Raw genomic sequence first — 132,177 nt, 5'->3', positions numbered from 1 at the left:
TTTGAATTGAATAAAGTTTGATTACTTAGAAAAGAAAAGTAGGAGGTGAACAAACAGTAATGAAGATACATGAATAATAATTCGACGAATTAGGAAGCTCACCTTTAACTTACAGTTTTTCAAATTGCCTTCGCAAAAGCTGAAGTGGAAACCCTTGTTTTCACCTGTGGAAAAAATATCAGTGACGTTTGAGGGGAGATTAGGATAAATTGGTTGACTAAAAGCTGAGGGCATTAAATTCGAGTCGTCTTAGCTGAATATTTTTAAAACTAATTAACGTCAGCGCTCGTTCACCTGAGTATAATAATAATAAATATTATTATTATTATTATTATTATTATTATTATTATTATTATTATTATTATTATTATTATGGTGGTGGTTTATTTACAGCATTTCCAAACAAAATAGCTCTACATCTGCTGATAAAATATATTATAGTATATCTAACTGATTTTTGGAAAACCAATCTAACGAAATTTGCAGTCATTTATCGACATTTGACTGAAGAGGCGTCAAAAGGCAGGTTTCTTAAGCCCGAGAACGGCTCCAAAACCACAGTAACGAAGGAAAAGGAAAGGAGAAAAAGAAAGAGCGACGGAGGAGATCAGGAAAGGAGGAGAAGAAAAAAAAGCAATGCTTGCACTCTTAGTTTTTATAATGAGCTACTGGATATAGTTTTTGGCCGAAAAAAACTGTTGGACGGAAAAAAGGTCCATTTGACGATAACGTTTTCAAAAATTCGGCTAAATATATACAGCTTAAAACATTATGTTATTACATCAGGAGCAAAAAATGTTCGTGGTAAAATGCAAAGGGTATTACTAACTAACTAGTTAACTAACAATCTAACTGTGGCTAAAATTGTATTTGAACTAGTATTACATTAATACTTTTTTAACATTTTTATTTCGCTCTTTAAAAATATTGAAGGTCTGTTTGGTATATAGGGAGTAATTGATCACCAAAATGAAAATGTGACTATCCCTCATATCATTTCAATTAAACCTTCTAAGACAATCGAATGTCCATAGTGAGACCGGAAAAAATTAAATGTTTCGTGCAAACTGTTAGTCAGCGGTGAACAATTTCACTCGGTTAAAGGAGCTGAAATTTCCATGAAAATATGACTGAAGGGGGCCTTAAGTCGCGGCTTAGCTCGGACAATCGTTGTATTTTAACATTTTCCATTGCAAGTATTTTTAGGTGAGTAAATATTATACTGAGGAGGAGAGAAACATCGCTCTCCAACCCGTCCACCATATCCGACGCCGCCTCTCTACAAAATTTATTCAAACCATTTGAGGATCTCTTTAAGATTGTTGTTTTAAAAAGTAGCTCTGCAAATGCGTTCTATGAAACTCTATAAAATTTGTATCTGTTTGGTCATCCTTGGGCTTCTTCAGCCGATGCGAATTTATTAACACGGTAGTACTTTTTCGATAATCCTTGATGCTATTAAATATACAGAAAACTCAACATTTTTTCCGATGTACATCTTTCCGTTACTGATTTTAAAGCCCAAAATTTATTATAAGTAGTCCATTTTTGTGAATGATGACCAAATATGGGAAGACAAGTAAAAAGTGAAAAGCCATTCCTAACTTCAATCAGAGAAGTTAATAGACTGAAAACTTCGAAAAACTGAGATGAATGATACATTCATCCATGAATTTTTAACTTTTTTCGAGCTATAGAAATCTCTAGATAATATGTGCTTCTTCGAACAGCTATTTCACAGAAACCAGTCGTTGGGTGCCCCGGGCTGTCACATGAAAAGACTGAAGGTCCACTAGATGTGCTAAATATAGGACGTTGGTTAAACATTCGATTCTTAAGGATTAGTATAATAAACATTGCAGGTAAAACCTAGACAAGAGCAGCAATTGTTACCCCGTAGACTCACTTTTTAATGAGGCGATGCATAAGGGCTCGTATAGGGACGAATTGTTGCATGCATCTGATCGAATGAAATTACTACAATGTTTGTAAGAGAGGTCAGAGGAAACCAGACGAAGAGAAAGCCAGTTGTTAATGTCAGTTCCAGGGTAAAGTGCGGAAATTTCACAATGTTGCATAAGTATGGTATACGTAGAAGAGTGAGAAAATCCTCCGACAAACATATCAACTATGGTCAGCTTTATGACTAGGTACAATTTGGCACGAGTGGGAAGACTGCGTTTTTTTAATAAAAAGAACGATTGATAGGTAAGGTTCACTGTTACTTATAGCAACAGAGATGGTAAGGACTACAGCGAACCAGGTGATGCACTGGGATGATATCATGGCTTGCTATTTTTTTCGCTTCACATTTTTAATTCCCTGTTTCTCTCTGTTGCTTGTCTATACCTTTTAGAAGAACTTGAAAAAAAAATTTCAGTTAAGAACGTGGACAAAGAAGGTTGATGTTAGTTCCGCAAAGATCGCTAATAGAGATACATAAGGACGCTGATCGACAGTATCAGTTGCTGGGACAAACGGTTTAATTAGTTTTTATTCTGCATGCGTCTCTGCTGAAACAAAGGAAGTTAAATGGTGTTTTCCTGTTTTGTAAGCTATGAAGGTTATCATAAAAAGGGAACAGCTTGCTCTTGATGGTCAAGGAACTTTTAGAACTACTGCTAAGAAAATATCATAGTTTTCTGCGTTAATGCAAACTAGTCACCCGGTTAACGGAACTAAAATTTCTCATATGAAAATATGAAAAGGACGTAAGTCGCTTTCAGCTCGGCTTATCCCTGTATTTAAACATTACAAGCTTTTATGTGTGGGTATATATCATTGAACACAACGCCGCGGCTTTCTCCAAAATTCTATTATAATCATTTTAGGATATCAATTTTTAGATTGTTTTTCAGTAAAGATTTGCAAATGCTTTCTAAGAAGAACTGTAAAACTTTTAACTGTTTTGTAATTCTAGATCTCCTTTAGTCTATGCGAATTTAAAACCTCGTTCTTATTACTCTTCCAAAAATCTTTGATGCTATTTCATCTTTTACTGAAAACTCAACATTTTGCGATACCTCTTTCCGTTACTGTTTCCGAAGAAAAAAATTTTAGTAGTCCATTTTTACAAATGATGATCAAACCTGGGAAGTCACGGAAAGGTGAAAAACCGACTTCAGAAAAACGTAGAAAAATTAATGGACTAAAAGTGTCGAAAATTGAGATGAATCGAACATTTTTCATCGAGGAATTTTTTTCTCGAGCTTTAGAAATTTCCAGACAATTATACTGTGCTTCTTCGAATTATCGTTTTTTTACACAAAACATTCAACCGTTGGGTGTCCCTGTACCACATCACGGAAAAGGTCAAAAGGTCCTATGAATGTCCTAAACAGTGGTTAAGTCGTCGGGACAAGGTTTAAAAATATTCGGTTCTTAAATATTGGCGCAACTCTATCATACCGTAATTAAAACCTTTTTGTCAAGTTGCATTTTGTTTTCTTCTTGTGTGCAACTAACCTTTCACAAAATGCAGTTTGCTGGATGTGACAAAGGAAAAAAAGACGTTGCGAAATATCAGTTAGGCTTGTAAACTGCCGTAGTAACATCCAACGCAGACGCCTCAAAGAATAATCTTCCGAATTCCGGCTCGATAATACGTACGGTCTTAAAATTTTCTGCACACCAGTTTTGGGAAGTATTGTACTAAAAATAAAATACTTTTAAAATATTTGCTTTTGCTTGTTATTTTTTCCGCATAATATATAGCACGTTCCAAAACAAAACGCGATATAAATTCTACAACGATAAAAACTCGCAAATAATTCAATATTTTACCAAATATTCAGGGGCACCCAACGACCGTTTTCTGAGAAATGATCTGAAATGGCTCGTTATGCATCCTGGAAAATTTGAGCTGAATGAGGCAAATTTTTTCATACTTAAAAGTGTTTTCGAAAAGATTGTCCTTAACTTGCGCTCTCCTGTATTGAACACGATGAGATTATTAGATATAGGGCAAAAAAACTTTGCTTTTACCATACTTCAAACAGGCTGGCAAATAATGATTTGTTTAAGATAAGTATATCTATCGCTCTATAACTGGAACGGTTTAACAATAAATTTATGCTCACTGACTGCATGATGCCGCAGTAAAAACCTTTTTAATGTGTTTCATTTTGTTCCAGCCTGTTCACAGACCCTCTATTTTCTCTTCAAAGTCCATCGAGCGCGCGTGATAAAAAACAAAAACCGCGGGGGATTTGATGACCGCCAGTGGAAAGGGTTACGGGTGGAGAAGGGAAAATTCTTTATATATCTTTCTCGCGCTCCGCGCTCGTTCTCGCTCGCCGATGTTCTCGAAAGGAACGAAAAGAAAAAGAAAACAACGTCTGTGTACAGGCTAGTTTTAATTTGTTAAGCCGTTTCGTTTTGTTTATAAATAAATCAATAAATAACTAACCTTTCGCAAAATGCTATGCTGGATGTCCCCACTGATCAAGCAAAAACGTATATCTATAGTTTTTGTTTGAAAAATATCAGTTCGGCTTGTAAAAGACGCCTGCGTTGGAGGTAACTCCAGAGAAAAATAATCTTCCCTTGATTTATACGGTCTTATAAATTATCTGCACATCTGTTTTGGTAAACAATATTACACTATTAAACTTCAGTTTACCATGAATAATTGTCTTGCCCATCATTTTTTACCCCTAATTATATCTATCCCCACTAAATAACTAAAAATTTGCTGCTGAATGAGGCTTTTTTGTTAACTTGGACATCCTTCTTTAATCAGCCCACAACCAATCGACCCTACTTGATGGACACACACAACGATTTTTTCGCCTCCGTGCATCATTCAAGGTATCCCCACAGTTTCAAATTATAACTTATTTCATGTCAATAGTTCCTGAATTTTTCCTGAATTTCTTTGATAAAAGTTTGCCGAGGAAAACAGAACTGCAAGATAGTACAAAGAAAGAACACCATTTACTACAAATCCTTTGGCCTGCGTAGGGACTGGCGGCGAGTGAATGCGTTCCTCTCGATCGCCAGGGCACCGCTATTATTTGCGCGCCAAAATGTATTTCTTTTAGTTTTTTGATTAAACTATTTGCATGAATCCCATGGGAATAATTAGACCTTTCCTGTTTTGTGCTCTTATTTAAAGGATGTCTCATAAGCAGCTACGGTTAGGTTTTATCTCTTGTGTGCAACTAACCTTTCACAAAATGCAGTTTGCTGGATGTCTCAGATGACAAAGAGGAAAAAAAGACTTTGCGAAATATCAGTTAGGCTTGTGAACTGAGGCGTCTGCGTTGGATGTTACTCCGGCAAAGAATAATCTTCCGAATTCCGGCTCGATAAATACGGTCTTTAAAATATCTGCACACCAGTTTTGGGAAGTATTGCTTTAAAGATAAAACACTTTTAAAATATTCGCTTTTGCTTGTTATTTTTTCCGCCAAGAAAGGATAAAGGGGACAGAGACGGTATCCCCCATACACACCCTATTCCATAGGTAATTCGTCTCGAGTTATTTTTAAGACCACAGATCCCGAGGTGGATTAGACAACAGCCAATCACATAGCGCGAATGTGTTCAGCGTGGATGACCTGCGCTCAGAGCCACGCGTCCTTCAAGAATTGACGCTGAAAAAAATTGCGAAAGACGCGGACAGTGATATTGCTATTCGTTTTGTCGACGAAAACGACTAAAGAGAGATTTCTGCTAAAGCTGTGTCAGCGAAACGGAAATTAAAAAAGAATCGCCCTTCCTCTTTTGTATAGAGCTAACAGTACAGCAGGGAAATCCTTAACACACTGAATATTCTCTCAGGACATTTATAATGTACAGTTTGAAGAGAGCAATTTCTGGTTTGATAATTTATTCTTTTATTAGTCTTTTATTATTCAAACAAAAACAACACTTGGCGTCCTACTTGCCTTATTGTATAAACGACCGGAACTTTCCAGACAATAATGTGCCTCTTCGAATAGCTTTTTTACAGAAAACACTCAACCGTTGGGTGTCCCTAGCTACCACATCACGGAAAAGGTTCAAATGTCCTATGAATGTCCTACATTAAGTAGGACAAGGTTTAAAAATATTCGGTTCTTAAATAAATGCGCAACTCTATGATACCGTAATTAAAACCTTTTTGTCAAGTTGCATTTTGTTTTCTTCTTGTGTGTAACTAACCTTTCACAAAATGCTGTTTGCTGGAGGTCTCAAATGACAAAGCGGAAAACAAGAGTTTGCGAAATATCAGTTAGGCTTGTAAAAGGCGTCTGCGTTGAATGTTACTCCGGCGAAGAACAATCTTCCGAATTCCGGCTTGATAAATACGGTCTTAAATTATCTGCACACCTGTTTTGGGAAATATTACACATAAGATAAAATATTGAAATAATTGCCTTTTCTTGTTATTTTTTCCGCTTAATATTTCTACCCCTATTTAAAATTTAATGTTGCTGAATTAAACTTTTTGTTAAATTGAACTTCCTCTTTCAATCAGCCCACATTAAATGGATCCTACTTGATCGGCACTCACTTGATTATATCGCCGCGCGGTCTGTCATTCGAGCACGAATGGAACACGAGCTGTTTCTTTAAATTGTATTTTATTTACTTGTATCATGAATTAAAGTTCCATTAAATCGTTATTTGATGCGTAATTTTTTGATAAAAGTATGCCAAGTAAAACAGAAACGCAAGATAGTAACAGAGAGTACACCGGCCGTTTACTGCAGATCCTTCTGCCTGCGTAGGGACTGGTGCCGAAATTTGCAATAATGGTTGTTTACCGTTTACCAAAAGTTTTCGGAAAATCCGGTTGGAAAGTAAATGGAACATGACTTTTTTGGTTGTTCGAGCTTAAAATATCCGGGAGCAACGGAACATATGGTCTTAAATTATCTGCACACCTTTTTTGGGAAAAATAATCTGAAATAATTGCCTTTCCCAACATTTTTCAGGTTGATATATCTACACTTAATAGTTTAAAATTGTTGATGAGAGGTATAAAGCTTTTTGTTAACGCTGTGGCTATATGGCCGGTAACCGGTCAAGGTTTTCAGAAACACTAAATGACCGGCAGTCCTGTCTTTTCTGTAGATTTCACAAATCGAAAAATCCAGCTAACCTAAACTATCACATGTCGAGTAAGGAAAGTCAAGCGATTCTGCTTTCTCTTGCTAATGGAGTGCAGTTAGTCATCACTTACCTCTGTGTAGACAAGCTTAGCGAGTTGCAAATCTTTCTCGTTGGTGAACTTAGTTCGGCCATTACATTGATTTTGATGAGACGTGCGGGGAATTCACATTCAGCTGAAACTTCTAAAACTAATTCCGGTCATCGATGCGTGACTAGATAAGATTGTCCACTAAGAAATTGTTTTCAAGAGGAGACTCTATTCAATACACTTGCAATGTAAACATATGATTTATTTACTTACTCTTTTCTGAAACAATTTTCTAAACCATACATTTTTTCTAGTTATTAAACAAATAGCGAACTGCCGGTCTTATTGAGTGACCAATAACGGGCAATGTTGATTCAATGTTGATTCAAAGGCATAGGACCTCAGGTAGTTATAATATAAGCACTAGAATAAACGGAAGTCATGTTTTTAGTTCAAATATGTTTAAATCTACGCTAAAACAACATTTGTTTAAGTTAAAAGAATATAAGCAACTTTTCAGCCTTCCCCAAAATTCAAGATGGCGGCCAAAAGGAGATTATGAAGTGCAAATTTAAATTTCGATTTTCAAAGTGAAAGCTACCGTTTTATCCTTGCTATCATGCATTTTTGTAATGCTCAATAGTCAAAGATTAACATGTGACATGTTTCGGCTGTTCCCCTCGAGTGAGCCATAAACCCAAATTTTCGGCTCTCAGCTGATGGACTATTATAGATCTCAAGTTTAGCGTTTGGTTTACGCTGGGCTCAGAAAAGGAAACCATGTTTTGTGACACTTAGAACACTTTTGATGTCGACTCCTGGTCAACAAATGACCGGCAGTCCTATATTCTCAATAAATTTCAAAAATCGAAAAAATCCAGCTAATCCAAACTATCACATTGTGTCAACATCCTGGACCAGTCGATTGTGGGATTTCTATATCATGTTTTTGTTGGGCGCGGGCTTTTTGGTGTTCGTGACTATTTTCATGATTTTTTCGTTCTCCAGGTGGGAAATTTTTAACCGATTTTTCTCTCTTGATGCACGTCCAATTTATGATTAATTTGCAAAACCGGCTAGTATGATCAGGATCTCGACATATGATAGTTTGGTCTAGCTGGATTTTTTCGATTTGTGAAGTTTACTGAAAATATAGGACTACCGGTCATTTAGTGTTTGGCCTTGACCGGCAGTCGACCTGAAAAAAGTTCTAAGTGTCGCAAAACATGGTTTCCTTTTCTGAGCCCAGCGTAAACCAAACGCTACACCTGAGATCTATAAAGCATTTCAGGATCCCTTAATGACTATTCTTAATCGACATATGACAGTTTAGATTAGCTGGATTTTTTCGATTTGTCAAATTATGGGACTGTCGGTCATTTAGTGTTTTGAAAACCTCGACCAATTACTGGCCATATAGCCACAGCGTTTTGTTAATTTGAACTTCCAATCGTCTTTCAACCAGCCCACAACAGATGTACTGGCTCTATTTGATCGACACATAGTGTGATTATTCCCCTGCGGTCTATGATTCGAGCACTAATACAACACGAGCTGCATATTAAAATTGTATTTTATTTACTTGCATAATTAAAGTCCCGCTAAATCATCATTTGTCCTGGAATTGTTTGATATTAAAAAAACATGTCTGTATGTAAAACAGAACCGCAAGAATAAAGATAGTAAAACAAAGAACAATGTTTACCAGACACCATGCGAAATTCAGCAATGGAAGACTGATTTGTTGTTCTGAGTATATAGTTTCATGCAATTTGTAAATTTTATTTTTTTAAAAAAATATACAATACATCTGACTGAATTTATGAAAACATGGCTTCAGTGAGTGTCTACAGGTTGCTAAGTGTGTCATTGGTACCAAGACTTTGACGCTCCCCACCCAGGATAATACGTGACTGTCTGCGCCTCCCAGTGAGCTCTGCAATTATCATGATAATCACTCTCAGCAGAGGCCTGATTCAGCTGGCTAGGGCAAATTAACAACAAGGTTGCTGTCCCAGTCAAACCCTCCACTGAACACTGCTGCTTAATGAATGGGTTGTGTCAAAGCAGCCCCCTCCCTACCCCACTAGTCCCTGCATGGGCTATCCAGCTCTACCGACCAAAACGGCAAGCCCCCTACTTTTTTCGACAACGGACTGGCCTGGTGCCGGGCTGCGCCCGGCGCCAGGCGAAAACCTAGCGGCCACGTTTTAACGAAATCAGACAGATATATTCATTAGGGCATCTTAAATATTACTGAAAAAAATTACTTGCAAATGCCATCTAAACAACCAGCGAGAAAAACAATAAAGTAGGAACTGGAAAAAACGCATTGACCTCCCCTAGCTAAATGCATCAACAAACAGTTTACAATTTTAAACTTTGCTTTCAGAAATTCAGTTACCATGAATTACTGACTATTTTCAGGGGCACCCACCGGCAATTTTCGGGAAAATATCTGTTCGGAAGACGATTTGAGATCTAGAATTTTCGGAGCATTTGTTGTAAAATTTCTTGCTTGCCTGCTTCTCCTAGGATTTTCGAAGATCTACAAAATGGTATAATTACCCATTTTTAACGGATTTTGACCCTAAAAAAGGCCACCTAGAATTTTCGGGAGCCTCTTCCTTGCTGAAATTTTCGAGAAGGTAAGTTTTTATCCCTATAATTTTCGGATCACTAGACTTTCAGCTAGGAAATCCGAACAGATGAAAAGTTTTTAGGGGATAAAAATATGTCTATATCTACCGTTTGAATACTAAAATACGGACAACAATGCTATGTTAAGTGGTTTTGAACTATATCCTCGTTGGGTGCCCCCTTATTTTGTCTCTAGGCTTTGCTAGCTATTGTGTGGTTACTCTGTTGACCTATTGCCTGTTGGTGCAAACTGTTTGATGAGGGTTGCACTATTTTATTTTAAAGACAGTGTGTCTACCTGGCTGCAACGACATACACAAGCGAGTTCTTTTTTTTTAGTTTAATGTCTGGAGAGAGTGAGTTGAGAACATGAGAACTGGATCAGGTTTTCCTAGTTTAAGGATTCTTTAGGAGCAAGAAGGTCGTGAAGGTCAGTGGCCTTTTAAGTGAGATTTGAAATACCTTACATCCTTTCGACAGTTAATATTAATTTCTGCATTTTTTACGGTTGACGGTATTAAAAAAATGCCTTTTTTGACGCGGCTGAAGGTTAAATTTTACATCATTTGACGGCTGACGGTTAACCCTATCGAGACCCTCTACTATGCTTCTTTGAACAGATATTTTACAGGATTCCCCTACCAAATAAAAAGATCTCAAGGTCCTCTAATGTGCTGGAACTGTGGTCTAAGTAGGACTTAAGTCAAATACTGGTTCTTAAAGAAATGCTCACTTGTTAAAACCTTCTAGTTCCATTTTGTTTCTTTGCTTTTCTTCGTTTAAATAACTGGACACTAACCTTTCACAAAATGCTTTGCTGGATGTCTCCACTGATGAAGCGATGGAATAAATATATCTATCTTTGGAAAATCATCAGTTAGGCTCTTAAAAGGCGTCTGTGTTCTGTCGTGAATTGTAATATACCTGTCGTAACTTGTAATAACAATCGTCGTAAATTGTAATATCTGTCGTAAATGTAAAAACAGTTGTCGAGAATTGTAATGACAAAGCTATCGTAATTTGTAATAACACGTTGTCGTAATTTCTGACAAGCCTAGCTGTCGTTAATTGTAATGATTATAACACATTGTCGTATTTTGTAATAGTTCTTAATGTCAAGGGCTTATCTACGGAAATGTTCTTTTCAATCAAAAACATTTAAGCTATTGTTTAGCCAGCATTATGGCAACAAGTAAATCATCCCACCGACCACCTAATAAACGTATTGGAAACAGTCAACCAACCAATTTACTACGAGTAGTCTCCCATTTTTCGTCAGGGATAGTAGAGCGAGCGAAACGCGAGCGCGCGTGAAAATCACCCCACGCGAGTAAAGGCGTCTCTCCCCGCCGCGTGTCGCCTTTTCTTGCTTGCGGTGATTTTCACGAGCGCTCGCGTTTCGCTCGCTCTACTATCCCTGAGGAAAACTGGGAGACTACTCGTAGTCTAGCCTGTTACTTCCACCACGTATTGATCATAGGGGCCATTACAAAATATTGTTGGGGGGGGGGGGCGTTGAGGTTGGGGGCTAGAGACAGTTCGAACCGCATAAATAGTACATGCACAATTGACGTCAGCGAGACTAATTTGAAATGTTTGTCCGACTTTAATTATTTTTCTACGTTAATGACAAAAGTCGCGACAAACAAGTAATCAACTATGACCAAAGAGTATGCAATAAAGTATTTCTTCAACACATTTATTGTCACTGATGACGTCATTTTACAGAGAAACATGAATTATCAGTAATTCACGAAAAAGTCCCCATGCTCTGGTGTTCCGCAGTCCCCGCGGTAACTAAATTAAAACAAGACTAGAGAATATAGCCAAGAATAAGGCGCCACCGTGATATGTTGCTCAGGCTCACCAAATTCCTTGCGTAAAAATAAAGAAAAGAAACTTGAAAACGCGATGGATTACAGTGTAACCTTTTGTAACTTAAACTTTGCTTAGACTAGGGTTGGAATCAATTCTAAGGATTGAACTATTAGAGTCACTTTAGCCTCCAGGAATACCTTAAGACGTGTTAGAGTTTTTGTGTCAAATAAAGTGTCCGTTCGTCTTGTGTATCATTTGTGTATTTTGCGCGACTCAAAAATAGCTGTATCTGTAGTGAGTTTAATTCGGGTTGTTCGAGAAAGTAAACACAACGCTGATTTATTCATCGGGAAAAGAGACCAAAAGATACATCCAGTTAGTGAACTAGAATTTATTACTGAACTCTTACCTCAAAAAGTCAACAAAAAGAAGTAAACGGCTAGCATAGTGTTGAAATTTTACGGGAGAAAGAAACTCTTGCCACCATGTTACGGTTGATTTGCTAGGGCATTTCCGAGTTTCCCCAAGCCTCTGTTTCAAAGCAAGGCTAAGAGCAAAGCAAGTGATATGAAAATGCTTTTTTATTCTGATGAAGAAGAAACTCATTATCACAAAAAGGTTTTGCTCTTAACCTCGTTTTGAAAGTTACTGTTTTTGGAACTTGGAAGTGGCCTATTCAGGGGCACCCAACGAGGATATAGTTCAAAACCACTTAACATAGCATTGTTGTCCGTATTTTAGTATTCAAACGGTAGATATAGGCATATTTTTATCCCCTAAAAACTTTTCATCTGTTCGGATTTCCTAGCTGAAAGTCTAATGATCCGAAAATTATAGGGATAAAAACTTACCTTCTCGAAAATTTCAGCCAGGAAAAGGCTCCCGAAAATTCTAGGTGGCCTTTTTTAGGGTCAAAATCCTTTAAAAATGGGTAATTATACCATTCTGTAGATGTTCGAAAATCCTAGGAGAGGTAGGCAAGCAAGAAATTTTACAACAAATGCTCCGAAAATTCTAGATCTCAAATCGTCTTCCGAACAGATATTTTCCCGAAAATTGCCGTTGGGTGCCCCCGCCTATTGAGCAATGAGTGGCTCATGATGAGCTGCATTGTGTGGTTCCCGGTGTCATAACAGAACAATTCTGGTTTATATCTAAAGGAGTCACGCTTAGTGAGTTGTTGTTCATTTTCAAGACTCATTAAAAAACATGACAATGAATACAATTTACGACAGGTATTACAGTTCATGACATTATTACAATTCACGACAGAACAGTCCGCGTTGAATGTTATACTCCGGGAAAAAATACTCTTCTGGCTCGATAAATACGGTCTTAAATTATCTGTACATCCTTTTGGGAAATAATATTCTACTATTAATTTAAGCTTCAGTTTACCTTGAATAATTTCCTTGGCCATCATTTTTTACCCCCTAATATACATCTACCCCCACTAAATAAGTAAAAAGTTGCTGCTGAATTAGACTTTTTGTTAATTTGAACTTCCTTTTTCGATAAACCCAGAACAAATCAACCCTATTGGATCCACGCATACAATGATTATTTCGCCTCCGTGCATCATTCAAGCACAACAGGCAAACTAAGACACGAGCTGTTTCGTTACGTATCGATGCAGTTTCAGATTATTAGTATCATTAATTTCATCCCAACAGCTCCGTTAAAACATTTTTTTTCCTGAATTTGTTGGATAAAAGTATGCCAAGTAAAACAGAAATGCAAGATAGCAACTAGAGCGCGATATTGCACTGTGATCCTTTGGCCCGCGTAGGGACTGGCGGCGAGATAAGCAATGTGAATGCGTTCCTCCCTCGCTGGCGCCGCTATTATTTGTGCGCGAATTGAAAATGTATTCCTCTTAGTTTTTTTATTTCAATATTTTGCATGAATCCCATCGGGATAATTAGAACCTTCCTTTTTCTTTCAGCATGTCTCTAGTGCTCGGGTTGTAACATGGTTCCAGGTTTTAACAATTTGGCGTTAGATAACATCGAGTGAAGCCAGATTGGACACCTTGTGAATTTTACACAACGCATTATTTCCATAATGGAACGAGACTGGAATGGAGAATGAGGCTAGAATAGCTGAAAAAAAACCAAAACTACAGAGCGCCAGTTATGGAGAGAAAACAGTAGAGAGTTAAGCACTGATCTGCAGTGATTAGGGTTAAGCACTGAACTGAAAACGGTTAGCTTTCAAATATTATAATGGGGTACAGTACGGCGTATATAAGAACATGTATATTTTAAAAATTACTGGATTTGGCAGCTAGTCCTCGATGGTGTAGTGGATGTGGATGTAGGCTATAAAGCAAGTGACCCGGGTTCAAAGCATCACAGTGGAGTTTTTCTATCTCACTTTAATATTACACAGTAAAGTTGGACTTAAGTTGTTCTTCATGTAATTTTACTGAAAGAAACAATCTGACTTCAGCCGATGTTACCTGATGCTAACCTTTCATGATGCATGATAAACGCAATGAAGTATACAATACTTATTAGTCACCTTGACGTCTCCTGAATGCGTGCCATTTTATCTCAGGTAAATTAAGGCATGGGTCCCCAGTGATTCAGTCAGAAAGTGATGGGGGTGGTCTATCTCTGAACACTTAAGCAGTAAAAAGATGAGACTTTGCCAGATACATACATGTGTGGTTTCTGTCAGTAAGATGATTTTCAATTATGCAAATGTTGTCACGTGACTCTACACGGCTAGAAAACAATAAAAAGTTTTTAAAGAAAAAAGGCAACACTGTTTTGTTGTGAGTCATTAAACCGGACTGGTTTAGGACAATGTGTAATGCAAGCATCTACAAAACTGTGCTTAGCATTTTTTTAATTTTTTACTGTTTTAGAAATTGAACGGCTTTTTCAACTAGTCCCAGTCCCCCAAAGCAATTGTATACCATCTTAACGCCTTCGATTTTAAATATCTGAAAAAGGCCAAGCACAGAAGTGATATACTAAAAGGCCTTAACATTATGCAACCGGTAAAATAATTGAAGACACACGAAAAAGTGTTGCCGTTTCAAGAACAAGCTTTTTCAGCCGATGGAGGTTACGTGACCTAGTTTGCACAATTTTAAAGCACGAAATTGACACAAACTAAAAATGTGGGTAGCTGGCAAAGTTTTATGTCTCTTCATCTAAAGCTCTTAGATATAGACCACCCCCTCACTTTTGAAGAGAGCAAATTAAGGCAAATGGAGGCCCATGCCTTAATTTACCTGAGATAGCCAAATAAAATACCCTCGGTACCAGAGGTTTTTTTTCTCGCGGGTGGCGGGATCCTTCGGCCCGAGGCCGAAGGCACGAGTAGCGACAAAGATCCGGAATCCGTGCATGAAAAGTCTCTGGCACCCAGGGTAGGTTTTCACTGATTCTTTTGCCCCCCAAAAAACGTGAGATTCGAGTCTTAGGCAAGTAAAGTTTGTCAAGCGCTGGAGTCGCTAAGGGACTAGGTCGAGTAAACAAAAATTTCTGTTTTCTTCCGGAACATTTGGCAATCTTCTCATAAATGTATAGGAAATGATCTTTAATTGCGAAGCATTAAAGAAATTCTATAGAGGTGATTACCTCCAGTATTCCCATAACTTGCCTAATGCATTGTTTTGTGTTTTCTCCGTATTACTGGAAATAACATCCATCAAGAATTCTTACAGGAAGAAAGCAAAGATGACAACGGAGGTTTTTAACTAAATGGGAAATGTTAAGTGCAACGAGGTGGCAGGTGCAATGTATGCGTTTCCAAGGATAACACTTCCAAAGGAAGCTATCGAGGCAGCCAAGGTATCATGTCCTGTTTCCGGCCCTGATTTCTAGTGCTGCACTGCAGAATACTGTCAGTAATGGATATCCTAGGTGTACGGTAATGCGGATTCCGGAACCCGGGAATTTTTTTCTTGTAGACTGATCTGGAATCAGTTCTGGGGTTTGAAATTCGGAATTCAGACCCTGTTGTTCATAAGATGGATAGCTCTATCCACCGGATAAATCACTATCTAGTGGATAGGTATTAGCGAAACCAATTGCACTATCCACTGGATAGAGATTTATCCGGTGGATAGCGTTATCAAGCTTTTGAACAGCTGGGGCCTGCTCTATATAAGAAGCCCGGAATCTCTCTAACGATTGGAATCTGGAATCCATGTTTCACGGACAAGGAATACTGAATCCAGTACCTACCATCCGGGATCTACAGCATAAAATCCAGAATCCAAAACTTGCGATCCAGAAGCCAAGGTTCTCGTGGATGGACCTTATATTAGAAGAATGCCAACCCGTGTCTCGTCGTGTCAGTTTTCATAAAAGACGTTCTTCGGTTAGAAAAAGTGAAAAGGACGCTATAGGCTCCCATCTTATTCAGGCTGCTGATAATGTCCCGCGAAAATTAAAATTTCACTTTCTCAACTTCCCATATTGCATTGCTAAATTCCATACGTCGTATTGATCTAGTACCAGCTCCCAGTCAAGGCTTCATCGACGGATTCTTTGAAATACAGATATTTCCCTCACAAGGAAAGTATGTATGTGGTCTGTTTGGTGAGCGAAGTGAAAGGATTTTGGGTAGACAAAAGTAATGTGTAGATTTTTTTTAGTTTACTGAGTTGTTTGTTTTGTCATTGTTATTTAGGTCAAGGAAATGCCACCAGACGAGTTTTGGTAGGCGCTGGAGAAAACTGGAATTTACATGATTCCTGGTCACGTTTTTGATATGAAAGGCAGCGGTAACAACTTTTATTACAGGTAAGATTTGAATTAACAAGGGTCATCAACTTCAGGTCGGAATTTTGATGATTTTAAAAACCTCTCTGTGATATCATTTGCGCTCTCGTGTCACAAGGTTTTCACAGGCTTGTCGAATATATTTAGATTGATTAGATTGACTGCACCTTAAAATTTGAAAAGACCCCATTTTCCCCCCAACCCCGAAAAATCCTGCCTTTATACCACAGGCACACCAAATTAGGATGCGTTCTGACGAACGCAATAAGGGTATACACAGATCGGCCCATAGCCGGGGTGATGGGGGCTTAGTGGAGGGCCTGCAACTGGAATAAAGTTGGTGTTTACAAATAGAAGGGCTTACAACCGGGATTATACGGTATGGACCAGAACTTAAACTTACGTGGGAAATGGCGTCCTAAAAGCGACTTGTCTGTAAAAGCGACTTTCTATCAGCGTGTGAAAGTCTGATGAAATTGGACCAAGTTTTATCTCCACATTGTGGGTTAAAATAATCCAAAACGTTTTGATTTTTCAGACCCACTATCCGTACGAAGGAAAACTTAAAACGGTTTCATGTTTTAATCTTTCTTGGTAGGATCACTATTCTTCCTTCTGAAGAGACGTTCGCTCCGATGTTTGAGCGACTAAGAACCTTTCACCAAGAATTCATGGCGCAGTTTAAGAACACGAACTGACAAGATGGATTTACTGGATTTAGTTTCCAGTGATGACAATATTCAATCCAGACTATTTGATATGTCTCCATCCTCATTTATCTGGGGAAAGTTTTCTGATGTAAAATATATGTTTGAAGAAGCAAAACTCTAACTTGTTTACAAATTTCTATTTCTCGAGAAAGGCTAGATAGTTTTGATGACTCTTCATTCATCTATGATTTTCAAAGTTTTTCAATTGACTTCCCTTCCCAGATTTGGCTATATATTATCTCCCAAAAAAGACCCGGAAATGTTCAACAATAGTGGCAGAGAGTCTTGAATGTATCTGGCAAGCTGTACACAAATGTCCTTAACCACACAACGAGGAAAAACAGCATTCTTATAATCCTCTCCTAAAATTGGCGTGAAAAAAAAAAAAAGACACTTTTAACAATCTTCTGACTTTTCCCATCTTTAGGACACTGAAGTGTGCTTTTCCCATGCCATTTCAGCATTTTTCCCGCCAATTCCTTGTGATATTCTAGACACGATAAGAACGTAAAGAAATCCTGTTTATATAAATAGCAACTTTATTGAAGTCTCTTTAAAATGCTGATTTTACGAACAGCGGTCTTTTACAATCAAAACAAGTCGCATTATTAAAGTAGATATCGCGTTGTGAAATAACAAATTAAGAACTAAATAACTTCTCCGCTTAATGCACATAATGGATATATTTCATGTTTTGCGACCACAATCATAATAACTAACTCTAAACAAGGAAATGTAAAGGATATCTTTTCATATTTTTGGAAGCATACTAAACGTAACGAAAAGATAAACGAGACTACTAACCGGCTGTATATTTAGTTGTAGTATTTGACGCAATACTGTGGTTCAACTCATCAATGGTTTAGATTTTGCTTTCCTTTGTGTTGCGGTATGGTTATGTACGATTGAGAATCAGAGTTTAAAACAAAGGAAAAAGGCATTTGAACCAATGAGAAAAATTGCACCACAACATTTATTTACGGTCTTTTTATCGAACTTAAAAGGCCGCAGTAATAGTATATAATCAACTAGCGTTTTTTTTTTTATGAAGATGACGAAATCATTAGTTGGTTTCCAAAACAAAGTACATTAAAGCGCATGAAGAGGAATATCTGGGGCATTTTGTCTTCGTTGACGTTTAAATAACAGCAAGAGAGCTTTCCTAAACTCTGGCATTCTGATTGTGTAAACGATGGGATTAGCAAGGGAGTTCATCAAAGATAGAATGGATAAAGAAAGCTCCAAACGTACTAATTTCTCGGAAGAAAGGAATTCCATGGTACTAGTCAAAGATTGAAATAGAAGAAAAATATAAACCGCATATGGTAGCCACATCAGTAAGGATACGATAGTCATTATGAATAATGTTACGGTCAGTTTCCTTTGTCTGTTGGCTGCACCATGGTGCTGAGGATGCGGTCCACACAAAAATTTAACAGCAATGGAAGAGTAAGAAACACAGATAACTAAAAGACACAAACAACAGTATGATGACCATAAGTAACGACTATATTTTCTCAACCATTCCTTCCCATATCGCCGAACTATTGACTTGGCAGTTGATACCATTGCAGCTAAAACCCAGACACCAGCAATTGTAACCCCGTAGACCCACTTTTTGATGAGGTGATGCCTGAAGGGTCGAATTGTTGCATGCATCCGATCTATTGAAATGACTGCAATGTTTGTTAGAGAGGTCAGAGGAAACCAGGAGAAGAGAGAGATAATTATCACATTCAGTTCCCGACTTAAGTTCATTTTCACAATGTCGCATGACAAAAATGAGAGGAGTCGAAGTGGATGAAGGTGAGAAAATCCTCCGACAAACATATCAGCTATGGTCAGGCTTATAACTAGGTACATGGCACGAGTGCGAAGACTGCGGTTTTTTATAAAAAGAATGATTGATAGAAGGTTCACTGTTACTATAGCAACACACACGGTAAGGGTTACAGCAAACCAGGTGATGCACTCGGATGAAGATAATGGCATGACTTGTTTTCTTTTACTCCTTTTCGCTTCACCCTTTTACCCGTTCTCTTCTGTTGATCGTCTACCTTTAGAAAGAATTTGAATTGAATAAAGTTTGATTACTTAGAAAAGAAAAGTAGGAGGTGAACAAACAGTAATGAAGATACATGAATAATAATTCGACGAATTAGGAAGCTCACCTTTAACTTAAAGGTTTTCAAATTCCCTTCACAAAAGCTGAAGTGAAACCCCTTGTTTCTACCTGTGGAAAAAATATCAGTGACGTTTGAGGGGAGATTAGGATAAATTGGTTGACTAAAAGTTGAGGGCATTAAATTTCGTTTCAGCGCTGAATGTTTTTAAAACTAATTAACCTCTACTCAGCGCTCGTTCACCTGAGAATTATCATTATTATAATGGTGGTGGTTTATTTACAGCATTTCCAAAGAAAATGGCTCTACATCTGCTGATAAAATATATTATACTATATCTAAACGATTTTTGGAAAACCAACCTAACGAAATTTGCATTCATTTGACTGAAAAGGCGTCAAAAGGCAGGTTTCTTAAGCCCGAGAACGGCTCCAAAATCACATTAATGAAAAAGGAAAAGGAAAAAAGATAAAGAAAGAGCGAGGAGATCAGGAAAGGAGGAGAAGAAAAAAAGTAATGGTTGCAGTCTTAGGTTTTATAATGGGCTACTTTGGATATAGTTTTTGGCCGAAAAAAACTGTTGGACGGAAAAGGTTCATTTGACGATAACGTTTTCAAAAATCCGGCTAGATATATACAGCTAAACATAATGTTATTACATCAGGAGCAAAAAATGTTCGAGGTAAAATGCAAAGGGTACTACTAACTAACTAGTTAACTAACAATCTAACTGTGGCTAAAATTGTATTTGAATCTATTACATTAATACTTTTTTAACATTTTTATTTCGCTCTTTAAAAATATTGAAGGTCTGTTTGGTATATAGGGAGTAATTGATCACCAAAATGAAAATGTGACTATCATTTCAGTTAACCCTTCTAAGACAATCAAATGTCGATAGTGAGACCGGAAAAAAATAGATGTTTCATGCATACTCTTCGTGAATAATTTCACTCGGTTAAAGGGGCTGAAATTTCTCATGAAAATATGACTGAAGAGGGCCTTAAGTCGCGGCTTAGCTCGGACAATCCTTGTATTTTAACATTTTCCATTGCAAGTATTTTTAGGTGAGTAAATATTATAGGAGGGTCTGAATGGGGGGGTCCACTTGTCGGTTGTCGGTTAAAATTCAGTAATTTTGTCGGTAGACGGTTAAAATTTTCGATCTTTGTCGGTAGTCAGTTAAACTTTTCGATTTTCGTCGGTTGTCGGAAAATCTCAGTTAATAAGTAAAAACGCTTGTTAATTATTAATACTTTGATCCCTAAGGAAATAGTAAAACTTGTAACAATGTATCATTTGATTGCACCTAAACCGTTCATTAACTCTTGTTTGTTTATGCAACATGATGTTTGCCAAATGAATATAGTACTGATAAAATCACCAAAGCTTTTATTGTAAATGCGAACTTGGTTTCCCTGTCGACTACAGGGCACAGTAAAAAGTAATTAATCAATTAATGGACTCTAGCCTTTTGGATACTTAAATTATATTTAGTGAAAGACTGCAAGGGGTGACAGGCTGCACATCTATCCCTCTTATGTTCTGGCTCTAACAAGTATGTCCTTTGCCAAAAATGTTCCTTTCTCAAAGAAATAGCACTTTATGTGGTTCTTTTAAATTTTGGCAAGGTAGTGGTTGGTTTTGTATGAGATTCCACTTTTTCTTTAAAGCCTCTTTTATAATAGGCACTAAGGGTTGGTATTGTGCCACGGAAGGCAATATTTGTTTTTCTTCCTTGTTGTTTTGCTTCAGGAGAGCTGCCTTCCTTTCTGTGAGTTTTACTTCTAATTATAGCAATTTTGCTTTCAAAATTGTGTGTGGCTACCCTCTGTCCATCAAGCGCTTTTGAAATCTGAAATACTTCCTCAGAGGAGTTTGTTCGTAGGATTTTCAAGGCCTCTCGTTTGTCAAACAGGCGCTTTAACAACTGGTGGATGATAAGAGGTGAAAATGTATATACTGTAAGATTTCCGTTTGAAATGCGTCTTTACGTCAAGGATAGCTTTTTCTCATTTTTCGCTGAATGTTGTGCCTTGGTGTACACTCGTTTCTAAAAAGAATGTCTCATTTTCAGATATTTCGGCCGTGAATTTCATAGTAGGGTGATGTAAGTTTACTTGTTCCGCGAAGAAAGCTACGATGTCTGGTTTACTTATGTCCCATCGGGAAAAAATGTCATCTACGTAGCGTTTTCAAACAGTTGGTTTAAAGACGGTTTTGCTTAAACTTTGTGTTTCAATATATGCCATGAAAGAGTTGGAAAGGAAACTGCTGTCTTTCTGCTCATCGCGGTACCGTGGGTTTGTACGTAATGATAGTGCTTCCCATCAACGGGAAAAAATTTTCTTTGAGGATTAATCTAAGCATTTCTAGGGCCGAAACAATGAAACGTTCGGTTTTTTCGCCTTTGACTTTTCAATGAAATTTACAAAGTCGGTAAAGTCGGTCTTTAAGGTCTGACTTTGTGATTTTGATATTGGCTGTGGCAATGTACCTGTATTAACAAAAAAAAAAGGAAATTCTTTCCCTTAGGCCATCTGATGAGTCATAAATTTAAAGAGGTTGCTTCCTAACGGCTAGAAAACAAATGCAAAATGCTCTTTTTTCTGGAAACAAATATTGATAATATCAGCCCATGTCGGTAGTCGGTTAATATTTTTCCTGTCGGTAGTTGGTAATATTTTACTCATTTTGTCGGTAGTCAGTAATATTTTTTGCCCTTTGTCGCTAGTCGGTTAACCCCATTCACACCCTCTTATAGTGAGGAGGAGAGAAACATCGCTCTACAACCCGCCCACCATATCCGACGCCGGCTCTCTCCAAAATTTACTCAAAAAACCATTTAAGGATATCTTTAAGATTGCTGTTTTAAAAAGCAGCTCTACAAATGCGTTCTAGGAAACTCTATAAAATTTGTATCTGTTTGGTCATCCTTGGGTTTCTTCAGCCGATGCGAATTTATTAGCGCTTTACTTTTTCGAAAATCTTTGATGCCATTAAGTATACAGAAACTCAACGTTTTCCGATGTACATCTTTCCGTTACTGATTTTAAAGCCCAAAATTTATTATAAGTAGTCCATTTTTGCGAATGATGACCAAATATGGGAAGACAAGTGAAAAGTGAAAATCCCATTCCCAGCTTCAATCATAGAAGTTAATAGACTGAAAACTTCGAAAAACTGAGATGAATGATACATTCATCTATGAATTTTTAACTTTTTTCGAGCTATAGAAATCTCTAGATAATATGTGCTTCTTCGAAGAGCTATTTCACAGAAACCAGTCGTTGGGTGCCCCAAGCGACCACATGAAAAGACTAAAGGTCCACTAGATGTGCTAAATATAGGACTTTGGTTAAACATTCGATTCTTAAGGATTAGTATAATAAACATTGCAGGTAAAACCCAGACAAAAGCAGCAATTGTTACCCCGTAGACTCACTTTTTAATGAGGCGATGCATAAGGGCTGTATAGGGACGAATTGTTGCATACATCTGATCCAATGAAATTACTGCAATGTGTAAAAGAGGTCAGAGGAAACCAGACGAAGAGAAAGCCAGTTGTTAATATCAGTTCCAGGGTAAAGTGCGGAAATTATTTCACAATGTCGCATAGGTAGGGTATACGTAGAAGAGTGAGAAAATCCTCCGACAAACATATCAACTATGGTCGGCTTTATGACTAGGTACAATTTGGCTCGAGTGGGAAGACTGTGTTTTTTTAATAAAAAGAACGATTGATAGGTAAGGTTCACTGTTACTTATTGCAACAGACATGGTAAGGACTACAGCGAACCAGGTGATGCATCGGGAGGATATCATGGCTTGCTATTTGATTCGCTTCACACTTTTAATTCCCTGTTTCTCTCTGTTGCTGGTCTACCTTTCAGAGGAACTTGAGAAAAAAATTTCAGTTAAGAACGTGGACAAAGAAGGTTGATGTTAGTTCCGCAAAGATCACTAATAGAGATACATTAGGACGTTGATCGACAGTATCGGTTGTTGGGACAAACGGTTTTATTATTATTCTGCATGCGTCTCTGCTGAAACAAAGGAAGTTTAATGGTGTTTTCCTGTTTTGTAAGCTATGAAGGTTATCATAAAAAGGGAACAGCTTTCTCTTGATGGTCAACCAACTTTTAGAACTACTGCTAAGAAAATATCATAGTTTTCTGCGTTAATGCAAACTATACGATCAATTTTACTCGATTAACGGAACTAAAATTTCTCATGTGAAAATATGAAAAGGACGTAAGTCGCTTTCAGCTCGGCGTATCCCTGTATTTAAACATTTCAAGCTTTTATGTGTGGGCATATATCATTGAACACAACGCCGCGGTTTTCTCAAAAATTCTATTATAATCATTTTAGGATATCAGTTTTTAGATTGTTTTTCAGTAAAGATTTGCAAATGCTTTCTAAGAAGCACTATAAAATTTTGAACTGTTTTGTAATTCTAGATCTCCTTTAGTCTATGCGAATTTAATACCTTTTTCTTATTACTCTTCCAAAAATCTTTGATGCTATTTAATCTTTTACTGAAAACTCAACATTTTGCGATACCTCTTTCCGTTAGTATTACGAAGCCAAAAATTTTAGAAGTAAGTCCTTTTTTACGAATGATTATCAAACCTGGGAAGTCACGGAAAGGTGAAAAACCGACTTCAGAAAAACGTAGAAAAATTAATGGACTAAAAGTGTCGAAAATTGAGATAAATGGAACATTTTTCATCGAGGAATTTTTTTCTCGAGCTTTAGAAATTTTCAGACAATTATACTGTGCTTCTTCGAATTATCGCTTTTTTTAACACAAAACATTCAACCGTTGGGTGTCCCTATACCACATCACGGAAAAGGTCAAAAGGTCCTATGAATGTCCTAAACAGTGGTTAAGTAGGACAAGGTTTAAAAATATTCGGTTCTTAAATAAATGCGCAACTGTATCATACCGTAATTAAAACCTTTTTGTCAAGTTGCATTTTGTTTTCTTCTTGTGTGCAACTAACGTTTCACAAAATGCAGTTTGCTGGATTTGACAAAGCGGAAAAAAAAAGACTTTGCGAAATATCAGTTAGGCTTGTAAACTGCTGGAGTAACACCGAACGCAGACGCCTCAAAGAATAATCTTCCGAATTCAGGCTCGATAAATACGGTGTTAAAATTATCTGTACACCAGTTTTGGGAAGTATTGCACTAAAAATAAAATACTTTTAAAACATTTTCTTTTGCTTGTTATTTTTTCCGCATAATATATAACACGATCTTAAACAAAACGCCATGTAAATTCTACAACGATAAAAACTCGCAAATAATTAAATATTTTACCAAATATTATTCCCCCCCCCCCTGGAAAATTTGAGCTGAATGAGGCAAATTTTTTCATACTTAAAGGTGTTTTCGAAAAGATTGTCCTTAACTTGCGCTCTCCTGTATTGAACACGATGAGATTATTAGATATAGGGCAAAAAAACTTTGCTTTTACCATACTTCAAACAGGCTGACAAATAATGATTTGTTTAAGATAAGTATATCTATCGCTCTACAACTGGTATGTTTAACAATAAATTTATGCTCACTGACTGCATGATACCGCAGTAAAAACCTTTAATATGTTTCATTTTGTTCCAGCCTGTTCAGACCCTCTATTTTCTTTTCAAAGTCCATCCAGCGCGTGATAAAAAACAAAAACCGCGGGGGATTTGCTGACCGCCAGCAGAAGGGGTTAAGGGTGGGGAAGGAGAAAATTCTTTATTTTTCTTTCTCGCGCTCCGCGCTCGTTCTCGCTCGCCGATGTTCTCGAAAAGAACCAAAAGAAAAAGAAAACAACGTCTGTGTACAGGCTAGTTTTAATTTGTTCAGCCGTTTCGTTTTTTTTTTTAAATAAATAACTAACCTTTCGCAAAATGCTATGCTGGATGTCCCCACTGATCAAGCAAAAAAGTATATCTGTAGTTTTTGTTTGGAAAATATCAGTTCGGCTTGTAAAAGACGTCTGCGGTTCAGGTAACTCCAGCGAAAAATAATCTTCCCTTGATTTATACGGTCTTATAAATTATCTGCACATCTGTTTTGGGAAATAATATTTCACTATTAAACTTCACTTTACCATGAATAATTGTCTTGGCCATCATTTTTTACCCCTATTTATATCTATCCCCACTAAATAACTAAAAATTTGCAGCTGAATTAGGCTTTTTGTTAACTTGAACATCCTTTTTTAATCAGCCCACAACCAATCGACCCTATTTGATGGACACACACAACGATTATTTCGCCTCCGTGCATCATTCAAGGTATCCCCACAGTTTCAAATTATTACTTATTTCATGTCAATAGTTCCTGAATTTTTCCTGAATTTCTTTGATAAAAGTATGCCAAGGAAAACAGAACTGCAGGATAGTACAAAGAAAGAACACCATTTACTACAAATCCTTTGGCTTGCGTAGGGACTGGCGGCGAGTGAATGCGTTCCTCTCGATCGCCAGGGCACCGCTATTATTTGCGCGCCAAAATGTATTTCTTTTAGTTTTTTGATTACACTATTTGCATGAATCCCATCGGAATAATTAGACCTTTCCTGTTTTGTGCTCTTATTTTAAGGATGTCTCATAAGCAGCTACGGTTAGGTTTTATCTCTTGTGTGCAACTAACCTTTCACAAAATGTAGTTTGCTGGATGTCTCAGATGACAAAGCGGAAAAAAAGACTTTGCGAAACATCAGTTAGGCTTGTGAACTGAGGCGTCTGCGTTGGATGTTTTTCCGGCAAAGAATAATCTTCCGAATTCCGGTTCGATAAATACGGTCTTTAAAATATCTGCACGCCAGTTTTGGGAAGTATTGCTTTAAAGGTAAAACACTTTTAAAATATTCGCTTTTGCTTGTTATTTTTTCCGCCAAGAAAGGATAAAGGGGACAGAGACGGCATCCCCCATACACACCCTATTCCATAGGTAATTCGTCTCGAGTTATTTTTAAGACCACAGATCCCGAGGTGGATTAGACAACAGCCAATCACATAGCGCGAATGTGTTCCGCGTGGATGACCTACGCTTAGACCCACGCGTCCTTCAAGAATTAACGCTGAAAAAAATGGCGAAAGACGCGGAGAGTGATATTGCTATTCGTTTTGTCGACGAAAACGACTAAAGAGAGATTTCTGTTAAAGCTGTGTCAGCGAAACGGAAATTAAAAAAGAATCGCCCTTCTTCTTTTGTATAGAGCTAACAGTACAGCAGGGAAATCCTTAACACACTGAATATTCTCTCAGGATCATTTATAATGTACAGTTTGAAGAGAGCAATTTCTGGTTTGATAATTTATTCTTTTATTAGTCTTTTATTATTCAAACAAAAACAACACTTGGCGTCCTACTTGCTTTATTGTATAAACGACCGGTTTCAATAGACCGGTGAAAGTTCTCATTTTATTAAAGCACTGAGGCTACGACAACGTCGAGTTAAACTGATTTCACGGGTTGTCAGAGTCCAGCGATTCCCTTTTCCCAGGTGAGCGGCGACTCATTTCTCTTCAATATTCAGGAATGCTCTCGATCTCTTTACGCTTTCGTTGCCTTTCGCCCGACATGTTTTGCACGGCGTTTAGTCATGCGAAAACTCCACGAAACATCCACGCAGCGCGCGAGGTAACTTTATCCCGATTCTAAAAATAACTCGAGACGAATTACCTAGGGAATAGGGTGTGTATGGGGGATGCCTTCTCTGTCCCTTTTATCCTCTCTTGTTTCCGCATAATATATAACACGTTCTAAAACAAAACGCGATATAAATTCTACAACGATAAAAACTCGCAAATAGTTCAATATTTTACCAAATATTATCCCCCCCTGGAAAATTTGAACTGAATGAGGCAAATTTTTTCATACTTAAAGGTGTTTGTAAAGATTGTCCTTAACTTGTGCTGTCCTGTATTGAACACGATGAGATTATTAGATATAGGGCAAAAAAACTTTGCTTTTACCATACTTCAAACAGGCTGGCAAATAATGATTTGTTTAAGATAAGTATATCTATCGCTCTACAACTGGTATGTTTAACAATAAATTTATGCTCACTGACTGCATGATACCACAGTAAAAACCTTTAATATGTTTCGTTTTGTTCTAGCCTGTTCACAGACCCTCTATTTTCTCTTCAAAGTCCATCCAGCGCGTTTGATAAAAAACAAAAACCGCGGGGTATTTGCTGACCGCCAGCGGAAGGGGTTAGGGCTGGGAAAGGAGAAAATTCTTTAGTTTTCTTTCTTGCGCTCCGCCCTCGTTCTCGCTCGCCGATGTTCTCGAAAAGAACGAAAAGAAAAAGAAAACAACGTCTGTGTACAGGCTAGTTTTAATTTGTTCGGCCGTTTCGTTTTGTTTATAAATAAATAACTAACCTTTCGCAAAATGCTATGCTGGATGTCCCCACTGATCAAGCAAAAACGTATATCTATAGTTTTTGTTTGGAAAATATCAGTTCGGATTGTAAAAGACGTCTGCGTTGGAGGTAACCCCAGCGAAAAATAATCTTCCCTTGATTTATACGGTCGTATAAATTATCTGCACATCTGTTTTGGGAAATAATATTTCACTATTAAACTTCACTTTACCATGAATAATTGTCTTGGCCATCATTTTTTACCCCTATTATATCTATCTCTACTAAATAACTAAAAATTTGCTGCTGAATTATGCTTTTGTTAACTTGAACTTCCTTTTTTAATCAGCCCACAACCAATCGACCCTATTTGATGGACACACACAACGATTATTTCGCCTCCGTGCATCATTCAAGGTATCCCCACAGTTTCAAATTATAACTTATTTCATGTCAATAGTTCCTGAATTTTTCTTGAATTTCTTTGATAAAAGTATGCCAAGGAAAATAGAACTGCAGGATAGTACAAAGAAAGAACACCATTTACTACAAATCCTTTGGCCTGCGTAGGGACTGGCGGCGAGTGAATGCGTTCCTCTCGATCGCCAGGGCACCGCTATTATTTGCGCGCCAAAATGTATTTCTTTTAGTTTTTTGATTACACTATTTGCATGAATCCCATGGGAATAATTAGACCTTTCCTGTTTTGTGCTCTTATTTTAAGGATGTCTCATAAGCCGCTACGGTTAGGTTTTATCTCTTGTGTGCATCTAACCTTTCACAAAATGCAGTTTGCTGGATGTCTCAGATGACAAAGCGGAAAAAAAGGCTTTGCGAAATATCAGTTAGGCTTGTGAATTGAGGCGTCTGCGTTGGATGTTTTTCCGGCAAAGAATAATCTTCCGAATTCCGGCTCGATAAATACGGTCTTAAAATTATCTGCACACCAGTTTTGGGAAGTATTGCTTTTAAGATAAAATACTTTTAAAATATTTGCTTTTGCTTGTTATTTTTTCCGCCAAGAGAGGATAAAGGGGAGAGAGACGGCATCCCCCATACACACCCTATTTTCGCAAAATGCTATGCTGGATGTCCCCACTGATCAAGCAAAAACGTATATCTATATTTTTTGTTTGGAAAATATAAGTTCGGATTGTAAAAGACGTCTGCGTTGGAGGTAACTCCAGCGAAAAATCTTCCCTTGACTTATACGGTCTGATAAATTATCTGCACATCTGTTTTGGAAAATAATATTTCACTGTTAAACTTCAGTTTATTAAAACATGAATAATTGTCTTGGCCATCATTAAATAACTAAAAATTTGCTGCTAAATTAGGCTTTTTGTTAACTTGAACTTCCTTTTTTAATCAACCCACAACCAATCGACCCTATTTGATGGACACACACAACGATTATTTCGCCTCCGTGCATCATTCAAGGTATCCCCACAGTTTCAAATTATAACTTATTTCATGTCAATAGTTCCTGAATTTTTCCTGAATTTCTTTGATAAAAGTTTGCCAAGGAAAACAAAAGTGCAAGATAGCATAAAGAAAGAACACCATTTACTACAGTTCCTTTGGCCCGCGTAGGGATTAGCGGCGAGAGAATGCGTTCCTCTTGACAGGGCACCGCTATTATTTGCGCGCCAAAACGTATTTCTTTTAGTTTTTTTTATTACACTATTTGAATGAATCCTATCGGAATAATTAGACCTTTCCTGTTTTGTGCTCTTATTTTTAAGGATGTCTCATAAGTCGCTACGGTTATAACATGTTTCAGGTTTTATCTGAATTGTAACAATTTAAACCTTCTTCCTTCATATCTGTAAAGTAGTTATTTAGCTAGTGAAGCACGTTTGACCGCGTTAAATAAAAGTTATAGCATTGTATTGTATTGCATTGCGTTGCATTGCTTTGCTTTGCATTTCATTGAATTGTATTGTATTGTATTATCACCCAAACATTTTTGACATTGCCTCCAAAACAAAAAAATCCCGATTTATTCCCGAAATATTTGGCAATCTTCCTAAATGCATAGAAAATGATCTTCAAGTGCGACTCACTAGGAAATTATAAAAGGCCGGGAATCTCCATTCTTTTTATATCTATGCCTAATGTATTATTTTATTTTATTTTTTTTGGTTAACACGTTGTGAAGGAAGTAACACTCATCAAGGATTCTTACAAGAAGAAAGCAAAGATAATAACGGAAGTTCTTAACTCGGTGGAAAATGTTAAGTGTAACGTGGTGGCAGGTGCAATGTATGCGTTTCCAAGAATAACACTTCCAAAGCAAGCTATCCAGGCAGCCACGGTGTCAAGTTTTGTTTCCGGCCTTGATTTCTAGAACCGCACTGCAAAATAATATAATGGATATCTCTTTGGAAGTCGGCCATGTTATGCCAATCATCCTAAACAAGGTAATCCGTATTCCAGAATCCTGGGCTTTGGTTTCGGAATTCAGCTCTTCGGGAAGTCCGAAATCTTGCTAATGACTAGAATCCGGAATCCACGTTCCACTGACAAGGACCCGAATCCAGTGCAATCCAAAGTGTGCGTGCGTGTTGTTAGCGGATTAAAATTAAATAACAGAAAAATGTCCAGCGTTTTGTGAAGAAAAGCATTGAAACAGACATCTTGCCTGCCACCTTCCATTTTTATAATGTATCTTTGACCACAACACGCCACTAGCTAATTTAGTTGAGAATCTGTCTGTAGAGTAGTAGCTGGTTTGCAGGCTAGATCCCCAAGTCTAAGGAAAGACAAAATATAAATAAATGTCGATAGTAAATTCAACTTAATACCTTTGCACATTGGCGCAAATGAATGCACGTAGACATGAAATATGGCAGATTTGTCTTAGAAACATCATACTATTAAAATTATACAGTTGAAGTTGGCCTTAAGCCAACACCCTCTGGATTCAGAAGAAGTTGCCATGCATATAGTAACTGGAGCGCTAGCCTCCCACGCAGACGTTCTGAGGGGTTCTTCACGCGTTCCTGCCCCACTAACGTCTGCTGATTTGAGCGGGAAAAAACGTAGACCAATTACAGCAGACTTCAAGATCTGGGAAGTGCACTTTGGACCTTGAGAAATTTCGCGCTTGATTTAGCTCCAGAAAAGATCAGAAAGGTCTCATGAAAGGTGAAGACCTTACAGTTTTAGAACAAACCACTCATTTAACTCACAAGCGTTCGTACTAGAGGCTACCCTCACAATCTCATTGAAAAAAATTACCTCGGAGGTTAAATTTGCCGAACAGAAGTCGGCTTTACTACAAATCGATACAAAAACAATAAAGTGTGGAAAGAAATTCTGCCTTTTGTTCAGTTGCAAGGTAAACCCGCCACTGCATCACCCAAAGAACATCTTTATGAGCAAATGACATCTAATGCAGCCTTTACAGAGAGAAATATACACGAAGCCAACGCTTATCTCCTAGATTCTCATCCGGAGCAAAAATGTTTGGTCACGTATCACACTCTACCGAGCTTGTACGTATGTGTTTGGCTTGTCAATACTTTGGCTTCAACAGCGTCTGGGAGTATATATAGAGCTCGTAGGATTCAATGATCAACTCAGGTCTCGAGTTAAAACTTACCTGAGTGCAAGAAGTTGCCCTTCCACTATAGAACAGGTACGAATAATGTATGTCATGTAGTGAAATGGGACAGAGGTCCCTAATGAAAGGGCTGCCTCAAACCCTAGTCCAAAATTTCCAGTTTGAATACTTGGAAGGACCTTAGTTACCTTAGTACTTCGTTAGTACTTCTACGATGATTTATTAACATCTGCCATGTCCTAGACAAGCCTGGCTGCTTGTGTTTCTCTTTTCGTTATATTTGCTTTGTGTTGTTGTTTTTTCCTGTTGTTGTTTTGTTTTGTTCTATGGTGGTCAGGGTATTAGGCAGTTAAGCAAAAAATTGCGATAGTTCAGATGTAACTTCATCACACTTAGGCGTCTCTCACACTACGCGTAAAGAACGGCGGAATGGTGAAAGATGGCTTTGGTCTCCTTTCTTACTCCTCCCATAAAGCTTCGCGCTTCTCTTATTTCCAGTCTTTCGCCTTATGTCGCGCGAGTCTCGAAGCGCCTGCAGAGGAAGCTGTTAGTGCTTTATTGTAAGGTACCAAGAGACTATAAAGGGGACAGAGAGGGCATCCCCCATATACACCCTATTCCATAGGTAATTCGTCTCGAGTTATTTTTAACACCACAGATCTCAAGGGGGGATTAGACAACAGCCAGTCACATAGCGCGAATGTGTTCCGCGTGGATGACCCACGCTGAGAGCCACGCGTCCTTCACGAAATGACGCAGAACAAAATGGGGGAAGACGAGGAGAGCGATTTTGCTATTCCTTTTGTCGACGAAAACGACTAGAGCGAGATTTCTGCGAAAGCTGTGTCAGCGAAACCGAAATTAAAAAAGAATCGCCCTTCCTCTCTTGTATAGAGCTAACAGTAGAGCAGGGAAATCCTAACACACTGAATATTCTCTCAGGATCATTTATAATTTACAGTTTGAAGAGAGCAATTTCTGGTTTGATGTTTATTTTTTTCAGTCTTTATAGCGATTATCCTACCCACTTACTTTGTCAATTGTAGGCGAACCTTCCTAAAGCTGAATTTCAAGGGACCATATTCAAGCTCAGAAAGAGAAATAAAATTTCGTCGTTGCTTATTTACGTCCTCCATAAAACGCGAAATTAGGCATTTTCACGTCGTAGTCGTGCAAAAACGGGAAAGAAATGAACAAAAAAGTGTGTTGCACGTGCGAAGTTGTTGTTTTGCTAATTAAACCTATTGTTTTTTTGACGTTCTAGTTGTCGTCCGCGTCGTTGGATCTTAAACTCCCTAAATTGTACAAACCACCGGTTTCAATAGACCGGCGAAATTTCTCATTTTATTAAAGCACTGAGGTTACGACAACTTCGAGTTAAACTGATTTCACGGGTTGTCAAAGAGTCCAGCGATTCCTTTTTCCCAGGTGAGCGCCGACTCATTTCGCTTCAATATTCAGGGATGCTCTCGATCTAACGCTTTCATTGCCTCTCGCCCGACATGTTTTGCACGGCGTTTGGTCATGCGAAACCTCCACGAAACATCCACGCCTCGCGCGAGGTAACTTTATCCCGATTCTAAAAATAACTCGAGACGAATTACCTATGGAATAGGATGTATATGGGGGATGCCCTCTCTGTCCCCTTTATAGTCTCTTGAAGGTACTCAGTCTGTATTCATTACGCTTGGTTTCTAACCCAAGGTAGTCATGGGACTCACTTGCAATCCTCCCAAGCCTGGCGGTGAATCATTAAAGTTTTCAAAGGTAAGCTCCTTAACTGTAACTTAACCCAGAAAAAACTATGTGGTCAATAAATAATGGTAGCAGGACTGAGTGAAAAAAAAAAAGCAGTTTATGCACTAATCAAATTTGGGTAAAAATGTAATGGTTAATAATGGCAAGAACGAGTCTTTATTCACTATGGAACTTGAGAATTTAGTTGTGAATGACAAAATTAATCACAGCTTCATATCAAACAAAAATATCTCCCAAACATTATATCAAACTTAACAAACAAAAACAATAACTTTGAAAAGCAGTTCGGCAAACAAGTTATTATTAAATTATTATTTTATTTATTTTTTATTATTTTATTTATTTTATTTATATGCGAACCAAAATGTATTTCTTTTATTTCTTTTTTATTATTATTATTACATTATTTTACTTGAATCTCATGGAGATTATTAGACCCCCCCCCCCCCGTAAATGCATTACACTTGACGCCGACCAGTCTAGTCCAGGCAATTTTGTGTGGTTATATTATGGGCTCAAGCACCTTCATTAAAAGCGCTTGCATCGTTTTGCCAGCCTCTGTTAGCGGTGTATTATTCTTTTATTCAGCCTGTCTCTAGTGCTCAGGCTTTAACTCGTTCCAGGTTTTAACTAAAATGTAACAATTTCAACCGTAGTTTTTCGTGATACAGATAAAAGCAGTGAATAATACAATACTTAGTCAGCTGACGCCTCTAATGCCTGCCATGGGATAGCCGATTTAACAAATAAAGCTTGTTCCTCTTACCCTGGGTACCAGAGGTTTTTCTCGCGGGAGGCGGGATCCTTCGGCCCGTAGGCCGAAGCCACGAGTGGCGATTTTAGAAATGGTAAATGTGCAGCGTGCAGCCATGGAGTTATGGATGCACGCCGGGGGTTGTTAAGCACGAAAGAAGCGTAAGAGTCGCACGAGGCGATAGCCGAGTGCCACTCTAGCTGGGTGGGTAGAAAACGAAGACCTACGACCTAAGACCCAAAAACGAAGACCCCCCTCAAAATCACTTATAAATGTCTGGAAAGGGGTATATCGACCTTAGATGTGTAAGAAACAACAATATCTTCAATTATACAAAATTTCGACCAGGGTCTTCGTTTTCTACACAATACCCGGTGTGTAGGAAACGAAGACCCCCCTCAAAATCACTTGGAAACGGCTGGAAACTGCATTTAACGACTTCTAAACACTAAAGGAGTACAAGAAACAACACGGCTCCTGAAGATTTTCAGTTATACAAAATTTCGACCAGGGTCTTCGTTTTCTACACAATCCCCCCCCCCCCCCCCCCTCCGGCGTGTAGAAAACGAAGACCCCCCTCAAAATCACTTGGAAACGGCTGGAAACTGCTTTTAACGTCTTCTAGGCACTAAAGGAGCGTAAGAAACGACACGGCTCCTGAAGATTTCCAATTACATCATTGCATCATTAAGAGATTCCCCTATTTCAATTGGGATTATGTTGAAATTCCGTCCCATGTCGCTGATTCTTTGAAGTAGTCTGGAAGTCTTTTGAAGTAGTCAGGAAGTATCTCAGGAGCGAGTTTCAAGACGCTTTCGTACAATCAAACAGTCAGAACATTTTTTGTGAGTGGCCATAATGTAGCTCCTTTCCTGTTTGAAATTTTAACTTCCATAGGCAAATAAAAACGTTTCACGAGAAATTATATTTTCTTGTAGGTATGAAAAAATATATCCCTCCGATCTGGGCAGTGCCGTGAACGAAACTCTGGTTTCTCCGCGTTTCCAATGCGGCGTTTATTCGAGGGTGCCTTTTATTTCGAAATCGTTTTTTAAAAATCAATGACAACAGTTAGTGTAAATCGTTTGTAAATATTATGTAATTTAAAGGTTCACCAATGTCTCCCTCATTTTGCTGATATAGGATCGTAAATGTCTGGATGGTGTAAATTATCAAGTTGTACCGAGCTTTTTCTTATTAGCCTCATTCTTGTGAATAGGTGTGGCGTTTATTCGAGGGCGTCGTTTACTCGAATTAATACGGTATTTGTTTGTTTGTTTGTAACCAATTTTCGGAAATCAACCAAAATGGTCGTTTTACAGAGGTATAGTTAATGATTAATTTACAAAACCCAGTATTCCCGGATCTGAACAATTACTGTAATTATACGTGGTGAAATACCGAGCTATACGGCACTAGAAACTCAAGAAAAGGAAAACAAAACTGCTTAAAACTGCTATACGCATAGATTTTATCCTTGTTGGTCTATTTGGCTTTCTTCTTTATCATATGTTGACATTTCTTCGTTATATCGAGGTATATCTTACGATTAGGATTCTGGATTGTGTTAGTTGTATTTATAACGAGGATTTTTAAATGGAGATTGGTTAAATCGAGGTTCTGTTTCCTACATTTTACTGTAATTTTTGCCGGGCTGAAGAAAATCGTTCGTGATATAGAGGTTCGTTAAATCGAGGTTCCACTGTAGATAAATGAATGAGTCAGATGAGTGTTATAAACATTGTTTGTTCATGTTTTGTTAACGTTCTTGACGTTCTTGTTGTGGTTGCTTGAGGTTTCTATCGTCAGTAATAAAGACGTGACTGTGAGCAGAGACTTGAAGACTCGTATTTTTCAGATGAAAATGTTGACGTTTATAGAAACAAGATTGGAGATTAAACCCATGACAACATTAAGATATCCCGAGTCACGTGGTTATTTAATGTCAGAAGAAATCCGAAATCCATATCTTACAATGTATGTAATATTTTCAGGGGCACCCAACGTCAATCTTCGGAAAATATCTGTTCGGAAGACGATTTGAGATCTAGCATTTTCGAAACATTTGTTGTAAAATGTCTTGCTTGCCTGCCTCTCCTAGGATTTGGGGGGCCCTTTTTCAGGCTGAAATTTTCGAAAAGGTAAGTTTTGATCCCCATTATTTTCGGATCACTAGCCTTTCAGCTAGGAAATTCGAACAGATGAAAAATTTTTAGGGGATAAAAATATGCTTATATCTACCGTTTAAATACTAAAATACGTTTAACAATGCTATGTTCATTGCAAGCGGTTTTGAACTATATTCTCGTTGGGTGCCTCTGATATTTTCCTAATTAAATACATATTGACTTTTCTATGGAAAGTGTTTCTGTTTCATTTTAGTTTTACTTTGTAGAATTCATCATTATAATACTCCTTATACTCGCGGTACAGTCAATCCTCGTTAATACAGACACCATAGAAAGTGTCCGTAGTAAGCGGGTCCACTGAATAAGGAGAAGACGTAAGACCTTTCTTTTCCCTACGACAACGCTCCCTTGTGCTTGCACTCGTTGCAGTTTCTCACATCCTTCCTGTGTGATGTTTAGAGTAGAACTCAAGAGCTGTGAATAGTCTAGAATTTTATTGGGGAAGCGTTTCTCTTCTGCGCAGGGCTTTTCCGAAGGACACTGAAATAAGTGACTGGAACGGGGCATTTTCATGGCGATCACGGAAGACATGACTTCGAACACTTTACAGCAAAGGATGATTCCGCAGAAAACTCAGACGAAGACCCTGGTCAAAATTTTGTATAACTGAAAATCATCAGGAGCCGTGTCGTTTCTTATACTCCTTTAGTGTTTAGAAGTCGTTATCAGGAGTTTCCAGCCGTTTCCAAGTGATTTTGAGAGGAGTCTACGTTTTCTACACACCGGGGGGATTGTGTAGAAAACGAAGACCCTGGTCGAAATTTTGTATAACTGGAAATCGTCAGGAGCCGTGTTGTTTCTTATACTCCTTTAGTGTTTAGAAGTCGTTATCAGGAGTTTCCAGCCGTTTCCAAGTGATCTTGAGGGGGGTCTTCGTTTTCTACACACCGGGTATTGTGTAGAAAAAGAAGACCCTGGTCGAAATTTTGTATAACTGGAAATCGTCAGGAGCCGTTTTGTTTCTTATACTCCTTTAGTGTTTAGAAGTCGTTAACAGGAGTTTCCAGCCGTTTCCAAGTGATCTTGAGGGGGGTCTTCGTTTTCTACACACAGGGGGGATTGTGTAGAAAACGAAGACCCTGGTCGAAATTTTGTATAATTGAAGATATTGTTGTTTCTTACACATCTAAGGTCGAGATACCCGTTTCTAGATATTTATAAGTGATTTTGAGGGGGGTCTTCGTTTTTGGGTCTTAGGTCTTAGGTCTTCGTTTTCTACACACCCCACCCCTTCATTCAGCGATGAGGGAACCTTCTTTATCAGAGCGCGTGGGAAACCATGGAAACAGTTGATTGACCTCCACGAAACTCAGGTTTAAACAGAGAAAAAAAACCTTCAAAGGCGCGTGTTAGTGGTAACCGCTGTAAGTAAGTAGGAGCTTGACCATATAAGCACTTAAATGTCAAAAGTAGAATCTTTTTATTGCCTCTACCATTTTAATTTTTGCAAGCCAGATGCGTCTGTATTATTCTCTTCTGATGCATATATTCCAGTTCACGTAGATAGCGTTGCCATCTGTTGTTTTTCTTATTTTTTAAGAAGAGCCTCGGCTTCTGCCGATTTTAGGTCAAACATTTTCTTGGCATTCACCCACACGGGATAAGAATCAACCTGTGTAAAGCAAAGCAACAAAATCATTCCTAAGAACTAATACAAGATGACTGGCTCATATCACGGACTTTACAACTCTCCGACGCAATGATCCGCCTTAAACTAGGAGGTCGAAGAACTCATAGGCTTTAACTGGACCGCCAGAGGCCTTATACCTCTGTATATATTTCGGCTGTAATGCGCCCCTAGGAGAATGGCGGGGGAGTTTCATGACGGGGGGATAGCCTGTGTACAGACCCCTCTCCCCTTCCTGAGGGGAGGAGGGGTCTGTACACAGGCTAGTGGGTGGAGTGCTCTTCGGCGCGTGCTCCTCTTACGCGCGTAACTAGCGCCAAGGCCCCTTGGGCGGCTCCCGGGTCTAAAGACCTTTTCTTTTAGCCTGCATGACAGGCGCTTTATGAGCCAAGCGGGGCGAACGCGATATTTCGCGCGGCTCGTGTCGCGCTCCGCGCGAAATATCGCGTTCGCTCCGCTTGGCTCATTAAGCGCCTGTCATGCAGGTTATGTTCTTCTCACTGCTGTACTGCTGAAACAAAAAGCACTTCGGCACGCTTAGCTAAATCCCGCCCGCTACGCAGAGTGACCCCACACAATACACGTAGCCGAGAAGTTTCTCAGGCTCAGCGGTTTTAAAGGCTCTTTCAATGCCAGCGATAACCTTTCCGAGTTATGACACCCTGGTGTGGACTTATTCTTTGATTTCTATATCCTGCCCGCGCCGTAACTGCCGGCGTTCAGGTACATTTCAAGCAGACCAATTGATCAGTCACCTTTTACCTAAGTCCCTTGCAGCAATTTGAACGTCATCCAGCCTATAGGCTCATTCAAGAGAACAGAAAAGCCCTAAAACATAAAAGTTCTCTTAGCTTATTTGAATGTTTTACTTTCCACTCATCATCACAGCCCGGGAATAAGGAGAAAAACTACTTTTGGTGCATTTTTAAGATAGTCAAAGCACACCTCAGTTAATTTGAGCAAATATGGAGGGAAAATGATCAATGGCAACAACATCTAAGGGCTTTGATGACTTGCTAAAAATACAAAGCAAAACAACTTAATAATTAGTTTTTTGCGATTTTTTTTTCCAAGTTACCCGTTACGGTAGTTTTACCAATTCAAACCCTTAAAAATAGCAACAACTCTGGTAAACTAGTTTCAAAGGTCGTGATTAAATTACAACCCACTCGCCATAGAGTGCTCCAGTAGCCGAGTGATCTCAGAACGCGGAGGGTCGTGAGTTCGAATCTCATCGGTTAGTAGAGCTCGGCAATTTTTCTGAGCTTTCTGATGGTAGATTTATTTTTCTTCCACATCATCAAAGAAACTGTATCTTGGAATGACTTACTTTAGTTTCACTCTGCAAGTTGGCTCTTTGAAAGATGTGCAAGTGTCGTAAAATGGCAGAGGGTTGTTAGGACTGCTTGCATCCAACTGATGTCAATAACAATACTTAGAGACCTGTTAATAAAAATACATGGACCATGTTGATGATACTGCAAAGCAATAATGTTGCTCAGTTGTAACAGCTAAAACATCGGACAAAACCTTGTAACACACATTACAATAAGAGGAAAATACCTATTTTTTGCACTCGAACTGACAAAGTTGCTCACCATCGCCAATTAAAAGACCACTTTCCCCAACCTCGTTCGCAGGGCGCTTTTCCCTGGCTTTGGAGTCCCACCTCCAAAGTCAGGGAAAAGCGCCCTGGGGACGAGGTTGCATTTTCCCCTCCCTTCTTACAAGGTTGCTTATAGTAACACAGTTTTACAGGAAGTATTATATAACATCGATCCATCAAGGATTCTTATAGGAAGAAAGTAAAGATGACAACAGAGGTTCTTAACTCAATGGAAAATGTTAAGTGTAACGAGGTGGCAGGTGCAATGTATGCGTTTCCGAGGATAACACTTCCAAAGAAAGCTATCGAGGCAGCCAAGGTATCATGTCTTGTTTCCGGCCCTGATTTCTAGTTCCACACTGCAGAATACTGTCAGTAATGGATATCCTAGGTGTACGGTAATTCCAGAACCCGGGAATTTTTTTCTTGTAGACTGATCCGGAATCAGTTCAGGGGTTTGAAATTCGGAATTCAGACCCGGTTGTTCATAAGATGGATAGCTCTATCCACCGGATAAATACAGTGGATAGGTGTGTGCGAAACCAATTGCACTATCCACTGGATAGAGATTTATCCGGTGGATAGCGTTATCCACCTTTTGAACAGCTGCGGCCTGCTCTGCATATGAAGCCCGAAAGCTCGCTAACGATTGGAATCTGGAATCCAAGTTTCAAGGACAAGGAATACTGAATCCAGTACCCGCCATCCGGGATCCTCAGCATAAAATGCGGAATCCACAACGTTCGATCCAGAAGCTAAGATTCTCGTTGAAGCACCTTATATTAAAAGAATGCCAACCCGTTTCCTGCTGTGTCAGTTTTCATAAAAGGCGTTTTTCGGTTAGAAAAAGTGAAAAGGACGCTATATGCTCCCACCTTATTCAGGCTGCTGATAATGTCCTGCGAAAGTTAAAATTTCACTTTCTCAACTTTCCATATTTCATTGCTAAATTCCATATGTCGTATCGATCTAGAAACAGCTCCCAGTAAAGGCTTTATCGAGGGACTCTTTGAAATACAGATATTCCCCTCACAAGGAAAGTATGTATGTGGTCTGTTTGGTGAGCGAAGTGTCAGGATTTTGGGTGGACAAAAGTAACGTGTAGATATTTTTTGAGTTTACTGAGTTGTTTGTATTGTCATTGTTATTTAGGCCAAGGAAATGCCAGCAGACGAGTTTTACTGTTGGCAGGCGCTGGAGAAAACTGGAATTTACATGATTCCTGGTCACGTTTTTGCTATGAAAGGCAGCGGTAACAACTTTTACTACAGGTAAGATTTGAATTAACAAGGGCCATCAACTTCAGGTCGGAATTTTGACGATTTTAAAAACCTCTCTGTGATATCATTTGCGCCCTTGTGTCACAAGATTTTCACAGGCTTGTCTAATATATTTAGATCGATTAGATTGACTGCACCTTTAAATTTGAAAGGACCCCTCTTTTCACCCAGCCCCCCAAATTTCTGCCTTTGTACCACAGGAACACCAAATTAGGATGCGTTCTGACGAACGCAATAAGGGTATACACAGATCGGCCCATAGCCGGGGTGATGGGGGCTTAGTGGAGGGCCTGCAATTGGGATAAAGTTGGTGTTTACAAATATAAGGGCTTACAACCGGGATTATACGGTATGGACCAGAGCTTAAACTTACGTGGGAAAAGGCGTCCTAAAAGCGACTTGTCTGTAAAAGCGACGTTCTGTCAGCGTGTGAAAGCCTGATGAAATTGGACCAAGTTTTATCTCCAACGTTTTGATTTTTCAGACCCACTATCCATACGAAGGAAATAACTTAAAACGGTTTCATGTTTTAATCCTTCTTGGTAGGATCACTATTCTTCCTTCTGAAGAGACGTTCGCTCCAATGTTTGAGCGACTAAGAACCTTTCACCAAGAATTCATGGCGCAGTTTAAGGACACGAACTGACAAGATGGATTTACTGGATTTAGTTTCCAGTGATGACAATATTCAATCCAGACTATTTGGTATGTCTCCATCCTCATTTATCTGGGGAAAGTTTTCTGATGTAAAATATATGTTTGAAGAAGCAAAACCCTAACTTGTTTACAAATTTCTATTTCTCGAGAAAGGCTAAATAGTTTTGATGACTCTTCATTCATCTATGATTTTCAAAGTCTTTCAATTGACTTCCCTTCCCAGATTTGGCTATATATTATCTCCCAAAAAAGACCCGGAAATGTTCAACAATAGTAGCAGAAAGAGTCTTGAATGTATCTGGCAAGCTGTATACAAATGTTCTTAACCACACAACGAGGAAAAACAACATTCTTATAATCCTCTCCTAAAATTGGCGTTAAAAAAAGACACTTTTAACAATCTTCTGACTTTTCCCATCTTTAGGACACTGAAGTGTGCTTTTCCCATTTCAGCGTTTTTCCGGCCCATTCCTTGTGATATTCCAGACACAGATGAGAACGTAAAGAAATCCTGTTTGTATAAATAGCAACTTTATTGAAGTCTCTTTAGAATACTGATTTTACTAACAGCGGTATTTTACAATCAAAACAAGTCGCATTATTAAAATAGATATCGCGTTGTAAAATAACAAATTAAGAACTAAACAATTTCTGCGCTTAATGTACATAATGGATATATTTCATGTTTTGCGACCACAATCATAATGACTAACTCTAAACAAGGAAATGTAAAGGATATCTTTTCATATTTTTGGAAGCATACTAAACGTAACGAAAAGATAAACAAGACTACTAACCGGCTCTATATTTAGTTGTGGTATTTGACAAAATATTGTGGTTCAACTCATCAATGGTTTAGCTTTTGTTTTCCTTTGTGTTGCGGTATGGTTATGTGCGATTGAGAATCAGAGTTTAAAACAAAGGAAAAAAGCATTTGAACCAAGGAAAAAAATTGCACCACAACATTTATTTACAGCCTTTTTATCGAACTTTAAAAGCCGTGATAATAGTTTACAATCAGCTACGGTTTATTATTATTATTATTATTTTTTAATTATTTTTTTTTTTTATGAAGATAAAGAAATCATTAGTTGGCTTCCAATTGTTAAAACAAAGTCAAAGCGCATGAAGAGGAATATCTCGGGCATATTGTCTTCGTTGACGTTTAAATAACAGCAGGAGAGCTTTCCTAAACTCTGTAATTCTGATTGTGTAAACGATGGGATTAACAAGCGAGTTCATAAAATATAGAATGGTTAAAGACAACTGCAAACGTCCTAATTCCAGGGAAGCCGAAAGGAATTTCATTGAATAGAAAGAAAAACAAGAACCGCACGTGGTAGCCACATCAGTAAGGATACGATAGTCATTATGAATAATGTTGCGGTCAGTTTCCTTTGTCTGTTGGCTGCACCATGGCGCTGGGGATGCGCTCCACACAAAAATTTAACAACAATGGAAGAGTAAGAAACACAGATAACTAAAAGACACAAACAACAGTATGATTGCCACAAGAAAAAATGATACGACCATTCCTTCCCATATTGCTCAAGTATTATACTGGCAGTTGATACCATTGCAGATAAAACCCAGACACCAGCAATTGTTACCCCGTAGACCCACTTTTTGATGAGGCGATGCCTGAAGGGACGAATTGTTGCATGCATCCGATCTAATGAAATGACTGCAATGTTTGTTAGAGAGGTCAGAGGAAACCAGAGGAAGAGAAATTTAATTATCACTTTCAGTTCCTGGCTTAAGTTCATTTTCACGATGTCGCATGAGTATCGTGAGAGGAGTCGAAATGGATGAAAGTGAGAATACAAACATATCAGCTACGGTCAGGCTTATAGCTAGGTACATGGCACGAGTGCGAAGACTGCGGTTTTTTATAAAAAGAATGATTGATAGAAGGTTCACTGTTACTATAGCAACACACACGGTAAGGGTTACAGCAAACCAGGTGATGCACTCGGATGAAGATAATTGCATGACTTGTTTTCTTTTACTCCTTTTCGCTTCACACTTTTACCCGTTCTCTTCTGTTGTTCGTCTACCTTTAGAAAGAATTTGAATTGAATAAAGTTTGATTACTTAGAAAAGAAACGTAGGAGGTGCATGAACAAACAGTAATGAAGATACATGAATAATAATTCAACGAATTAGGAAGCTCACCTTTAACTTACAGTTTTTCAAATTGCCTTCGCAAAAGCTGAAGTGAAAACCCTTGTTTTCACCTGTGGAAAAATATCAGTGACGTTTGAGGGGAGATTAGGATAAATTGGTTGACTAAAAATTGAGGGCATTAAATTTCGTTTCAGCGCTGAATGTTTTTAAAACTTTTAACGTCTACTCAGCGCTCGTTCACCTGAGTATAAATAATAAAAATTATCATTATCATAATGGTGGCGGTTTATTTACAGCATTTCCAAAGAAAATGGCTCTACATCTGCTGATAAAATATATTATAGTATATCTAACCGATTTTTGGAAAACCAACCTAACTAAATTTGAAGTCATTTGACTGAAAAGGCGATGTTTGCACTTTTAGTTTTTATAATGAGCTACTTTGGATATAGCTTTTGGCGGAAAAAAACTGTTGGACGGAAAAGGTCGATTTGACGATAACGTTTTCAAAACTCCGGCTAGATATATACAGCTTAAAACATTATGTTATTAGATTAGGAGCAAAAAATGTTCGTGGTAAAATGCAAAGGGTACTACTAACTAACTAGTTAACTAACAATCTAACTGTGTCTAAAATTGTATTTGAATCTATTACATTAATACTTTTTTAACATTTTTATTTCGCTCTTTAAAAATATTGAAGGTCTGTTTGGTATATAGGGAGTAATTGATCACCAAAATGAAAATGTGACTATCATTTCAGTTAACCCTTCTAAGACAATCAAATGTCGATAGTGAGACCGGAAAAATATAGATGTTTCATGCATACTCTTCGTGAATAATTTCACTCGGTTAAAGGGGCTGAAATTTCTTATGAAAATATGACTGAAGAGGGCCTTAAGTCGCGGCTTAACTCGGACAATTCTTGTATTTTAACATTTTCCATTGCAAGTATTTTTAGGTGAGTATATATTATAGTGAGGAGGAGAGAAACATCGCTCTACAACCCGCCCACCATATCCGACGCCCGGCCCGCCTCTCTCCAAAATTTACTCAAAAAACCATTTAAGGATATCTTTAAGATTGTTGTTTTAAAAAGCAGCTCTGCAAATGCATTCTATGAAACTCTATAAAATTTGTATCTGTTTGGTCATCCTTGGGCTTCTTCAGCCGATGCGAATTTATTAGCGCTTTACTTTTTCGAAAATCTTTGATGCTATTAAATATACAGAAACTCAACGTTTTCTGATGTACATCTGTCTGTTACTGATTTTAAAGCCCAAAATTTATTATAAGTAGTCCATTTTTGCGAATGATAACCAAATATGGGAAGACAAGTGAAAAGTGAAAATCCCATTCCCAGCTTCAATCATAGAAGTTAATGGTCTGAAAACTTCAAAAAAATGAGATGAATGATACATTCATCTATTAAATTTTTAACTTCTTTCGAGCTGTAGAAATCTCTAGATAATATGTGCTTCTAATTCTTCGAACAGCTATTTCACAGAAACCAGTCGTTGGGTGCCCCAAGCTACCACATGAAGAGACTGAAGGTCCACTAGATGTGCTAAATATAGGACGTTGGTTAAACATTCGATTCTTATGGATTAGTATAATAAACATTGCGGGTAAAACCCAGACAAGAGCAGCAATTGTTACCCCGTAGACTCACTTTTTAATGAGCAGAGGCGATGCCTAAGAGCTGTATAGGGACGAATTGAAATTACTGCAATGTTTGTAAGAGAGGTCAGAGGAAACCAGACGAAGAAAAAACCGGTTGTTAATGTCATCAGTTCCACGGTTAAGTGCGGATATTGCACAATGTTGCTTAAGTAGAGTAAGGTTACAAATAGAGAAAAGTGAGAAAATCCTCCGACAAACATATCAACTATGGTCAGGTTTATAACTAGATACATGGCACGAGTGCGAAGACTGTGGTTTTTTATAAAAAGAATGATTGATAGAAGGTTCACTGTTACTATAGCAACAGACATGGTAAGGAATACAGCGAGCCAGGTGATGCACTAGGATGATATCATGGCTTGTAATTTTTTTTCGCTTCACACTTTTAATTCCCTTTTTCTCTCTGTTGCTTGTCTACCTTTCAGAAGAATTTGAAAAAAAAAATTTCAGTTGAGAACGAGGACAAAGAAGGTTGTTGTTAGTTTCGCAAAGATCACAAATGGAGATACATTAGGACGCTGATCGACAGTATCGGTTGTTGGGATAAACGGTTTAATTAGTTTTTATTCTGAATGCGTCTCTGCTGAAACAAAGGAAGTTTAATGGTGTTTTCCTGTTTTGTAAACTATGAAGGTTATCGTAAAAAGGGAACTCTTGATTTTTAACAGCGAATGGTCAAGGAACTTTTAGAACTACTGCTAAGAAAATATCATACCGTAGTTTACTAAGTTGATGCAATCTATACGATCAATTTCACTCAGTTAACGGAACTAAAATTTCTCATATGAAAATACATGTATGAAAACGACGTAAGTCGCTTTCAGCTCGCCACAGCTAATCCCTGTATCTTTTATGTGTCGCGGGCATATTATATCAGGAGTGAGGAGCGAGAGAAACATCTCGCTCCTTGAACACAACGCCGCGGTTTTCTCCAAAATTCTATTGTTTTTAAAGATTTGCAAATTCTTTCTAAGAAGCACTATAAAATTTTTAACTGGTTTGTAATTCTAGATCTCCTTTTGTCTATGCGAATTTAATACCTCCTTCTTTTTACTCTTCCAAAAATCTTTGATACTATTTAATCTTTTACTGAAAACTCAACATTTTGCGAAACCTCTTTCCGTTACTTTATCCGAAGCCAAACATTTTAGCAGTCCTTTTTTACGAATGGTTATCAAACCTGGGAAGTCACGGAAAGGTGAAAAACCAACTTCAGAAAATCGTAGAAAAATTAATGGACTAAAAGCGTTGAAAATTGAGACGAATCGAACATTTTTCATCTCGAGCTTTAGAAATTTCCAGACAATTACACTGTGCTTTTTCGAACTATAGCTTTTTTACACAAAACATTCAACCGTTGGGTGTCCCTATACCACATCACAGAAAAGGCCGAAAGGGCCTATGAATGTCCTAAACAGTGGTGAGTACGTAGGTTTAAAAATATTCGGTTCTTAAATAAATGCGCAACTCTATGATACCGTAATTAAAACCTTTTTGTCAACTTTCATTTTGTTTTCTTCTTTTGTGCAATTAACCTTTCACAAAATTCCGTTTGCTGGATGTCTCAACTGACAAAGCGGAAAAAAAGAGTTTGCGAAATATCAGTTAGGCTTTTGTAAACTGGGGCGTCTACGTTGGATGTTACCTCGGCAAAGAATAATCTTCCGAATTCCGGCTCGATAAATACGGTCTTAAAATTATATGCACACCAGTTTTGAGAAATATTGCACTAAAGATATTATGCTTTTAAAATAATTGCCTTTGCTTGCTATTTTTTCCGCATAATATATAACACGTTCTACAACAAAACGCGATATTCTAAAACGATAAAAACTCGCAAGTAATTGAATATTTTACCAAATATTATCCCCCCTGGAAAATTTGAGCTGAATGAGGCAAATTTTTTCATACTTAAAGGTGTTTTGGAAAAGATTGTCCTTAACTTGTACTCTCCTGTATTGAACACGATCATGAGATTATTAGATATAGGGCAAAAAAAACTTTGCTTTTACCATACTTCAAACAGGCTGGCAAATAATGATTTGTTTAAGATAAGTATATCTATCGCTCTATAACTGGAACGGTTTAACAATAAATTTATGCTCACTGACTGCATGGTACCGCAGTAAAAACCTTTAATATGTTTCATTTTGTTCCAGCCTGTTCACAGACCCTCTATTTTCTCTTCAAAGTCCATCCAGCAAACGTGATAAAAAACAAAAACCGCGGGGGATTTGCTTACCGCCAGCGGAAGGGGTTACGGGTGGAGAAGGGAAAATTCTTTATTTTTCTTTCTTGCGCTCCGCGCTCGTTCTCGCTCGCCGATGTTCTCGAAAAGAACGAAAATAAAAAGAAAACAACGTCTGTGTACAGGCTAGTTTTAATTTGTTCAGCCGTTTCGTTTTTTTTTTAAATAAATAACTAACCTTTCGCAATGCTGGATGTCCCCAGTGATCAAGTAAAAACGTATATCTATAGTTTTTGTTTGGAAAGTATCAGTTCCGATTGTAAAAGCCGTCCGCGTTGGAGGTAACTCCAGCGAAAAATAATCTTCCCTTGATTTATACAGTCTGATAAATTATCTGCACATCTGTTTTGGAAAATAATATTTCACTATTAAACCTCAGTTTATTAAAACATGAATAATTGTCTTGGCCATTATTTTTTACCCCTAATTATATCTATCCCCACTAAATAACTAAAAATTTGCTGCTGAATTAGGCTTTGTGTTAACTTGAACTTCCTTTTTTAATCAGCCGACAACCAATGCAATCGACCCTATTTGATGGACACACACAAAGATCATTTCGCCTCGCTCCGTGCATCATTCAAGGTATCCCCACAGTTTCAAATTATAGCTTATTTCATGTTCCTGAATTTTTCCTGAATTTCTTTGATAAAAGTATGCCAAGGAAAACAAAAGTGCAAGATAGTACAAAGAAAGAACACCATTTACTACAGATCCTTTGGCCCGCGTAGGGACTAGCGACGAGTGAATGCGTTCCTCTCGACAGGGCACCGCTATTCTTTGCGCGCCAAAACGTATTTCTTTTAGTTTTTTTGATTACACTATTTGAATGAATCCCATCGGAATAATTAGACCTTTCCTGTTTTGTGCTCTTATTTTTAAGGATGTCTCATAAGTCGCTACGGTTATAACATGTTTCATGTTTTATCTGAATTGTAACAATTTAAACCTTCTTCCTTCATACCTGTAAAGTAGCTATTTAGCTACTGAAACACGTTTGACCGCGTTAAATAAAAGTTATAGCATTGTATTGTATTGCATTTCATTGCTTTGCTTTGCATTTCATTGAATTGTATTCTATTGTATTGTCACCCAAACATTTGTGACATTGCCTCCAAAACAAAAAAATTCAGATTTATTCCCGAAATATTTGGCAATCTTCTTAAATGCATAGAAAATGATCTTCAAGTGCGACGCGGTAGGGGAATTATAAAAGGCCGGTAATCTCCAATCTTTTTATATCTATGCCTAGTGCATTATTTTATTTTATTTTATTTTATTTTTTGCTTAACTCGTTATGCAGGAAGTAAAACTCATCAAGGATTCTTACAAGAAGAAAGCAAAGATAATAACGGAGGTTCTTAACTCAATGGAAAATGTTAAGAGTAACGAGGTGGCAGGTGCAATGTATGCGTTTCCGAGGATAACACTTCCAAAGAAAGCTATCGAGGCAGCCAAGGTATCATGTCTTGTTTCCGGCCCTGATTTCTAGTGCCACACTGCAGAATACTGTCAGTAATGGATATCCTAGGTGTACGGTAATCCAGATTCCGGAACCCGGGAATTTTTTTCTTGTAGACTGATCCGGAATCAGTTCAGGGGTTTGAAATTCGGAATTCAGACCCGGTTGTTCATAAGATGGGCAGCGCTATCCACCGGATAAATTCACTATCCAGTGGATAGGTATGAGCGAAACCAATTGTACTATCCACTGGATAGAGATTTATCCGGTGGATAGCGTTATTCACCTTTTTAACAGCGGGGGCCTGCTCTATATATGAAGCCCGGAATCTCACTAACGATTGGAATCTGGAATCCATGTTTCACGGACAAGGAATACTGAATCCAGTACCTACCATCCGGGATCTACAGCATAAAATCCGGAATTCACAACGAGCGATCCAGAAGCCAAGATTATCGTTGATGCACCTTATATTAGAAGAATGCCAACCCGTGTCTCGTCGTGTCAGTTTTCATAAAAGGCGTTTTTCGGTTAGAAAAAGTGAAAAGGACGCTATAGACTCCCATCTTATTCAGGCTGCTGATAATGTCCCGCGAAAATTAAAATTTCACTTTCTCAACTTCCCATATTGCATTGCTAAATTCCATATGTCGTATTGATCTAGTACCAGCTCCCAGTCAAGGCTTCATCGACGGATTCTTTGAAATACAGATATTTCCCTCACAAGGAAAGTATGTACGTGGTCTGTTTGGTGAGCGAAGTGAAAGGATTTTGGGTAGACAAAAGTAATGTGTAGATTTTTTTGAGTTTACTGAGTTGTTTGTTTTGTCATTGTTATTTAGGCCAAGGAAATGCCACCAGACGAGTTTTGGCAGGCGCTGGAGAAAACTGGAATTTACATGATTCCTGGCCACGTTTTTGATATGAAAGGCAGCGGTAACAACTTTTATTACAGGTAAGATTTGAATTAACAAGGGTCATCAACTTCAGGTCGGAATTTTGATGATTTTAAAAACCTCTCTGTCATATCATTTGCGCCCTTGTGTCACAAGGTTTTCACAGGCTTGTCGAATATATTTAGATTGATTAGATTGACTGCACCTTAAAATTTGAAAAGACCCCATTTTCCCCCCAACCCCGAAAAATTCTGCCTTTATACCACAGGCACACCAAATTAGGATGCGTTCTGACGAACGCAATAAGGGTATACACAGATCGGCCCATAGCCGGGGTAATGGGGGCTTAGTGGAGGGCCTGCAACTGGAATAAAGTTGGTGTTTACAAATAGAAGGGCTTACAACCGGGATTATACGGTATGGACCAGAACTTAAACTTACGTGGGAAATGGCGTCCTAAAAGCGACTTGTCTGTAAAAGCGACTTTCTATCAGCGTGTGAAAGTCTGATGAAATTGGACCAAGTTTTATCTCCACATTGAGGGTTAAAATAATCCAAAACGTTTTGATTTTTCAGACCCACTATCCGTACGAAGGAAAACTTAAAACGGTTTCATGTTTTAATCTTTCTTGGTAGGATCACTATTCTTCCTTCTGAAGAGACGTTCGCTCCAATGTTTGAGCGACTAAGAACCTTTCACCAAGAATTCATGGCGCAGTTTATAAGGACACGAACTGACAAGATGGATTTACTGGATTTAGTTTCCAGTGATGACAATATTCAATCCAACTATTTGGTATGTCTCCATCCTCATTTATCTGGGGAAAGTCTTCTGATGTAAAATATATGTTTGAAGAAGCAAAACTCTAACTTGTTTACAAATTTCTATTTCTCCAGAAAGGCTAAATAGTTTTGATGACTCTTCATTCATCTATGATTTTCAAAGTTTTTCAATTGACTTCCCTTCCCAGATTTGGCTATATATTATCTCCCAAAAAAGACCCGGAAATGTTCAACAATAGTGGCAGAAAGAGTCTTGAATGTATCTGGCAAGCTGTATACAAATGTCCTTAACCACACAACGAGGAAAAACAACATTCTCATAATCCTCTCCTAAAATTGGCGTAGAAAAAAAAGACTTTTTTAACAAACTTCTGACTTTTCCCATCTTTAGGACACTGAAGTGTGCTTTTTCCATTTCAGCATTTTTCCGGCCCATTCCTTGTGATATTCCAGACACAGATAAGAACGTAAAGAAATCCTGTTTATATAAATAGCAACTTTATTGAAGTCCCTTTAAAATACTGATTTTACTAACAGCGGTATTTTACAATCAAAACAAGTCGCATTATTAAAGTAGATATCTCGTTGTAAAATAACAAATTAAGAACTAAACAATTTCTGCGCTTAATGTACATAATGGATATATTTTATGTTTTGCGACCACAATCATAATGACTAACTCTAAACAAGGAAATGTAAAGGATATCTTTTCATATTTTTGGAAGCATACTAAACGTAACGAAAAGATAAACAAGACTACTAATCGGCTCTATATTTAGTTGTGGTATTTGACAAAATACTGTGGTTCAACTCATCAATGGTTTAGATTTTGTTTTCCTTTGTGTTGCGGTATGGTTATGTACGATTGAGAATCAGAGTTTAAAACAAAGGAAAAAAGCATTTGAACCAAGGAAAAAATTGCACCACAACATTTATTTACAGCCTTTTTATCGAACTTTAAAGGCCGCAACAATAGTATACAATCAACTAGTGTTTTTTTTTTATTTGAAGATGACGAAATCATTAGTTGATTTTCAAAACAAAGTACATTAAAGCGCATGAAGAGGAATATCTCGGGCATTTTGTCTTCGTTGACGTTTAAATAACAGCAGGAGAGCTTTCCTAAACTCTGGCATTCTGATTGTGTAAACGATGGGATTAACAAGCGAGTTCATCAAAAATAGAATAGTTGAAGAAAAGTCCAAACGTACTAATTTCTCGGAAGAAACGAATTCCATGGTACTAGTCAAAGATTGAAATACAAGAAAAATATAAACCGCATGTGGTAGACACATCAGTAAGGATACGATAGTCATTATGAATAATGTTACGGTCAGTTTCCTTTGTCTGTTGGCTGCACCATGGTGCTGAAGATGCGCTCCACACAAAAATTTCACAGCAATGGAAGAGTAAGAAACACAGATAACAAATAGACACAAACAACAGTATGATGACCATAAGTTTAAAAGATACGACCATTTCTTCTCATATTGCCGAAGTTTGAATTTGGTAGTTGATGCCATTGCAGCTAAAACCCAGACACCAGCAATTGTTACCCCGTAGACCCACTTTTTGATGAGGCGATGCCTGAAGGGACGAATTGTTGCATGCATTCGATCTATTGAAATGACTGCAATGTTTGTTAAAGAGATCAGAGGAAACGAGGAGGAGAGAAAGATAATTATCACTTTCAGTTCCGGGCTTAACTTCATTTTCACCATGTCGCATAACAAAAGTGAGAGGAGTCGAAATGGATGAAGGTGAGAAAATCCTCCGACAAACATATCAGCTATGGTCAGGCTTATAACTAGGTACATGGCACGAGTGCGAAGACTGCGGTTTTTTATAAAAAGAATGATTGATAGAAGGTTCACTGTTACTATAGCAACACACACGGTAAGGGTTACAGCAAACCAGGTGATGCACTCGGATGAAGATAATGGCATGACTTGTTTTCTTTTACTCCTTTTCGCTTCACCCTTTTACCCGTTCTCTTCTGTTGTTCGTCTACCGTTAGAAAGAATTTGAATTGAATAAAGTTGGATTACTTAGAAAAGAAACGTAGGAGGTGTATGAACAAACAGTAATGAAGATACATGAATAATAATTCGACGAATTAGGAAGCTCACCTTTAACTTACAGTTTTTCAAATTGCCTTCGCAAAAGCTGAAGTGGAAACCCTTGTTTTCACCTGTGGAAAAAATATCAGTGACGTTTGAGGGGAGATTAGGATAAATTGGTTGACTAAAAGCTGAGGGCATTAAATTCGAGTCGTCTTAGCTGAATATTTTTAAACTAATTAACGTCAGCGCTCGTTCACCTGAGTATAATAATAATAAATATTATTATTATTATTATTATTATTATTATTATTATGGTGGTGGTTTATTTACAGCATTTCCAAACAAAATAGCTCTACATCTGCTGCTAAAATATATTATAGTATATCTAACTGATTTTTGGAAAACCAATCTAACGAAATTTGCAGTCATTTATCGACATTTGACTGAAAAGGCGTCAAAAGGCAGGTTTCTTAAGCCCGAGAACGGCTCCAAAATCACAGTAAAGAAGGAAAAGGAAAGGAGAAAAAGAAAGAGCGACGGAGGAGATCAGGAAAGGAGGGGAAGAAAAAAAAGCAATGCTTGCACTCTTAGTTTTTATAATGAGCTATTGGATATAGTTTTTGGTCGAAAAAAACTGTTGGACGGAAAAGGTCCATTTGACGATAACGTTTTCAAAACTTCGACTAAATATATACAGCTTAAAACATTATGTTATTACATCAGGAGCAAAAAATGTTCGTGGTAAAATGCAAAGGGTATTACTAACTAACTAATTAACTAACAATCTAACTGTGGCTAAAATTGTATTTGAACTAGTATTACATTAATACTTTTTTAACATTTTTATTTCGCTCTTTAAAAATATTGAAGGTCTGTTTGGTATATAGGGAGTAATTGATCACCAAAATGAAAATGTGACTATCCCTCATATCATTTCAATTAAACCTTCTAAGACAATCGAATGTCCATAGTGAGACCGGAAAAAATTAAATGTTTCATGCAAACTGTTAGTCAGCGGTGAACAATTTCACTCGGTTAAAGGAGCTGAAATTTCCATGAAAATATGACTGAAGAGGGCCTTAAGTCGCGGCTTAGCTCGGACAATCCTTGTATTTTAACATTTTCCATTGCAAGTATTTTTAGGTAAGTATATATTATACTGAGGAGGAGAGAAACATCGCTCTCCAACCCGTCCACCATATCCGACGCCGCCTCTCTACAAAATTTATTCAAACCATTTGAGGATCTCTTTAAGATTGTTGTTTTAAAAAGTAGCTCTGCAAATGCCTTCTATGAAACTCTATAAAATTTGTATCTGTTTGGTCATCCTTGGGCTTCTTCAACCGATGCGAATTTATTAACACGGTAGTACTTTTTCGAAAATCTTTGATGCTATTAAATATACAGAAAACTCAACATTTTCCGATGTACATCTTTCCGTTACTGATTTTAAAGCCCAAAATTTATTATAAGTAGTCCATTTTTGTGAATGATGACCAAATATGGGAAGACAAGTGAAAAGTGAAAAGCCATTCCTAACTTCAATCAGAGAAGTCAATAGACTGAAAACTTCGAAAAACTGAGATGAATGATATACATTCATCCATGAATTTTTAACTTTTTTCGAGCTATAGAAATCTCTAGATAATATGTGCTTCTTCGAACAGCTATTTCACAGAAACCAGTCGTTGGGTGCCCCGGGCTACCATATGAAAAGTCTGAAGGTCCACTAGATGTGCTAAATATAGGACGTTGGTTAAACATTCGATTCTTAAGGATTAGTATAATAAACATTGCGGGTAAAACCCAGACAAAAGCAGCAATTGTTACCCCGTAGACTCACTTTTTAATGAGGCGATGCATAAGGGCTCGAATAGGGACGAATTGTTGCATGCATCTGATCCAATGAAATTACTACAATGTTTGTAAGAGAGGTCAGAGGAAACCAGACGAAGAGAAAGCCAGTTGTTAATGTCAGTTCCAGGGTAAAGTGCGGAAATTTCACAATGTCGCATAAGTAGGGTATACGTAGAAGAGTGAGAAAATCCTCCGACAAACATATCAACTATGGTCAGCTTTATGACTAGGTACAATTTGGCACGAGTGGGAAGACTGCGTTTTTTTTAATAAAAAGAACGATTGATAGGTAAGGTTCACTGTTACTTATAGCAACAGACATGGTAAGGACTACAGCGAACCAGGTGATGCACTGGGATGATATCATGGCTTGCTATTTTTTTCGCTTCACACTTTTAATTCCCTGTTTCTCTCTGTTGCTTGTCTATACCTTTTAGAAGAACTTGAAAAAAAAATTTCAGTTAAGAACGTGGACAAAGAAGGTTGATGTTAGTTCCGCAAAGATCACTAATAGAGATACATTAGGACGCTGATCGACAGTGTCGGTTGTTGCGACAAACGGTTTAATTAGTTTTTATTCTGCATGCGTCTCTGCTGAAACAAAGGAAGTTAAATGGTGTTTTCCTGTTTTGTAAGCTATGAAGGTTATCATAAAAAGGGAACAGCTTACTCTTGATGGTCAAGGAACTTTTAGAACTACTGCTAAGAAAATATCATAGTTTTCTGCGTTAATGCAAACTAGTCACTCGGTTAACGGAACTAAAATTTCTCATATGAAAATATGAAAAGGACGTAAGTCGCTTTCAGCTCGGCTTATCCCTGTATTTAAACATTACAAGCTTTTATGTGTGGGTATATATCATTGAACACAACGCCGCGGCTTTCTCCAAAATCCTATTATCATCATTTTAGGATATCAATTTTTAGATTGTTTTTCAGTAAAGATTTGCAAATGCTTTCTAAGAAGAACTATAAAATCTTTAACTGGTTTGTAATTCTAGATCTCCTTTTGTCTATGCGAATTTAATTCCTCCTTCTTTTTACTCTTCCAAAAATCTTTGATGCTATTTAATCTTTTACTGAAAACTCAACGTTTTGCGAAACCTCTTTCCGTTACTATTTCTGAAGCCAAAAATTTTAGTAGTCCTTTTTTACGAATTATTATCAAACCTGGGAAGTCACGGAAAGGTGAAAAACCAACTTCAGAAAATCGTAGAAAAATTAATGGACTAGAAGCGTCGAAAATTGAGATAAATCGAACCTTTTTTACATCTCGAGCTTTAGAAATTTCCAGACAATTACACTGTGCTTCTTCGAATTATAGCTTTTTTAAACAAAACATTCAACCGTTGGGTGTCCCTATACCACATCACGGAAAAGGCCGAAAGGGCCTATGAATGTCCTAAACAGTGGTTAAGTACGTAGGTTTAAAAATATTCGGTTCTTAAATAAATGCGCAACTCTATGATACCGTAATTAAAACCTTTTTGTCAAGTTTCATTTTGTTTTCTTCTTGTGTGCAATATTAACCTTTCACAAAATGCAGTTTGCTGTATGTCTCAACTGACAAAGCGGAAAAAAAGAGTTTGCAAAATATCAGTTAGGCTTTTGTAAACTAGGGCGTCTACGTTGGATGTTACTCCGGCAAAGAATAATCTTCCGAATTCCGGCTCGATAAATACGATCTTAAAATTATCTGCACACCAGTTTTGGGAAGTATTGCTTTAAAGATAAAATACTTTTAAAATATTTGCTTTTGCTTGTTATTTTTTCCGCCAAGAGAGGATAAAGGGGACAGAGACGGCATCCCCCATACACACCCTATTCCATAGGTAATTCGTCTCGAGTTATTGTTAAGACCACGGATCCCGGGGCGATTAGACAACAGCCAATCACATAGCGCGAATGTGTTCCGCGTGGATGACCTACGCTCTGAGGCACGCGTCCTTCAAGAATTGAAGCTGAAAAAAATGGCAAAAGACGCGGAGAGCGATATTGCTATTCGTTTTGTCGACGAAAACGACTAAAGAGAGATTTCTGCCAAAGCTGTGTCAGCGAAACGGAAATTAAAAAAGAATCGCCCTTCCTCTTTTGTATAGAGCTAACAGTAGAGCAGGGAAATCCTTAACACACTGAATATTCTCTCAGGATCATTTATAATGTACAGTTTGAAGAGAGCAATTTCTGGTTTGATAATTTATTCTTTTTTTAGTCTTTTATTATTCAAACAAAAATAACACTTGGCGTCCTACTTGCTTTATTGTATAAACGACCGGTTTCAATAGACCGGCGAAATTTCTCATTTTATCAAAGCACTGAGGTTACGACAACGTCGAGTTAAACTGATTTCACGGGTTGTCAGAGTCCAGCGATTCCCTTTTCCCAGGTGAGCGGCGACTCATTTCGTTTCAATATTCAGGAATGCTCTCGATCTCTTTCACTTTCATTGCTTTTCGCCCGACATGTTTTGCACGGCGTTTAGTCATGCGTAAACTCCACGAAACATCCACGCAGCGCGCGAGGTAACTTTATCCCGATTCTAAAAATAACTCGAGACGAATTACCTATGGAATAGGGTGTGTATGGGGGGATGCCTTCTCTGTCCCCTTTATCCTCTCTTGTTTCCGCATAATATATAACACGTTCTAAAACAAAACGCGATATAAATTCTACAAGGATAAAAACTCGCAAATAATTGAATATTTTACCAAATATTATCCCCCCCTGGAAAATTTGAACTAAATGAGGCAAATTTTTTCATACTTAAAAGTGTTTGTAAAGATTGTCCTTAACTTGCGCTGTCCTGTATTGAACACGATGAGATTATTAGATATAGGGCAAAAAAACTTTGCTTTTACCATACTTCAAACACGCTGGCAAATAATGATTTGTTTAAGATAAGTATATCTATCGCTCTACAACTGGTATGTTTAACAATAAATTTATGCTCACTGACTGCATGATACCGCAGTAAAAACCTTTAATATGTTTCGTTTTGTTCTAGCCTGTTCACAGACCCTCTATTTTCTCTTCAAAGTCCATCGAGCGCGCGTGATAAAAAACAAAAACCGCGGGATATTTGCTGACCGCCAGCGGAAGGGGTTAGGGCTGGGGAAGGAGAAAATTCTTTAGTTTTCTTTCTCGCGCTCCGCGCTCGTTCTCGCTCGCCGATGTTCTCGAAAAGAACGAAAAGAAAAGGAAAACAACGTCTGCGTACAGGCTAGTTTTAATTTGTTCGGCCGTTTCGTTTTGTTTATAAATAAATAACTAACCTTTCGCAAAATGCTATGCTGGATGTCCCCACTGATCAAGCAAAAACGTATATCTATAGTTTTTGTTTGGAAAATATCAGTTCGGATTGTAAAAGACGTCTGCGTTGGAGGTAACTCCAGCGAAAAATAATCTTCCCTTGATTTATACGGTCGTATAAATTATCTGCACATCTGTTTTGGGAAATAATATTTCACTATTAAACTTCAGTTTACCATGAATAATTGTCTTGGCCATCATTTTTGACCCCTATTATATCTATCTCCACTAAACAACTAAAAATTTGCTGCTGAATTATGCTTTTTGTTAACTTGAACTTCCTTTTTTAATCAGCCCACAACCAATCAACCCTATTTGATGGACACACACAACGATTATTTCGCCTCCGTGCATCATTCAAGTTATCCGCACAGTTTCAAATTATAACTTATTTCATATGTCAATAGTTCCTGAATTTTTCCTGAATTTCTTTGATAAAAGTATGCCAAGGAAAACAGAACTGCAGGATAGTACAAAGAAAGAACACCATTTACTACAAATCCTTTGGCCTGCGTAGGGACTGGCGGCGAGTGAATGCCTTCCTCTCGATCGCCAGGTCACCGCTATTATCTGCGCGCCAAAATGTATTTCTTTTAGTTTTTTGATTAAACTATTTGCATTAATCCCATGGGAATAATTAGACCTTTCCCGTTTTGTGCTCTTATTTTAAGGATGTCTCATAAGCAGCTACGGTAAGGTTTTATCTCTTGTGTGCAACTAACTTTTCACAAAATGCAGTTTGCTGTATGTCTCAGATGACAAAGCGGAAAAAAAGACTTTGCGAAATATCAGTTAGGCTTGTGAACTGAGGCGTCTGCGTTGGATGTTACTCCGGCAAAGAATAAGCTTCCGAATTCCGGCTCGATAAATACGGTTTTAAAATTATCTGCTCACCAGTTTTGGGAAGTATTGCTTTAAAGATAAAATACTTTTAAAATATTTGCTTTTGCTTGTTATTTTTCCCCCAGGAGAGGATAAAGGGGACAGAGACGACATCCCCCATACACACCCTATTTTCGCAAAATGCTCTGCTGGATGTTCCCACTGATGAAGCAAAAACGTATATCTATAGTTTTTGTTTGGAAAATATTAGTTCGGATTGTAAAAGACGTCTGCGTTGGGGGTAACTCCAGCGAAAAATAATCTTCCCTTGATTTATACGGTCTGATAAATTATCTGCACATCTGTTTTGGAAAATAATATTTCACTGTTAAACTTCAGTTTATTAAAACATGAATAATTGTCTTGGCTATCATTTTTTAGCCCTAATTATATCTATCCCCACTAAATAACTAAAAATTTGATGCTGAATTAGGCTTTTTGTTAACTTGAACTTCCTTTTTTAATCAGCCCACAACCAATCGACCCTATTTGATGGACACACACAACGATTATTTCGCCTCCGTGCATCATTCAAGGTATCCCCACAGTTTCAAATTATAACTTATTTCATGTCAATAGTTCCTGAATTTATCCTGAATTTCTTTGATAAAAGTATGCCAAGGAAAACAAAAGTGCAAGATAGCACAAAGAAAGAACACCATTTACTACAGTTCCTTTGGCCCGCGTAGGGATTAGCGGCGAGTGAATGCGTTCCTCTCGACAGGGCACCGCTATTATTTGCGCGCCAAAACGTATTTCTTTTGGTTTTTTTATTACACTATTTGCATGAATCCTAACGGAATAATTAGACCTTTCCTGTTTTGTGCTCTTATTTTTAAGGATGTCTCATAAGTCGCTACGGTTATAACATGTTTCAGGTTTTATCTGAATTGTAACAATTTAAACCTTCTTCCTTCACATCTGTAAAGTAGCTATTTAGCTAGTGAAGCACGTTTGACCGCGTTAAATAAAATTTATAGCATTGTATTGTATTGCAGTGCATTGCATTGCTTTGCTTTGCATTTCATTGAATTGTATTGTATTCTATTGTCACCCAAACATTTGTGACATTGCCTCCAAAACAAAAAAATTCCGATTTATTCCCGAAATATTTGGCAATCTTCCTAAATGCATAGAAAATGATCTTCAAGTGCGACGCACTAGGGAAATTATAAAAGGCCGGTAATCTCCATTCTTTTTATATCTATGCCTAATGTATTATTTTCTTTTATTTTTTTTTTGTTAACACGTTGTGCAGGAAGTAACACTCATCAAGCATTCTTACAAGAAGAAAGCAAAGATAATAACGGAAGTTCTTAACTCAGTGGAAAATGTTAAGTGTAACGAGGTGGCAGGTGCAATGTATGCGTTTCCAAGGATAACACTTCCAAAGAAAGCTATCGAGGCAGCCACGGTATCAAGTTTTGTATCCGGCCTTGATTTCTAGAACCGCACTACAGAATAATATAATGGATACCTCTTTGGAAGTCGGCCATGTTATGCCAATCGTCCTAAACAAGGTAATCCGTATTCCAGAATCCTGGGCTTTGGTTTCGGAATTCAGCTCTTCGGGAAGTCCGAAATCTTGCTAATGACTAGAATCCGGAATCCACGTTCCACTGACAAGGAATCCCGAATCCAGTGCAATCCAAAGCGTGCGTGCGTGTTGTTAGCGGATTAAAATTAAATAACAAAAAAATGTCCAGCGTTTTGTGAAGAAAAGCATTGAAACAGACATCTTGCCTGCCACCTTCCATTTTTATAATGTATCTTTGACCACAACACGCCACTAGCTAATTTAGTTGAGAATCTGTCTGTAGAGTAGTAGCTGGTTTGCAGGCTAGATCCCCAAGTCTAAGGAAAGACAAAATATAAATAAATGTCGATAGTAAATTCAACTTAATACCTTTGCACATTGGCGCAAATGAATGCACGTAGACATGAATATGGCAGATTTGTCTTTGAAACATCATACTATTAAAATTATACAGTTGAAGTTGGCCTTAAGCCAACACCCTCTGGATTCAGAAGAAGTTGCCATATAGTAACTGGAGCGCTAGCCTCCCACGCAGACGTTCTGAGGGGTTCTTCACGCGTTCCTGCCCCACTAACGTCTGCTGATTTGAGCGGGAAAAAACGTAGACCAATTACAGCAGACTTCAAGATCTGGGAAGTGCACTTTGGACCTTGAGAAATTTCGCGCTTGATTTAGCTCCAGAAAACTGATCAGAAAGGTCTCACGAAAGGTGAAGACCTTACAGTTTTAGAACAAACCACTCATTTAACTCACAAGCGTTCGTACTAGAGGCTACCCTCACAATCTCATTGAAAAAAATTACCTCGGAGGTAAAATTTGCCGAACAGAAGTCGGCTTTACTACAAATCAATACAAAAACAATAAAGTGTGGAAAAAAATTCTGCCTTTTGTTCAGTTACAAGGTAAACCCGCCACTGCATCACCCAAAGAACATCTTTATGAGCAAATGACATCTAATCCAGCCTTTACAGAGAGAAATATACACGAAGCCAACGCTTATCTCCTAGATTCTCATCCGGAGCAAAAATGTTTGGTCACGTATCACACTCTACCGAGCTTGTACGTATGTGTTTGGCTTGTCAATACTTTGGCTTCAACAGCGCCTGGGAGTATATATAGAGCTCGTAGGATTCAATGATCAACTCAGGTCTCGAGTTAAAACTTACCTGAGTGCAAGAAGTTGCCCTTCCACTATAGAACAGGTACGAATAATGTATGTCATGTAGTGAAATGGGACAGAGGTCCCTAATGAAAAGGCTGGCTCAAACCCTAGTCCAAAATTTCCAGTTTGAATACTTGGAAGGACCTTAGTTACCTTAGTACTTCTACGATGATTTATTAACATCTGCCATGTCCTAGACAAGCCTGGCTGCTTGTGTTTCTCTTTTCGTTATATTTGCTTTGTGTTGTTGTTTTTTCCTGTTGTTGTTTTGTTTTGTTGTATGGTGGTCAGGGTATTAGGCAGTTAAGCAAAAAATTGCGATAGTTCAGATGTAACTTCATCACACTTAGGCGTCTCTCACACTACGCGTAAAGAACGGCGGAATGGTGAAAGATGGCTTTGGTCTCCTTTCTTACTCCTCCCATAAAGCTTCGCGCTTCTCTTATTTCCAGTCTTTCGCCTTATGTCGCGCGAGTCTCGAAGCGCCTGCAGAGGAAGCTGTTAGTGCTTTGTTGTAAGGTACTCAGTCTGTATTTATTACGCTTGGTTTCTAACCCAAGGTAGTCATGGGACTCACTTGCAATCCTCCCAAGCCTGGCGGTGAATCATTAAAGTTTTCAAAGGTAAGCTCCTTAACTGTAACTTAACCCAGAAGAAACTATGTGGTCAATAAATAATGGTAGCATGACTGAGTGGAAAAAAAAAAGCAGTTTATGCAATAATCAAATTTGGGGAAATTGTAATGGTTAATAATGGCAAGAACGAGTCTATATTCACTATGGAACTTGAGAATTTAGTTGTGGTCACGGCTTCATATCAAACAAAAATATCTCCCAAACATTATATCAAACGTAACAAACAAAAACAATGAACTTTGAAAAGCTGTTCGGCAAACAAGTTATTATTAAATTATTATTTTATTTATTGCTATTATATGCGAACCAAAATGTATTTCTTTTATTTCTTTTTTATTATTATTATTACATTATTTTCCTTGAATCTCATGGCGATAATTAGAACCCCCCTCCCCCCAACCCCCCGTAAATGTATTACACTTGACGCCGACCAGTCTAGTCGAGGCAATTTTGTGTGATTGTATTATGGGCTCAAGCACCTTCATTAAAAGCGCCTGCATCGCTTTGCCAGCCTCTGTTAGCGTTGTATTATTCTTTTATTCAGCTTGTCTCTAGTGCTCAGGCTTTAACTCGTTCCAGGTTTTAACTAAAATGTAACAATTTCAACCGTAGTTTTTCGTGATACAGATAAAAGCAGTGAATAATACAATACTTAGTCAGCTGACGCCTCTAATGCCTGCCATGGGATAGCCGATTTAACAAATAAAGCTTGTTCCTCTGACCCTGGGTGCCAGAGGTTTTTCTCGCGGGAGGCGGGATCCTTCGGCCCGTAGGCCGAAGCCACGAGTGGCGATTTTAGAAATGTAAACGTGCAGCGTGCAACCATGAAGTTATGGATGCACGCCGGGGGTTGTTAAGCACGAAAGAAGCCGTAAGAGTTGCAAGAGGCGATAGCCGAGTGCCACTCTAGCTGGGTGGGTAGAAAACGAAGACCTACGACCTAAGACCCAAAAACGAAGACCCCCTTCAACATCACTTATAAATGTCTGGAAAGGGGTATATCGACCTTACATGTGTAAGAAACAACAATATCTTTAATTATACAAAATTTCGACCAGGGTCTTCGTTTTCTACACAATACCCGGTGTGTAGAAAACGAAGACCCCCCTCAAGATCACTCGGAAACGGCTGGAAACTGCTTTTAACGTCTTCTAAACACTAAAGGAGTATAAGAAACAACACGGCTCCTGAAGATTTCCAGTTATACAAAATTTCGACCAGGGTCTTCGTTTTCTACACAATCCCCCCGGCGTGTAGAAATCGAAGACCCCTCTCAAAATCACTTGGAAACGGCTGGAAACTGCTTTTAACGTCTTCTAGGCACTAAAGGAGTGTAAGAAACGACACGGCTCCTGAAGATTTCCAATTACATCATTGCATCATTAAGAGATTCCCCTATTTCAATTGGGATTATGTTGAAATTCCGTCCCATGTCGCTGATTCTTTGAGTAAATCACACAGGAAGCATCTCAGGAGCGAGTTTCAACACGCTTTCGTATAATCAAACAGTCAGAACATTTTTTGTGAGTGGCCATAATGTAGCTCCTTTCTTGTTTGAAATTTTAACTTCCATAGGCAAATAAAAACGTTTCACGAGAAATTATATTTTCTTGTAGGTATGAAAAAATATATCCCTCCGATCTGGGACAGTGCCGTGAACGAAACTCTGGTTTCTCCGCGTTTCCAATGCGGCGTTTATTCGAGGGTGCCTTTTATTTCGAAATCGTTTTTTAAAAATCAATGACAACAGTTAGTGTAAATCGTTTGTAAATATTATGTAATTTAAAGGTTCACCAATGTCTCCCTCATTTTGCTGATATAGGATCGTAAATGTCTGGATGGTGTAAATTATCAAGTTGTACCGAGCTTTTTCTTATTAGCCTCATTCTTGTGAATAGGTGCGGCGTTTATTCGAGGGCGTCGTTTACTCGAATTAATACGGTATTTGTTTGTTTGCTTGTAACGAATTTTCGGAAATCAACCAAAATGGTCGTTTTACAGAGGTATAGTTAATGATTAATTTACAAAACCCAGTATTCCCGGATCTGAACAATTACTGTAATTATACGTGGTGAAATACCGAGCTATACGGCACTAGAAAGTCAAGAAAAGGAAAACAAAACTGCTTAAAACTGCTATACGCATAAATTTTATCCTTGTTGGTCTGTTTGGCTTTCTTCTTTATCATATGTTGACATTTCTTCGTTATATCGAGGTATATCTTACGATTAGGATTCTGGATTGTGTTAGTTGTATTTATAACGAGGATTTTTAAATGGAGATTGGTTAAATCGAGGTTCTGTTTCATACATTTTACTGTAATTTTTGTCGGGCTGAAGAAAATCGTTCGTGATATAGAGGTTCGTTAAATCGAAGTTCCACTGTAGATAAATGAAGGAGTCAGATGAATGTTATAAACATTGTTTGTTCATGTTTTGTTAACGTTCTTGACGTTCTTGTTGTGGTTGCTTGAGGTTTCTATAGTCAGTATTTTTCAGATGAAAATGTTGACGTTTATAGAAACAAGGTTGGAGATTAAACCCATGACAACATTAAGATGTCCCGAGTGACGTGGTTATTTTAATGTCAGAAGAAATTCGAAATCCATATCTTACAATGTATGTAATATATTCAGATATTTTCCTAATTAGATAAATATTGACTTTTCTATGGAAAGTGTTTCTGTTTCATTTTTAGTTTTACTTTGTAGAATTCATCATTATAATACTCCTTATACTCGCGGTACAGTCAATCCTCGTTAATGCAGACACTTAGGAGACCATAGAAAGTGTCCGTAGTAAGCGGGTCCACTGAATAAGGAGAAGACGTAAGACGTTTCTTTTCCCTGGGACAACGCTCCCTTGTGCTTGCACTCGTTGCAGTTTCTCACATCCCTCCTGTGTGATGTTTAGAGTAGAACTCAAGAGCTGTGAATAGTCTAGAATTTTATTGGGGAGGCGTTTCTCTTCTGCGCAGGGCTTTTCCGAAGGACACTGAAATAAGTGACTGGAACGGGGCATTTTCATGGCGATCACGGAAGACATGACTTCGAGCACTTTACAGCAAAGGATGATTCCGTAGAAAACTCAGACGAAGACCCTGGTCAAAATTTTGTATAACTGAAAATCATCGGGAGCCGTGTTGTTTCTTACACTCCTTTAGTGTTTAGAAGTCGTTAAAAGCAGTTTTCAGCCGTTTTCAAGTGATTTTGAGGGGGGTCCTCGTTTTCTACACACCGGGGGGATTGTGTAGAAAACGAAGACCCTGGTCGAAATTTTGTATAACTGGATTTCGTCAGAAGCCGTGTTGTTTCTTATACTCCTTTAGTGTTTAGAAGTCGTTAACAGGAGTTTCCAGCCGTTTCCAAGTGATTTTGAGGGGGGTCTTTGTTTTCTACACACCGGGGGGATTGTGTAGAAAATGAAGACCCTGGTCGAAATTTTGTATAACTGGATTTCGTCAGAAGCCGTGTTGTTTCTTATACTCCTTTAGTGTTTAGAAGTCGTTAACAGGAGTTTCCAGCCGTTTCCAAGTGATTTTGAGGGGGGTCTTCGTTTTCTACACACAGGGGGGATTGTGTAGAAAATGAAGACCCTGGTCGAAATTTTGTATAATTGAAGATATTGTTGTTTCTTACACATCTAAGGTCGAGATACCCGTTTCTAGATATTTATAAGTGATTTTAAGGGGGGGGGGGTCTTCGTTTTTGGGTCTTAGGTCTTAGGTCTTCGTTTTCTACCCACCCCACCCCTTCATTCAGCGATGAGGGAACCTTCTTTGTCAGAGCGCGTGGGAAACCATGGAAACAGTTGATTGACCTCTACGAAAACTCAGGTTCTGAAACAGACAGAAAAAAACCCTTCAAAGGCGCGTGTTAGTGGTAACCGCTGTAAGTAAGTAGGAGCTTGACCATATAAGCACTTGAATGTCAAAAGTAGAATCTTTTTATTGCCTCTACCATTTTAATCTTTGCAAGCTAGCTGCGTCTGTATTATTCTCTTCTGATGCATATGTTCCAGTTCACGTAGATAGCGTTGCCATCTGTTGTTTTTCTTATTTTTTAAGAAGAGCCTCGGCTTCTGCGGATTTTAGGTCAAACATTTTCTTGGCATTCACCCACACGGGATAAGAATTAACCTGTGTAAAGCAAAGCAACAAAATCATTCCTAAGAACTAATACAAGATGACTGGCTCATATCACGGACTTTACAACTCTCCGACGCAATGATCCTCCTTAAACTAGGAGGTCGAAGAACACATAGGCTTTAACTGGACCGCCAGAGGCCTCATACCTCTGTATATATTTCGGCTGTAATGCGCCCCTGGGAGAATGGCGGGGGAGTTTCATGACGGGGGGATAGCCTGTGTACAGACCCCCCTCCCCTTCCTGAGGTGAGGAGGGGTCTGTACACAGGCTAGGGGGTGGAGTGCTCTTCGGCGCGTGCTCTTCTTACGCGCGTAACTAGTGCCAAGCTCCTTGGATGGCTCCCGGGTCTAAAGACCTGTTCTTTTAGCCTGCATGACAGGCGCTTTATGAGCCAAGCGGGGCGAACGCGAAATTCCGCGCGGCTCGTGTCGCGCTCCGCGCGAAATATCGCGTTCGCCCCGCTTGGCTCATAAAGCGCCTGTCATGCAGGTTATGTTCTTCTCAATGCTGTACTGCTGAAACGAAAAGCACTTCGGCACGCTTAGCTAAATCCCGCCCGCTACGCAGCGTGACCCCACACAATACACGCACCCGAGAAGTTTCTCAGGCTCAGCAGTTTTAAAGGCTCTTTCAATGCCAGCGATAACCTTTCCGAGTTATGACACCCTGGTGTGGACTTATTCTTTGATGTCTATATCCTGTCCGCGCCGTAACTGCCGGCGTTCAGATACATTTCAAGCAGACCAATTGATCAGTCACCTTTTACCTAAGTCCCTTGCAGCAAGTTGAACGTCAGTAGTAATGGGGGTCGGTTTGGCGCAGGTACTACGTCATGTAAGCGTCACGAAATGTCCTCGATAAAAAATGTGGGGGAGGGGTGGGTTGTACTTACCTGAAGAGGGTTAGGGTTAGGGTTAGGGTTAGGGTTAGGGCTAGGGCTAGAGAGCCTCTTGTACCCCGAGTAGGTTAGGGTTAGGGTTAGGGCTAGGGCCTCTTGTAACCCGAGTAGGTTAGGGTTAGGGTGGGGTTTATATTTGTGGAGGAGGGTTGCAGCCTAGCCTTGTGGTAAGGTCAATTCACGAGGGCGCATGCGCGTTTTGGAAGGTTAGGGTTAGGATTAGGGTTAGGGTTAGGGGTTAAGGGTTAGGATTAGGGTTAGCCTTGTGGTACGGGAAAAAAAGTCGTGAGGGCGCATGCGCGTGGTGAAAAGTTAGGGTTAGGGTTAGGATTAAGGGTGTTAGGGTTCGGGGGTCCCTTGTGGTAAGGTGAAGCTAGAAGGAGGGCGCATGCGCGTTGGGTGTGAGGGTACCTTACTTGATTAGGTTAGGGTTAAGTTTATATAAGAGGATGAGGGTTCGGGCTTAGCCTTGTGGTACGGGGAGGAATTGGAAAGGGCGCATGCGCCTTGTGGTAGGTTTAGGGCTAGGGTTAGGGTTAGGGTGAAGGGTTAAGGGCTAGGATTAGGGTTAGCCTTGTGGTAAGGCCAATTCGCGAGGGCGCATGCGCGTTGTGGAAGAAGAAGAAAAAATGGTGGATTCCCAGTCCCCGCAGCTTGGAGGAGGAGGCTGCGTATTATCCGTTCTAAGGACGGGGCCCTCTATAGTTCGCCGCGCCTAGACAAATACTCTCTGGGAAGACATGTGCACGAAGGCGAAGAAAGAAAAGAAAAGATAGGGCAGCAAAAGAAGAAGAAAAAGAAAGAAAGAAAGAAAAGAAGAAGAAAAAGGAATGGGTCGCAGCAAGGATCCACTCCGGAAGCCCGGGGTGGAGTCGAACCACCAACCGTTCGATTTGGAATCGAACGCGCTACCCCTTGCGCCACCGGGCTTGGCACATGCCATCAGTCGCCAAGTTAGCACCAAACAACAACCTTTTTTATTCCTTTTTTTTTTTTTTAAATCAGTGTACGGTTTACATCTCAAGTCTAGAAGTACAAGATTGCTCAAAAGGTAATGGACCCGCATGTTCCCATCTCTCCGGGTTTCGAAGACTCACGCGTTGGAGGGCTTGCCCTATGAAACGATCGTTGACCTTATGACCACAGGTTTGACTAGGGTACGCTTGCAACGCTTTTCCGTTGGTGAGCAGATGTTTCCAATGCTCCTGCACCTATTGCTCGAGAAGAGGGACTGCATAGGTCTTCAAGGGGAGGCCGTCACTGTTCAAGAGTTCGCAATGTTGGCCGTGCGTCCAGAGGGCGAGCCGAGGGTGTCCTGGGGACCGGCGGGATCTTAGTTGACAAGGTACGCGGCGGGTTTAGCGGTGATGAGCTTGTTGGGTAAGGGATTCCTGGCAAACACGCCTTGAAAACCAGGCCCTAACACGGGATTGTGTCGCGCCAAATAGTCCAACTGCCCGTTCTTCAGAGGCCCTTGCTCCATCTTTCTTTTCTTCTTTAGATATCGCCAATAGGGAAGAGAGGCGATCCGTAGAGGACGTTCTCCGCAAGGGGTTTAACAGGGGTCGTAGAGTAGGCGGTATGCATCGTTTCAAAGACCGAGTCGAGGGGGTACCAAGACGGATAGCTCAGAGATTCCTAACACGACACGAATGAACCACTAGAAGAGACGCCGTTTGTAAGAGACTGAAGCACTGGGAGGCGGTGTAGTCTTTATACTCTTATCGAGTCGTGACGTCATACATGAAGGCGTTCTTGGCCAATTGGAGCGCGAGGGGTACTCATCGTGGAGATTTATCTGTGTCCCTTAGGGCCGCATACAGGTGATACTCTGACAGGCGGAACAGAGTGAATGATTATCGTAGGGCGCATGCGTTCTTTCCCAAAGGTTTGCAGAAAGGGATCGTAGAGTGCCTCCCTCAAGAGAAGCTCTTGCTTGGGCCTTGATAACCTAGGATGTACGGTTCGGGTGAGTATCTTTGCAGAGTTAAGGTAAGTGCTTTGTTTGCTTGCAACTTTGCTTGAGTCTCACAGAGGGTTGTACGAAAACTGACGCGATATCTGTTCTTTCTTTTCAGATTGATTGCAAAAGAATTTTGGTGAGTAATTGTTGTCGATTTCGCACGAACTTCTTGTCGTTGTCTTGATACTATTTGGGCCCAGTGCGGTGCAAACTTGTTATTGATTGCGAATTTTCTTTCTTCTTGCTTTAGGTGTGGGATTTTTGTCTAGTTTTCTTCTGCTGTTTCGCTTGCTGTCTTTTTTGGTAAGTATTTCTGAGGTTTCTCTCTCTAGTTGACCGCTTTCTAACGAACCTCCTGTATTTTGTCTTGACAATATGTTAGTCGAACGCAGGGCAAACGTGTCATTGATTGCGAATTTTCTTTCTTTCTTCTTGCTTTAGGTGTGAAATTTTTGTAAATAGGTTTTGCTACTGCTTTCGCTTTTTTCTTCTGCTGTTGCAGTTGCTTTTGCTGGTTTTTCGGTAAGTATTTTATCTGCGAGTTTTCTCACGAACCTCTTGGCGTTGACTTGAGGGTATTTTGACCGAACGCGGGGCAAACAGATCATTGATGCGATGCCTTTCTTCTTGCTTTTAGGGTGTAAATAGATTTTGCTAATTTTGCTGTTGTCGCTTTTTCCTGTTGTTGCATTTTTACAATTAGTTGGGTAAGTATTGTATTCGTTCTTTTCTTGTTTTACGGTTGGCCTTAGAGTGGGCGGTTTAAAGTGTTCGTTGTCAGTTTTTCTCACGCTTCGTCTTCAAACGCTAGGCGTTCTTTTTTTGGCTAAGGTTTGTTTTATTTGGCTGCATTGTATGAGCAAATACTTGCCTCATCTTTTTTCTATACGTAATCTGTGGATGTAATGTTGCCCAAAAACTCATTTTGTAAAACGCTCACGTACAACCTTCCAGTATGCTAATTGGGTGAAAGTTATTAGTTTAGGCTGACAAAAGAACTTTTCGAGACGCAACGGCTCTGTTGTTTCGATGTTGGCGGGGCGGTGTTAATGAAGTATTCATCCAAAAACCTATTGTTCCCATTTGGCGGTGCGGTGTTAATGAAGTATTCATCCAAAAAACCTATTGTTCCCATTTGGCGGGGACGTGTTCATAAGGTGTGAATGCCGAAAAAAAAACCTATTGTTTCGATGTTGGTGGGGTGGGGTTAATGAAGTATGGATGCAAAACAAAAGTAGGTGAGCCTTTTTAAATTTTTTAACTTGAAGAACTTGTACATCTCCCTCATTTTCTCGGTGCGCTCATTTAGTTCCCTCCATGCCTTTGGAACAGAGACAAACAGCCAAGCCTTAATTCTGTCGTGGAAACAGACGCCTTTGGGAGTTCGTACCTGGATTCCAGTCTCTATTTTCTTCGTCACTGCTTTCGTCATCCCTTTGTGTGCTCTGTACTTTGTTCCTCCAACGATGGCCGATGGCAGACTTCCAAGCTTGTCCTGTACTGCTACCGTCTTGAACAATCCCGTGGAAGACTGTTTAACTGCTGTTGACGTTATCCCGTCTGATCCTACGATTGCCGCCGCCTTGAATGATTCGGATGAAGATGCCGCTTGTTTGGAGGTTCTGGAAGCCTTGGAAGATCCAGTCCAAGCGGCCCTAAATGATAGCGCTGAAGAGGCGGCTTGCCTAGAGGCTCTCCAAGCCGCCGAAGCCGACCCATTGCCTCTCGAATTCGAACTCATTCCCCACGTGGATCGTCGAGTCCGTAAATTTGGACTGCATCGCCGTGTGTTTACCACGCGCCTCGTCCAACGGGGCGGCGCCCTTCGTCCCGAACTGATTCCGCGAGACCAGCTTCCATCTTTGTTGGACCAGGCCCTCCAGATCGCCATCCAGCGCCAAGTGTTGGACCAGCCGGGGGTGCACGAGAATGATCACTTAATGATCAACATGTCCAGCAACAGACTACAGCACGCCTACCAGTCTTCCCGAGTCAGAGTCCGTGATTGGCTCCAAGACACCGAACCCGCCCAAATGATGATGCAACAACTAAGTAAAATTCTCAACTCCAACGAGAACTTTGCCATCGATGATAGCTTTCATATTGAAGTCAGTCATATCCGAGACAGTGGAGTCGGGTCAGGCAGTCGAGGTCAACGGCCCGGCACCCGACCCATTGAACAGTTGTTAAAAAACAAAAAAAGTGTCGTACGCATTGAAAACAACGATGAACTGTGCTGTGCCCGAGCGTTGGTCACCGCCAAAGCGTACCGAGATTGGGGATCCCGTGACGAACAGTACAAACACATTAGAATGGGACGGCCCCTTCAAGAAACCCTCGCCCGCCAACTACACAGACGGGCCCGTGTGCCCGAAGGCCCTTGCGGCTTGGGTGAACTGAACTTGTTTCAAATTGTATTAGCCGACTACCAAATTGTGGTGGTGTCCGCCGACCATGGGTATCAAATTATTTTTAAAGGCCCTCGCCAGCCCGAGGACAAACTCCTCTGCCTCATCAAAGTCCAGGACCATTACCATGTATGTCATTCGTTGAGTGGCTTCTTTGGCAAAGTTTACTTTTGCCTCGACTGTGAAAAATCCTTTAACAGCGACGATTTGCAACATCACCGTTGTCCAGGCCGGAAATGTTCCAGTTGCCACCAAGCCCAATGCCGCGACTTTTCCACAGCAGCTGGACCTGCCGCCGTCCTATGTCGAGACTGCAAGCGCTTCTTTTTCGGCGCCGACTGCCTCCTGAACCATCAGACGCATACCAGTGCGGGGCGTGTAGCGCCCGTTCCTCAAGCATCTGTGTGCAGCACCCACAAGCGTTGCCCCGACTGCCAGACATTGTGCCAAGGATCAGCCGTCCAACGACACAAATGCGGGTACGGCAAATGCCCGTCCTGTAAAGAACAGGTGCCTACAGACACCCATCGATGTTACATACAGCCGATCGTAGAGCAGGCACGCCCCATTGGTCCACGCAACCATCGTGGAGCCTCACTGAGATTGGCTTGGAGAGTCGCCAACCCTGCGGAGGCTGAGACTACAACCGTCTTGCCCCATCCATTATTCCTCTACTTTGACATTGAAGCCCGCCAGGATACCGGTGAGCACGTGGCCAATTTACTGTGTGCAGAAACCAGTGAAAGTGACGAACAGTTTACCTTTGCGGGAGACTCCTGCATTGAGGCCTTCTTAGACTGGGCCCAAACCTTGACGCGGTCCCCTAACCCGCACGTCAAACGAAAAGTCATCTGTATTGCCCACAATTTTAAAGGATATGACAGTTACTTCATTTTGGAACAATGTTACAAACAGTACGTGAACCCCGAGCAGTTAGTCAATGGGGCCAAAATTTTGTCTCTATCGCTGGCGGACCTTCGCTTCCTCGACAGTTTGTCCTTCTTGCCAATGCCTTTGGCAGCGTTTCCTAAAGCCTTTGGATTACAAGAACTGAAAAAGGGGTTTTTTCCCCATTTTTTTAATACCCAAGACCACCAAGACTATGTAGGACCCATCCCAGCCCAAGATTACTATGACCCTCAAGGCATGTCGCCTGCCAGAAAAGAGGAGTTTATGCAGTGGCATGCAGAACGCCGGACCGAACACTACGAGTTTAACTTCAGTGAGGAACTCCTTAGTTACTGCCAAAGTGATGTTCGCCTCCTCAAAGAAGGATGTACCAAATTTGCCGCCGAATTTGAACAACTAGCGGGGTTTAACCCGTTTGAACATTGTGTGACCATCGCCTCAGCCTGCAATCGATTTTTTAGAAAACATTGTTTGACCCCTCAGACCATTGCCTCGGAACCCATTCGAGGCTGGCATCACAAAGGCAAACCTTATTCCCGGGCCGCCCTGGAATGGCTCTATTGGCAAGAGCACGTGGAACGAGAGGCCCGCCATGCGGCCATCACCCCCGACGAGTGGGACCACCATGACCTGATGGCCCAAGCCTATCCTGACTACCCTCATCCATTTTTGGAAGAAGATTACATTCAGCATGCCAAAAACAAAGGTGAAATGACGCTCCTGATCGCCTGCCAGCCCATGCGCGTGGACGGTTACAATCCCACCACACGCATCGTCTACGAATTCCACGGTTGTTTTTTCCACGGGTGCCCTGCCTGCTTTCCGAACCGCCACGTCCAGATCCGGATGCACGATCGCCAGACCATGCATGACCTGTACCTTCGCACCCAGGCGAGAGACCAAGCCATCGTTCAGTCAGGGTACGCTCTCCAAACCATGTGGGAGTGCGAGTGGAAACGTCTCAAGGCCAGCCGCGAGGATATCCAAGGGTTCGTGGATGGGTTGGAGCTCGTAGACCGCCTAGAACCTCGAGGCGCCTTTTATGGGGGGCGTACTGAAGCCGTGACCATGCATGCCGTGGCTGATCCAGACCAAGGGGAATCCATTCAGTACTTGGATTTTACCTCCTTGTACCCCTGGGTCAACAAGAGCTGCGTTTACCCAGTAGGCCATCCAGTCATCCTGACAGAACTACAGTCCACCGACCTGACGCCATACTTTGGTTTGGCCAACGTCACCGTGCTGCCGCCGTATGGGCTGTACTTGCCCGTGCTGCCCTACAGAGCCCAAGGCAAATTACTCTTCCCGTTGTGCCGAGCCTGCGTCGAAGCCGAATTGGCCAAACCCCTCTTAGAAAGGAGTCGTGACTGCCCTCACGCGGACAGAGATCGCGCTCTGACGGGTACGTGGACCACCATCGAATTGGAAGAAGCCCTCGCCCAAGGCTACGATGTATTACAAGTCCACGAGATCTGGCATTTTCCGCACACTTCGACCCAATTGTTCGCCCAATACATCAACACCTTCTTGAAAATGAAACAGGAAGCCGATGGGTGGCCAGCCAGCGTGGGTACAGATGAATTAAAACGACAGGAATACATAGCAGCCTACCTGGAACACGAAGGAGTCCAGTTAGAGTACGCGCAGATCGAGAAGAACCCTGCCAAACGAGCCTTAGCCAAATTGATGCTCAATAGTTTTTGGGGCAAATTTGGTCAAGCCAGCAACAAATCGCAAGTGGAAGCCATCTCCAGTCCAGCCAAGTTTCACCAACTCCTCAACCAAGATGATGTCGACATCCACGCCATCCGTGTGGTCAACGAAGAGATGTTAGAAATCGTCTATAATAAGATTACGGAAGCCGCACCCATCCAGCCTCACGTCAACATTTTTATCGCCGCCTTTACCACCGCCCATGCCCGTCTGCATTTGTATCGTCGAGCCTTGTTTCTGTTACAGCCCCAGCAAGTGTTGTACATGGACACCGATTCCATCATTTACAAACATGCACCAGGGCAACCCACCCTCGAAACAGGAGCGTACCTGGGCCAGTTCAAAAATGAATTAGACGAGGGAGATACCATTATTGAATTCGCCACGGCTGGTCCCAAAAATTACGGCTACCTCACTCGTCAAGGCAAAGTGGAGTGCAAGGTTCGTGGTTTTTCCCTCAATGCCCGCGGTCAAGAACAATTGAACTTTGACATTTTAAAACGCAATGTCCTCGACGAACTTCAGCATCCTCAAGCCCAGACTAGATCCATTCCCATCTTCAACCCCCACAAGATCGTGCGGGATGACACAACCAAGCGACTCCAAACGAGGACCGAAATCAAGCGCTATCAGTTGGTGGCGAGCAAACGCGTGGTGGATCCCAGCACCTTTCATTCCTACCCGTACGGTTTCACGCCCGCTCCACAAGACGGTGACGTCAGTGATAATGACAGGGTATTTTCCCTTTAAAAAAAAAAAAAAAAAAAAAAAAATGAAAAACCCTAAAAAAAAATTTAAAATGCCAAAAACCCCATAAAGCCCAGCGACAATGAGTGAAGGGAGTGGTGCCTTCATGACACCCCCGTCTGAGAACGGATAATACGCGGCGGGCCCAATCACTGACCGCGGGGGACTGGGAACCCACATGTTGAATCTACGAGACATTTCGTGACACTTCCATTTTTTTATTGGGTACGTTGAGGACAATAATAATGACATGTATTTAGTCCATTCTTGTTGCGAAAGTAGGACCAAGCAACCCAACTACCCATTGTACATGGTGTAAACAGTAAATAAAGCATGACAAAAAACTGAAGTCTTTTTTTTCACACACAAAGAAGAAAACAACAACCAGATTACAATTTGAGTTTGCGTTTCGCTTGCATGATTTTTTTGACAAGGGCTTCAGTCCAAGTCTTTTTTCCCGGGAGGGCTTGAATGGCGCCAATCATCTTGTCATCGGCTTTCCACTTGTCCTGGAGATTGCGCGCCCGAGAATAATCAATATCGTGCTGTTTGGAAATGCGGTCCAGCCGGTTGATGCCGGGATCCCCGCGCTTCAGACTTTTCTCCAAATGGGTGCCTGGGCCCATGTATTGATACCCCGGCCAATGAAATTCGATGCCTGTCTTGCCCAACCATTTTTGGACGTCCAAGCCACGACCGACCATGCGACGGCGGCGCCGTCCACGGCGCGACGCGCGGCGGCGGCGTCTAGTAGTCCTTGCCATCGAGTTTCCGCTGCACCTTTTCACCCCACTCGCTCCAGCCGGGTTGACGTTTCAACTTCTGCGTTTCTTTGGGCACCTTGGGGAGATGATAACTGAAGCGGATTTTTTTCTTCTTCTGGGTGGAAGCAGGGGACTTGCCTTTGCTCAAGGTCGACGTGCCTTTGCTCTTGGACGTACTGGGAATGGGCGCGGCCAATTCCTCTTCCCAATCGTCGGCCGGTAACGAGATGGGTGTCTTGGACAGAAATTTCGGCTTGGGTGGAACTTTCGGCTTCCCTTTGGGTGTGGCCTTGGGTTGGGGCGTGCTGCTTTTTATAAGCGTTTTCAAGAAGGTCTCCATGGGTCCTTGGGCAAACTGGTCGTCGTCGTCGTCGTCGGCCCCCGCCGCCACTCCGGCCGCCGGCAAATTCATGGTCCGCACGCGTCTGGTGGCTCGACGCACCTGGGGTCCCAGGGCTTTGAGGCGGATCTTTTTGGTGGCCGGCGGGATCTCGGGGGAAGCCAACAAGACGTGTTGTTTGGCCGCCAACCGCGCGGCATGCGTCAACCGCGAATTCTCCATCAACGTGCCTTTGTAATGGTCCACCAGTCGCTCCATGTCCGCCGGGGACACCAGGTACTTTTTCTGGTACGGTCCGTGACTCATCTTGACAGGCAATGACGACACACGCGATCCAAGGCGTGCCACACACCCGCCCCAGTTTGAGCCATCATGACGTGCCGTCGCCGTTTTATGGAATGCTTGCGACGCGCCATCTCGCGCAAGGCCTGCTTGTGCGGACGCAACTGATCCAAGAGTCGAGGCGGGACGGTCACATTCCCTTTCAAGGTGTTCATCACCAACTCACTGATGGCATTGACTTGATCGGCATTGGCATGCTGCAATCGTTCCCGTCGCACGTGCTGGTCGGCTTCTCGCAACACGCTCCGCAAAAAGGGCAGTTGTCGTTGTAGGCGTCGCACCATGGTGTCCTCCTACCTTTTCCCAACGTACCAGGGGGTCTTTATAGGATTACTTGGCCCCGGTCATCTTGAACATTCGGTGGCGCTGGTTCGCTTGCACCTACTACCAAGAGATTTTCCCCAGGCGTTTCTTGCGCGCGGCCTTCTCGGCGGCCATGGCGAGAGGGATGAGAAAGGGTAAAATTCCCCCTCGTTGGTAGTAGCGTCGTCGTCGTCGTCTCCGTCCGCGTCGTACCATGATGCGAAGTGATGGGGTAAGGAACTGAGGCTGTTTTTTATACCGTGTTGGGGGTGGACAAACGCGACGAGGTGCGATAGACTTCGGGTTCGCCTCCATCCTTGTAGACCGTGGTGACGGTATTGGTATGCGTGATGCCGGCAATGCGGCGCCCCACCGACCGTTGACGAGCATCTTCGGCCAACAGATCCATCTGACGTCGTAATTCGTCTTGATTCATCCGTGCTCGTCGAGGGGGTGTGCCACGCCCACGCCCACGGCCACGACGGCCCCCGCCGCCGCCACCGCCACCCCCGCCGCCGGGCGGGCCTCCATCGTCGCCCCCGCCACCCCCTCCGGGTGGCACCCCGCCGCGTCCCCGGCCTCGACCTCGACCTCGACCTCGTCCTCGCGGTGCCGGGGCTGGTGAAGGGGTCCGGGGTGTCGGGGGACGGTTGGTAATATATTGGTTCAATTGATCCTTGGTGAGACCCACGGACGTGAACAGGTTCTCCATCTGCCCGGGCGGAAAATTCCCTCGGGCAATCTGTTCCATGACGTCGATTTGACGGGCAGTGAGCGTGGGCGACAGGGGGCGTCGGCCGATGTAATCGGTCAATTGGTTAAAGTCGAGCCCCACCGAGTCCAACAGGGCATCGATTTGATCTTCGGGCACCTCATTTCGAAGAATCTGTTCCATGACACCGATTTGTCGGGGACTAAACGTGGGCGACGGCAAGTCCTGGGTCGCGGCCCGGATGGCCGTCACGCTGGGCACGCCCGAACTCGGCGACGAGACATTGGGCGCCACGCCTACCCCGGCCGGCGGGGCCGTGGGGATGCCCGAGAGGTCCATGGCTCGTTGCAAGGCATCTCGCACCGCACGGGGCGTGACGAGGGGGGACCGTCCGACACCCACCGACAAGGGCGTGGTGTGCCCTTCCAAGCGTTCCGATAAGTCCCGTTGCCGACCTCCCTGGCGTCTCCGCTGTTGTCGCGCCCGTTCTCGAGCCAGTTCATTCTCCCAGGTCAATTGGTCGAAATCCAGATCGTCCCGAAACTCGTCGGACGAGGGGGTGGTCCGTCGACTCATGCTTGACGTTCATAGGTTTCCGTCGGTCCTTCCTCCGGTAACACGTTGGTGAAGAGACGGTACCGATCGTCTGACGCGGGATGCAAGTCCAGCATTAAATAGCCAAAAGGACGCTGGGTGCATTCGCGAAAGATGTTCATCACGTGAGACCAGTCGTTGGGAAAGGCTTGCAGCGCCAAGGTGCGCATGCCCACTTGATCCCGCGGGTTCTTGAACGCCACGATGTAATGGGCGTTGCGCGAAATGGTTTTGGCGAATTTGCCTGGCGGGAATAGATCCTGGCACAGGAAGAGGACGCTGATGTTCCGATGATGCGAGTGCTTGGAAAAGAGATCCAACACGCGTTTGTCGTTGGCGCCTTCGTCCATGAGATCGTCCAACACCAAGAGTCCCCCTTGCGTGGGACCGAACCATTGGTCCAACTCCTCCGACGTGGGCAGTCCTTCGTGAAACTGCACCTTCTCTTGCTTCATCTCGTCAAAGGCCGGTTGCCAGGCCCCGTAACAATAATGTTTCACCCGAGGAGGGGGGTACATCAATTGATCGGCGTGCTGTAACAAACGGCGCGTCCACGTCGATTTTCCGCTCCCCGACGGGCCGCCCACCAGTGTGTTGCAGGGATGTCGAATCATGTCGACACCATGGCGTACAATCGCGGCGAGGCGTCTTTTATCAGGGTCAGCGTGGTCTCCACCACGGCGGTTTCCGGGCAGGCGTTCAACGCTCGGGTCAACCCCAGCCAATCGCCGGCCCACGTTAATCGACGGAAGAGTCGATAGTGTCCATAATCCCAGGTGTCGCACAACGCGTCCACGGGATGGATCACGAGTTCCATCAACAGACGTTCGTCCAAGGCTTCCAGGACACGTCGCTTATCTTGTCGCGTAATCATTGTCTCACCCAAAAAAATCACGTCGCCGCGAGCGCACCGGTTTTTTATGGAGCGCCCGCGACGACGTGGCGTGGAACCTATCGGACTCGAACCGATGACCCACGGCTGGCGAAGCCGCTGCTCTACCCACTGAGCTAAGGTCCCCTGGGGAAATGAGTACGGAGAACCCCCGCGGCCAGACTCGGTCATGCAGTGGTCAAGGGTGGTACTATTTTTATGGAAATACCGGACGTACCCACCACCGGCCGGGAGAGAACCCTTGAGGTCGGACCGACCGCTCGCGCGGAGGTCCCCCGCACCCACGTTGGATCTGGGTCCCGTCCCCTTTATATAGTCGTCCTTTCCCGCCGTCTCCCCCTTGTGGGACACCCATAAAAAACACACACCTCGGTCAAGCGTCAAGAGTCGTTTAATGAAGGAAATAAACAACGTCGAGAGACACAGCGTTGCGTATCCGGTCCATCGGGTTCGTCCATGCCCACGTCGCGCAGTGTACTCTGGATCCAGTCACGGACGCGTTCCCCCACGCGATGATCGTTCCACACGTAATCGCCGTCTCGAAAACTTTCCACAAACTCCAACAGGCTCCGTTGTCGCACGCGGTCTTGCAGGTACGCAAAAACATAATGGCCACAGGCCAGACTGTCGTAGGCTTGCAACGTCTTGTCGCTACGCACCACGTATTTCCAATGCCGCGCGATCCATTCGTGAAATCCCGGCGCTTCGTAGACGGTCAAGGGCAACCCGTAACTGTCCATCACTTCGCACAACCCCTCTTCCGTCCAGAGGGCCAACCAATGCTGACCCGGTTCGCCGGCCGGGTCCGTGTTGACGATGTAGGCCCCTCGGGTGGTCTTGGGAGGATGCTCGGGCAATCGATCGGAGGGATAGACGCCTTGAAACACGCGCTTCAACTCGGGGTCCGAGAGCGCCAAGGCTCTCAATTGACGATCACTCAACGCCACCAGTTCCATCGTTCAACTAAACCCAGGAGACCCTTTACACTTTGTTATCATACGTCACGGCACCCAAGTGATCGATGTAGATGACGCCTTCAAATTCGCCCCACACCAAGATGGTGATGTTGGCATTCAGGGCCGCTCTGAACTTGATCTCCAGACGCACGTTGCCGGTCTGCTTGGGATTGAGTTTGTACCCATCCGCATCCCCGCTGGGCACGTTGTTCCACATGAACAAGGTACAATTCTTGTCTTGTCCCCACTCGTCCGGTTTGACCATGAACTCGCGATGTTTGGGCACGGCCCCGGCGGCTTCCAAGAACCGATAATACCCCAGTCGATCTTTGCGGTCATTGGCCCCGTTCAGTTCCAGGGTGACGTACGGGTACTCTTCCCCCTCGATAAACTGACGCACGGACGTCACCCCTTTCTTCTGGAAGGCAAACGGATACTTTTCTTTGTCCCCATTGAAGGCCGTGCTGTCCAAGATCCCCACGATCATGCGCTGGGGGACTCTGCCCAAGAACAAATTATCTTGCTGCCACACGGTGGTGGTCCCGTTGAACGTGAATGAGCGAATCTGATCACACACCACCGGGTACCTGACCACCTGCTTGCGGATCTTGCGCTCAGTTTCCAGGGACCCGTAGACATCCGGGTTAAGGTTCAGTCGGCACAAGTGCAAGGTGATGTCCACATCTTGCTCTCGCAACGTTACGTACCGCTTGACGCCGGTACCACTGGTCAGCGTACTAAAGGTGTAGAAATCGGGACTGTTGAAGTGCAACTCAAAATTCATTTCCACCCCGGGCACCATGATCTTGCCCGTGTGGAACGGTCGTGCCCGTGTACGGTCGCATGACCAAACGGACCACGTTGTTGTTTCGGAACGGGGTGGTCAGGGTCTTGAGCAGGTTGGTGTCGCCGTGGGCCCAGCCATTGGTGGTACTTTTGTCGTCGTCGTTGCCCGCGGCGGCCAGCGAAGCCGTGACGTTCAAGAAATTGACCCAACCTTGAGGCTGCAACAACGTTTCTCCATCGTCGCGGTGGTAGTTGAGCAGCGTCTGGAAATAGGCCGAGTAGGCGTACGTGTCGGTCTGTTCGGTCATCAGGGTGCCATTGAACCGCAAGTTGATCTGCTTGAAGATGGTGTGGGCCAAGTTGTTGACGGCGTACACGAACCGGGTGTTGTTGGCATCCGACGCCGCATTGGCATCGGCCACGATGCCGTTCTGGGACGACGAATACAACCGCAGGTCGATGACGAAATAACTACGATTCAAATCCACGTAATCTTCCAAGGCCTGCACCGAGAACTTCATGGGCGTGATGCTGGTACTCAATTTGTGGTAGGGTACCATCTTATACCCCTGCAGATCGTAGTCGGTCGGAGGGACCGAGAAAATGTCCAAACTACTCATGATGCCAAAGGAGGAGGAGTGCGTCTCCTCAGCGGCGGCGTGGTCGTTTTATACGCATCCTGGCCGCCACCCATTTGGGCAGGCCGAAGCCTGGCGGTTTGGGGATGTGAGGATTGAACCATCCACCGCGCTGGGCGCGACCTCGACGTTGTTGGGCCAACAACCATTTCGTCAAGTCGTACCCCGGGGGTTTGGGGACGCTGGCACTAATCCATCCCCCTCGTTGTCGTGCAAACGGCGAGGGTACGCTCCGTTGATAACGAGGCCTGGATTGCACCACCAACCTTCGTGGACGCATCCTCTCACACACCCAGCACGTCGCGTAAGCGTTTCGCCCCTTTCTTGTACAACGACGTCCCTACTCTCTTACCCACCGAGGTCGCCTTCCTCTTGGCCACCGTCGCGAGAATGGGAAGGGCCTTGCGTTTCAAGTTTTCTTTTATCCCTTGTCCCATGGCTTTCGCGCCGGCTTTCGCGAAATTGGACAGAATGGGTCCGCCCACATCAAACAGCAAATCCCTCTTCAGTCCTCGTCCATCCTGCGGTGGCAGGGGTGGTGGACGGTATCGCGTCAGACTGCCTCCCCACATGATGTGATACATGACCCGAGGCACGCGCCTTTTTTATACGTCTCGTTCGAACAGGAAGGTGACCAGGGTGCGTCCCGCGCCGAACTGGACCAACTCTCCTTGACTCTTGGCAAGTATCACCTCCACGACGTCCATGTACTCGCGCCGACACGGTAACCATTGGATGTGTAAGGGTTCAAAGTAGGCCACGCCCTTGCCTTGGTGTCGGTGCTCCACTTCGCGCACCATGGCATGCAGTTGACTGCCGACGATATTGCTGTCCACCAAGTCCGAGTAGACCAGAAAGGTGCTCAAGGGTTTCCCCACCGCCTCTCGGAAAGCCACGTTCAAGTTGACGAAGCGCCAATTGATACACTGACTCAACTGCAAGTGGTCGCTTTCTATTTTCGAAAGGTCGTGGTTGTTCAGTTCCGTGTTCTTGACGTCTTGGTAATAATTCCCGAGCGACGAATGCGTCTTGTAAATGAGTTCGTAACGGAGATTGGGGCCCAAGGCATAACTCTTATCTTTGTTTTGCACCAGCCACCCCATCAGCTTGGCCATGCTCACGTGCACATGCCATTCCACGAACGTCATGCCGGTCGTCAAGGCAATGTCGTCCAACTCCTTGGCCAGCATGCGCAGGTCCTCGCCGTCCCATTCGTACGTGACCCGAAACTTGTCGTAGAGCCGTTTACTCTTCGATTGGGCTTCTTTCACCTCGTTAAACTGCGCTTTGCCTATGAGGGCTTTCATCAGACTCACCCCATCCACCACGCTGGGATCGTCGGTCAGTTCCTTGATCTGGATGGTGGTTTGATAGTGGACCGGGGTGTCGTTGGGCCCCAAATTCCTCACCAACTTGGAACCCACGAGGAGCACGCGAGGGTTGCCGGCCGTCGCGAATCTCGTCAAATCCAAGGCCGCGTCGGGGGTGGAGATGGCCGCCAGCCCCACCTTCCATCCTTCCCCCTTCAATGTCAAAGGCACGGGCAGGCGCACTTTGAACGAACTGGAGGTATTGGTGGGAAACTCTTCCGTGGGATCACTGACCAACACGATCCGATTCATGCCTGGAAATGCAACGTCACTTGCGTCTCTCCCGCCGGGTTCAAGGTCATCAACTCGCCGTTCGTCTCGGCCACTTCCACTTCGACAATTTCCACCGTGTCTCCGCGCACCCGGTGATACTGCACGTGTTCCGGTTCCCAGCGGATGGGCTCGTCTTTATAGGGCAGGTCTCGCAAGAAATTGGTGATCTGCGTCCCCACGATACTGCTCTCCACCGCATTGCAGTACAGATGCACCGAACGCGTGGGGTGGTCCCCGTGCATCGCGGGCGTCACCGTGGTCTTCTTCTGTTTCTCTTGACTCCCCTGATGGGTGGGCGTGGTGGTCGTTTGGGTGGTGCTACTGGAGGAGGTGGTGGTGGTGCCTCGCCGAATGACCGGATGACCGTCGTACACGTCGGTGACTTGACTGATGGGTTGCCATGGCGCCGCAATGTTGTACCCGTAGACCACCACGTAACATTGATCCGTCAACGTGGCCGGGTACGTGCTGGGCACGCCGTCCATGGTCACCTTGAGGTACATCCGCGACGTATCGTCCGACTGCTGCGTCAGCCGGAAATCTTGTACGAGGCGATGGTAATACACCATGTGGGTGCCCAGGTATTCGTGCACGTGCGTCGTCACGGCCGAGTCGATGTTCTGCACGTAGAAACTAAACCAGGCAGTCACGCTCGTCTTGTCAAACAAGACCTGGTCGGTCGTGTAGATCTCGACGATGATTCTATACGTGCCGGTCTTGCTCAACTTGGTGGTGCCGATGAGCCAACCAAACTTGGGTTCGTACTTGTTGCCGCTTTTCGTCAACGTCATGCCCACGGTCTTCTTCTTCCAATAATGCGGGGAGCCTTCCAGATTGACAAACCCCAAGGAACTAATCCCCCCATCCTTGATCCACACGCTCTCGTCGTCCATGATCCATCGGAAACGATTCCACAGGACCTTGGGAGGGACGTACACGTGCGTGGTGGCCTGGGCATAGGCCTCTTCCAGATTCACAAACTGCCAATCCATCACCATGGACAAATACGCCATGCCTCGGTGCACGTGCACGTAATCCGTAAACGTGAACAATTGGTTCTTATCCCCGTCGGCCCCGATCTTGGCGGCCTTGGGTGGCTTCAGATGCGGGTACATCAACAAATTGGGACCCAGCTCGTACGATTGGTCTTCCTTTTTCTTAATCCATCCCATCGTTTCAGCCAACACCAGATTGAACCCCAAGTAAGGGCGCGGTTTGTTGAAGGCAATGTTGATTTTATCATTCAGGATCCACAACGTAGACACCCCCGCCTCGTCCTTCCATTCGAAGCGAGGCGTAAAATCCACCTCGGTGGTACCAAAGATATACCCGGTAAAGAGTTTCTTCAGCCTATCTTGTTCCAACCAACGGACCACTTTTTTCATAAACGTCACCCCCGTGGTGGCTTCGGGCATGTCGGCGTCCTCCATGGTCGTGGTGATCTCTTGTATCCTGGTCACATCGTCCCCCTTATTGGCTCGGGAATACATGCGCACCAATCGTTGGTTGGTCGATCCCTTGTACAAATTCGATTGTCGATGTTCCGTCAGAGGGGCGGTCGGATGCGACGTCACGGGATGCGACGTCACCGCATGCGAGACCACATTCGGTGGCCCGGGTAAGTAGACGCCGGCCACGCCCACTTGCCAGTTCTTGACGCGCAACGGGTACGGCAGACGCACCTTAAACGAGGCCGGCGTATTGCGGGGAAATTCCGGTTTGCTGGTGTTACTCAGCAACGTGACGTACAACGATCGACTCGACGGTTCCATCTCTCTCTCTTTCCTCGCGGGTCGAGACTGACCCGTTTTTATAGGAACGTATTCAATTTACGCTTGGACCCGGGCACCCGACCCACGGTACTATGCAAACTGGACCGTTTGGGCCAGACCTTCAACGCGTGATCGGCCTGGGGGAACGCTTGCACCAGCCGACGTAGCGTCGTGTCCAACGTGACGCTCTTGCCGCGCTTGACCATGCCTCGCAACTTGGCCCGGAACGCGCGCTGGGCCTTCTTGGAGGGACGCTTCTTCTTGGCAGGGCGCTTCTTCTTCTTACGGACCTTCTTGACCTTCCTCTTCCCCTTCTTGGGTCCGTACTTGGCTTCCAAACGTTCCATCATATCCATCCAAGTCTTTTGGCTGGGTAGCGGGGCACTCTGCATACGACCCAACGGCGCCGCCGACGGCCCCGCCAACGGGGCGGGCATCAAAGCCACTCGACGACTCATAACGAGGCCAAACTACGCTTGGGAATCCAACTGTCGTACTTTTTGGGCCAGCCTTTCCAACGCACCTTGACCTCTTGGCGTCGACGCTGCAATACTTTCTCCACGCGAAACAGCGCGTCGTCCGGCACGTCGACTTTCTGCACGTCTTGTTCATAGAAGGTGCCTTCAATGGGCTCTCCGTCCCACTCCTTGATTTTATAGGTGGCCACGGGCCCCGGCACGGCTCGGTCGATGATGAACACCTCTTCGGTCCAGCCGGGCAGATACCCTTTCTCGAACGGCCGGTGCTGTTTCTGTAATCGGACGCGATCGCCCGGTTTCCATTGCGGACGCACGTGACGGGCCAAGCGTTTGCCGTACAGACGTTGCCACACCTGGCGCTCCTCGGCCCGCGTCACGTCGCGAGGGGCCATGCCAATGCTTCGATGTTTGGTGGCGTTGTACCCTTGCACCAAGGCGGGTAAGGCATCCACGTACCGGTAGGTGTTGCGGGCGGTAAAGTAACGGTACATGCGTTCTTTCAAGGTACGATTGAATCGTTCCACCACCGACGCCTTGGTATCCCCGCGGGTCGAGAAATGATGAATGTTGTGTCGCGTCATCACACTCTGAAACACGCGGTTGTAGAACTCTTTCCCAGCGTCCGTCTGCAATCGCAGAGGCTGTCGTCCCTTAGCCCGCTTCAGGATGCGCTCGAACGCCGCCGCCACTGCTTTGCCGGTCTTGTCCTTCAGAGGTTCCACCCAAGCGTATTTCGACAACACGTCCACCACCGTCAACAGGTACCGCACCCCGCGATTCCACTTTTTCAGGGCTTGCATTTCCACCAGGTCGGCCACCCATTGTTCGTCCATGCCAAGCACCACCACGGGTAGGGTGGGGAATCGGCGACGTCGAGGTTTATGCAACGTGTAACTCAACAAAGGTTGCAACGCTTGCCGGGCACGGCCAATCGACACGCTCTGCGCTCGCGCAAAGCGCTCTACTCCTCCCAAACTCCCCTGGCGCGAGGGCGTTTCATAGGCCTCCGCCCAACTCACTCCGCGCTTCTTCTTACTCATGGCACCCGCGCTGCAAGAACAACAACACGACACCCGTGTAAGTGCGTTTTTCTTTTATTGCGTTAAAATACTCCCTGGCTGCTCCCTCAGGCGACTCGCCCCTGGTTTCTTTCTCTCTCCGGGCCTGATAAAATAGGGGGCTGCTTGCTCTCGCGTTTCTCGGTCCTCCTCCTATTTGCGTCCGTTTGGGATGCTCGGTCCATCGTTGCTTGTGCATGGCTTGCCGGGGAACCATCCATGGCTCCTTCAAGGTAGTTGGGGTCTTGCTTTTCGAACAGTTGGCGTTCTACGTGAAGCCGCTTCTGTCGCTCCTCTAGGAAGCGGTGCTGATAGTGATGACGTTCTCGCTGATACTGATTGCGTTCTTGCTCAAGAGTCTCTCTTTCAGCCGTCAAGTCCACTATTTTTCGAGTCAACTGCACAATCTCTTGCACCAGGCGCTTGATGGTGGTGGGATTCTCGGGGTCACTCATACCTTGCAGACCGAGGAAGCGCCCCCCTCTTGATAGAATTCTCGCCAAAAGCCCGCCCCCGTCTGATTCAGGCGCAAAGTGCGTCGCCGTTTTATTGATTTTTCTTCTAAAACAATCCCACTCCGGTTAAATGCTGGAAGGCGGGATCCATCCCCAGATGATCGAGCGTCAACGTCGTGGGCCAGGCAGCCAGGGTTTGTTCGTCGGGTTCTTGCTTCCCAGGCATAATTCCTAGTAAATGGCTCGTGATCTTTAGGGATAAGGGGACATTAATCCATTGGAAAAACTCACAGTCTTTCTTGCGGCAGCTTAAGAACAGGCGATGGGGATTCTTGGTGGTTTGACTCAATCGGAGTCGGACTCGTTTCTGGCAGAAACAGCGCATACTTTCCCAATAGGTTCGGACCTCACAGTGGACTTGTTCTAGAAACAACCGTTCGATGAGTTGAAACTTCTCGAGAGGACAGGAAAACGCACAACTTTCTTCGGGACAATACAGGTAAATCCACTCTCCGCTCGTTTGGCGCAACGTCAACAAAGGATGCACAGGACAACAAAAAGGCGGCACTTGTTCCACACACGAAGAGACCGTGGTTCCGTCGTCTTTGACTTTTTTGCTAGGAGGGTCTGGCTTTTTTTTCCCGCCTTTCTTGCGTTTGTATTCATAGGGGTACAGAGGCATGTGCCCCTCTTTCTTAGCGACCACCGGGCCGGCGCCGTCTTCTCCCATCATCGCCTAATGAGTCCCAGCGAAAAGCCTCTCTCTTCTTATAGAGCCCCCCCGAGTGACGACACAGGTCACCTGACTCCACCCTATTGGGACCTCTCACCTTCTGATTGGGTCTTTCTTTTTTCTACGTAAGACCTCTTTCTCTTGCAATCGGCCTCAGTCACCTCACGGAATGGATCCAGACGAAGCGATGATGGACATTCCCCGCCTACACGATTATCGGATTGTGACAGGAGGAAGTCAAGGCGCCGAGCAAGCGGCCGAAACGCTAGCCTTAGACTATGGCATTCCTGTCACCATTAAGATTGGCCCGAATCACCCGAGAAGCACCCACATCACCCCCTTGCCCCGAGAAGACTTGGAAAACGCGTGCGAACCACTCGGCCACGCGGCTTATGCGTTAGGTCGCCCCGTGCCTAAAAGTCCTATCGCCTGCGAACTTTTACTGCGCTACTACTTTGTGGTGAACGAGGCGGACTCGATCTTTGCGTTTGGGTATTTGAGTGCCAGTCAAAAACAAGTGCAAGGCGGGACAGGCTGGGCCGTTCAAATAGCCGTGGATTTACAAAAACATGTTTTTGTCTACGATGTGAATTTTCATCACTGGTACGAATGGACCCCTTCTTCGACAAGATTGACGCGCATGACGTCTCGATTTCCCATTCTGGCCCCCAGAAGCGCTATCATAGGATCCAAAGCCTTCCCCAGCCAAGCTCAAGACGCCATGAAGAATCTATTCGAGCGGACAAGTCAAACCTAAACGTCACGTAGGCAATACGTATTTATTCTATTGCATAAAGACTCTTTTGTTTCTATACAACAATACTCTTGCATGCCACTACATTTTGGGAACAATACTCTTGCACAATACGTTATTAGAACACTCCTTTTTTTAGAAACCAATTAGAATATCTGTCTAGTCAAGTACTGTGAATAGCGTAACCATTCTTTGCTAGCCATTCCAGAATGTGCCCCACGGGACGAAGATGAAACCCGTCGATGAGCGCAACTCACGCTCCGTTTGGTCAAGAACCCCTTGATGTGTGACGTCACCCCTAGGCAAAAGTATAAAGGCTCTGCCACCGACGAACCCTTCAGTGTCTGACAAACGGCGCCCATTTCAGTGCTTCATTCGTGTCGTGTTAGAAATCTCTGAGCTATCCGTCTTGGTACCCCCTCGACTTGCTCTTTGAAACGATGCATGCCGCCTACTCTACGACCCCTGTTAAACCCCTTGCGGAGAACGTCCTCTACGGATCGCCTCTCTTCCCTATTGGCGATATCTAAAGAAGAAAAGAAAGATGGAGCAAGGGCCTCTGAAGAACGGGCAGTTGGACTATTTGGCGCGACACAATCCCGTGTTAGGGCCTGGTTTTCAAGGCGTGTTTGCCAGGAATCCCTTACCCAACAAGCTCATCACCGCTAAACCCGCCGCGTACCTTGTCAACTAAGATCCCGCCGGTCCCCAGGACACCCTCGGCTCGCCCTCTGGACGCACGGCCAACATTGCGAACTCTTGAACAGTGACGGCCTCCCCTTGAAGACCTATGCAGTCCCTCTTCTCGAGCAATAGGTGCAGGAGCATTGGAAACATCTGCTCACCAACGGAAAAGCGTTGCAAGCGTACCCTAGTCAAACCTGTGGTCATAAGGTCAACGATCGTTTCATAGGGCAAGCCCTCCAACGCGTGAGTCTTCGAAACCCGGAGAGATGGGAACATGCGGGTCCATTACCTTTTGAGCAATCTTGTACTTCTAGACTTGAGATGTAAACCGTACACTGATTTTAAAAAAAAAAATAGGAATAAAAAAGGTTGTTGTTTGGTGCTAACTTGGCGACTGATGGCATGTGCCAAGCCCGGTGGCGCAAGGGGTAGCGCGTTCGATTCCAAATCGAAAGGTTGGTGGTTCGACTCCACCCCGGGCTTCCGGTGTGGATCCTTGCTGCGACCCATTCCTTTTTCTTCTTCTTTTCTTTCTTTCTTTCTTTTTCTTCTTCTTTTGCTGCCCTATCTTTTCTTTTCTTTCTTCGCCTTCGTGCACATGTCTTCCCAGAGAGTATTTGTCTAGGCGCGGCGAACTATAGAGGGCCCCGTCCTTAGAACGGATAATACGCAGCCTCCTCCTCCAAGCTGCGGGGACTGGGAATCCACCATTTTTTCTTCTTCTTCTTCCACAACGCGCATGCGCCCTCGCGATTTGGCCTTACCACAAGGCTAACCCTAATCCTAGCCCTTAACCCTTCACCCTAACCCTAACCCTAGCCCTAAACCTTCCACAAGGCGCATGCGCCCTTTCCAATTCCTCCCCGTACCACAAGGCTAAGCCCGAACCCTCATCCTCTTATATAAACTTAACCCTAACCTAATCAAGTAAGGTACCCTCACACCCAACGCGCATGCGCCCTCCTTCTAGCTTCACCTTACCACAAGGGACCCCCGAACCCTAACACCCTTAATCCTAACCCTAACCCTAACTTTTCACCACGCGAATGCGCCCTCACGAATTTTTTTCCCGTACCACAAGGCTAACCCTAATCCTAACCCTTAACCCCTAACCCTAACCCTAATCCTAACCCTAACCTTCCACAACGCGCATGCGCCCTCGTGAATTGACCTTACCACAAGGCTAGGCTGCAACCCTCCTCCACAAATATAAACCCCACCCTAACCCTAACCTACTCGGGTTACAAGAGGCCCTAGCCCTAACCCTAACCCTAACCCTAACCTACTCGGGGTACAAGAGGCTCTCTAACCTCTAACCCTAACCCTAACCCTAACCCTAACCCTAACCCTAACCTCTCCCTCTTCAGGTAAGTACAACCCACCCCTCCCCCACATTTTTTATCGAGGACATTTCGTGACGCTTACATGACGTAGTACCTGCGCCAAACCGACCCCTATTACTACTAACGTCATCCAGCCTATAGGCTCATTCAAGAGAACAGAAAAGCCCCAAAACATAAAAGTTCTCTTAGCTTATTTGAATGTTTTACTTTCCACTCATCATCACAGCCCGGGAATAAGGAGAAAAACTACTTTTGGTGCATTTTAAGATAGTCAAAGCACACCTCAGTTAATTTGAGCAAATGTGGAGGGAAAATGATCAATGGCAACAACATCTAAGGGCTTTGATGACTTGCTAAAAATACAAAGCAAGACAACTTAATAATTAGTTTTTTGCGATTTTTTTTTCCAAGTTACCCGTTACGGTAGTTTTACCAATTCAAACCCTTAAAAATAGCAACAACTCTGGTAAACTAGTTTCAAAGGTCGTGATTAAATTACAACCCACTCGCAATAGAGTGCTTCAGTAGCTGAGTGATCTCAGAACGCGGAGGGTCGTGAGTTCGAATCTCATCGGCTGGTAGAGCTCGGCAATTTTTCTGAGCTTTCTGATGGTAGATTTATTTTTCTTCCACATCATCAAAGAAACTGTACCTTGGAATGACTTACTTTAGTTTCACTTTGCAAGTTGGCTCTTTGAATGATGTGCAAGTGTCGTAAAATGGCAGAGGGTTGTTAGGACTGCTTGCATCGCAACTGATGTCAATAACAATACGTAGAGACCTGTTAATAAAAATACATGGACCATGTTGATGATACTGCAAAGTAATAATGTTGCTCAGTTGTAACAGCTAAAACATCGGACAAAACCTTGTAACACACATTACAATTAGAGGAAAATACCTATTTTTTGCACTCGTCCTGACAAAGTTGCTAACCATCGCCAATGGAAAGACCACTTTCCCCAACCTCGTCCGCAGGGCGCTTTTCCTTGGCTTTGGAGTCCGACCTCCAAAGCCAGGGAAAAGTGCCCTGGGGACGAGGTTGCATTTTCCCCTCCCTTCTTGCAATGTTGTTTGTAGTAACACAGTTTTACAGGAAGTATATATAACATCGATCCATCAAGGATTCTTACAGGAAGAAAGCAAAGATGACAACGGATGTTCTTAACTCAATGGAAAATGTTAAGTGTAACGAGGTGGCAGGTGCAATGTATGCGTTTCCGAGGATAACACTTCCAAAGAAAGCTATCGAGGCAGCCAGGGTATCATGTCTTGTTTTCGGTCCTGATTTCTAGAACCGCACTGCAGAATACTGTCATTAATGGATATCCTAGGTGTACGGTAATCCGAATCCGGAACCCAGGAATTTTTTTCTTGCAGACTGATCCGGAATCAGTTCTAGGGTTTGAAATTCGGAATTCAGACCCGGTTGTTCATAAGACGGATAGCTCTATCCACCGGATAAATCACTATCCAGTGGATAGGTATTAGCGAAACCAATTGCACTATCCACTGGATAGAGATTTATCCCGTGGATTGCGTTATCCAGCTTTTGAACAGCTGGGGCCTGCTTTACATATGAAGCCCGGAATCTCGCTAACGATTGGAATCTGGAATCCATGTTTCACGGACAAGGAATACTGAATCCAGTACCTACTATCCGGGATCTACAGCATAAAATCCGGAATCCAGAACGTGCGATCCAGAAGCCAAGGTTCTCGTGGATGCACCTTATATTAGAAGAATGCCAACCCGTGTCTCGTCGTGTCAGTTTTCATAAAAGACGTTCTTCGGTTAGAAAAAGTGAAAAGGACGCTATATGCTCCCATCTTATTCAGGCTGCTGATAATGTCCCGCGAAAATTAAAATTTCACTTTCTCAATTTCCCATATTGCATTGCTAAATTCCAGTGCCAGCTCCCAGTCAAGGCTTCATCGAGGGATTCTTTGAAATACAGATATTTCCCTCACAAGGAAAGTATGTATGTGATCTGTTTGGTGAGCGAAGTGAAAGGATTTTGGGTAGACAAAAGTAATGTGTAGATTTTTTTGAGTTTACTGAGTTGTTTGTTTTGTCATTGTTATTTAGGCCAAGGAAATGCCACCAGACGAGTTTTGGCAGGCGCTGGAGAAAACTGGAATTTACATGATTCCTGGCCACGTTTTTGATATGAAAGGCAGCGGTAACAACTTTTATTACAGGTAAGAATTGAATTAACAAGGGTCATCAACTTCAGGTCGGAATTTTGATGATTTTAAAAACCTCTCTGTGATATCATTTGCGCCCTTGTGTCACAAGGTTTTCACAGGCTTGTCCAATATATTTAGATTGATTAGATTGACTGCACCTTAAAATTTGAAAACACCCCATTTTCCCCCCAACCCCGAAAAATTCTGCCTTTATACCACAGGCACACCAAATTAGGATGCGTTCTGACGAACGCAATAAGGGTATACACAGATCGGCCCATAGCCGGGGTGATGGGGGCTTAGTGGAGGGCCTGCAACTGGAATAAAGTTGGTGTTTACAAATAGAAGGGCTTACAACCGGGATTATACGGTATGGACGAGAACTTAAACTTACGTGGGAAATGGCGTCCTAAAGGCGACTTGTCTGTAAAAGTGACTTTCTATCAGCGTGTGAAAGTCTGATGAAATTGGACCAAGTTTTATCTCCACATTGTGGGTTAAAATAATCCAAAACGTTTTGATTTTTCAGACCCACTATCCGTACGAAGGAAAACTTAAAACGGTTTCATGTTTTAATCTTTCTTGGTAGGATCACTATTCTTCCTTCTGAAGAGACGTTCGCTCCAATGTTTGAGCGACTAAGAACCTTTCACCAAGAATTCATGGCGCAGTTTAAGGACACGAACTGACAAGATGGATTTACTGGATTTAGTTTCCAGTGATGACAATATTCAATCCAGACTATTTGATATGTCTCCATCCTCATTTATCTGGGGAAAGTTTTCTGATGTAAAATATATGTTTGAAGAAGCAAAACTCTAACTTGTTTACAAATTTCTATTTCTCGAGAAAGGCTAAATAGTTTTGATGACTCTTCATTCATCTATGATTTTCAAAGTTTTTCAATTGATTTCCCTTCCCAGATTTGGCTATATATTATCTCCCAAAAAAGACCCGGAAATGTTCAACAATAGTAGCAGAAAGAGTCTTGAATGTATCTGGCAAGCTGTATACAAATGTCCTTAACCACACAACGAGGAAAAACAACATTCTCCTAATCCTCTCCTAAAATTGGTGTGGAAAAAAAAGACTTTTTTAACAAACTTCTGACTTTTCCCATCTTTAGGACACTGAAGTGTGCTTTTTCCATTTCAGCGTGTTTCCGGCCCATTCCTTGTGATATTCCAGACACAGATAAGAACGTAAAGAAATCCTGTTTATATAAATAGCAACTTTATTGAAGTCCCTTTAAAATACTGATTTTACTAACAGCGGTATTTTACAATCAAAACAAGTCGCATTATTAAAGTAGATATCTCGTTGTAAAATAACAAATTAACTAATTAATTAACTAAACAACTTCTGCGCTTAATGTACATAATGGATATATTTCATATTTTGCGACCACAATCATAATGACTAACTCTAAACAAGGAAATGTAAAGGATATCTTTTCATATTTTTGGAAGCATACTTAACGTAACGAAAAGATAAACAAGACTACTAACCGGCTCTATATTTAGTTGTGGTATTTGACAAAATACTGTGGTTCAACTCATCAATGGTTTATATTTTGTTTTCCTTTGTGTTGCGGTATGGTTGTGTACGATTGAGAATCAGAGTTTAAAACAAAGGAAAAAAGCATTTGAACCAAGGAAAAAATTGCACCACAACATTTATTTAAGGCCTTTTTATCGAACTTTAAAGGCCGCAACAATAGTATACAATCAACTAGTGTTTTTTTTTTTATTTGAAGGTGACGAAATCATTAGTTGATTTTCAAAACAAAGTACATTAAAGCGCATGAAGAGGAATATCTCGGGCATTTTGTCTTCGTTGACGTTTAAATAACAGCAGGGGAGCTTTCCTAAACTCTGGCATTCTGATTGTGTAAACGATGGGATTAACAAGCGAGTTCATCAAAAATAGAACAGTTGAAGAAAAGTCCAAACGTACTAATTCCTGGAAAGAAAGGAATTTCATGATACTAGATTGAAAAAAAAGAAAAGCAATAACCTCATATGGTAGCCACATCAGTAAGGATACGATTATGAATAATGTTACGGTCAGTTTCCTTTGTCTGTTGGCTGCACCATGGTGCTGGCGATGCGCTCCACACAAAAATTTAACAACAATGGAAGAGTAAGAAACACAGATAACAAATAGACACAAACAACAGTATGATGACCATAAGTAAAAATGATACGACCATTCCTTCCCATATTGCTCAAGTGTTAAAGTGGCAGTTGATACCATTGCAGCTAAAACCCAGACACCAGCAAATGTTACCCCGTAAACCCACTTTTTGATGAGGCGATGCCTGAAGGGACGAATTGTTGCATGCATCCGATCTAATGAAATGACTGCAATGTTTGTTAGAGAGGTCAGAGGAAACCAGAGGAAGAGAAACTCAATAATCACATACAGTTCCCGACTTAAGTTCATTTTCACAATGTCGCATGACAAAAGTGAGAGGAGTCGAAATGGATGAAGGTGAGAAAATCCTCCGACAAACATATCAGCTATGGTCAGGCTTATAACTAGGTACATGGCACGAGTACGAAGACTGCGGTTTTTTATAAAAAGAATGATTGATAGAAGGTTCACTGTTACTATAGCAACACACACGGTAAGGGTTACAGCAAACCAGGTGATGCACTCGGATGAAGATAATGGCATGACTTCTTTTCTTTTACTCCTTTTCGCTTCACCCTTTTACCCGTTCTCTTCTGTTGTTCGTCTACCTTTAGAAAGAATTTCAATTGAATAAAGTTTGATTACTTAGAAAAGAAAAGTAGGAGGTGAACAAACAAGGTTGACGTCTGTTTTTCAAAGATCAGTAGCGAAGATACATGAATAATAATTCGACGAATTAGGAAGCTCACCTTTAACTTACAGTTTTTCAACTTGCTTTCGCAAAAGCTGAAGTGAAAATCCTTGTTTTTACCTGTGGAAAAGATATCAGTGACGTTTGAGGGGAGATTAGGATAAATTGGTTGACTAAAAGCTTAGGGCATTAAATTCGAGTCGTTTTAGCTGAATATTTTTAAAACTAATTAACGTCAGCCCTCGTTCACCCGAGTATAATAATAATAAATATTATTATTATTATTATTATTATTATTATTATTATTATTATTATTATTATTATTATTATTATTATTATGGTGGTGGTAGTTTATTTACAGCATTCCAAACAAAATAGCTCTACATCTGCTGATAAAATATATAATAGTATATCTAACTGATTTTTGGAAAACCAACTTAACGAAATTTGCAGTCATTTGACTGAAAAGGCGTCAAAAGGCAAGTTTCTTAAGCCCCAGAACGGCTCCAAAATCACAGTAACGAAGGAAAAGGAAAGGAGAAAAAGAAAGAGCGACGGAGGAGATCCGGAAAGGAGGGGAAGAAAAAAAAGCAATGCTTGCACTCTTAGTTTTTATAATGAGCTATTGGATATAGTTTTTGGTCGAAAAAAACTGTTGGACGGAAAAGGTCCATTTGACGATAACGTTTTCAAAACTTCGACTAAATATATACAGCTTAAAACATTATGTTATTACATCAGGAGCAAAAAATGTTCGTGGTAAAATGCAAAGGGTATTACTAACTAACTAATTAACTAACAATCTAACTGTGGCTAAAATTGTATTTGAACTAGTATTACATTAATACTTTTTTAACATTTTTATTTCGCTCTTTAAAAATATTAAAGGTCTGTTTGGTATATAGGGAGTAATTGATCACCAAAATGAAAATGTGACTATCCCTCATAACATTTCAATTAAACCTTCTAAGACAATCGAATGTCCATAGTGAGACCGGAAAAAATTAAATGTTTCATGCAAACTGTTAGTCAGCGGTGAACAATTTCACTCGGTTAAAGGAGCTGAAATTTCCATGAAAATATGACTGAAGAGGGCATTAAGTCGCGGCTTAGCTCGGACAATCGTTGTATTTTAACATTTTCCATTGCAAGTATTTCTAGGTAACTATATATTATACTGAGGAGGACAGAAACATCGCTCTCCAACCCGTCCACCATATCCGACGCCGCCTCTCTACAAAATTTATTCAAACCATTTGAGGATCTCTTTAAGATTGTTGTTTTAAAAAGTAGCTCTGCAAATGCCTTCTATGAAACTCTATAAAATTTGTATCTGTTTGGTCATCCTTGGGCTTCTTCAACCGATGCGAATTTATTAACACGGTAGTACTTTTTCGAAAATCTTTGATGCTATTAAATATACAGAAAACTCAACATTTTCCGATGTACATCTTTCCGTTACTGATTTTAAAGCCCAAAATTTATTATAAGTAGTCCATTTTTGTGAATGACGACCAAATATGGGAACACAAGTGAAAAGTGAAAAGCCATTCCTAACTTCAATCAGAGAAGTTAATAGACTGAAAACGTCGAAAACCTGAGATGAATGATACATTCATCCATGAATTTTTAACTTTTTTCGAGCTATAGAAATCTCTAGATAATATGTGCTTCTTCGAACAGCTATTTCACAGAAACCAGTCGTTGGGTGCCCCGGGCTACCACATGAAGAGACTGAAGGTCCACTAGATGTGCTAAATATAGGACGTTGGTTAAACATTCGATTCTTAAGGATTAGTATAATAAACATTGCGGGTAAAACCCAGACAAAAGCAGCAATTGTTACCCCGTAGACTCACTTTTTAATAAGGCGATGCATAAGGCTCCTATAGGGACGAATTGTTGCATGCATCTGATCCAATGAAATTACTACAATGTTTGTAAGAGAGGTCAGAAGAAACCAGACGAAGAGAAAGCCAGTTGTTAATGTCAGTTCCAGGGTAAAGTGCGGAAATTTCACAATGTCGCATAAGTAGGGTATACGTAGAAGAGTGAGAAAATCCTCCGACAAACATATCAACTATGGTCAGCTTTATGACTAGGTACAATTTGGCACGAGTGGGAAGACTGCGTTTTTTTTAATAAAAAGAACGATTGATAGGTAAGGTTCACTGTTACTTATAGCAACAGACATGGTAAGGACTACAGCGAACCAGGTGATGCACTGGGATGATATCATGGCTTGCTATTTTTTTCGCTTCACACTTTTAATTCCCTGTTTCTCTCTGTTGCTTGTCTATACCTTTTAGAAGGACTTGAAAAAAAAAAATTCAGTTAAGAACGTGGACAAAGAAGGTTGATGTTAGTTCCGCAAAGATCACTAATAGGACGCTGATCGACAGTATCGGTTGTTGCGACAAAAGGTTTAATTAGTTTTTATTCTGCATGCGTCTCTGCTGAAACAAAGGAAGTTAAATGGTGTTTTCCTGTTTTGTAAGCTATGAAGGTTATCATAAAAAGGGAACAGCTTACTCTTGATGGTCAAGGAAGTTTTAGAACTACTGCTAAGAAACTACCATAGTTTTCTGCGTTAATGCAAACTAGTCACTCGGTTAACGGAACTAAAATTTCTCATATGAAAATATGAAAAGGACGTAAGTCGCTTTCAGCTCGGCTTATCCCTGTATTTAAACATTACAAGCTTTTATGTGTGGGTATATATCATTGAACACAACGCTGCGGCTTTCTCCAAAATTCTATTATAATCATTTTAGGATATCAGTTTTTAGATTGTTTTTCAGTAAAGATTTGCAAAATGCTTTCTAACAAGCACTATAAAATTTTTAACTGTTTTTTAATTCTAGATCTCCTTTAGTCTATGCGAATTTAATACTTCCTTCTTATTACTCTTCCAAAAATCTTTGATGCTATTTAATCTTTTACTGAAAACTCAACATTTTGCGATGGTAAAATGGGGTTGACAGACCTGCGCGGCTCCTGCTGTGTGACCGTTGTGTTGTTATAAGCCTTTACAGTTTTGCTTTAACAAGCATGTCTTTAAGCGACTTTCCTTTTCTATAAGAGATCAAGGGAGGTTCCTTGAATATCTCTCTGAGTAGTGGCTGGTTTTCTATTAAATGCCATTTTTCCATTAGTATGTTTTTCAAACCTGGTAATGACGGTTGAAATTGCGTGACAAAGGGTAAAAGTATTTTTTGCGCTTTCTGTTTTTGTGTCAGAGCTGTCGCTCTATCTGCATATTTAACTTCTGAGAGGATCTTTTCTACCATACTCTCTGGGTAGCCTCTCGAGATAAGGCGTGTTTTAAAGTTTTTAATATTCTTGTCAAATATGACTTTAGAAGAGTTAGTTCTTAGAAGTCTAAGAGCCTCTCCCTTGACAAAACCTTTTTTAACGCCTGGTGGGTGGCAACTGTTAAAGTTAGTGTACTGAAACGTTTCAGTAGATTTAAAATGTGTGCGCACGTCGAGAATTCTTTCTTTCTCAAATCTCTCTCCCTTATAGACTGTCGTGTCCAAGAATGTGGTTTCAATTTGTGATATTTCAGCAGTGAACTTGATTGTAGGATGAAAAGAATTGGCTTGCTCAATGAAAAGATCTATATCTTCTTTGTTTGTGTCCCACAAAGAGAATATGTCGTCAATAAACCTTTTCCACGTTAGTGGTTTCCTTCTGCTTTGTTTTAAGATCTCCTTTTCTATTGTTGCCATAAAAATGTTGGCAAAAGCTACTGCCATTTTCGTGCCCATAGCAGTTCCGTGAGTCTGGAGATAGTCTTTCCCATTGAAATGGAAAGAGTTCTCTTTAAGGATAAGACTGAGCATTTCTTTAAGCAGGTGTGTAGCTATAGGAGGGTTTTTGTCATGAAATTTTTCGTATGCGTTGCATACTATAGTAATTCCTTCCTCCTGTGGGATATTCGTGTAAAGGCTGGTGACATCCATTGAGACTAAGAAAGCGTTACTAGGCACCCTAGTGTTTTCGATAAATCTTATAAAATGTGTCGTATCTTTAAGATACGAGTCTTGTATTTGTGCTATTGGCTGAAGTAGCTTGTCTACAAATGATGAGAGGCGTTCTGTGGGGCCATCGCACCCCGAAATGATAGGTCTTCCAACTAAAGTCGGTTTGTGTATTTTTGTGAGAGTGTAGAATACTGGAATTCGTGGCGGATCTGGTGTCTGGTTAAACCATTTTACTGTCATTTCGTCAATGAAACCTTCGTTATGTAGAGTGTTAATGAGGTGTTTAACTCTCTGGGATGTGTCCTTAACCATTGGTTTTTCCAAAGGTTGATAGTTGTTTCTATCATCCAACTGTTTTTGTCCCTCATTTATTTTGTTCTCTCTTTTCATTATGACGGTTGTTGTGCCTTTATCTGCTTTCTTAAGGATTATTTCTTTGTTTTGAATAAGTTCACGGAGCGCTCGGCGCTCCCCAGGCGGCAGATTGTTTTTAGGTTTATTTAGTGGCACTTCTGTTAGCCGTAGTTTGACTTCCTCTAAATAGGATTCTAGAGCAACTGACCGTTGAACTGGGGGAATCCAACTAGACTTCACATGGAAGGGGTGTGGTTCAGTATCTTTGCCATGATAAATGTATTTGAGGCGCATCCTTCTGGCAAATTGGTTAAAGTCTGAAATTAGTTGGCTCCTTATCTGGTTTTCTTTCATGACAGGAGTTGGAATGAATTTCAAACCCCGAGAGAGTAAATTGATCTGCTCTGTTGTTAGTTCTGTGTCTGAGAGGTTCTTAATGTGTTTTTTGCGTGTCGCTATGGCTTCGTTATATAGCTTAATGTGTTTGACATTTTTCCGCTTTCTTCTCCTGTGATTTCTTTCAGTGAGTGTTTTACTATTTATCCCCTTCTCTTTTCCCTTGTTAGAAACAGAGAGAACACTGGGATACGATTCACTTTGTTTATTCTCAATATCAGTAAACTTTGACATCATTTGTGAGAACTTGTCGAACTTAGCTTGGAGGTCTGATGCTAACTTAATTACATCAGTGCTTTTCATTACATTGTTTTCTCTAGTCGCCGATGGCGTCTTATGCTCTCTAGTTTGAACAACATTGGTCGCTTTCCTGAAGTGAGGCTTATCCTTCTCAACCTTTTTTCGTTTGTTCTGAAGACGATCAATGCGTCTTTGGTGAAACTTCGCTAACGAGTGAATGAACTCTTGTTCGGCAGTTTTTCTAATCGAGCCTATTTCTCGTTTAAATTCTTCGTCTGGCGTGATATTTGCACGCACGTTGTATCTTAGTGTCTTTGGACATGTTCTGTCCTTCATGTGTTTTCTCAGTTTCGTGATGGCTGTCTCTGATTTTTCAATCTTTGTCTCTAAGGAGGCGGCTTCGGCGGCTCTGCGTGGTGTTTTGCCGTTATGGGTCTGATCGTTAGATTGGTCCCGTTTTCGTTTTCTATCGTTATGGTACTGTTCTCTAGGAACTCTTGTTGTCTTCTGGCGGGTAGGTTGAGAGTCAGGTATAGTTTCAGAGTCGTCAGTAATGGCGCTTTCGTTTCCTTCACCTTCTGTCTCGTCAAGGAGTAGATTTTCCTCTTCAGCGTCCATTGGAGACTCATCTGTTTCTTCTGGCTGAGGTGGTCTAAGTTGACCGTCTTTGGTGAGAATTGAATATTCCATATGTAGATGTAAAAGCTGAAGCAAGACTGCAGTTTCGATTCTACTAGGGAATCTCGTCAGTTGCTAGAGGTATATCTCATGGATAGTGGTAACGTAAAGAGGTTACAGCCGTTTATATAACGCTTAACGGATCGAAAATGCGCGCATGTTTTTCTATTGGTCCATAGATTCTGGCCAATGACGTGAGTCTTTTGCAATTTCGATCCGACATACAGTTGTGTTTCTATAGAAGGCTTTCTCGTCAGTATTTGAACAATGTAGGTTATTGTCCTCTCTGAAAAGTACATAGACTTTATAAGTAAATATTACTATTCAACATTTCCAAAGATGAAGATCTGAATATTCGTATGTACTGGGTACATTAACTTCTTTTGTATCATTGTACATGTTCAAATTCTGATTGTCTGGCACGTCGCAGGACGGGGTCATGTCTAAAAATATCAAGCATGGTAAAATGGGGTTGACAGACCTGCGCGGCTCCTGCTGTGTGACCGTTGTGTTGTTATAAGCCTTTACAGTTTTGCTTTAACAAGCATGTCTTTAAGCGACTTTCCTTTTCTATAAGAGATCAAGGGAGGTTCCTTGAATATCTCTCTGAGTAGTGGCTGGTTTTCTATTAAATGCCATTTTTCCATTAGTATGTTTTTCAAACCTGGTAATGACGGTTGAAATTGCGTGACAAAGGGTAAAAGTATTTTTTGCGCTTTCTGTTTTTGTGTCAGAGCTGTCGCTCTATCTGCATATTTAACTTCTGAGAGGATCTTTTCTACCATACTCTCTGGGTAGCCTCTCGAGATAAGGCGTGTTTTAAAGTTTTTAATATTCTTGTCAAATATGACTTTAGAAGAGTTAGTTCTTAGAAGTCTAAGAGCCTCTCCCTTGACAAAACCTTTTTTAACGCCTGGTGGGTGGCAACTGTTAAAGTTAGTGTACTGAAACGTTTCAGTAGATTTAAAATGTGTGCGCACGTCGAGAATTCTTTCTTTCTCAAATCTCTCTCCCTTATAGACTGTCGTGTCCAAGAATGTGGTTTCAATTTGTGATATTTCAGCAGTGAACTTGATTGTAGGATGAAAAGAATTGGCTTGCTCAATGAAAAGATCTATATCTTCTTTGTTTGTGTCCCACAAAGAGAATATGTCGTCAATAACCTTTTCCACGTTAGTGGTTTCCTTCTGCTTTGTTTTAAGATCTCCTTTTCTATTGTTGCCATAAAAATGTTGGCAAAAGCTACTGCCATTTTCGTGCCCATAGCAGTTCCGTGAGTCTGGAGATAGTCTTTCCCATTGAAATGGAAAGAGTTCTCTTTAAGGATAAGACTGAGCATTTCTTTAAGCAGGTGTGTAGCTATAGGAGGGTTTTTGTCATGAAATTTTTCGTATGCGTTGCATACTATAGTAATTCCTTCCTCCTGTGGGATATTCGTGTAAAGGCTGGTGACATCCATTGAGACTAAGAAAGCGTTACTAGGCACCCTAGTGTTTTCGATAAATCTTATAAAATGTGTCGTATCTTTAAGATACGAGTCTTGTATTTGTGCTATTGGCTGAAGTAGCTTGTCTACAAATGATGAGAGGCGTTCTGTGGGGCCATCGCACCCCGAAATGATAGGTCTTCCAACTAAAGTCGGTTTGTGTATTTTTGTGAGAGTGTAGAATACTGGAATTCGTGGCGGATCTGGTGTCTGGTTAAACCATTTTACTGTCATTTCGTCAATGAAACCTTCGTTATGTAGAGTGTTAATGAGGTGTTTAACTCTCTGGGATGTGTCCTTAACCATTGGTTTTTCCAAAGGTTGATAGTTGTTTCTATCATCCAACTGTTTTTGTCCCTCATTTATTTTGTTCTCTCTTTTCATTATGACGGTTGTTGTGCCTTTATCTGCTTTCTTAAGGATTATTTCTTTGTTTTGAATAAGTTCACGGAGCGCTCGGCGCTCCCCAGGCGGCAGATTGTTTTTAGGTTTATTTAGTGGCACTTCTGTTAGCCGTAGTTTGACTTCCTCTAAATAGGATTCTAGAGCAACTGACCGTTGAACTGGGGGAATCCAACTAGACTTCACATGGAAGGGGTGTGGTTCAGTATCTTTGCCATGATAAATGTATTTGAGGCCCATCCTTCTGGCAAATTGGTTAAAGTCTGAAATTAGTTGGCTCACAAAAATACACAAACCGACTTTAGTTGGAAGACCTATCATTTCGGGGTGCGATGGCCCCACAGAACGCCTCTCATCATTTGTAGACAAGCTACTTCAGCCAACAGCACAAATACAAGACTCGTATCTTAAAGATACGACACATTTTATAAGATTTATCGAAAACACTAGGGTGCCTAGTAACGCTTTCTTAGTCTCAATGGATGTCACCAGCCTTTACACGAATATCCCACAGGAGGAAGGAATTACTATAGTATGCAACGCATACGAAAAATTTCATGACAAAAACCCTCCTATAGCTACACACCTGCTTAAAGAAATGCTCAGTCTTATCCTTAAAGAGAACTCTTTCCATTTCAATGGGAAAGACTATCTCCAGACTCACGGAACTGCTATGGGCACGAAAATGGCAGTAGCTTTTGCCAACATTTTTATGGCAACAATAGAAAAGGAGATCTTAAAACAAAGCAGAAGGAAACCACTAACGTGGAAAAGGTTTATTGACGACATATTCTCTTTGTGGGACACAAACAAAGAAGATATAGATCTTTTCATTGAGCAAGCCAATTCTTTTCATCCTACAATCAAGTTCACTGCTGAAATATCACAAATTGAAACCACATTCTTGGACACGACAGTCTATAAGGGAGAGAGATTTGAGAAAGAAAGAATTCTCGACGTGCGCACACATTTTAAATCTACTGAAACGTTTCAGTACACTAACTTTAACAGTTGCCACCCACCAGGCGTTAAAAAAGGTTTTGTCAAGGGAGAGGCTCTTAGACTTCTAAGAACTAACTCTTCTAAAGTCATATTTGACAAGAATATTAAAAACTTTAAAACACGCCTTATCTCGAGAGGCTACCCAGAGAGTATGGTAGAAAAGATCCTCTCAGAAGTTAAATATGCAGATAGAGCGACAGCTCTGACACAAAAACAGAAAGCGCAAAAAATACTTTTACCCTTTGTCACGCAATTTCAACCGTCATTACCAGGTTTGAAAAACATACTAATGGAAAAATGGCATTTAATAGAAAACCAGCCACTACTCAGAGAGATATTCAAGGAACCTCCCTTGATCTCTTATAGAAAAGGAAAGTCGCTTAAAGACATGCTTGTTAAAGCAAAACTGTAAAGGCTTATAACAACACAACGGTCACACAGCAGGAGCCGCGCAGGTCTGTCAACCCCATTTTACCATGCTTGATATTTTTAGACATGACCCCGTCCTGCGACGTGCCAGACAATCAGAATTTGAACATGTACAATGATACAAAAGAAGTTAATGTACCCAGTACATACGAATATTCAGATCTTCATCTTTGGAAATGTTGAATAGTAATATTTACTTATAAAGTCTATGTACTTTTCAGAGAGGACAATAACCTACATTGTTCAAATACTGACGAGAAAGCCTTCTATAGAAACACAACTGTATGTCGGATCGAAATTGCAAAAGACTCACGTCATTGGCCAGAATCTATGGACCAATAGAAAAACATGCGCGCATTTTCGATCCGTTAAGCGTTATATAAACGGCTGTAACCTCTTTACGTTACCACTATCCATGAGATATACCTCTAGCAACTGACGAGATTCCCTAGTAGAATCGAAACTGCAGTCTTGCTTCAGCTTTTACATCTACATATGGAATATTCAATTCTCACCAAAGACGGTCAACTTAGACCACCTCAGCCAGAAGAAACAGATGAGTCTCCAATGGACGCTGAAGAGGAAAATCTACTCCTTGACGAGACAGAAGGTGAAGGAAACGAAAGCGCCATTACTGACGACTCTGAAACTATACCTGACTCTCAACCTACCCGCCAGAAGACAACAAGAGTTCCTAGAGAACAGTACCATAACGATAGAAAACGAAAACGGGACCAATCTAACGATCAGACCCATAACGGCAAAACACCACGCAGAGCCGCCGAAGCCGCCTCCTTAGAGACAAAGATTGAAAAATCAGAGACAGCCATCACGAAACTGAGAAAACACATGAAGGACAGAACATGTCCAAAAAGACACTAAGATACAACGTGCGTGCAAATATCACGCCAGACGAAGAATTTAAACGAGAAATAGGCTCGATTAGAAAAACTGCCGAACAAGAGTTCATTCACTCGTTAGCGAAGTTTCACCAAAGACGCATTGATCGTCTTCAGAACAAACGAAAAAAGGTTGAGAAGGATAAGCCTCACTTCAGGAAAGCGACCAATGTTGTTCAAACTAGAGAGCATAAGACGCCATCGGCGACTAGAGAAAACAATGTAATGAAAAGCACTGATGTAATTAAGTTAGCATCAGACCTCCAAGCTAAGTTCGACAAGTTCTCACAAATGATGTCAAAGTTTACTGATATTGAGAATAAACAAAGTGAATCGTATCCCAGTGTTCTCTCTGTTTCTAACAAGGGAAAAGAGAAGGGGATAAATAGTAAAACACTCACTGAAAGAAATCACAGGAGAAGAAAGCGGAAAAATGTCAAACACATTAAGCTATATAACGAAGCCATAGCGACACGCAAAAAACACATTAAGAACCTCTCAGACACAGAACTAACAACAGAGCAGATCAATTTACTCTCTCGGGGTTTGAAATTCATTCCAACTCCTGTCATGAAAGAAAACCAGATAAGGAGCCAACTAATTTCAGACTTTAACCAATTTGCCAGAAGGATGCGCCTCAAATACATTTATCATGGCAAAGATACTGAACCACACCCCTTCCATGTGAAGTCTAGTTGGATTCCCCCAGTTCAACGGTCAGTTGCTCTAGAATCCTATTTAGAGGAAGTCAAACTACGGCTAACAGAAGTGCCACTAAATAAACCTAAAAACAATCTGCCGCCTGGGGAGCGCCGAGCGCTCCGTGAACTTATTCAAAACAAAGAAATAATCCTTAAGAAAGCAGATAAAGGCACAACAACCGTCATAATGAAAAGAGAGAACAAAATAAATGAGGGACAAAAACAGTTGGATGATAGAAACAACTATCAACCTTTGGAAAAACCAATGGTTAAGGACACATCCCAGAGAGTTAAACACCTCATTAACACTCTACATAACGAAGGTTTCATTGACGAAATGACAGTAAAATGGTTTAACCAGACACCAGATCCGCCACGAATTCCAGTATTCTACACTCTCACAAAAATACACAAACCGACTTTAGTTGGAAGACCTATCATTTCGGGGTGCGATGGCCCCACAGAACGCCTCTCATCATTTGTAGACAAGCTACTTCAGCCAACAGCACAAATACAAGACTCGTATCTTAAAGATACGACACATTTTATAAGATTTATCGAAAACACTAGGGTGCCTAGTAACGCTTTCTTAGTCTCAATGGATGTCACCAGCCTTTACACGAATATCCCACAGGAGGAAGGAATTACTATAGTATGCAACGCATACGAAAAATTTCATGACAAAAACCCTCCTATAGCTACACACCTGCTTAAAGAAATGCTCAGTCTTATCCTTAAAGAGAACTCTTTCCATTTCAATGGGAAAGACTATCTCCAGACTCACGGAACTGCTATGGGCACGAAAATGGCAGTAGCTTTTGCCAACATTTTTATGGCAACAATAGAAAAGGAGATCTTAAAACAAAGCAGAAGGAAACCACTAACGTGGAAAAGGTTTATTGACGACATATTCTCTTTGTGGGACACAAACAAAGAAGATATAGATCTTTTCATTGAGCAAGCCAATTCTTTTCATCCTACAATCAAGTTCACTGCTGAAATATCACAAATTGAAACCACATTCTTGGACACGACAGTCTATAAGGGAGAGAGATTTGAGAAAGAAAGAATTCTCGACGTGCGCACACATTTTAAATCTACTGAAACGTTTCAGTACACTAACTTTAACAGTTGCCACCCACCAGGCGTTAAAAAAGGTTTTGTCAAGGGAGAGGCTCTTAGACTTCTAAGAACTAACTCTTCTAAAGTCATATTTGACAAGAATATTAAAAACTTTAAAACACGCCTTATCTCGAGAGGCTACCCAGAGAGTATGGTAGAAAAGATCCTCTCAGAAGTTAAATATGCAGATAGAGCGACAGCTCTGACACAAAAACAGAAAGCGCAAAAAATACTTTTACCCTTTGTCACGCAATTTCAACCGTCATTACCAGGTTTGAAAAACATACTAATGGAAAAATGGCATTTAATAGAAAACCAGCCACTACTCAGAGAGATATTCAAGGAACCTCCCTTGATCTCTTATAGAAAAGGAAAGTCGCTTAAAGACATGCTTGTTAAAGCAAAACTGTAAAGGCTTATAACAACACAACGGTCACACAGCAGGAGCCGCGCAGGTCTGTCAACCCCATTTTACCATGCTTGATATTTTTAGACATGACCCCGTCCTGCGACGTGCCAGACAATCAGAATTTGAACATGTACAATGATACAAAAGAAGTTAATGTACCCAGTACATACGAATATTCAGATCTTCATCTTTGGAAATGTTGAATAGTAATATTTACTTATAAAGTCTATGTACTTTTCAGAGAGGACAATAACCTACATTGTTCAAATACTGACGAGAAAGCCTTCTATAGAAACACAACTGTATGTCGGATCGAAATTGCAAAAGACTCACGTCATTGGCCAGAATCTATGGACCAATAGAAAAACATGCGCGCATTTTCGATCCGTTAAGCGTTATATAAACGGCTGTAACCTCTTTACGTTACCACTATCCATGAGATATACCTCTAGCAACTGACGAGATTCCCTAGTAGAATCGAAACTGCAGTCTTGCTTCAGCTTTTACATCTACATATGGAATATTCAATTCTCACCAAAGACGGTCAACTTAGACCACCTCAGCCAGAAGAAACAGATGAGTCTCCAATGGACGCTGAAGAGGAAAATCTACTCCTTGACGAGACAGAAGGTGAAGGAAACGAAAGCGCCATTACTGACGACTCTGAAACTATACCTGACTCTCAACCTACCCGCCAGAAGACAACAAGAGTTCCTAGAGAACAGTACCATAACGATAGAAAACGAAAACGGGACCAATCTAACGATCAGACCCATAACGGCAAAACACCACGCAGAGCCGCCGAAGCCGCCTCCTTAGAGACAAAGATTGAAAAATCAGAGACAGCCATCACGAAACTGAGAAAACACATGAAGGACAGAACATGTCCAAAGACACTAAGATACAACGTGCGTGCAAATATCACGCCAGACGAAGAATTTAAACGAGAAATAGGCTCGATTAGAAAAACTGCCGAACAAGAGTTCATTCACTCGTTAGCGAAGTTTCACCAAAGACGCATTGATCGTCTTCAGAACAAACGAAAAAAGGTTGAGAAGGATAAGCCTCACTTCAGGAAAGCGACCAATGTTGTTCAAACTAGAGAGCATAAGACGCCATCGGCGACTAGAGAAAACAATGTAATGAAAAGCACTGATGTAATTAAGTTAGCATCAGACCTCCAAGCTAAGTTCGACAAGTTCTCACAAATGATGTCAAAGTTTACTGATATTGAGAATAAACAAAGTGAATCGTATCCCAGTGTTCTCTCTGTTTCTAACAAGGGAAAAGAGAAGGGGATAAATAGTAAAACACTCACTGAAAGAAATCACAGGAGAAGAAAGCGGAAAAATGTCAAACACATTAAGCTATATAACGAAGCCATAGCGACACGCAAAAAACACATTAAGAACCTCTCAGACACAGAACTAACAACAGAGCAGATCAATTTACTCTCTCGGGGTTTGAAATTCATTCCAACTCCTGTCATGAAAGAAAACCAGATAAGGAGCCAACTAATTTCAGACTTTAACCAATTTGCCAGAAGGATGCGCCTCAAATACATTTATCATGGCAAAGATACTGAACCACACCCCTTCCATGTGAAGTCTAGTTGGATTCCCCCAGTTCAACGGTCAGTTGCTCTAGAATCCTATTTAGAGGAAGTCAAACTACGGCTAACAGAAGTGCCACTAAATAAACCTAAAAACAATCTGCCGCCTGGGGAGCGCCGAGCGCTCCGTGAACTTATTCAAAACAAAGAAATAATCCTTAAGAAAGCAGATAAAGGCACAACAACCGTCATAATGAAAAGAGAGAACAAAATAAATGAGGGACAAAAACAGTTGGATGATAGAAACAACTATCAACCTTTGGAAAAACCAATGGTTAAGGACACATCCCAGAGAGTTAAACACCTCATTAACACTCTACATAACGAAGGTTTCATTGACGAAATGACAGTAAAATGGTTTAATCAGACACCAGATCCGCCACGAATTCCAGTATTCTACACTCTCACAAAAATACACAAACCGACTTTAGTTGGAAGACCTATCATTTCGGGGTGCGATGGCCCCACAGAACGCCTCTCATCATTTGTAGACAAGCTACTTCAGCCAACAGCACAAATACAAGACTCGTATCTTAAAGATACGACACATTTTATAAGATTTATCGAAAACACTAGGGTGCCTAGTAACGCTTTCTTAGTCTCAATGGATGTCACCAGCCTTTACACGAATATCCCACAGGAGGAAGGAATTACTATAGTATGCAACGCATACGAAAAATTTCATGACAAAAACCCTCCTATAGCTACACACCTGCTTAAAGAAATGCTCAGTCTTATCCTTAAAGAGAACTCTTTCCATTTCAATGGGAAAGACTATCTCCAGACTCACGGAACTGCTATGGGCACGAAAATGGCAGTAGCTTTTGCCAACATTTTTATGGCAACAATAGAAAAGGAGATCTTAAAACAAAGCAGAAGGAAACCACTAACGTGGAAAAGGTTTATTGACGACATATTCTCTTTGTGGGACACAAACAAAGAAGATATAGATCTTTTCATTGAGCAAGCCAATTCTTTTCATCCTACAATCAAGTTCACTGCTGAAATATCACAAATTGAAACCACATTCTTGGACACGACAGTCTATAAGGGAGAGAGATTTGAGAAAGAAAGAATTCTCGACGTGCGCACACATTTTAAATCTACTGAAACGTTTCAGTACACTAACTTTAACAGTTGCCACCCACCAGGCGTTAAAAAAGGTTTTGTCAAGGGAGAGGCTCTTAGACTTCTAAGAACTAACTCTTCTAAAGTCATATTTGACAAGAATATTAAAAACTTTAAAACACGCCTTATCTCGAGAGGCTACCCAGAGAGTATGGTAGAAAAGATCCTCTCAGAAGTTAAATATGCAGATAGAGCGACAGCTCTGACACAAAAACAGAAAGCGCAAAAAATACTTTTACCCTTTGTCACGCAATTTCAACCGTCATTACCAGGTTTGAAAAACATACTAATGGAAAAATGGCATTTAATAGAAAACCAGCCACTACTCAGAGAGATATTCAAGGAACCTCCCTTGATCTCTTATAGAAAAGGAAAGTCGCTTAAAGACATGCTTGTTAAAGCAAAACTGTAAAGGCTTATAACAACACAACGGTCACACAGCAGGAGCCGCGCAGGTCTGTCAACCCCATTTTACCATACAAAAATTTTAGTAGTAAGTCCTTCCTTTACGAATGATTATCAAACCTGGGAAGTCACGGAAAGGTGAAAAACCGACTTCAGAAAAACGTAGAAAAATTAATGGACTAAACGCTTCGAAAATTGAGATGAATGGAACAGTTTTCATCTGGAAATTTTTTTCTCGAGCTATAGAAATTACCAGACAATACTGTGCTTCTTCGAATAGCTTTTTTACAGAAAACATTCAACCGTTGGGTGTCCCTACCACATCACGGAAAAGGTTAAAAGGTCCTATGAATGTCCTAAACAGTAATTTATCCTCACTGCATACCTATTACCACATCACGGTAAACTAAGTTATGGGAGGAGACCGCTCCAACCCTTGACACCACGCTACAGCTACCTGACTGACCCCAAAAAGCACCCCGAAGCATACAAAACCACACAACAAAAGCTACAGAACACAATTTTAATCCAACCTCTCCCATTACTAAGAAATCCCCTTTAACCCTGATAGGAGGACTAGGTGTAACAATAACAGATGAAAGTGAAAATTGTTCAATTAGTACAAACGGGTTGCAGATTGTCGGGGTGAGACACAGGCACTGTGACCAAACCAGTAGCACTAGGAAGGAGTTTCTCGAAGATCGTGAGAGACGCCGCCGCATCAGACGAACGGGAATAATGTTGAGCCATCTCTCCACTCTTCCAACCTATATACTGTGCAACCTGCTGTTGAGAACAACCTAGCAATCTCAAAGTAGTAGACAAACCCACCCGGAAACTATGAGGGGTTTCGCCGTCATGAAGCTTAGCTTCGGTGAGACACCCCCGAAGACGGTTAATATATAGATTTAGCCAGGGCTAAAAGCGAGGCTCCCATTAATAAATTTATAATTTAAATCAAACAATAAACTTGTATTCCACAATTCAGTTAACTTTAGAGCACATTCGTGTGACTTTTCATGGAAAGGCTAAGTGATTTTACAAAAAATAATTTGCAAGCAGCCCAAGAGTGAACCAAATCTCACATCGAGTTGATAGCCTCATAAGTACACCCAAAAACTGGCAATCATCTTCGATCACATTTATTAAGAGCCATGATGGCTCATGATCGCCTTAGATTAATTAGGCCTGGAAAAAAAATTCTGGCCCAATTTTTTGCGTTCGACAAGTTTACTTTACAAAATCTTGCCAACAAATCTGGGTGCGACTGTAAACCAACCTTTTATATCATTTATACATCACATCTGAGGTGAAACAGTACTATGAGGCACTGTTTTTATCATACAGACCTCGCACAACAGAATGCAGTATTTCACAATATTGCGATACAAATTGCTATCATTCAATATTCAGGACGATCGCAGCACGCGTGGGCTTTAGCTAAACCGTTAAAAAAAATTTTCAAAATCATCTATACGGCCAGCCGGTTCTGACTTTTGCAGTGCTAGCAGTGGCGAGTGTTTGAATGAACATTAACAGAGTTACGCTCCAACATAATAAAGAATTCATTATGTTTATTTTTTATTTTAAAACGGTTTAACGCGCGGCATTTTGAGTACTTCGGGAAGCGTTGTTCACTGAACGACTGAAAACAATCGACACAGCGATTAAAATTACAAGAGACAGTACTAACAATTAATAAAAGAAATATAATTCGGAGAAACATATACAGAGACGACAATTTTCATTCAGGAAGACAAGTATTAAAGTGTCTCTAAAACTCCTGAGTCTTCGAGCTTAAAGCTGAATTTTGTGTTTTAAGCCGGCTTCCCGGTGTTTGCTTTTTTCAAAGACGAACTCGAGGCAAGGAAATCGCTCAAACCTTTCTTTTACAGTCAGAATTATAACTAAATATTCCTTGAAACGTTTTCTTTCTATTTGCGGTGAGAAAATGTCTAAAGGCTTTTTAAAGATCTGTAAGCTTATAACAAACCTGATACGCGGTCAGATCATTGTCTCAAATCTTACAAACGTGCGTAAACAAAATAGCCGCATAAACTACGCTCGACTTCATTAAATTAGGAATAAAAAACAAACATCAAATACAATAATTACTTAGGCTTACCACTCGAGATGCAGCGCCTGAAAGGTATCAAGGAAGGCCAGTATCGCTTCAGACTTTGCAACCCTCTTACGCATTAAGCAAGGTGAAAACGAAAACGATGCCATCCGAAATCGGATTTCCGACTTTGACTCAACCAAAAACCCAATAAACAAACTAGCCATGAATAACAGAAGACTCCTGATAGAATCTGAATTTCATTTTGTACATCAGTGGAAAAAGAAAGTTAAAAACATCACAAGTTGACACAAAACTCTGTCAGCTTCAGCTGTCAAAGTAAACAAGATTCAAGATGCTGCATAAATTTTGCGCATGAACTCACCTGTCAAATTTTGACCAATCAGAGCATAAAAAATGGACGTAGAGCGTGACCAACGCGTGAACATGGCGAGAAAAGTCAAAAGCAACTGTCTTCCCTGCCTGTAGCAGCTGGCTGAATTTTCGCGTCCGAGGTCAGTTTGAAATCAAAATTTTAATTGTGCGGCACATAAACACAACATATTTCATATGAATTTAAAAAAAAAATTAAACTTGAGCCTGCAATCATTTGAAAACAAGTACCTTGTCAGCGGATAACTTCAAAAAAATACTTGACCTCGATGGGTCGACACCTGAGCCCGCGATTCGCTCAAGTGATACTGGTCAGCGGATACCTTGTTTTGACAGCTGTCAATTGATCACATTTCCTGTGCTCCGATCCCAAACTAGCTAAATATTAATAATAATATCCATGCTAAAAAGTATGAGATTGAATATTGTTTGCGATCTAGTAAAACGATTAACTGGTCAGCGGACAGCTTCCAAATAAATTACGTCACCTCGATGAGTTGACAAATGAGCCCGCGTTATGGTCATGGGATACTGGTCAGTGGCTATCCTGTTTTGACAGCTGTCAATTGACTATATTGTGAATGTCATATAGAAAAGATGAGGACTTGCCAACACACGCCTGAGACACCCCTCCCTTCCTTTTGATAGTCTCCCCTACCCTACCCGTACAATCTGTAGACGCGTACGTACGTACGTACGCTCGGTCAGTCACGTGACAACCAAGCGAAAAGAGGTTGACCATATTCCATGAGTATGGGGCTCTGTCCCACGCGCGCTTCGCGCGCGCGGGAGCCCCGCTATTAACAGCCGAGCCGACGAAAGGCCTGGGACTAATATCTCTACTGCGGTCAGAAGTCCGAAAGAAAAAACCCGAAGCTAAGCGGATCTTAAGTAAATCGCACACAGAGAGATAATAAGTTATCCAATTAACCGGGCACACGTCTGTTTTGCAGAAGGGAACCAAGGCGAAAGAACGAGGGGGGTCTTTACGCAAAGTTTTAGAAAAGGTAAAACGCAACAAGTAACCCTCACGATCTTTTAATTTAAAAACCTGGCTGGCTAATAGGCGACCCAAATCGGATGCCCTGTCGCCCGTAAAGAAATCTATTACAAAAAAGGTAGCATCCCTAACCAAAATATACTGACTAATTCTAGACAATGATTGACTATCAACAATTTTTCCCCGTAAATGAGCAATTAAATTCTGGAACTTAACAAAGAACAATGGCACAGCTTGCGAAGGCGAAATAGCCATACCCGCCTGTTCGACGCGAACAAAGTTCAAGTATTCCTTGATGCGAGGATGCGCGATAGGATTAGTGTGGTCGATGCGACCAAGTTTATTAAAGATGGACTTGAGCTTTCCAAGCAGGGAGTCAACGGTGCCAGCGGCTAAACGGCGGGGGCAGGCGCAAGCCTCTCCGGAACATGTGGGGACATGAGCCACTGTTCGCCCCGACGAATCTTTATAAATGAGAAACTTAATAACGTCGTCTACCGTACAAGATGAAATTGTTTTAGGCGGGGAAACTGACGCGAGAAACGTAGATAACTGCTGCTCAAGGGCTGACTTTTGACGTTGATAGGGCCGACGCTCAAACGAAGACCTAAACTCTTGAAAACGCTCTTGAATAACCTTCTCATCCACAGGACCCCTGCCACGGGGAACAGCTGACACCAAGGGCGCAGTGGGAACCCCACACGCTTGACAGAAATTGGCATCTGCGTCATTAGGATACAAGCACGAACCACAAAGACGGGCTGGTTTCCATGGTCGCGGAATCTAGCAGAAGACCATAAACGGCAAAAAATTAGAAAATACAGCGATAAGCCCACAAGTCCCACTGAAGACGTCGCGCCGACCAGACATGCGTGGAGCGAGAGGGAAAAAGCAACACAGCATCGTCGCCCTTCCTGCCAAGCAAAAGGCGATCGACTGCGACAGACTGAAGGAGAGCCCACCAAAAACGCCTGGGACGCAAATCTGGGACCACCAGAGTAAGGGCTCCATGGAATCCCTGATCCAAAAAATACCTCAATAGCGGACCGAGTAAAACAAAAGGCGGAAAAGCGTAAATGTTATGCTCCAATGGGATGGGCTGCGCAAAGGCGTTAACCCCCTCAGAGGTCGGAGTAGGCCAAGGAGAATAATGAGGAAGCATTAGACCAGAACGATCCCTTCGACAGTTACTGTCTAACGCCATAAGATCGAAGGAGTGAGGACCGAATCTGCGCTCCACTGAATTCCAGGCCTGTTCTGACAACATACAGTCAAGGTCCGAACACGCTCGAGAAGGTGCGTCTGCCATATTGTCGCGGGAAGGAACATAGTGGACATCAATAGCCAAGTTTAACTGACGGCTACACTCCAAGATTTCCTTGACAGAATCGTTAACAGATGAATTCTTGCAGCCGAAATTGTCCAAGGCGGCCTTGAGGGTTCGATTATCAGTATGAATATCAACCCTAGAATTACGTACATGGTCTCGGAAAGCCAAGAGTGAGCGTACCAAAGCCTTAGCCTCGAGAGAGTTAATATCATCCGAAGCATCCATCCAATAGTCTCTGGACTCGATCCTTCTCCCGTCCTTAAAAAGAACTCCACCCCACGAGCGTTTAGAGGCATCACAGAACAGGGAGACTATACAATGTTGCTCCGACCTCCAAGGCAAGCAGTCTGACCAATCATCTAAAAAGCGCCAGTACGCGACATCAAAGCGGAGTCTTCCTTGGACTGTAGCAGCAGTCTTAGAAGAACGCGTAAGCTAGGCTATCGCGTTAAAGACTTCGCGGACGTAAAGCTTGCAACCAGGGATGGCTAAACTAAAAGAAACGACCTTGCCAGCGAAACGTTGCAGCGTTTTAAGACTGACACAGGAGGATGACAAAATACTTTCCCGCAAGGTCGCGAACTTGGTCTTCTTATCCTGGGGAATAAGAAACGCCTGGCGCATAGAATCGCATAAAAAACCCAAAAAACAGACCACCGTAGAAGGAACGTACTGCGACTTGTCAATATTAATGAAATAGCCAGCTTCTATTAGAATGTAACACACAATGTCAGCAGCAGCTTCAGCTCTCTTAGTGCTTGGAAGAATGACGGAACGCATCGGAGAGGCAAAAAGCTGTCCCACATGACGGTCGTCAATATACTGTGACAGGGGAACCCCAAGGGAGCGGGCGGCATGCGAGACGACTAGACCTAAGTTATGATAAATATAGGCGCTGGCCTTCCAACCAAAGGGGAGCGTACGAAACACAAAAAGGAAATTATCCCACTCGAGCCCAAAGTACGTCTCAGACGACGGATGCAGCCGAACATGCTGGTAGCTACTCTTGTCATCGAAAGTCGTCTGGAAATGCCCAGGCAAAACATATCGGGGCAAATCCGCCAGGTGATCTAATATTTAAAAACCTTTCGTCGTGTCAGAGACGAGGCTTGGACGGCTCAATGGTAATTGGAAGGACCAAATGAGGCGGAGACACGACTCCAACTTCTCCCCAAACGGACAAAACCCCTGATGCCACCCACTGAACAATGGTATCGCAAATAAAATCAGCGAACTGTGCACAAATAGCAGCGTTCTTGATCTGAATGGAGGGAGGGGTCTGCGCATGGTAGAACTGCCCCTTAAAATCCCCCCTAAATGGGGTGAAAAAATTCTCCACACGAACACCATCCCGGAGAATCTCGAGAAGATCCACCGCACAGGAATAATCGGCCAGTAGACGTTGCCAAACAAGGAAACTTTCGTGAATCATACCAGCTTTAAAATGACCCGGGTCACGGAAGCGAAGGTTGGTCAAAACACCTAATTCCGGGCGAGAGGAAACCATCCCCGGAGAGGCCAGGGGGCCAACGAAGGGCTGGGTTCCCTGTGCCAAAGAGCGAAGAGGGACAGATCCGCGAAACTGTAAATACGAGTCCCGAGCCTCCAAGATCTGCGAGGCGAAACGAGAATGACGCGTCTGAAAAAGGGAGTAAAGGGAAAACCGTAAAGCTAGGCGGAGATAAACAGGGAAACCAACCCCTCGTTGACCCCAGAATCCGAACCAGGTCCAGAACAGAGACACATAGGAGGTCCCCCAGGGTCAACGACGAGAAGGGCTTTTTTTTTTTTTTTTTTTTTTTTTTTTTTTTTTAAAGACATGGACAAAGATGAACACAAGCAAAATGTTTTATTTAACGGCGAAAAATAAAACAAAAAGGAAATTATAAGGCAACAAAATCTTGTAAATCGAACATCAAGCGAGTATATCAGCGAGGGTTTACTCGCCCTCCATAACTAAGGGCTCCACGTCCCCGTCCGTACGGAAACTGCGCCTGAGTTGCCCTACAGGTGCGCGCAAAATGACCCAAGCGGCCACACTTGAAACATGGTCCTCGCCCGAACGGTATGCCAAGCTTTGGACGTATAGGGCCAACGTGCGACTGACCAGACGTCTTGGAAGCAGACTTTAGTATGGAAGCGGCTTCTTTAGCGACCTTAGCTCTAACGGGGTCTCCCAACAGCCCTATCAATAAACGCTGCAACTCGGGGGAACTGAGAGAGTCCCATCTCGCTCGTACCTCGTCAAGGGCCGCGGCATATTCTTCAGCCTTCTGGTGTGCTTGGGTGCGCGCGAGGCGCACTAGAGCTTGTAAAATGTCCAACACTTCGAAACGGTCAAAAGCGCTATTAGGACGGTTAAGGTATCTTCTAAGGTTAACCAAAGTACCCTCGGTAGTTTCCAAAGTTTTCTCCTGCTCAAGGGCTCGGACCTTTCTTTCTAACTCAACCAAACGAACATCAGCCTGACAGACGAGAGAAAAATTAAAAAAAAAAAAACAAAGGTAAAAGAAACGAAAACAACAAACACGGTGGCAAAACGGGACGCATAGAAGCCGATTAAATTTCCAAAAGGAACAGAAAGCACCTAAAACAAAAACTAAAGTGGACTAACCGAAGTCGTAGAGAAAAAACAGTGCCAAATCAGCACGACTAAGACACTTCGCTACAAAGCGGTATCCCTCAAATATACATATAAAATGGAAAACTACGAGCAAAAGGGAAAAGACATAACCATAAGGTATGATAACGATCTAACGTTCCTGTCTCCCTTGTTGATCTCATTTACCTTCCGCTTCTCTCAATAATGACCACTAATATAATTTCCTCGCCTAAAAGCGGTATCTCATTATAACAAAACAGAAACTTCAATTATGCAAAGGTAATATACACTCAATCGCTACCAGTATTCCTCGCTAAGAAGCGGTACCTCCTAACAAAAAACGATAAACAGGCTTCGCCTTGAAGCGGTATCCCTTCGCACGAAAAGCGGAAACTCCCAATATGCCCAAAAATAAATTATGTACAATCACTAACACAAATTCGTCGCTATAAGCGGTATCTCCTCGGGTAGAAATATCGACCAACGTTCCTCGCAATATAAAGCCGTATCTCCTCGTTTGTGTAGCGAAAAACCCCCCAATCGGAAAAATATACGCTCATCTTACCACCACCATTTCTCGCTATAGAAAAGCGGTATCTCCTCGCTAACAAAGCGGAAACCTCAAGCACTCACTTTCCTTTCCCTTCCCAAACTTAATAGATATAATATGTTTATAATTTGTTTGTTTAACGAGCGAGCACAGTTAAGACTAGTAAAGGTCCTATAATTTATGCCCTAAGGTGTAAACTTCTTTCAATAAAGCGTGAAAAAATCTGCATAGATGAACTAACACCTTAGCAAGCCGCTGAAAGCGGTAACTTACGAAACAACAAAAGGAAAACTTCTTACGCTACAAATAAAACAGCAAACTCTAGCCGCGAAGCGAAAACCCTAAGCAGACGTGAAAGAGTGACATACGACTAATCTCCCGCGCCATAGGGCGGAAAAACCTCGCTGACAAAGCGGCAAAAAATGCTAGCATATGGAAAAATAACACCCGAGTAAACACGTGGCAAGCAGCAAGCAAAACGGAGGACTATATTCGGAAGTATAGAAAAATACGTAACAGAAAAATACGTAAACGCGTGGCAAAGAAACGAGTGGCTCGCAGGGCTCGCTGACCGAAACAAAAAGAAAAGCAAAAGAATACCTCAGGCTCAACTACTGGTGGCGGAGCAGCTTCAACAGCACCAGCTGGCTCTTCAACAGCCTCGTCAGGAACAGGAGCAGGCGGAGCAGGAAGGGCAGCCATGACATGAAAGGCTGGTGCCGGTCGACGGTAGATTGCAGCGACAGAAGCTTCCTTCACCGGAACGCGGGCAAAATGACAACGATCGAGGCAAAACACGAGAATTTAAGCAAAGAGACCGCAAAGCATCATACCTGCAGAGCACGGCGGAATCTGAAGGATATAGCTCAAATTCCGTGATGCGCTAATTATGTATGCAGTGAGAATAGTAACAGAGAGTACACAGGCAGTTTACTGCAGATCCTTCTGCCAGCGTAGGGACTGGTGCCGAGATATGCAATTGTTGTCTACCGATTCTAGAAAATCCGGTTGGAAAGTAAATGGAACATGCCTTTTTTGGGTCGTTCCAGCTTAAAATATCCGGAAGTAACGGAACATCTGAAAAGGTAGTCCTGTTTTTCCGGACGGAATATTCCAATCGGAAATTCGCGTTCCTTTTCTTTCAAGCCATCAGTTTGATACCAGTTTCAGGCCTTCGCGGTCGTTTTCCGGTAAATCGAACTGATTTAATTTGTACATATGGTAAACGCGATTCCGGGGCGAAATTTACCAGTCCTGAATTTTTGCGCACCATTTGCCTAAACCGTGGACCGACCGGTCCGCTCATGCAAATAGTAAACAACCAATGTGAATGTAGCTTGTCAACAGGCCTTTGGTCGAGCGGGGAACTTCCCTTTCCTTGCTATTTTTTTCCCCAAACAGAGAGCCTGTTCACAGGCTAATGTGAATGCGTTCCTCTCGCCAGGGCACCGCTATTATTTGCGACACAAAATGTATTTCTTTTTAATAAAGCTGAAAGAAACTTATTATGTAAACGCACAAAATGGTCTCGACTAGACTGGTTGGCGTCACGTGCTACGATATTTATAGGAAGGTTCTAATTATACCGATGGGACTCATGCCAAATATTGTAATAAAAAAACTAAAGGAAATACATTTTGTCTCGCAAATAATTGCGGTACCCTGGCGAGAGGATTTGGTTGTTTACCATTTGCATGGTTATATAATAAGTTTCTTTCACCTTTATTAAAAACGGCTGCATCATTTTCTCAGCCTCTGTTTGCTTTGTATTGTTTGTTTTTTCTTCGTCTTTTTTTTTCTTTTTTTCAGCACTGTCTTTAGTGCTCAGGTTGTAACATAATGTTCCAGGTTTAAACAATTTGAATCTTTTCATGATATATATATAAGAAAGCAATGTGAATTATACAATACTTAGCACCTTGACGCCTCCTGAATGCGTGCCATGGGATAGCCAAATAAACCTTGGTTTCTGTTACCCTCGGTGCCAGAGGCTTTTTTCTCGCGGTGGCGGGATCCTTCGGCCCCCAGGCCGAAGGCATGAATGGCGATAAAAGATTTCAAAAACCGGAATGCGCGCATGAAAAGTCTCTGGCACCTAGGGTAGGTTTCTATTGATCTTTTCCCAAACAAAACGTGAGATTCAAGTCCTAATTACGCAAGTAAAGATCCATTTTAGCAAGAGTCCAGTTTTAAGGAAGCTAGGGTCGCTAAAGAGACTAGGTGGAGCCATAACTAGATCTTCTTATAATTATAAGTTGTTTATTCATGGTTTGCCGTACTATATACAAAGCAAGAGGTTCTTAAATATCAATAAATGAGTTTTAATCTCAATAAGATAAGTGCGACACCATTGTGAAATCTAGAAAGTTGAACCTCATTCTTTTCATTTTATGTGTGTGTCCGAGCGCCCATGCCAGGTAAATTAAAGCATTGGCCCCCAATTATCCAGTCAAAAAGTGATGGGGGATGAATATGATTATATTGTAAGAGGTTCAAACAATCCGTTCTCGTGCTACATGGTATGGTGAAAGGAATACAAAATATTTCAAGTTCCTAACTTGGAAAACAGCAGTAAAAAGAAAAGTTACATTAGGAAATTACTCATTTCAGATGGAGAACGGACCACAGATGCTAATGTCATATATAACTGAAATATATATTAATTTTTATTCGGATCCGTTTATGACAAACTGACCGGAGATTCAATGAACTGACTTTACTGGCTGTCCCCAATTGTAGAGAACTCGTCAACAGTTCCTAAACTAAATGATGCCATGAGAGAGATGTGCGAGAGTCAATTAACAGTTTCTAAAATAATGTTTTCAGGTTCTCTCGATTTTCCAAAACAACAAAGCTCCGGGAACAACGAAAACGGAATATCTCAGCAGAGTTTTATAAAGTTTCTGGCCAGAAATAGTTTACTTACTGGTCGAATCGTTAAACTACTGTTACATTCATGGTGAGTTATCAACCTCGCAGAAAGAAGCTAAGCTATAATAACCCTCATAGAGTAGAAAGACAGGAATAGACGAATGAGCAAAATTTGGAGACCGATATCTCTAGTAAACGTAGACGTTAAAATAGGCTCAAAAGCTATCGCAAAGAGACTAGAAAAGGTCCTGCGTATGTAGTCCATCATGACCAAAATGCTTTTGTGAAAGGAAGAACGATTTTTGATGCAATTAGAACAATAAGCGACAGCATGGATTATACGGAAACGAAGGGATATGAAGGGATAATGTCCGTCACAAACTTTGAGAAGGTTTTTGACTCCCTGAGTTTGGACTTTCTTTTTAAATCTCTTGAACTATTTTGTTTTGGTGTCTCCTTTATATCGTGAATTAAGGCGTTTTATAAGAATATAGCGAGCAACGGGAAAAAGATTTATACCGATAAGTTCCAATCTAAATTATTGTTTGAAACGCTTTCTTCTCAAATCTCTTCCGAGCCAACGGCTATGACTGATATAACGAAATGTTCAACACTGAGACCGTTCAATTAGACTGGGAAAGAGTGTACTCATTACCTTTCATAATAACGGTGGACACAAAATGAAGAGAGTTTCAATTCAAAATACTTCATAGAATCTGCTTTACAAATGTCATGTACAGTTGTACAGTATTCTTCTTAATCATGTCGTTCTCCAGAGTAAATATCTGATTTTTCGTTCAAAGTTAAGTGTAAATCATCTTTCTCGACAAGCGTTTTATAAGCAAAATGCAAAAAACATCCCAAATCGAACGTTTTATTGCGAATAAAAATAACAAACTCCACTTCCAGCCCTTCCACAATAAAAAATGGTAACTTCGGCCTGCCGTTGATGGAACTTTAGCTGTCACCACGCTTCACAACAACTTCCACCAATGTAGTTTTTTCTTATTTGTTAGTGTTTGCTAGTGTCTTATTAAAAGTTTTTAGTATTTAGTGTTCGTGTATAGCGATGTAAGTGTGTTGTGCGTTGTGTTTTTGTTTAGCGTAGTAATGATGTAGTGATAGTACTAGCATTAATACTTCGTTTCCTCGGCTTTCCGTTATTATTGTTATGTTTTTTTCTTGTATTTATTGTCTTTATTTTTTTTTCTCCATTCTTTCTTTATTTCATTTTGTTGTTGTTGTTGTTGTTGTTGTTTTTGCAACTGTTGTAAAAAAATCTATAATAATAACAATAAAAAACCTGGCAACAGGTTAAAAACAACAACAAAAAAGTTCGAGTAAAATCAACTCCGAAAACCTTTAATATGTTTCGTTTCGTTTTACCCTGTTCACAGACCCTCTATTTTCTCTTCAAAGTCCGTCGAGCGCGCGTCATAAAAAAAAAAAACCGCTGGGGATTTAGTGACCGCCAGCGGAAGGGGTTGGGGGTGGGGAAGGAGAAAATTCTATTTTTGTTTCTAGCGCTTCGCGCTCGTTCTCGCTCGCCGATGTTTTCAAAAAGAACGAAAAGAAAAATAAAACAAAGTCTGTGTACAGGCTAGTTTTGTTCAGCCGTTTCGTTTTGTTTAAATAACTAACCTTTCGCAAAATGCTGTGCTGGATGTCCCCACTGCAAGCAAAAAATATCAGTTCTATAGTTTTTGTTTGGAAAATATCAGTTCGGCTTGTAAAAGACGTCTGCGTTGGAGGTTACTCTAGCGAAAAATAATCTTCCCTTGATTTTTACGTTCTTATAAATTATCTGGAGATCTGTTTTGGGAAATAATATTTCACTATTAAAGCTTCAGTAATTACCATGAATAATTGTCTTGGCCATCATTTTTTACCCCTAAATGTATCTACCCCCACTAAATAACTAAAAATTTGCTGCTGAATTAGGCTTTTTTGTAAACTTGAAACTCCTTTTTTAAATATAAGCCCACAGCCAATCGACCCTATTTGATGGACACACACAACGATTATTTCGCCTTCGGTCATCATTCAATAGGCCATTTGCACTAAGAGGTCATGTGACATAGTTTTCATGAAAATGAAAGTTATATGATTTTGCCTCGAAAAACGATTAGTGGGTCATATCTTAAACAGAATAATAGTGATTTGGTTTTTCAAACCCGCACCATTTTCTTAAAATGAGTAAGTTCCTAGCTGGTCACGTGACCAAAATGTGATTTCTAAAATTATGAATTACTTCTTTCTGAACACAAGCTTTGCACTTAAACTTCAAGGAGGATGTTGAAAAAATGATGTGGTAACGTTTACAGCACATCTGAGCGTAACTATCAAACGTTTAACAAGATATAAGCAAAAAGTAGTTTTGGCCGCCATATTGGAGGGCAAAAGTAGGCCCTCCAACATGGCGGCCATGGCGGCCAATACAAATCATACTGCTTTGTTGAAGTATCAAAGTGCCATAAAATATCTCCCTTAAATGCGTTTCTTCTCAAATTTCGGGTGTAAGCTAATTTTTATGTGCTCTGTTAATTTTTGGCATCAGCAAAATTCCAACTCATTGTTTAAAGGAAGCATTGGTCACGTGACCAATAGGACACGAGCTGTTTCAGTAGTTTCTCTAGATGTCCCCACAGTTTCAAATCAGTATATCTTATTTCATGTCAATAGTCCCGTTAAAACACTTTTCCTGAATTTTTTTTATTAAAGTTTGCCAAGTAAAACAGAACTGCAAGATAGTACAGGAACGCAATTTACTACAGATCTTTGACCTGCGTAGGGACTGGCGGCGAGTGAATGCGTTCCCGTGCTCGCCAGGGCACCGCTATTATTTGCGCGCCAACATGCATTTCTTTTAGTTTTTTTTATTACACTATTTTGCATGAATCCCATTGGAACCATTGGAATAATTAGACCTTTCCTGTTTTGTGCTTCTATTTTTAAGCATGTCTCATAAGCCGCTACTGTTGTAACATGTTTCAGGTTTTATCTGAATTGTAACAATTTAAGTAATGATCCGGGTAAAAAGGGAAGCAATTTGTCTTGTTGTGGCGCAATACGCTTTCCTAGCATAGAAATGTTTTCATTTTTACGCAGAGAATGCATAACTCTACAAAAAGGCAGTTTACGAAAGAAAATGTATTGAACTCCACTTTTAAAGGGTGTATTCTTGTGTTAAAACATTTCGACCAGTCACAAGAGTTGCAAACAATGGCGAAGAAATGTTCACAATTTTACACGATCCGCACATACGATTTCTATGTTACTTAGACTCAGACGAGATTTTGTTATAAGGAAGTTGGATAGAAAAAAAGGGATTAATATACATGCTGCTTTGCAAAGATTTCGTAAAATTTGATGTTTAAACCAATCAGAACCATGGTAGAGACAATAGTAAAGTTAGCACCTTTTTGCATACCGACGCGTTCACTGCGTTTTGGTCCTTTCCTTCTTATCTGGACCATTACTTCAAAAACCTTCTTCTTGATGCAGAAAAAAGCCTCGGACAATACAATACTTTGTCAATTAATACCTCTTATGCGTGCCACGGTATAGCCATTTTAACAAATAAAGTTTCGGTGTTGGATCCTGCGCCGAAGGACGAACCCACGGGTGGCGATAAAAGCCACCGGATTTGACCAAAACCGGAATCCGCGCTCTGACATCCAGAGAAGGTTTTCAGCTTTTAAAATCTCCTCGTGTTTTCATTGATTCTTTTGCCGAGCGAAACGTGCGATTAGAATCTTAAGCAAGTTAAGCTTGCCATGGTTACTAACAAATAGTACTCTTCGACAGCGCCTTTTTCAGCAAATTAAGAGTCTTGTTTTAAGCAAGCTGGGGTAGCTAAGAGCCTGGGTTAAGCTATAACTGGATGAGAAGTTGATATCAAAATTCTTCGTTCTCTTCTTCAGTGGTTTTCGTGGCATGTCTGTAAAGTAGCTATTTAGCTAAGCACATTTGAACGCGTTGAATAAAGGTTATAGCATTGTATTAATTGCTTTATATTGCATTGTATTGCATCGCATTGCTTTGCTTTGCATTTTATTAAATTGTAATGTATTATATTGTATTTTTTGTTTCCCAAACATTTCTGACATTGCCTCCAAAACTAAAAAAATCCGATTTATTCCCGAAATATTTGGCAGTCCTCTTAAATGCATAGAAAATGATCTTCAAGTGCGACGCACAAGGGAAATTATAAAAGGGAATCTCCAATCTTTTCATATCTACCCCTAATGCATTTTTTTTTTCTTTAACTCGTTGAACAGGAAGTAACATGCCATCAAGGATTCTTACAGGCAAAGATGACAACGGAGGTTCTTAACTCAATGGAAAATGTTAAGTGTAACGAGGTGGCAGGTGCAATGTATGCGTTTCCGAGGATAACACTTCCAAAGAAAGCTATCGAGGCAGCCAAGGTATCATGTCCTGTTTCCGGCCTTCATTTCTAGTGCCACACTGCAGAATACTGTCAGTAATGGATATCCTAGGTGTACGGTAATTCCAGAACCGGGGAATTTTTTTCTTGCAGACTGATCCGGAATCAGTTCAGGGGTTTGAAATTCGGAATTCAGACCCGATTGTTCATAAGATGGATAGCTCTATCCACCGGATAAATTCAGTGGATAGGTGTGTGCGAAACCAATTGCACTATCCACTGGATAGAGATTTATCCGGTGGATAGCGTTATCCACCTTTTGAACAGCTGGGGCCTGCTCTACATATGAAGCCCGAAATCTCGCTAACGATTGGAATCTGGAATCCAAGTTTCAAGGACAAGGAATACTGAATCCAGAACCCGCCATCCGGGATCTACAGCATAAAATGCGGAATCCACAACGTGCGATCCAGAAACCAAGATTCTCGTTGAAGCACCTTATATTAGAAGAATGCCAACCCGTTTCTCGCCTTGTCAGTTTTCATAAAAGGCGTTTTTCGGTTAGAAAAAGTGAAAAGGACGCTATATGCTCCCACCTTATTAAGGCTGCTGATAATGTCCTGCGAAAGTTAAAATTTCACTTTCTCAACTTTCCATATTTCATTGCTAAATTCCATATGTCGTATCGATCTAGTAACAGCTCCCAGTAAAGGCTTTATCGAGGGACTCTTTGAAATACAGATATTCCCCTCACAAGGAAAGTATGTATGTGGTCTGTTTGGTGAGCGAAGTGTCAGGATTTTGGGTGGACAAAAGTAATGTGTAGATTTTTTTTGAGTTTACTGAGTTGATTGTATTGTCATTGTTATTTAGGCCAAGGAAATGCCACCAGACGAGTTTTACTGTTGGCAGGCGCTGGGGAAAACTGGAATTTACATGATTCCTGGTCATGTTTTTGATATGAAAGGTAGCGGTAACAACTGTTACTATAGGTATAAGATTTGAATTAACAAGGGCCATCAACTTCAGGTCGGAATTTTGATGATTTTAAAAACCTCTCTGTGATATCATTTGAGCCCTTGTGTCACAAGGTTTTCACAGGCTTGTCTAATATATTTAGATTGATTAGATTGACTGCACCTTTAAATTTGAGACCCCTCTTTCCCCCCAACCCCCCAAAATTCTGCCTTTGTACCACAGGAACACCAAATTAGGATGCGTTCTGACGAACGCAATACGGGTATACACAGATCGGCCCATAGCCGGGGTGATGAGGGCTTAGTGGAGGGCCTGCAAGTGGGATAAAGTTGGTGTTTACAAATAGAAGGGCTTACAACCGAAATTATACGGTATGGACCAGAGCTTAAACTTACGTGGGAAAAGGCGTCCTAAAAGCGACTTGTCCGTAAAAGCGACGTTCTGTCAGCGTGTGAAAGTGTGATGAAATTGGACCAAAACGTTTTGATTTTTCAGACCCACTATCCATATGAAGGACTAATAACTTAAAACGGTTTCATGTTTTAATCTTTCTTGGTAGGATCACTATTCTTCCTTCTGAAGAGACGTTCGCTCCAATGTTTGATCGACTAAGAACCTTTCACCAAGAATTCATGGCGCAGTTTAAGGACACGAACTGACAAGATGGATTTACTGGATTTAGTTTCCAGTGATGACAGTATTCAATCCAGACTATTTGATATGTCTCCATCCTCATTTATCAGGGGAAAGGTTTCTGATGTAAAATATCTGTTTGAAGAAGCGAAACTCTAACTTGTTTACAAATTTCTATTTCTCGAGAAAGGCTAAATAGTTTTGATGACTCTTCATTCATCTATGATTTTCAAAGTTTTTCAATTGACTTCCCTTCCCAGATTTGGCTATACATTATCTCCAAAAAAAGGCCCGGAAATGTTCAACAATAGTGGCAGAAAGAGTCTTGAATCTATATATCTGGCAAGCTGTATACAAATGTCCTTAACCACACAACGAGGAAAAACAACATTCTTATAATCCTCTCCTAAAATTGTCGTGGAAAAAAAAAGAGACTTTTTTAACAATCTTCTGACTTTTCCCATCTTTAAGACACTGAAGTGTCTGAAGTGTGCTTTTCCCATTTCAACGTTTTTCCGGCCCATTCCTTGTGATATTCCAGACACAGATAAGAACGTAAAGAAATCCTGTTTATATAAATAGCAACTTTATTGAAGTCTCTTTAAAATACTGCTTTTACTAACAGCGGTATTTTCCAATCAAAACAAGTCGCATTATTAAAGTAGATATCGCGTTGTAAAATAACAAATTAAGAACTAAACAATTTCTGCGCTTAATGTACATAATGGATATATTTCATGTTTTGCGACCACAATCATAATGACTAACTCTAAACAAGGAAATGTAAAGGGTATCTTTTCATTTTGGAAGCATACTAAACATAACGAAAAGATAAACGAGACTACTAACCGACTCTGTATTGAGTTGTAGTATTTGACGAAATACTGTGGTTCAACTCATCAATGGTTTAGATTTTGTTTTCCTTTGTGTTGCGGTATGGTTATGTGCGATTGAGTATCAGAGTTTAAAACAAAGGAAAAAAGAATTTGAACCAAAGAAAAAAATTGCACCACAACATTTATTTACGGCCTTTTTATCGAACTTTAAAAGCCGCGATAATAGTATACAATCAGCTACGGTTTTTTATTATTATTATTATTTTATTATTATTATTATTATTTTTTATGAAGATAAAGAAATCATTAGTTGGCTTCCAATTGTTAAAACAAAGTCAAAGCGTATGAAGAGGAATATCTCGGGCATTTTGTCTTCGTTGACGTTTAAATAACAGCAGGAGAGCTTTCCTAAACTCTGGAATTCTGATTGTGTAAACGATGGGATTAACGAGCGAGTTCATCAAATATAGAATGATTAAAGACAAGTACAAACGTACAAATTCCTGGGAAGCCGAAAGGAATTTCATGATACTAATCAAAGATTGAATAGAAAGAAAAGTAAGAACTGCATATGGTAAGCACATCAGTAAGGATACGATAGTCATTATGAATAATGTTACGGTCAGTTTTCTTTGTCTGTTGGCTGCACCATGGTGCTGAGGATGCGCTCCACACAAAAATTTAACAACAATGGAAGAGTAAGAAACACAGATAACAAATAGACACAAACAACAGTATGATCGCGAGAAGTAAAGATAATACGACCATTCCTTCCCATATGGCCCAAGTACTAAAGTGGCAGTTGATACCATTGCAGCTGAAACCCAGGCACCAGCAATTGTTACCCCGTAGACCCACTTTTTGATGAGGCGATGCCTGAAGGGACGAATTGTTGCATGCATCCGATCTAATGAAATGACTGCAATGTTTGTTAGAGAGGCCAGAGGAAACCAGGAGAAGGGAAAGATAATTATCGCATTCAGTTCGGGGTTTAAGTTCATTTTCACAATGTCGCATGACAGAAATGAGAGGAGTCGAAATGATTGAAGGTGAGAAAATCCTCCGACAAACATATCAGCTATGGTCAGGCTTATAACTAGGTACATGGCACGAGTGCGAAGACTGCGGTTTTTTATAAAAAGAATGATTGATAGAAGGTTCACTGTTACTATAGCAACACACACGGTAAGGAATACAGCAAACCAGGTGATGCACTCGGATGAAGATAATTGCATGACTTGTTTTCTTTTACTCCTTTTCGCTTCACACTTTTACCCGTTCTCTTCTGTTGTTCGTCTACCTTTAGAAAGAATTTGAATTGAATAAAGCTTGATTACTTAGAAAAGAAAAGTAGGAGGTGAACAAACAAGGTTGACGTCTGTTTTTCAAAGATCAGTAATGAAGATACATGAATAAATAATTCGACGAATTAGGAAGCTCACCTTTAACTTAGAGTTTTTCAAATTGCCTTCGCAAAAGCTGAAGTGAAAACCCTTGTTTTCACCTGTGGAAAAAATATCAGTGACGTTTGAGGGAAGATTAGGATTAATTGGTTGACTAAAAGTTGAGGGCATTAAATTTCGTCTCAGCGCTGAATGTTTTTAAAACTAATTAACGTCTACTCAGCGCTCGTTCACCTGAGTATAAATAATAGTAATTATCATTATCATAATGGTGGCGGTTTATTTACAGCATTTCCAAAGAAAATGGCTCTACATCTGCTGATAAAACATATTATAGTATATCTAACCGATTTTTGGAAAACCAACCTAACGAAAATTTGCAGTCATTTGACTGAAAAGGCGTCAAAAGGCAGTTTTCTAGATCTAGATCTCCTTTAACTTAGTATGGCGCAAATTTAATACCTCCTTCTTATTACTCTTCCAAAAATCTTTGATGCTATTTAATCTTTTACTGAAAACTCAACATTTTGCGACATCTCTTTCCGTTAGTATTACGAAGCCAAAAATTTTAGTAGTCAGTCCTTTTTTACGAATGACTATCAAACCTGGGAAGTCACGGAAAGGTGAAAAACCGACTTCAGAAAAACGTAGAAAAAATAATGGACTAAAAGTGTCGAAAATTGAGATGAATCGAACATTTTTCATCGAGGAATTTTTTTTCTCTAGCTTTAGAAATTATTTTTAGACAATTATACTGTGCTTCTTCGAATTATCGCTTTTTTACAGAAAACATTCAACCGTTGGGTGTCTCTGTACCACACCACGGAAAAGGTCAAAAGGTCCTATGAATGTCCTAAACAGCGGTTAAGTCGGGACAAGGTTTAAAAATATTCGGTTCTTAAATAAAGGCGCAACTCTATCATACCGTAATTAAAACCTTTTTGTCAAGTTGCATTTTGTTTTCTTCTTGTGTGCAACCTTTCACAAAATGCAGTTTGCTGGATGTGACAAAGCGGAAAAAAAGACTTTGCGAAATATCAGTTAGGCTTGTGAACTGAGGTGTCTGCTTTGGACGTTACTCCGGCAAAGAATAATCTTCCGAATTCCAGCTCGATAAACGGTCTTAAAATTATCTGCACACAGTGGGAAGTATTGTTTTAAAGATAAAATACTTTTAAAATATTGGCTTTTGCTTGTTATTTTTTCCGCATAATATATAACACGTTCTAAAACAAAACGCGATAAAAATTCTACAACGATAAAAACTTGCAAATAATTGAATATTTTACCAAACATTATCCCTCCCTGGAAAATTTGAGCTGAATGAGGCAAATTTTTTCATACTTAAAGGTGTTTTCGAAGGATTGTCCTTAACTTGCGCTCTCCTGTATTGAACACGATCATGAGATTATTAGATATAGGGCAAAAAAAACTCCGCTTTTACCATACTTCAAACAGGCTGGCAAATAATGATTTGTTTAAGATAAGTATATCTATCGCTCTACAACTGGTATGTTTAACAATAAATTTATGCTCACTGGCTGCATGATACCGCAGTAAAAACCTTTAATATGTTTCGTTTTGTTCTAGCCTGTTCACAGACCCTCTATTTTCTCTTCAAAGTCCATCGAGCGCGCGTGATAAAAAAGAAAAACCGCGGGGGATTTGCTGACCGCCAGCGGAAGGGTTTAGGGCTGGGGAAGGAGAAAATTCTTTAGTTTCCTTTCTCGCGCTCCTCGCTCGTTCTCGCTCGCCGATGTTCTCGAAAAGAACGAAAAGAAAAAGAAAACAACGCCTGTGTACAGGCTAGATTTAATTTGTTCAGCCGTTTCGTTTTGTTTATAAATAAATAACTAACCTTTCGCAAAATGCTATGCTGGATGTCCCCACTGATCAAGCAAAATCGTATATCTATAGTTTTTGTTTCGAAAATATCAGTTCGGATTGTAAAAGACGTCTGCGTTGGAGGTAACTCCAGCGAAAAATAATCTTCGCTTGATTTATACGGTCGTATAAATTATCTGCACATCTGTTTTGGGAAATAATATTTCACTATTAAACTTCAGTTTACCATGAATAATTGTCTTGGCCATCATTTTTTACCCCTATTATATCTATCTCCACTAAATAACTAAAAATTTGCTGCTGAATTATGCTTTTGTTAACTTGAACTTCCTTTTTTAATCAGCCCACAACCAATCGACCCTATTTGATGGACACACACAACGATTATTTCTCGTCCGTGCATCATTCAAGCAAGGTAGGACATGAGCTGTAGTTTCTCTAGGTGTCCTTACAGTTTAAAATTATAACTTATTTCATGTCGATAGTTCCTGAATTTTTCCTGAATTTTTTGATAAAATTATGCCAAATAAAACAGAATTCGAAGTGCAAGATAGTACAAAAGAGAACACAATTTAACTACAGATCCTTTTTCCTTCGTAGGGACTGGCGGCGAGTGAATGAGTTCCTCTTCCCAGGGCACCGCTATTATTTGCGCGCCGAAATGTATTAATTTTTTTTTTGTTTTTTTGATTACACTATGTGCATGCATCCCATTGGAATAATTAGACCTTTCCTGTTTTGTGCTCTTATTTGTAAGCATGTCTCATAAGCCGCTACGGTTATAACATGTTTCAGGTTTTATCTGAATTGTAACAATTTAAACCTTCTTCCTTCATGTCTGTAAAGTAGCTATTTAGCTAGGCACATTTGACCGCGTTAAATAAAGGTTATAATTGCCTCCAAAACAAAAAAATTCCGATTTATTCCCGAAATATTTGGCAGTCTTCTTAAATGCATAGAAAATGACCTTTAAGTGCGACGTACTAGGGAAATTATATAGGTGAATCTCCAATCTTTTCATATCTATGAGCGAGGAGAAACGTCTGCCGTTCGCAGGCTATAAGCTATGAAGGTTGTCATAAAAAGGGAACTTTTGATTTTGAACAGCGAATGGTCAAGGAACTTTTAGAACTACTGCTAAGAAAATATCATAGTTTTTCTACGTTGATGCAAGCTGTAAGATCAATTTCACTCGGTTAACGGAACTAAAATTTCTCATATGAAAATATGAAAAGGCCGTAAGTCAGTCGCTTCCAGCTCGGCTAATCCCTTTATTTAAACATTGCGAGCATTTATGCGTAGGCATATATATAGTGAGGAACGAGAGAAACATCTCGCTCCTTAAACACAACGCCATGGCTTTCT

At 41.3% G+C, this 132,177-nt stretch overlaps 10 protein-coding genes, 3 non-coding genes and 2 pseudogenes across 13 annotated transcripts; 8 read left to right on the top strand and 7 right to left on the bottom strand.

Annotated features, from left to right (window-relative positions):
• The first annotated feature begins 39,245 nt into the window (after positions 1-39,245).
• LOC140925290 (alanine aminotransferase 2-like) lies at positions 39,246-40,966 on the top strand. Its single transcript, XM_073375290.1, has 3 exons — positions 39,246-39,359; positions 40,193-40,311; positions 40,867-40,966. Exons 1-3 carry the CDS (start codon positions 39,246-39,248, stop codon positions 40,964-40,966), a joined length of 333 nt encoding a protein of 110 aa, XP_073231391.1.
• Positions 40,967-42,281: 1,315 nt separating this feature from the next.
• On the bottom strand, positions 42,282-45,143 carry LOC140925282 (uncharacterized; annotated as a pseudogene).
• A 22,380-nt stretch (positions 45,144-67,523) lies between these two features.
• Positions 67,524-67,596, bottom strand: Trnaw-cca (transfer RNA tryptophan (anticodon CCA)). Its single transcript has one exon. It is a non-coding gene; the product is annotated as a tRNA-Trp (tRNA).
• A 2,499-nt stretch (positions 67,597-70,095) lies between these two features.
• On the top strand, positions 70,096-74,409 carry LOC140925273 (uncharacterized). Its single transcript, XM_073375267.1, has one exon. The coding sequence runs from the start codon at positions 70,096-70,098 to the stop codon at positions 74,407-74,409; it is 4,314 nt and encodes a 1,437-aa protein (XP_073231368.1).
• Positions 74,410-77,439: 3,030 nt separating this feature from the next.
• LOC140925262 (uncharacterized) lies at positions 77,440-78,075 on the bottom strand. Its single transcript, XM_073375256.1, has one exon. It carries the CDS (start codon positions 78,073-78,075, stop codon positions 77,440-77,442), a length of 636 nt encoding a protein of 211 aa, XP_073231357.1.
• Positions 78,076-78,406: 331 nt separating this feature from the next.
• On the bottom strand, positions 78,407-78,479 carry Trnaa-cgc (transfer RNA alanine (anticodon CGC)). Its single transcript has one exon. It is a non-coding gene; the product is annotated as a tRNA-Ala (tRNA).
• An 855-nt stretch (positions 78,480-79,334) lies between these two features.
• Positions 79,335-80,111, bottom strand: LOC140925253 (uncharacterized protein F54H12.2-like). Its single transcript, XM_073375244.1, has one exon. It carries the CDS (start codon positions 80,109-80,111, stop codon positions 79,335-79,337), a length of 777 nt encoding a protein of 258 aa, XP_073231345.1.
• An 8,613-nt stretch (positions 80,112-88,724) lies between these two features.
• Trnaw-cca (transfer RNA tryptophan (anticodon CCA)) lies at positions 88,725-88,797 on the top strand. Its single transcript has one exon. It is a non-coding gene; the product is annotated as a tRNA-Trp (tRNA).
• Positions 88,798-90,805: 2,008 nt separating this feature from the next.
• LOC140925233 (uncharacterized) lies at positions 90,806-92,535 on the top strand. Its single transcript, XM_073375226.1, has 3 exons — positions 90,806-90,919; positions 91,746-91,858; positions 92,436-92,535. Exons 1-3 carry the CDS (start codon positions 90,806-90,808, stop codon positions 92,533-92,535), a joined length of 327 nt encoding a protein of 108 aa, XP_073231327.1.
• Positions 92,536-97,652: 5,117 nt separating this feature from the next.
• Positions 97,653-99,307, bottom strand: LOC140926524 (uncharacterized). The gene has a single exon (XM_073376253.1). The coding sequence runs from the start codon at positions 99,305-99,307 to the stop codon at positions 97,703-97,705; it is 1,605 nt and encodes a 534-aa protein (XP_073232354.1). The 3' UTR covers positions 97,653-97,702.
• Positions 99,308-100,750: 1,443 nt separating this feature from the next.
• Positions 100,751-102,455, bottom strand: LOC140926523 (uncharacterized; annotated as a pseudogene).
• A 231-nt stretch (positions 102,456-102,686) lies between these two features.
• Positions 102,687-103,730, top strand: LOC140926522 (uncharacterized). The gene has a single exon (XM_073376252.1). It carries the CDS (start codon positions 102,694-102,696, stop codon positions 103,627-103,629), a length of 936 nt encoding a protein of 311 aa, XP_073232353.1. The 5' UTR covers positions 102,687-102,693; the 3' UTR covers positions 103,630-103,730.
• A 1,445-nt stretch (positions 103,731-105,175) lies between these two features.
• On the top strand, positions 105,176-106,881 carry LOC140926521 (uncharacterized). The gene has a single exon (XM_073376251.1). The coding sequence runs from the start codon at positions 105,176-105,178 to the stop codon at positions 106,778-106,780; it is 1,605 nt and encodes a 534-aa protein (XP_073232352.1). The 3' UTR covers positions 106,781-106,881.
• A 1,443-nt stretch (positions 106,882-108,324) lies between these two features.
• Positions 108,325-109,979, top strand: LOC140926520 (uncharacterized). Its single transcript, XM_073376250.1, has one exon. The coding sequence runs from the start codon at positions 108,325-108,327 to the stop codon at positions 109,927-109,929; it is 1,605 nt and encodes a 534-aa protein (XP_073232351.1). The 3' UTR covers positions 109,930-109,979.
• Positions 109,980-125,043: 15,064 nt separating this feature from the next.
• Positions 125,044-126,754, top strand: LOC140925224 (alanine aminotransferase 2-like). The gene is made up of 3 exons (XM_073375214.1): positions 125,044-125,157; positions 125,991-126,109; positions 126,655-126,754. The coding sequence occupies exons 1-3, from the start codon at positions 125,044-125,046 to the stop codon at positions 126,752-126,754; spliced, it is 333 nt and encodes a 110-aa protein (XP_073231315.1).
• Positions 126,755-132,177: the final 5,423 nt, after the last annotated feature.

This window comes from Porites lutea, chromosome 2 (assembly GCF_958299795.1).
Source record: "Porites lutea chromosome 2, jaPorLute2.1, whole genome shotgun sequence".
Taxonomy (NCBI): Eukaryota; Metazoa; Cnidaria; class Anthozoa; order Scleractinia; family Poritidae; genus Porites; species Porites lutea.
This window is presented reverse-complemented; position numbering and strand designations above follow the sequence as displayed.

Excerpts from the sequence above, each read along its gene's own strand:
- LOC140925262 (XM_073375256.1), bottom strand. The coding sequence starts at position 78,075 with ATGATTCGACATCCCTGCAACACACTGGTGGGCGGCCCGTCGGGGAGC.
- LOC140925224 (XM_073375214.1), top strand. The coding sequence starts at position 125,044 with ATGACAACGGAGGTTCTTAACTCAATGGAAAATGTTAAGTGTAACGAG. Across the intron at positions 125,158-125,990 it reads AAGCTATCGAGGCAGCCAAG|GCCAAGGAAATGCCACCAGA; the intron begins GTATCATGTCCT and ends ATTGTTATTTAG. Across the intron at positions 126,110-126,654 it reads GGTAACAACTGTTACTATAG|GATCACTATTCTTCCTTCTG; the intron begins GTATAAGATTTG and ends CTTTCTTGGTAG.
- LOC140925253 (XM_073375244.1), bottom strand. The coding sequence starts at position 80,111 with ATGGTGCCCGGGGTGGAAATGAATTTTGAGTTGCACTTCAACAGTCCC.
- LOC140926521 (XM_073376251.1), top strand. The coding sequence starts at position 105,176 with ATGCGCCTCAAATACATTTATCATGGCAAAGATACTGAACCACACCCC.
- LOC140926524 (XM_073376253.1), bottom strand. The coding sequence starts at position 99,307 with ATGCGCCTCAAATACATTTATCATGGCAAAGATACTGAACCACACCCC.
- LOC140925273 (XM_073375267.1), top strand. The coding sequence starts at position 70,096 with ATGGCCGATGGCAGACTTCCAAGCTTGTCCTGTACTGCTACCGTCTTG.
- LOC140925290 (XM_073375290.1), top strand. The coding sequence starts at position 39,246 with ATGACAACAGAGGTTCTTAACTCAATGGAAAATGTTAAGTGTAACGAG. Across the intron at positions 39,360-40,192 it reads AAGCTATCGAGGCAGCCAAG|GCCAAGGAAATGCCAGCAGA; the intron begins GTATCATGTCTT and ends ATTGTTATTTAG. Across the intron at positions 40,312-40,866 it reads GGTAACAACTTTTACTACAG|GATCACTATTCTTCCTTCTG; the intron begins GTAAGATTTGAA and ends CCTTCTTGGTAG.
- LOC140925233 (XM_073375226.1), top strand. The coding sequence starts at position 90,806 with ATGACAACGGATGTTCTTAACTCAATGGAAAATGTTAAGTGTAACGAG. Across the intron at positions 90,920-91,745 it reads AAGCTATCGAGGCAGCCAGG|GCCAAGGAAATGCCACCAGA; the intron begins GTATCATGTCTT and ends ATTGTTATTTAG. Across the intron at positions 91,859-92,435 it reads GGTAACAACTTTTATTACAG|GATCACTATTCTTCCTTCTG; the intron begins GTAAGAATTGAA and ends CTTTCTTGGTAG.
- LOC140926520 (XM_073376250.1), top strand. The coding sequence starts at position 108,325 with ATGCGCCTCAAATACATTTATCATGGCAAAGATACTGAACCACACCCC.
- LOC140926522 (XM_073376252.1), top strand. The coding sequence starts at position 102,694 with ATGGATGTCACCAGCCTTTACACGAATATCCCACAGGAGGAAGGAATT.